Genomic DNA, 144,179 nt, shown 5'->3' on the forward strand with positions numbered 1-144,179 from the left:
GATATGGAACGTACGTACATTTGGCCATCACAACCAGAATAAGGCCGTAGTTACACGCCATTATGTCCATTATGTATTATGCCAAACACCATAATGCCTATTAAAAATTATGCTTCATTGCCAGAGGTTCCATGCTCGTTGCCATGTGGGATTACATGCTCATTGTCACGGGGGAATACATGCTCACAGTAAATGGGGGACAGCCGCCGCCAGGCAGAAGTGATAGCCACTGACAGTGGCAGAGCCTGGCTGTATTCAGAGCACTGCAGGTCCTGGCTATTTGAAATAATACCCCTTTCACACCAGGAAATGCATTCACAGGTTGGCCCCTTTTACACCAGCCTAGTCCCGGCATTTTCTGGTGTGAGGGGGAGAGAAAACCACCCCCCCCCCTTTAATCAGTTATCTAATTTAACCAGGTATATCTTTGGAACCAACTGACCCATTTACATGAGACAAGTATCATATTGAAGAACTTTTGAATGGGCTTTTAATGATTTTGGTCCAGTGAAACTGGAATGTTTGGTTCCAGAGTAATCTGCCCTCAAAGAACATGAACAGCCATGAAATTACATTTCAAAAATAAAAAATCTGGTTTATCTCTGGAACCAACTGACCGATATGGACCAGCCTGTTATGATATTGAAGGCCCAGCGAATTGGAATTGAATGAGATAAACCACAAGCTTCTGTGATGCCAGGGGGGGGGGGAACTGGCAGCCGTCAGATCCGGCTGGGGGTCGGAATTAACGGGTCCCATATTATCTTATGGGGAAAAATGTTACAGCTTTGCCAGGTGATATCTCCGGTTCCCGGGGGGCTAGAGACACGGGGCTGGGCTGGGCTCGTTGGAAAGCCCTGGTCCTCAGCTATACAATGGCAGTGAAATGACAGTGGGGGCACGTGCCCGGGTGCCCCCCCCCCCCCGAATCTGCCAATGATTCTGGTGGAATCGATGCAATAAAGAATACAGTATCTATCCTTATGTATCAATGCCTATTTTCCTATAGATTGTAAGCTTGTGAGCAGGGCCCTCCTACCTTTTGACTGTCTGTAAATACCCTGTTTGTTGTATCACTGTCTCCTTTGTAAAGCACAACAGAATATGCTGCGCTATATAAGAAACTGTTAATAAATAATAATAAATAGTCACACTCGCATACATTTTGTCTTCTGCTATAAGGCTAGGAGGACCAATAATAAGCAGGAAATAAAAAATGTTAAATCTTTCTTTGAACATATATTATTCAACATATAGTATCATCTTCATCACCATAGTTACAAAATACATAAGAGAACAAATACAGATGCATAAGAAGTATCAGTGTCAGACAATGGGTGAAAGGGGCCTGCTCATGGGAGCTTACAGTTCCTGTATCTGAGATACAGGGCAGATGTATCAAACATTGAAAAGAGATAAAGAACCAATCAATCAGCTCATGTCTTTTTTTCAAATACTGCCTGTGTTCATCTCTGTCTCTCTTCAATGTTTGATACATCTCCCACAAAGAATAGACATGGGCATGTAGATGTAGTAAAGGAACACTAGGTGGCAAATAAAATACAGGTTGAGTATCCCGTATCCAAAATGCTCGGGACCAGGAGAATTTTGGATAACGGATTATTCCGTATTTCGGAATATTTTAATATTTCAATTATGTATTTTGAAGTATCTTGCATGTATGCTGTATAAACACATAAAATACACACAAATATATTTTATTACCACATAAAATACACACAAATATTTTATTTGTTCAAAAAACAAGGTTTCAAAACATAAAACAAAATGTGTGTACTATCTCAGATATTGAATTTGAATGCCAAGCAATCATTTTCTTGCACATATATAGTGCCAGTTACATATCATGTCACCAGTAGTGCTGTTACAAATGTCCCCAGTGAGTTTTTAGCAAAGAAAATATTTTTTTTTCACTTTCTGGAATGTATGGTTTTCGGAATAATTCGGATAATGGATACTCAGATACGGGATACTCAACCTGTATGATTCATTTTATAGCGAGGTTGGTGTTTTGTAGTAGGATGAGAGAAGAACCGTTTAATTGTAGCCATTTCGAGTAGCCGAGCAAAACTGATCCATATTGACGGATTCAGGGAAAGAACTCTAGGGCCAAAAGTCAATTGTTAATGTGAAATTGTAAATTAACAATTTGTCACAAACGGAGAACAAATTCTTTAAAATTGTACCTTATTTATGGATTTTGGTTAAGTATGAAGGGAGAAAATGGTAGTTTTTCTTTTTTTTAATTTCCCTTAAATTTTGGACATACCTCATGAGGAGCCCTTCCCCTCTTAAAAAAGAAGGGTCCGGGTCTCTGGGTGACCTGTCTGCAGACACAGGGAAGGACGTATCAAGGCCTGTGTATAGAAGTGTCTACTGCGATCCCCACTGCTAGCTGCCCCTGAGGTCTGAAAGGTACTGTATGCAGCCTTTCTTCCCGCTGCCTTTGTATGCCGCAATTCTTAGTGACCAGCTGCGACTTTGGAAGCAGGGATGTTGCATGGGCGACCAGTTCTCCGTATTGTGGTGAGCTCCGCATGTGCTTGTCCTTCTGCAGCTGCACGGAACTACAGGCTCTGTTGCCGGATGAGAGACTGAGCTGCAGGAGGTCTGCAGAGACTGCACAGCCATCTGGGCGAAGCACTGGCAATAATGTGCCAGTGCTGCTACTGTTATTAGTGCATGGAATACATGTTTTCCATACACTGAACATTTCCAGGGCAGGGGGAAAGTGGAGGGGTGGAGCTTACTGCGGAAAAGTAAATTTTGAACTTTGATTTTTAAACAAACATTACAATGTGCGATTGTAAATGTACAGAAGCGGGTAAATTAATCGTTAAAATGGTACCTTAAGTATGAAGGAAGAAAAATCTTCTAGAAATAATATATATGATGATTATGTTTCCTCATGTTATGCAATGCATGCGGACATGCATAATTCTAGTGGGGTGGTATGTGACTGCCCAACACAGTAATTAACATGGATTACAAACAAACAATGCAATGCGCAATTATAAATTAACAATTCCTCAGAAGGGGAGACCATAATCTTTCAAATGGTACCTCAATTATCAATTTTGGTTAAGTATGAAGGGAGAAAAAAGATGATATAGGGCATATTTGATGCATACATGTTGCCACATACCAGGGTATGGAGATAGTGGATTTCCTGTTGCCAACCAAAGTTATAAAAAACATTTTTATAACTGTTTTTCCAATTGTAAAGCACAACGGAATATGCTGTGTTATATAAGAAGCTCTAAATTAATAACATATAGTATGTCTGACATGCCTACTTGGATCCTTCACCATTCTCTCAATGGTGACAGCATCATGGACCTTATTCTGATTGGATCGGGTGGACGCATGTGCGGACATGTCGTTCCGTACAGATCGCTCACTCTTTTGGTAAGCGTGAGTCCACCCACAGAACATCTGCACATGGTCGGTGGGGCAAGCCAGCAAAGGGGAGTGGCGTGCATAGGAGCGTACGCTATTGTGCTCGGTTGGATCTCATCCTTTTTGGTTGGAGACTGAGCATGTTTCTCTGATCTGTTCGCTTCACATATATGTAATTTGAAGTTACCTTCTAATTACCCAATGATATGTGTGATGTGTGATACATTTATGCATTTACATTATTTGTTACTTAAGCCTAAAACCCACACATGCACACAACATTCATTCCTTACCATTCACTTTAAATTACGTATATAAGTTACAGTACACATGTGTACATGTACCTATGTCCACCTGCCCTCAGAAGGACTCTAACATATTAGTGTCAAAACCACAGACAACTTCTAAATATTCATAAACTTTTATTTTCTAGAAACAAAAAAATATTTTTTTAAATACATTTAAAGAAGGGAGTGGAGGAGACCCAGAAGAGTGGCAACATTCTCAAGGGCCCCCTGCATTTCAAGCACTGTCTGTGCCAAGGCCTCCTGGTGCTGTTGATTTTCTGTTGGGAAGGAATTATTATTATTTTTTTAATAACTATCAAATTCATGGTCACTTTGTCATGAATAATAAGCTGTCAGTGAAATGTGAAGGCAACATACATTTTAAAAGAGCATTGAAGGGGCGTGGCCAAGCAGGAGACCAGGTCGGACGCACCTAGCCTGGGCTCCAGCAATTTTCTCCGGTAACGCCGTTCTCCCTCCACCCCTGCCTCTCCCTGCCGCACCGACCAGCAGCAGGGAGCCTCCCAGGACCGCTGCTGCAGCCCGCTCACCCCGCTGCGGCGTCCACCCGCCGGGGCCTACATCGCGGCCGCGGCCTCAATTTCCGGCCGTCGCGGCCATGCTCGCAACTCCGGCGCCCGCCCAGCCAGTCCTGTCCGGAGACCCGGGTGCTCTGCTCCCCTCCCGGGCTCCTGCTGAGCCGCATATCGCTGCCCGCAGAGCAGCAGGTCTCTCTGTGGGCCCTACACAATCGCGGCCTGATACTAGGCCGAAGCCGTGGCCTGGAGTGGGACCCGGACCCCGGCCCTGTGGCACAGGTGGCGCGGAGCCCAGCATTAGTACCCCATTTGGAGGGGAACCCCGGACAAGGACCCCAGGGAGTGTCTGAAACACCCTGAGCACAGTACCTGCAGGGAGAGAATCCCTCCCTGCCTGGATCAGAAGCCATTTTGGGATCCCTATACTGCCTGAGTAAGGTAACACTGCCATACACAGTGACTTTGCAAGCTTTGCCTGTACCTCCCCCTGCTTCATGCTATCACTGGGGCTTGGAGAGCCTGCCCTTGCTGACATAAAGATCCTGTAGCCTCCAAAATGCTGCTTTAATCTATATCCCTGTAACTCCCCACCACCACAGCTGATACACATCAACCCGCTCCATCCATTTCTCTCCTTGCTCATCTCTGCCCCCGACGGTGCTCCCTGCTACCCTGATGCCTCCGAAACGGCCTAAACCCCCGGCGGCAGTGCCGCCAGTAAGCCTGTTCAAGACTGCATCCAAGTCTCCCAGTATGGCAGGCCGCCCTGGACAACTCCCTCAGCCGCATCCTAGTACCCCAGTCACTGCCGGGACCCCTTCCACGCCCTTGGTCGACACTTCCCTAGATGAGCCCATCACTGTCCGCAAGATGTTGCAACTACTAGGCGACCTTAAGAAGGACATTACTGCTGACGGGATGCGGTTAATTTCCCGGCGGTCGGGATCCCGGCGGTCGGAATCCCGACACTGGAATCCCGACCGCGGAAATCCCGAAACTTTCTCCCTCCGTGGGTGTCCACGACACCCATAGAGGGAGAATAAAATAGCGTGCCGAGCGTAGCGAGGCACCGGGCCCGCTGCGTGGCGAGCGCAGCGAGCCCGCAAGGGGGGGCGATCCATGTCCCCCCCTTGTCGGGATTTCGGCGGTCGGGATTCCGGTGTCGGGATTCTGAACGCCGGGATCCCGACCGCCGGGAAATCGTATCGGACCCCTGCTGACATAACATCATCTATACGGGAACTGAAACAGGATGTACATGAGCTAGGTGACCGCACAGACCACCTTGAGGCGAAGATGGGAGAGATGGTAACCTCCCATAACGACCTGATATCCGTCCACGATGCGACTCAATCTGAACTAGCCATGCTCCGTGATAAGTTGGCAGATATCGAAGACAGGGACAGGCGTAATAACATAAAGATCCGTGGGATCCCAGAAAAGATTCGCCCATCTGAGCTTGAGAACTTTGCCAGGGACCTGTTCCAAAGATTACTCCCGGACCTCCCATCCTCCCAACTCCTAATCGATCGCATACATCGTCTGCCCAAACCATGCAACGCCCCGGATGACTCCCCGAGAGACACCATCTTAAGGCTTCACTACTTTCAGACCAAGGAATGCCTTCTAAGAGCCTCACGGGACCCCGATCTACTCTTCTCGGTCCTGGACCCTCTGCAGCTATATGGAGACCTCTCCGCAACTACCCTGCAAAAACGCAGATCTTTCTCGGCCCTCACTACAGCCCTTCGGCAAGCCACCATCCCATACAAGTGGGGCTTTCCTTTCAAGCTAATAGTCACCAAGGATGGATCGACGGCTGTGCTACGCTCTCTAGATGAAGGCCTGAAAATGCTAGATCTATGGCAAATCCCGTATTCTTCTGACCCTCCGAAGTCTGCATCTTCGCTCAGACAAGATTGGTCCAAAACCCCTAAACAATGACCATCTAGAAACGTCAAGGTTACATCTTGACCCAACATCTACCATTGGTCCTACTGTGGTCCACCCACTCTGCCGCCCAGCTGCTGACACTCGTCTTCTGTGTTGAATTGGGACCACGTAACTATGTTTTTCTTTTCACTATTACTCAGTATGGGTGTGTTGACATTCTTTTTTCAATTTTTTTTTCCTTTTTTGCAAATGCTATGTTTTCATAATAACTCTCATGCTCAGAGGACAGCTACCCCATTACTCTGCACTACTGAGTGACTTCTGACACCCCCGTCCCCCCTGGGCGGTATGCCATACTGCATTTGTTGTCACATGGGCATCCATATACTGACGTTCCATTGTGCATATACTTATACTTTTCTATATTGTTTTTTTCCTGACATGTGTATCTTTGTTAAAGTTTAATTGTTTTTTTTTTCAATGTTCCCGGTGGTGGAGAACAATGCCGCTACCCCCACAATTTTCGCCACACTGTTTTGTGGCCTACATGACTCTCATGCTAGAGTCATTTCTGTTTGTTTTCTTTCTTTTTTCCCCTCCCCCATGCCTCCCAGTTCCCCCCTCTCCCTCACAGGGTATTTATTTTATCTTTGCTTAAATGTCAATGATGTTTGGTCACACTTACACCAATTCCCCCCTATTACATAACCATGCCGCAGTTTATGTCTATTAATGCTAAAGGATTGAACTCCCCCCAAAAAAGGAGGACTGCCCTTCGCTATTTTCATTCCCATAGAATTGATATAGTAGCAATCCAGGAGACCCACTTTGCCTCTTCATCCCCCCCATCTCTGGCCGATCACCATTACCCGACAGGTTTCTTTGCTAATGGCCCTACTAAGAAAGGAGGTGTTGCTATCCTTATAAACCGTCACTGTGACTTTATCTCCTCCTCCCAAACCGCTGACCCTCTAGGAAGATATATTATACTGACCGGAACACTAGATGGCAAGTCGGTCACCATAGCTTCTGTATATGCCCCAAACACAGGCCAGCTTCGCTTTCTCAGGAAATTCCTCAACACTGTCCAAAAAACAGCTGCAGGCCAGGTAATCATCCTCGGTGACTGCAACTTAGTACTTGACCCCAAAATGGACAGAACCGACCCTGTCGGTCAAGCCCACTCTTCACACTCACTACACACCTCTAAGGCCTTTGGGCTCCTATTATTGGAATTCGGTATGTTTGACGCCTGGCGAGCCTTACACCCCACGACGAGAGATTACACTTTCCACTCCCGGGTCCACCACTCATACTCCAGAATAGATTATATGTTTTTAGACAAATGGTCCTTACAACAAATTCGCAAAGCCAATATCCTCCCTATAACTTGGTCCGATCACGCCCCCCTTGTTGCAACATGGGACCTTACCCATAAAATCCCAGCCACTAGACCCTGGAGATTTAATAATTTCCTATTGTCTTCAGTGGCAGCTACACAAACAATCCAAGCCTCTTTGACTGACTTCCTCAAACATAACGACCCTGACGATACCTCCCCTATCAACTTTTGGTGTGCCCTTAAGGCAGTAATACGTGGGACTGTCATTCAAATAACCTCCAGACTTAAGCGCCAGGAAAGGGAGACTCAGAAATCCTTGGAGAATCAAATTCTTACACTAGAAGGTAGACATAGATCCCAATAACTCCTCCCTTTTCCGAGATCTAGTGAAGCTCAGAACTGAATTGGAGGTCTACACGCTACGCAAGGTTAACGCAAATATTGCCAGACTGAACCAAAGATTTTATGTAGAAGGAAATAGGGCATCCCGACTTCTAGCTAGGAAACTGAAAGGCAAACAAATAAGGGCTTCAACTAAAACTCTATATAACACTGCCGGCGCCAAACTTAATAATCCACTGGATATTTCCAACGCCTTCGCAGAGTACTATGCCCGTCTCTACAATCTAGTTGAGGATGACAGCGTTCCCCAGCCCTCCCCAGAGTCCATATCGGAGTTCCTCTCTAATATATCCCTCCCTACTCTCTCAGCCCAATCCCTCGACTCTCTAAACGCCCCCTGGACGGAGGAAGAAGTTCGTACCGCTATCAAATCACTAAAAAAAGACAAAGCTCCCGGCCCAGACGGCTTCTCAAATAATTACTACACTGCTTTTCAACCTACCCTTACCCCAGTGCTCTTGCGTGTGTTCGAGTCTGGGACTTCACTAGGTGCGTTCCCCTCAGAAATGCTTGAGGCCCGTATTATCACCATATTAAAACCAAATAAAGATCCTTCATATCCCCAAAATTACCGGCCCATAGCTCTGCTGAACACCGATATTAAACTATACGCCAAACTAATTGTGAATAGATTGAACCCTCTGCTCCCTAGCTTAATTCACACAGATCAAGTTGGTTTTGTTCCAGGCCGTCAAGGACCAGATAACACACGGAGAGCTCTGGCTGTCTTAGAACATTATATCCGCTCTGGTTCCTCCCTGGTAACACTTTCCCTAGACACCGAGAAAGCCTTTGATAGGATCCATTGGGGCTACATGAAGGCAGTCTTTTTTTTTTTTATAAAGTATTTCTTTATTGAATTTTTATATATTGCTTACATTTAAAAGAACATGACATTCACCAAGTCAGTGTATAAGATACGATCACATGTAGACAGCTATTGACAGTACTATTTCCAAGCGGACTTACTAGAGCATACTCAGCCTTCATGATGTCCCTTGTGGCCTAGTATTTGCCCCTTTTATACACCACTTCCTCTTTCTACACAGCCACCTGGGGATCATACTGTTCTGCCCTACATGCACACATCCTAATACTGCCTACTGGGCCTACCTCCTCACTGATATTCCTATTATCCACTTATGCTACCCCCCATACCATCCCTCCCCCCTCCCATTTCCCTCACCCCCCTCCCACCCCACCCCTGAGTTGGTGTGCATTTCTAATCATTTCAATACCTCACACTCTACTATATATACATACTGTGCCTACCTTATCCTGTTTACAGGTGACTATAATATTCTGATCTTATCCATTTATCCCAAATTTTATGAAATGTATCGCTCTTGTGTCTCTTAGTGTAAACATATCTTTCGTGTCTCAATGTGTCGTTCACCAAGTTAATCCACTGACTCAAGGTTGGTGTATCAGGTGCCATCCAGTGTCTAGCTATCAATGTTTTCCACAGTGCCACTACCTTTTCAATCATTTGTGCATCAAATTTTGTGATACCCCTACAAGGGATAACCCCCAACAATCCTGCCTTCATATTCATCTCGAACCCCTCTATTCCTACTCTCCTTATAATGTGTCCAATCTCCTCCCACCTATAGTGTATCTGTCTACACTTCCAGATCATATGTATATACGTGCCAGTTTCATTAGGGCATCTAGGGCACCTGTCATTTCTCCTTTTATCAAACTTACTGATCCTAACAGGTGTCAAATATGCCCTATTTAATACGAAGGTCTGAACCTGTTGGTGTTTAACCGCACAAGTTGCTCTAGAAGGGGAACCGAGGGCTTTATGCCATTCTAGTTCAGATAAATCACCCACATCCTGGCGCCACAGTGACTCTATTTTAGTTAGCTGAGGGGGATCCTTCTGTGACATCAAGAATTTATAGATTCCTGATACCCCGATTTCCTTGTTTTTTTGTATTAGTACCTTAATTGGTGAGTTCTCTATCTTCACGTACTGTGTGCCAAAGACTGCCTGCAGCCTATGCCTAAGCTGGATATATCTATACATCGCGTTATTGTCCACTTTATATTCTCTTTTAATTTGTTCAAACGACTTCACTCTGCCCTCACAATATACTTGGTTCACAGTCTCGATACCATATCTACCCCAGAACACTTTTATTTCTCGATTTCTTGCTACATCCCCCTCTTTTTCATTAGGGTTCCCTACCCAAATCGGAGTCTCCGGATCACTCCCATCAAAACCGCATATCTTGTTCGCCTGGTTCCACACTTTCTCGGCCTGAGATATTAATGCGCTATGTACATGATCGCCTCTCCCCTCTATCAGTAATTGTTTGGGTGTGTAATTTAACTTTATTTGTGCTACCAGTTTTTTAATACTGTCATCACACTCCCCTACCACCCATCCTTTGATCTGCCATATCTGTGCGGCTATGTAATAGTATCTGAAGAGGGGAAGGCCCATACCACCCAGGGTTTTACTTCTGGCCAGCGCTTCTATGCTCATTTTTGATCTTTTCCTGCCCCATATTAGTGACGATGTCACGCCATCAAGGGTACCAAAGAACTTTTTAGGGATGTACGTTGGTGCCTGTCTAACCACGTATAGAAATTTAGGAAGTACGATCAACTTGATGAGATTGACTCTCCCTGTTACAGAGAGTGGCAATCTCACCCAGGTTTTTACTTTATTTTTGTACCATCTCATAAAGGGATCTAAATTCAACCTCTCAAAGTCCTCTGGCTTATTTGATATCTGAATCCCCAAATATTTTATATCATCTACCCACTTCAGCACTGTTCCCTCTCTGGCGGTATCGTTGGTACTCTGGCATGTCCCTATTTGTGGCATCACATTAGATTTGGTCCAATTGACCCTAATTCCCGCCACTTCGCTAAATATCTCAACTTTCTCCAATACCCTTGGGAGGCCCTTCCTGTGGTCTGCCAAGAAAATCATAATATCATCCGCATATAATGATAGCAATTTGCCCTCACCCATGTTCCCCAATATTTCATCCTGCCTCAAGGCGCAGGCCAGCGGCTCTATCGCCAGATTAAACAGCAGGGGGGACAGGGGGCAACCTTGCCTGGTTCCCCTTGCCAGGGGAAAGGCTTCGGTCACATACCCGTTAACCTGTATTCTGGCGCTTGGGTTTTGATACATTAATTGAATGATCTTAATAAATCTTGGCCCTATTCCATACCTCCGCAGGGTTTGCCACAGGTAGTCCCACTCGACACTGTCATACGCTTTGGCAGCGTCCAGTGAGACCACCCCACCCTCACCGACGCCTCCCCGTACCATTTGTGTAGACACATAGTACCTTCTAATGTTCGTAGCTGTGCAGGATCCCTTACAGAACCCTGTCTGATCTTTATGTATCAGTTTCCTTGTAATCTTCTCTAACCTATTAGCTAGTACTCTGGCCAAGATTTTACCGTCTGAATTTAAAAGAGATATTGGTCGATACGACTCAGGCAACAACGGATCCTTACCCTCCTTCAGAATTACCGTTATTACTGCTTCCTGCATAGACTGAGGCAGCCTTCCACTCTGCACACATTCATTTAATGTGTCTGTTAATTTTTGAAGTATCGGGGTATCCAGCATGCTATATAATTCAATTGGTAAGCCGTCTAGTCCCGGGGCCTTCTTAATCCTTAACATCTTAATAGCTTTTTTAATTTCTTCCACCCTAATCGGCTGTTCCAATTCAACCCTCTCCTCTTCATTTATCTTTGGAAGCTCAAGCCCAGACAGGAATTTCTCTATTTGTCTACTATCCCCTGTGGTGGTCTTAGCATATAATTCTTTGTAATATCTCACGAAGGTCTGCGCGATCGCCGGGGTGCTCACCGCTACCTCCCCTAATTGATCCTGGATCTTCATGATTCCCTGTCCCTGTCGGTCCCCTTTCGCCAGAGAGGCCAAGTAACTACCCGGCCTGTCAAGCTCCAGATACTTACTATGTGCTCTGAATGCCTCTTGTCTAACAGTACGCCTCTGTTCCTCCTCTAGAGCCTTCTGGACTGCCTCTGCCCATTTTTCCTTAGCTGATTGTGTGTTTTGTTGTATATATTCTGATTCCAGTTGTCTAACATTCTCCTGCAGTTGTTTAACTTCCCGTCTGGATCTATTTTTTATGTATGCAATTCTTTTTATCAGCATCCCTCTAACGAATGCCTTGCCTGTGTCCCATACTATATCCGGTCCCGCTGACCCACTATTGGACTCGATTATTTCTAACCATTCCTCCTGCACCTCCGATCTAGATCCAATTTGCTCGAGCCAGCTCGGATGACACCTCCAAGCCCTATACCCGCACTCCTGTTCTTGCCGTATTGTAACAACGATGGGACAATGATCAGAGATCCCCCTCGTACCATATTGCACATTATCTATTAATCTTGCCATTTCCATACTGACCAAAGCCATATCTATTCTTGAAAATGACTGAAACGTTTGTGAGTGGCATGAGTATGCTTTAGTATCAGGGTGTACATTTCGCCACCAATCAACCCATCCAACATCTTGGCAGAATTTGTCAAAACCCTTATTTCCTGCTTTTGGGATCCCTCCCTTGGACCATCTATCCAAAATGGGGTTTAGTACATTATTCATATCTCCAATGCATATCACAGGTAACCCCTCGGACCCGGCCACGAATTCAACGGCCTTCCGTAGTACCTCATAATGGAAAGGTGGCGGTATGTACACCACTAACAGGCAATAGTTCACATTAAACATTTGACATTAGATAAAAATATATCTTCCTGCCGAGTCCACTTCACTCCTCATACACTTGAATGGTACCCTTTTATGAATTAGCAATGAAACTCCTCTACAATTATTTGAAAAGTTTGTATAATACATTTGCCCCACCCAGGCTCTCTTTAGGGCCAGATTCTTATCGCCTAACAAGTGCGTCTCTGCTAGACATACGACATCCGGGCCGAGGCCCTTAATATGATTAAACACCAACGCTCTCTTATATCTGTCATTGAGACCTCGTGTGTTCCAGTATACTATCTTAACCCCCATTGCTGCTATATTCACAACAGTAAACCATCACACACCACACTGAATTCCCCCTATATAACCAGCCATATCCACCCGCCCTTACCAAATACATTAGCACACCAGCCCATCCCATCCCCCCCACCCTATATACCTGCCTCCCCAAGGTATATCTTACCCCTGTCCCTACCCCCCCTTCCCCACTCCCCCAGCCCCCCCACCTGAAATCCATAACCGCCCCCCTCCCCCTCCCCCCCTTGGGCATATTCACTGGGCTCACCCTCTACACGCGGCGTCCCTGGCAGTGTTTGAATCGTATCGTCCCTAACCACTCCCGTGTTTCTCATCTCATTTCCCTTACTTTAATACATACTCCCGGGTCATAATTATATTTCTGCTATTAAAAAAAAAAAAAAAAAAAAAAAAAACATGTTTTGCAGGCGATAATTCTCTCTCAATACTAGAGCACCTAGTGCGGATAGAATGTGTGAGTCTTACTCTATTTCACAGGTACTAAAGCACCTAGTACAGATAGAATATATGAATCTTACTCTGTTTCACATTACTGCCACTCCCTAGTATCCATTCACTGATCTCATCGTCGACATCCTATATTTATGATGGTATAGCAGCATGTTATCAGATTTTTGCATTTCACCCATAGCTACATATCCCCACCCCTACTTATTTATACCTTACCCTCATCTTGCATATGCGGAGACCAAACAAAAGCAAAAAAAAAACAACAAAAAAAACATTATAACCTAGCAACCCGGTGTATACATCTATATCTCAATCATCCTTGAATGTCACTCTTGAGGCTCAAAGCCCTAAAGGAAGAGATGTAGCACTCTTTGTCACGTCCATATTAAGCCCCTTTCCTTTGTTTCGATATCTTCTGGCCATCTAACCATTGTACTGCTTCCTCTGGGCTAGAGAAGAAGTGTGACTGACCATCAGCCACAACCCTCAACCTCGCTGGAAATAACACAGAATATTGCATGTTCATATCTCTCAATCTCCTCTTGATATTTACGAATTTAATCCTCTCTTGTTGAATTGCTTGAGCATAGTCTGGAAAGAACATGACATTTGAACCATTAACTTCAATTTTTTTGGCTGATCTAGCGGTCCTTAATATGTTATCTCTGTCCCGAAAATTTAGCACCCTAATAATCAAAGTCCGAGGTGCAGATCCTGGTGGCAGAGGTTTAGAGGGGACCCGGTGCGCTCGTTCAACAACAAAGTGAGGAGACAGATTTTCTACTCCAATCTGGGATTTTATCCAGCCCTCCACCCATCCCACTGGATCATTTCCTTCCATTTTCTCGGGTATTCCCACTATTCTTAAATTGTTCCGGCGGGATCTCCCTTCTAATTCCACCAATCTATTTTGGATTTTTTCTATCGATCCAGCGAGAGATTTTAATTTCTCCACCAGTGGGCCCTGTACATCCTCCAGGTTGGATACTCTGGTCTCAGCCTCTGCGACTCTACTTTGCACAGCCTGCATGGACTGTCTTAACAGCACTATTTCTGACTGGGTTTGCTCGATTTTACCCCCCAGTCTGGCTTCACTAGCGCTGATTGCCTCAAGTAATTTTTGTACCGGATCTTCCCCTCTCATCTCTACCGGGCCCTGATCCCCTCCCAAGGACTTGTTTGGTGACATAGATTCTCTAGGGTCCCGGCTCCCAGCTTTCTGTGGTCCCCCAGAAGATTTTAGAAACTTATCCAATTTAGCTGCTGACGCTGCCTGGCCTGTTTTACCCATCTTGCCACCGTACAGTTACCCCGTCTTTGCACCAGTCCTTGGGGCCTCAAGACACAAGCTGGTCAGTTTTTATTCAATCACAGTACCTTATGGATTGAGGGTCTTCCTCGGCACCTTATAATGGCAGGTTACTCACTGGCTTGCAGATTATATCCTTTCCTGATGGTGGGAAGGGGGGGGGGCTCCCGCTACAACCTGGATAGCCCCACTGGACACAGGGCGACCCCAGGGAGCAGGGCCTCCACCGGGACCTAGTGCAGGTCTTCCACCCGCCACACCTCTATTCTGGAGGAGTAGAGCACTTTATCCTGTCCTGCTGCCAAACGGGTACTCCTGTGGGGGTACGGGGACTGTCCGCTTCAACCCAGGTCGTCCCAGCCAACTGGGGCTAGCCTCGGGAGAAGCGTCCTGCCTCCCTTGCTTTCTCTCACTTCCGCTGTTCTCGCGGCCCCGTTGGTGCTTCACATACTCCTCTTTTTACTCCCGATCACTGCACAGTATTGCCGTCACCGGTCTTCAGGCTTGGGCGCACGCCGAGCCCCAGACACGCCAGACACGCCAGCTTGACTCACTCCGCCCGCGTCACTTCCTTCTTCCTCCTTCTACGTATATTCTGCCGAGTATCTGCCAGCGTCTTCGGTACGAATAGCGCTGGCGTCTCTCCCGCTCCAACTACTGCTATTATTAGGTGGCTGCGGCCAGTCTCACCAAGCTCCCTCGATCCACGGGCACACAATTATTGCGGCTGCACAGCTTCAGCTACCGTGCAGCTCCCATCACGCCAGGGACCGCCAAAGGCTCCCGCCCTACGTGCAGCGTTCCGTGATCACGCCCATCCCACATGAAGGCAGTCTTACTTAAGTATGGTTTTTCAGGCCGTTTCCTCCACGCTATTTTATCTCTCTACTCATCCCCTAGTGCCCGAGTCTCTAGTAATGGTTTCCTATCCTCCCCATTCCGAATTAGCAACGGCACCAGACAAGGTTGTCCCCTTTCCCCCTTGGTGTTTGTTTTAGCGACAGAACCCCTTGCTGAACATATCCGTACCTCCCCTCTCCTTACTGGCCCAATTATTAACGGTTCACACCATATAATTTGTTTGTTCGCGGACGATGTCCTACTCTTCCTGACAGACCCAGTGTCATCCCTCCCAGAGTTGCACAACATTCTCCGGAACTACTCATCGGCCTCGCTCTATAAATTAAACACTACTAAAACTGAAGTCCTACCACTGAACATTCCACCTAATACACTATCCCTCTTGCAGTCCAAATATAAATATAGCTGGCAAACACACTCCCTCTGCTATTTGGGTATACACCTCTCAGCTACTGAGGAGTCACTTTTAGAAGTTAACTATGGCCCCCTCCTGAAACAAATAACAGCCATCACTAAGGACTGGCTGTCGCATGAGTTCTCCTGGATGGGTAGACTGGCTACGGTTAAAATGACGATTCTCCCCAAGATCCTCTACCTATTTAGGTCTATCCCCAGACTCCTACCATCCCATTGGCTTAACAAATTCCAGGCAGTGCTCAATAATTACGTATGGAATAATGCAAAACCTAAAATCGCAAAAAAGTACCTTATGATGCCCAAGGAGCTTGGAGGCCTATCCTATCCCAACCTAGAACTGTACCAGCTAGCATGCTTAATAAACCAAATCAGCGACTGGTCAGTACTCTCTGACCTTAAACCATGGGTGTCTCTGGAATCGAGCATGCTAAACTCTCTTTCCTTGATAGACCTAATGTGGTGTTTGCCCAAAGTAAGATTGGTCCCTATGCAGGCTTCAAGAGCTTCTGTGGACACCCTCAAAGCTTGGGACAAACTCTCTAAACTCTTACTGTTACCATTACCATCACCCAATATGACATTACTAGGACTATCCTCCTTAATTCCTGATTTAAACTTATCCACATGGAGTAACAAGGGCGTCAAACAAATCAGTGACCTATTTTCAGACGGTGTCCTTAAGTCTTTCTCACAACTGCAAACCTCCTTTTCTCTCCCAGCTGCTGATTTTTATAAGTATTTGCAAATTAGGCATTGGTTGCAGTCATACCCCCTTCTGTCCGACCCCTCCCATAAAGTGCCTCCTCACCTCCTCTCCCGTCTCGCTTCTCCTTACCGGAAGGGAGGCATTTCCTTTTGGTACTCAACATAAGTAGCCTCCACCCATCCTGATAAAACTCTGTTGCATTCAAAATGGGAACGTGATCTTAACTTCTCCCTAGAAGCTAAAGAGTGGTCCCATCTGTTTTCATCTGTCTTTAAAATGTCTAAATGTATTTCCCATGTTGAAATGTACATAAAATTGTTTTACCGTATATATTTAACCCCTGCCAAGCTACATAAATTCTGGCCAGCACAGTCTAGTACGTGCTGGCGAGGCTGCGGATCAGTGGGGGATGTGATCCACATTTTTTGGTCTTGCCCAGTACTTCGGGCCCTGTGGACCTGGGTAGAGGACCTCATACTGAAGGTGACTGGCCTTCAGGTCTCTTTGTCCCCTCAAGCCGCACTCCTTCATATTTTCCCAGAATCAATTCCCATCAATAATAGATACCTAACCACCCACATTCTTATTGCCACCAAAACCTCTATTGCACAGTTTTGGAAACAACCGATCCCCCCCCCAGTGGACCTCATTAAATCTAAGCTTTCCCACAACTACACCATGGAAACCATTTTTTGCCAGTATTCCCCTTCCCATGCCTCACTGCTTAGGAAATGGTCCGGTTGGCAGGAGTTCCTTTCTAGAGGCCCTTGACATTTGTGTAGTTGTGTAGCTGTGTGTTTTCCCTATGCCTTTCCGATGGGAGTTGGCCTCCTTATTTTTCATTCTATTGTACATTCAGGTAAACCCCTCTTATCAGTGTTGACTATACGCTTGGTCTGTTACGTTTTGTATATTATTTTTTGTACCCTGTGCCCCACCCCCTCTTTTTTTTCTGTATCCCCTTCCTTTATCCTGAAAACCCAATAAAAATTATTCTTTAAAAATAAATAAAAAAAAGAGCATTGAAGAGGGACCTGCTGTGAAGATGTTACAAACTACTATGATGTTGACACACACAAACATATTACATTACTTAAAATAAGTGCCCTTTGCCCTCTTTGCTGAAATTATGCAGCATCACATTTGTGAGGTTTGTGCTGGGGGGAAAACAGGTCAAACCTCTGGACTACGGCATGTAGTGTAAGGATCATTACATTGTTGATGCTTTATCCATCACAAACTGTAGTACAGTGGTGTCAAACTCATGGGCCTCCAACTGTTGTGGAAATCCACGTCCCAGCATGGGCTGCCACAGTATTAACAAGCCAATATCTAAATGTATGTGGCAGGTCATGCTGGGAAGTGTAGTTCAACAACAGCTGGAGGCCCCTGAGTTCCACACCACTGCTCTAGAATATTGCACTGAAGGGGTGATGCATGGCCACACTTGAAACCTACACCAAGGGACCCATTGTTCCTGGAGGAGGACACCCAACAGGTCATGGTGGGACTGGAGTGTTGTGGAGGGACTACTAATGTTTTGTAGTGGACATATGTGGGTGTTGTAAATGTAAATGTGTATGAGTACATTAGGCACATTGTTTACTTACGTCTGCCATCACCATCGATCCTCCCATTGCCTCCTCCAAAAGGTGGGCATTTGCAGGAGGTGGGCTGGATACGTGGGTGCTTGGGGATCAAGAAATTATGAGGTTCCAGGTTATGTGGTGGGGATTGGTAGGGGGTGGGTTGTGGGGAGTAGTAGGGGGGTTTGAATTTGGGTGTGGGAGGGGAAGTGGGTATGGGTAGGGGAGTGGATGGGGGTAGAGGAGTGGATGGGGGCAGGGGAGTGGATGGGGGAGATGGGGAGTGGATGGGGGAGATGGGGTGGGCACCAGCAGGTGCTGGTGTGGCTTCCTCCTCTTGCTGCCAAGCTACTTGTGCCCGGATGCGTGCCATGGCGCGTGCTGCGATGTGAATGTTAATTGTAGTATTATTGAAGGTAGTGGGATATGAAATAAAATACACACACAAAAAAAATGTAAACAACAAATATAATTTCAATTTTTATTATTGTGTTCTTATAAATAAAAATAAAAAAACACATACACACACACACACATAAATACACATACAGATTGTTAATGTTGATATTAATATGACCAGAAGGACAATAAGTGAAATGCGCAGTTAACGTACTCTTTCCGTAACTTGCGTACCCTTTATCCCTAGCTACGTGCGAACAAAGCGTAGCGGAACTTTTCCGTGTGTTGTACACGCTGGATCAGTACCAGTAATAGAATATCCCTTCGCAGTACTTAATCCCTTAACTGCGAATACCTTTTAAGGACAATGTCCGTAATAAACCTTTATCGCCAGATGCGAATGAGACTCGAGACAAGGATATAACAAAGGGAGGAGATAGATTCTCCAAATAGTGTATTTAGTCCCTAGCGGACAAAAGGGGGTTACAGAAAGAAGAAATACAGGATAACACGTGATACAATTCCCTTAACAATACTAATACAAGTCAAATACTACTAGGGGAAAGAAAACAAGTACAGAATACAATCAGCCAATAAACAATATAAGAAAGCACAAGAATGCAACCGTTTACCGTCTCATCAGATATGCGCAGCACAGTCCGGTCGGAGCTCGCTATGTTCAAATAGAACCTTAGCCCGGTCAATGGTGAAGGGATAGATGCAGTGCCGAAGTGACCGAGCCAGCTCAGGGATAGCTATTTTATAGGGTCCAGGAAGGTGGGTCAAAGGCCGTTGCAATTGGTCAAGGGTTCGAATGTCCAGTCCTCAGTGATTGGAGCAAAGTATTACACTTGATTTGGATTGGTGCAGGGGGAGTGTACTTTGGTGTCCTTTGTGTGTTGGCATCGTCGTCGGGGTCGTAAAGAGCAACAAGAACCGGTTATAACTTGATTCCTTTGTCTCACACAGCTCTAACAGAAATAGTACATAGAATTATGGATTTTGTCCGTAATTATCGGACCTTATGAGTTGCGAAGTTTTCGCTACGACCGGAGTGCCGCATGAGAAACGGAACATAATGATACTAAACATTATACAGACATAATTGTGTATTGTTAATTAACCTATGTGTGGTGCACTGAACCTTAAATTAACTATATTTTATTTTGTGTAAGTATGGTATTATGAATTTATGTGTATTAGTATGGCTGCACTTTGCTACACAGACTCGGGTATAATACTTTATTTGTGCAACTCTGCGAACCAAGATGGCGGCCATACTATCCTAAAATGGCGTGTGTGCAACTCGACTTTAACAAGATGTAGCCCGGCTCATCCTTGCAGGGGATGGCGATTCCACCGCCAGGGCGATTCTACCGCCGGCTACCGCCAGGGGCACACGCGCGCACGAGACGCTCGAGTGCACCGTGGCAATGGAGCTTGGCGGGCGGGGGTCCCTGCTTCCCCCGCCGTCGCCACCGATCCCCACGCCACCCGTCCGCCCGCCCCCCCCCTCCCGAACTGGGCAGTGTCTCCCTGAATCGGAGACAGGCAGGGAGATGCTGCCCAGCCGCCGTGATACTGGGACGCATGTGGTAGATGTTTACAAGAGACATAATTCCACATATTTCAGCATGTGTATTTGGGCTCCCAAACAATGCAAGCAATCCTACCTTGGAACGGTGGCAAGTGTAGAAAGTGAACCTTTCAATGTGTATCTGGCATATGTATGGCTTGCAGTTACTCAATTGGGTAGTTATTGTAATTCCCTGCAGCATTGCTTAGTATTGCGTTCAGGTGTCAGTATTTTAGGTATGGTGCGAGTTAATTAGCTGACTATGGAGCAGTCTTTGGTGGACCAATGGTTTTGGGGCAAAAGTGTCCGCATGCGCAGTGGATAAAAAAATGCGTTCCGTCCGCACACGTATCGGACCGATTCAACCAGAATAACCTTCCACGTGCAGTGACAGTAGACATTTCAGCAATTGAATGAAATCTGTGTGTTTGGAAAATCTACGTTTATCAGGCTGTTGCCAGAGAAAATAAAGAAGATGTTACCATGCCACGTTCCTCTTGAGCTGACAATTTCTCACCAACTGCAGATTTGTGTGCATTGAAAACAAAGATACAGGCTTAAACCTGGGCTTGAGTATGGTAGCCAAAATATAGTGATCTGATTGCAACTAATTGACCACCCTTTTTGGGCCGCCAACAGCATCTTCTGCACGTCCCTGTCAATTAAAAAAATAATTCTGCACCACTATAAAATTAATTGTGTGAGCAAAGCATGGGACTTGTTGGAATTTGCCCAGATGTAATGCTCTCACAACACTGGTGGCATTGTCAGATATAAGAAACTGCAAATAAATAGAGCAACAAGGACTGTGTAATGGTTAGCATTACTGCCTCCCATTATGATCCTAACTGTGCGGAGTTTGTATATTGTCTCTGTGCTTGCGAGGGGATTCCTCCAGGTACTCCGACAATCCAAAAATATACTGGGCAGTTACATGGCTCCCAACATAAATTATCCCTACCATGACTGTGTTTGCATAAAAAACACATGTTAGCACCACTGGGGCAGTGAATGTACATATTTTCTTGTAAAGTGATACAGAATATGGACCTTATTCTGATTGACTCACAAGGCTGTGAAATTCGCAGCCTTGTGAGTCCATCAGATACCGCCCTCTGCCCACAGTGTCAGCCACCCCCCCTCACACGCAGTACCTCCGCGCGGCTGCTAATGGATGATTTACATAATTATCCGTTCGCAGACGGGGAGAAATCATTCGATGGTCGTCAACCATCGAATGATTTCTCCCGCACGCGCAGTTCAGACCAATATAGTCACTCTAAACATCTTTTAGCCTGACATCTTTTTCAACCTCACAATCTATCTCACTATGAGTCAGTCATGCTTATGACATTGCCTACAGGAGTACTTCCTATCCTGATTAAGGAGGAAATTAACGATGAGGGTGTGGGTGGTGTGGATTGCAGGTGTTTGGATATAGAAAAAAAGGGAGCTAGGTGTCGCTGGACTGATTACGCTTGAAGTTGACAATGACTCAAGATGAATGCGCAGCAGTTGACATCTAAGGGAGGATGTTCCTAGGTGGTTAGCACCATTATATCGACTTATTATGGTATTACAAAGGCTACAAATGGCAAGACAGTTGTTGTCCGGTTTTAGATTTAATAATTCCAGACCGAAAAGGTAGATTTTTTAGGTCTTATGCCCTGGCATCCCATGGACAACAACTGTCTTCACCGGTGCCTTATTCATACAAACCACATCACTTCTACAGTGACATCCTCAATGTCAGAAACTTGACTGTCAGTGCTCATCCCAGCACTTGCATAGGATGTGCAAATGGTGGCAGAAGTTTCCTCTTCATGTACAAAGCCTGGGAGACACAGAGCCATGATATTTGTGAGTCTGAGAGACCTCTGCCCAGCCTGTTACACAGCACAATGAAGAAGACCAGGACCAGCTGACAGAGGGGACTACCTACTGTTTCCCCACAGTGGGACACTGCCAACAGCAGTTGAAATTCGAGACCCGTGAAAAGTGGGAGGTATGGTACACCCCCAGGTCTCTGTGTAAAAGGTTGGGCCACACCATAGCGTTGCAATTGGAGGAGGGTGTATGTGCTGTTGTATGACTGTGAGGAGAAACCAGAAGTGCAGGGTACAGGCTTCCCCATTACACTTACTCCATCCGTTTCCCTGGCCATCACAATGGCCATTCGCAAACCACACTCTGCCAAAGAATTGCTTACAGAATTTCCCATCTCTACATAATCAGCCTTCCCAACAATAACAATGCATATACTTTATTACACAAATAGATCCATTGTGTGAAAGTTTTTTAGTTTGTAAGAACATTACGCTACATATATTATGAATCATTTTGATATATTGGAAACAGTATTATACAATGAGGTATATATTCCTTTTTCAAGTCATCTACAGAACACGTGCATGATTGATGTTATGCGTTACAAGGACATGACCTATGTTCTGATAAGTATACATATTTCCATGTTCTGGTACCAGCTTTGTATCAGCCTAATTTTTTTGCTGAACACTAAGATGCTTGCAGAAGTAAAAGGTGCCTCTTTCCAGCATGTGATCTGCTACCTCTGAAGACACAGCATCACATCATCATCACAGTTATCAGTCACATTTTGGCAGCCTACGCACCATCGCAACCATCAGTCCCAATGTTGGCAGCTTACTCAGAATAACTGCTTAGCCAGCTCCAGGAAGTCTGCATCCCCAGACACGGACACTGCCCTCACACTCCCAGAAAATAGGAGTGATATGCCCTTATGCTTTTTGGGAACACTGGCAAGCTCTTCCGATCCCCATCCCAAAAAATTCTATCAATCAGGTTGCGGCATAGGGGGGAACTGCGTGCAAGGATGCAGGACCCATTCTGCACATTTGCAGCTACCTCACAATCTGAGATTTATTTAAACCATTTGGTTTCTAGACATCTCTAAATCAGGCCCATACTGTGTCAGTCATATGTATTGTTGATTAAAAGATTTGTCCTCATGCACCTAGCATCTATATGCCTTATACCATCTTATAGAGATGCTATTCTGCACCTATAACCACAGGGGAAACTGTCATGCCAAGAGGAACTGTGTGTGCAACTAAAGCCACAGTTTATGAGGACACATCTGTACTGGACGTACTGTTCATTCTAGTACCCACCATCTTTGAAAACCCATGCAGTTCCTCTTCCCTGCCTGGGGTGTCGCTGTCTGCTGTAGTGCTTCTAGCACAGTGGGGTCTGTATATCAGCACTGATATGCAAACCAGACATGTGCTATAAACACCACAGCAGTCAGTGACACCCCAGGCAAGGAAGAGGAACTGCATGGGTTTTCAAAGTTGGCGGGTGCTAGAAAGAATACTATGGACGTACATATCTAAAGGTGTGTACACACTATCTGATATATTGTTAACAATTTATTGTGCATATCGTATGGTGTGTATGCACTAAATCAGGGGTTCCCAATCTTTTTTGAATCAAGGTACCCCAAAGCACCAGAATTTTTTTTGTGGCACCCCTAGGATAAAGGTTTATCATTAAGAAAGTAAGAAACGCATATTAAGTTAAATAAATTGTGTTTATAACTCATCCTTATTATCAGTTATGTGGTAATGGATAGGATTCCCTACTGTCTGTACCCAATTTGACTATTATATTGGACATAAATAACTTGAATTGGTCCAGAACCACCAACCCAAGGCACCCCTGCAAGTCCCCCAAGGCACACCAGGGTGCCACGGCACACAGTTTGGGAACCACTGCACTAAATCATTAACGATGCGTGATCGCACAGGTTGATAATGATATCCTCTGTCATCTAAGCATGCAGTCATTTTTTTACTATATTGTTAATGACTGCATGTTCAGCGAGGGGAGGGGACATCGTTGAACGATATCTTAATGGTCCAGTGTACATGCACTATATTGTTCACCCAGGAGTTCTGTTCATATCATTAATGATACAATATGTATGGCACTGTGAACCACTTGTGGCACCTTATAAATAAAAAATGTAATAATTGTAATAATAATAATAATAATAATATAATTCAGGGAGTGAATCATATAGTGTGTATGCACCTTAAGACATACTTGACTACCTTCCTCGAAGCTGCACTAGACACCTGATTTTAGGGGTAGTCATCCGCATCCCCGGAGGAGTAGGCAGCTCTCCTGCAAGGCCAGGCTTGGATGTAGACCACGGTAAGTGGTGGCACTAAATAAAGAACTGTGTCATTTGTACATTGCGGGTGTTTCTTTGTGTTTGGGGCTGGGCCTGATGAAAAGCCAGTTCAACCCCACCCCTGAAGTGAGCTGAAGTGTCTCCTATACAGGGAACACTAAAGAAGGAAGCAAGTAGGCTCTAAGAATGTTAATACTCATAAGGAATCTGGTGAAAGGTGTACAGTATACATGCTTTAACAGTTTTGAATGAAAGTATTTCTGTAATTTCCATTTCCCCTGTTTTACATAAGAATCTTTATTATATATCTTACCTTCTTGAGGGAAAGATGATGTATATTGTGGATGACTCCATATGCCTTTGTGTACAATAGACACATTCTTGCGTGGTGACATCATTGGATTAGCTTCTACTGACCCAGAAATTGCTTCAACACCACCAACATTTCTGTTTTTTGTACAAGAATGATAGATTCCTGGTAGCTGGACATGTGGGCTGTACATAGTAACTGATGAGCAGGTACAATAATGACTCTTTGTTCCATGGTTATATCCAATTAGAGAGCTATCTGTAGCCGGCAATGGCTCATTTCTCAGCCCACACATAAGGACTTTATCCTGATTGTGAAACTGTTTCTTTCCTATAGCTTGAAATGATGATTTGCTGATATGTTCTTCATCAAAAGACACATTTCTTTCAATGGCTTGAAAAGTTTTATTGTTCCTCAGTGAGAAAAACAAAATAGCAGTCTAGCAAATATGATACCTTTTAATGGCTAACAAAAATAAATGTTGTTAAAATGCAAGCTTTCGAGACTTCTTAGGTCTCTTCCTCAGGCATGGTATAACAAGGTGTGTGAAGAACCACATATATATACACAGCAGAGTAGGAACAAGATGTGATAGATGGACATTCTTAAGATCAAAACAAAACAAAATAACAGAATGAGCTTGTAAATTGAGTTCTTAATTAGTTTGTAGATAAGTAGTGTGAAAGTTTTATTGTCTCTAAGTTGATGACAGACCAGAGTTAGAGCTCCTATGCCCTCACTTTCTCTGGGCCAGATTCCTCAGATGTTGTAGTGGGCCATAAATCCCTCGGATAGATTCAGTCCTGTGTTAAGGGTGTCAAACGTTGTCATTAATTTGTATTCCCAGACCCTCCTGTCTCTTTGTGATTTGAAATTTCCTTTTAGTATAATCACTTTAATATGATCCTGATTGTGTCCTGGGCTGCAGAAATGTTTGGCCACAGGAAAGTGTGTCTTTTTTTCCTTTATTGTGTGGCGATGGGACCTCATCCTTGCCTTAAGTTTTTGTCCTGTTTCTCCAACATACAGACCCCCAATAGGACATTTGGTGCACAGAATTGGACGTGCACTGTGTAACAGAGGAACTACCCGGATATTTTTTGTACAAGTCATACCTTTCTATAGTATCTATCTTTCAAGATATTTTAGTCTAGCACAATATTCTGCTTTCCTTACTGTTTCCATAGCCTGCAGTCTCCATGTATGTGTTTCTCATCAATATTTGATTAAGCCTTCTCATTTAACTACTTGACAACTTAATGAAATGCAGCTAATTGCCGTCCTTTTAGTATTGTTTTAAAGAAGTCTGCAAACAAAGTATTCTTTTATAAGTAACGCATACAGTAAGTATACTCAATAAATATGTATTTAGAAGTATACTCAATACATGTGCCTTTTAAATTAAAATATGACTACTTTATGAGGTGTACAGAAAGGTACATTTTATGGGTACATGGGCTTCAACAATTTACGATAAAAATAAAGTTTGTATTTTCATTTATTTTTTATTTTCTTTGTCACAGTGATAGTTCTTCACATGCCAGTGATTGCCACATTTAGGCATGGTAAATATGCAACAGCAAGCAATGCAGTCCGTATTGTGGGGTAAAGTGTTAAGGGACATATACATGGGGCGATTTTTGCCTTTTTTCTAAGCAATCTGATTGTTTAGAAATTAAGCACAAATCGTGTGTACACCCCATAGTGATGGTGATGCACGGTCCCACATGCCCCCATCGCAGGCTCAGCATGCACTAAATATCTAGTCAGATCGCCTAGCAAGTGCATACAAAACAAGTGGTTAGCACAGATCACTTAGCACACATTGCAATATGTGTATGGGTGATCTAGACACCAGGAAATTGCCCACACTAAGGGCCTGATTCTGGTTCACTTGCAAAAGCAAATTATATCTTTAATGAACAAAACTATGTGCACTGCAGGTGGGGTAGATGTAACATGTTCAACATGAGTGTTACATTTGGGTGGGGTTTGTACTTCAAACTGATATCTATATTGCAGTGTAAAAATAAAGCAGCCAGTATTTACTCTGCACAGAAACAAAATAACACCCAAATCTAACGCTCTCTGGACATGTTACATCTTCCCCACCTGCAGTGCACATGGTTTTGTCCATTAGAGAGAGTATTTGCTTTTGCAAGTGAACCAAAATCAGGCCCTAAACACTCACATACCTCCCAACTCTGGAACAGCCAAAATTTGGGGGCAATTTTGCCACTGTGCTGCGGGAATAATGCTGTGCACATGCACACAGCGTCTATTCGTGGGTGACAGGGGGAACTCCCAACTGCCCCCCTACCTAGCCATTGGACACTGCCGGCCCCGGGTGGCAGTGTCTCCTCAAAAAGTCCAACAGGTTAAAATCAGTAGGTGCTTCCTAACATGTTTCGTTGCTGGCAAAAAAAGTAAAGAAAGTGGCGCTGGTTTGATATAAGCATAGACACAGAAAGAATGCGCTCGGGTTTTTAGACAGAAGAAATAGCCAGTTCAAAGTTTTTTTTAAAAAGAACATATATTGTTTTATAAACACACAAAATAAATAAATAGACACACAAAGAGAAAAATTGATAAGCAATAAAATATCAAAAAATGGATTTCATAAGGTACTGGCCGATACCATACATTCAAATAGGTATAAAGGGATATATCCCACCGAGGTGATGGGGATAAACTCAGAATCTAAAAACAAAGCATGAACAGCACCCTAGGTATTAGTGGGTTAGGGTAATCCTGCCATGGGTTAATTCCAACTTGATTTAGTAAATTATCCAGAAAAAAAATCAAAAACGAAATTTTTGGATGCAGCCAGTCTGTTAGTAATAGATTATTAGGCAATAAACTTCAGCAAACAATGTAATATTTACAGGTTCCCAAATAACCGATTCCAATGGCATACAGGAATATACAGAAATGCTCCCACAGTTAGTTTTGTCTTCACAGGGATTGGCAGTCCCTAATGATTAGCAGCTGGGTTTATTAGGCCAATTCATTATTCAATAGATTGGTTGTCATTAGCGCTACTCTACTTTTCTTGCTTTCTTGGTTTGATATAAGATCATACAAATATTTTATAACAATTAAGAAAACATGACATAAAATATTACAACAATAAGTTAAAAAACGGTGATTGATATCTGGACTGGAGGCTGAATGGAGTGGGACCAATGAATAATTAGTCTTAGCAGGTGAGAGTGCAACTGGTATCTGAAATGAGTCAAAGTGCCCGATGGGCTGATAGTTACCACATGGTTACAATTGATCCAATCCCAAGTGCTGAATTGCAGAGGGGGAAATTTACTAAAGGAAATTTGTAAAAAAATAGGTGTATTTGTATCCAGAAATACACTTATTTTTGACATTTACTATCCCGAAAATACGGCAATTCGTATTCGTATTGATGTGCTATCAATACGAATACGAATTGCCGTATTTTCGGGATAGTAAATGTCAAAAATAAGTGTATTTCTGGATACAAATACACCTATTTTTTACAAATTTCCTTTAGTAAATTTCCCCCAGAGTTGGTACTTGTGAGTTATCCGGGCTCCCGATTTTTTGATTGTATGCCTTAAGTTAAGGCATACAATCCGATGCGATGCGATACGATATCGCATCGCATCGCATCGCATCCGACCATCGGATGCGATGACCCGATTTTTCCATAGGAATCAATGTTAAAATGATTCCTATGGAAAAAGGGGTCCTTTTCATACCCCTACTATCCAAGTGGGCATGGAGTTGGATATAAACCTGTGGCGAGCGTAGCGAGCCACCGAGCCCGAAGCGTGGCGAGCGAAGCGAGCCCCGCGAGGGGACGGTATTCCGTGTCCCCTCGCGGGGCTCGCTACGCTCGCCACGCTTCGGGCTCGGTGGCTCGCTACGCTCGCCACAGGTTTATATCCAACTCCATGCCCACTTGGATAGTAGGGGTATGAAAAGGACCCCTTTTTCCCATTGAATTCCATGTTAAAATGGACTCAGTCCATTTTAACATTGATTCCTATGGAAAAATCGGGTCATCGCATCGCATCGCATCCGATGGTCGCATGCGATGCGATGCGATGTCCCGATCCGACCCGATTTTAAAATCGGACGCCCGGATAACTCACAAGTACCGCAGAGTTTTCCTCAGATGAATGCGACAATGGGGCCACAGTTGGTAAGGACCCAAATGATGTGATGGAGCTGGGTGATGAATCAGCCACAGGTTTCTCACGTCGCTAGAGGCTCCAATCTCAGGGATAACATGTAGCAGCAGGTGTCCTCAGGGTTGGTGGGGTTTGTAGGACCAAATGGTCAGTGATTTCAGAGGATTGTGACCAACCCTGATTCCTGCATGGAAGGTAAACCGACGTGGTAACAGGGATGGTGAACCGCAATTGCGGAGATGAACAATGAGTGGGTTTTTCCTCTCTATGATGAGAGTGAGCGACCAAGGGCACTGGAAAGTCCAAATGGTGGGGGTCCAATATCGGTCAGCTAGTCCAGTCCAGACTGTACGCCTAACGCGTTTCGCTGCTTGGAGAGGTGCAGCTTTGTCAGGGTTTCGTTGCTGGCTAGCAATTTTTTCAAGGAGTTGGGACTAAGTATACTACCTAAGTATAGTACCTCATTAGTCCTTATTAATAATATTAATTATTATTATTTATCTTATATTGCATTTTTATTGTGACAGTCACTTGCTGCTATATAAATACTGTTATTATTTTGTTATTTATTGTATCTAATATCAATAAAAATTAATCATATTATTGTACTACCCTGTTGATTAAATGTATAGATTAATTTTAGCGCTCCACCACACCCCCTTTTTTTTCTTCTCTTGTATATCTATATTGGGGACTAGACAACCCCTAGTGTGAGCTGCTTGACAACACTTCCCTGTTTTTCCAGCTTCGGCTGGGGAATATTTTTTGGTTTTCCCCCCATATATCTGCCTGCTCATCCCCCACTCCAACACTTGACACCCCCCCCCCCCCCCCATGGGTGCTGCAAATGGTGCAATCAGACCTGCGTGGCTAGTCGTTCTAGTGTGTTAGAGTGTTGTCTAGTATATATTTTTGGGTGGAGGAAAGGCACCAGAGCTGTCAGTTCCCGACACAGCAGATATGGAGAACTCATGCACAGGGACACCAGGGAGCAGCTGGACCAGAGAGTTGACGGAGACCAGGAACAGGGATGATGAGTCTAACTCATCAGTAGTATTCACTAGGGAGCCCCACAAGGAGCTTTGGACTTGGCTGTGTCTGTCGAGCAGGTTGCGGCCCCCTGCCCTTGTCCTCTGGCAGCAGCTGGCTGTACCGAGGATGCTGGACAGGAAACTGAGGGATGTCTTGAGATGACCTGTCAGCCTAGGAGCCAGGGATGGACAGTAGGCAGCCTGGGAACCATTAGGAGTAGTCAATGGCTTTGAAGTCGGAGATGACTGATGATGGCCTGGGAGCTGGTAGGAGTTGTCAACTGCCTGAGAGCCAGAGATAACTGTGACGGCCTGGGAACCAGTAGGAATTTTGACAATGGCCTGGGAGCCGGAGATAACTTGTAGATGGCCTGGAGCCGATAGGAGTGACAACGGCCTAGGAGCCGAAGATAGCTTGTCGACTCCCTGGGAGACAGAGATAGCTTGTCGCCAGCCTTGGAGCCAGAGATAGCTTGTCTATGGCCTGGGAGCCAGAGATAGCTTGTCAACGGCCTGGGAGCCAGAGATAGCTTGTCAATGGCCTGGGAGCCAGAGATAGCTTGTCAACGGCCTGGGAGCCAGAGATAGCTTGTCGACGGCCAGGGAGCTGGGAATAGCTTGTCAATGGCCTGGGAGCCGGGGATAGCTTGTCAATGGCCTGGGAGCCGGGGGATAACTTGTCGACGGCCTGGGAGCCGGGGATAACTTGTCGACGGCCTGGGAGCCGGGGATAGCTTGTCAATGCCCTGGGAGCCGGGGATAGCTTGACAATAGCCTGGGAGCCGGGGATAGCTTGACAATAGCCTGGGAGCCGGGGATAGCTTGACGACGGCTGGGCACACACTCTACCGCAGGGATGAAATATGCAGGCGTGACTGGCAGGTGGAGAGATAGCATGGTAGCAGCAGCAGGACACTGAGAACTCTCTGACTCAGGAGCAGGAACTCAAGGGACAGATTGCATACCTCCCAACTGTCCTGCTAAACGCGGAACATCCCGGTTTTGGGGACGTTCCCGCGTTCCTCACGGGGCCGGAAGTATCCCGCTGCAGAGGGGGGGGGGCAGTTGGTAGTCCCCCCAATTTGACAGAATAGACGCTGTGCGCATGGGCAAATTGTCTATTCAGCAGCACAGTGGCCGAAAAGGGGGAAGCAGCCTAATTTGTATAAGCCACGCCATCATTTGCATACACCACACCCCCTTTTCGGTCGCTGTCCCTATTCTTCAATTGGAAAAGTTGGGAGGTATGCAGATTGAGCATTTGTTCTAGGCAAGGAGGCTGGGCCTGAACCCTGACTTATATCCCCCTTGCCCCTTGCCTCTGACAAGAGCAAGCTGTCAGTTTTCTTTATTTTGAGTGCCGCAAGTTTCTATTATACTTAAAGAAATAAATATACAGTATAAGCACTACTTATATATAATTATATTTCCCTCATTCTGTGGTGGTTTGCCACCAGCGCTTTATATTCTAGGTTGTGCCTAGGGCTCTCTGCAATTGTTTACACACAAATAGAAAGACACACACATCAAATCCCCTCCTTAGAGAGACAGAACCATCATACACCCCCCACCCCCATAGACAGACTTCAAAGAGACCATCATATCTCAAAACATGTCAGACAAATTCATGCCCTCCACCTCACAGGCAGACATGTTATGGCACAGTTAATTCCCCCCCAAGCACAGCCCCCCATTATAGGCATAAATGTCAGACATATTCATCCCCATCCAGGACAGCACCCCACATAGGCAGACATGTCCCCCCCTTCCTCCTACACACACACTCTGCCATATGCAGACAATCAACATCAAACCCCCCCCCCCCCACCGATTTTGTGGATCCAAACATGATTTGCCAGCTCCCTTGTAGAACAGTAATTACCACTGGCTGCCCCTGCCCCACAGCACTCACCACGTCGCTGTGACAGCTTGAGTCACAGCACTGTTTATGTGCGCTTCTCTCCCCTCAGGCTGTAACTGTACAAGATCAGCCTAAAAGGAGCTTCTCCCCCCACCTGCCAGATACTGCTTCTCAATATCACAGAGACTACAGCCGCAGGGGGGGGGGGGGGGGGGGGGGGGACATTGGAAAACCACTGCATGATACATTGGTCTGTGCTGGAGCACTTAAGATTGGGTCATTTTGCTTTACATACTGTAGGATTCTCCTTCTGATGGTGACTGCTAATGGAATGAAGTCCTTCTAGGACCTTCATGAAAGCTGGAATATTACCCAATCGAATTTTTGAAAATTTGTGCAGGCAAGGCACTTTATAATGTCTGAGGATAGATTACCACTAGCTAAGAGGGAGCTCACTGGCTTCGAGAAAATGTGTGTTACAACTAACGCCTACTCCCATAAGATATCAATACTATAATACGACTCCGTGGATGAAACCATGGGAGAGGGATGTGGGAATATCTCTTACAGAGAAAGAATGGCAAAATATTTTCTTGAAGACACACCTGAGCTCCCAATGTATCACAGTTAGGGAGACACAGTATAAAATTCTCACACAGTGGTATAAACACACCTCCATTTTGCATGCTATATATCCCTCAACTCCTAACCCTTTGTTGTTTATATGAGGTGGGTACTCCATACCATATTTTGTGGAGTTGCCTTAAACTGAGAGGCTTTTGGTCTGATGTTTTTTCAGTTACACAACATATTCTACAACTCCCTGTACCAACTGATCCTGCTTTCTGGCTTCTCAATCACTCTAATACTCCCTTATTTAAATTAAAACGCTCTTTACTTAAACATATTGGTAACGCCGTACACGCTGTAATACCAGTTCTTTGAAGTCAACAACCCATCCCTCCCGCAGAGATCGGTTCATGGAACTAGATTTCTTTATGTACATGAAGGATTTACTACACTACACTACTACACTACTCTCCAGACAAACTACCTGACCCTACTATTGTTTAGCTCCCGTGGTTAGATTATAAATCCTCTGATGAGTATCAGGTCTATATGACTTCCAAATACTGTAGATGCAGAGATGCTCCCTATATCCACAAAGAGAGGCTCCTTATACCCTACCCACCATTGTACATTCTTTTCAATTCATTGCTTGTTTCCCCCCTTTCATTTCATTGAAATCCTTATTGGATTTGTTTTTCAGATACTATCAATTTGTTAGATGGCATGTAAATTATTTTTGTATCGTATCATAATTGTAACTGATATGCCATGGAAGGCACTGGTTGTATGTACTATGTATTAAACTTAATAAAAAACTTAATTGCAAAAAACAAAAAAATGTGTGTGTGTGTGTGTGTGTGTGTGTGGGGGGGGGGGTATTGGGGGTGGTGAAGAAAACATTGAAAAACCACTGCATGATACATTGGCGGCCGGGGGGGGGGAGGGGTTCTAGGTGCTCAGAAACCCCCCTGCATACATGCGGCAAGTGACTGGTGTAGCTCTGTGCCACGGTGCCCGGAGCAAGAGCATGTTTCGCACCCCCCGCCATTTGTAGTAGGTGGGGCTCTTGCGCTGCAAAAAGGGGGTACGGCCTAACATTATACCACACACCGTAATGCCCATTGCACATTTTACCAAACTTTGTAATACCCATTACACATAACGCCACATGCCATACTGCCAATTACACATGAGGCCACACATGATGCCCATTACATACTATGTAACAAACCGTAATGCCCATGACATACTATATAACAAACCATAATGCCCATTACATATTTGACACATAAGTGCCACTTACCTACATGCTCATTGCTAGGAACTTCATGCTCATTGCCAAGGGCGACTGAAATTGCTCTTTGACAAGGGGGACTGAAATTGCTCGTTGCCAAGGGGGACTGAAATTACTCGTTGCCAAGGGGGACTGAAATTGCTCGTTGCCATGTTGGACTGAAATTTCTTGTTGTCAAGGGGGAATACAGCCCGCTCCCACGCCCGCCCAGCTCTCCCACTCCCCGCTGTGCCCGGCTGAGCCAGAGCTCAAGTCTGCACCGCTGCACCGATAGCCAATAGGCACTCGCAGTCCAGCAGCCAATGTTGCTTCTGATTGGCTGCAGGACCAAAAGCGCCTATTGTCTCCAGCTGGAGAATTTAATTGAAAATAGACTCCGTCTCCAGTCGGGCGCAGCGGGGAATGGGGGAGGGGGCAAGCAGGGCAGGGGAGCCAGGGGCAGAGTGCACAGCTCAGGCGCCCTGTTATATTTCAGCGCCCGGAGCTCGTGCTCCGCCGGCTCCTTGCTAGCTACTCCGATGTATATATAGCGCACACATATTAAGCAGTGATTTACAGAGAATATTTGAATAATGGAGCTTACACTCTATGGATGAAATTTAATAGGATGAGCGATTCAGAAAGTGAGAGATTTGGTAAGAAATCTCCAGGTTTTTTAAAGCGACACTGCAAAGTCAAACTGTTTTTTTTTTTTTTTTGCAGTGTAAATGATTGCCGCTTTAAAAAACTGGAGATTTCATACCAAATCTCTTACTTTTGAATCTCTCATCCTATTAAATTTCCCCCTATATTCCCTACCACATGCACACGCACACACACACACACACACACACACACTCACACACACACACGGGTTAATTTTGGTTAGAATAAAATTAACCTACCAGTATATTTTTAGATTGTGGGAGGAAACAGAGAACCCGGGTGAAACTCATGTAAGCACAGGGAGAAAATACAAATTCTGCACAGTTAGGGCCTTGGTGGGAATCAAAGCCAAGACCTCAGTGCTGTGAAGCAGTGATGCTAACTATTAAACCACTAGGTGATTCATCGCGCCCTACGGGCGCTCTTCACACCGTCATAAGGGGCTGCGCCCCCTTAATTTGTGAACGTTTGTATTGTGAGAAATATGGTTAGAATTGTATGAAAGATGGCCTGTATTGCAACTTGAGTTATAGGTGAAATGTGTTAAATAGAGAGCATATGCTTTGAGGGGGAGTGTATTGTTTTGTTTAATTAAAAAGCGGTTACAGAGTAAGATGTACATTGATAGTGTGGAGGGTACAGTGACATTTGTGGGTGTGGGGGGTGGGGTTGCGTGTTGTTTAGGTGTGTGTGCAATAGTATAGTAGGGTGTTTTTGTGTCAGCGGCTCCCCACTGGCGGAGGTCACGACACATGAAAACAGGAAGGGGTCCGCAAATTGCAGGAGGGGTTGCGGGGGTGCCGTGAATTGAGGGAAGGGGGTCCGCAAATTCCGGGGTGGGGGGTCCGCGAATCACGGGAGGCGGGCGCGGGGGGTGTCTGAATAACGGGAGGTCGTGGGGGGCCGTGAATCATGGGAGGGGTGTGTCACGGGGTTCACAAATCGCGGGAGTGGGAGCCGGAGGTGCTGTGGGGTTCCGTGAATCGCGGGAGGGGGTCCGCAAATCGCAGGAGGGGGGTGCCGTGAATCTCGGGAGGGGGCATGCAAATCACGGGAGGGGGGCAGGGTGGTGCCATGAATCGCGGGAGGGAAGGTCGCAAATCGCGGGAGAGGGGTCCGCGGGGGGTGCCGTGAATCGCGGGAGGGGGCTTGGGTCCGCAAATCATAGGTGGGGGGGGCGCCGTGAATTGCTCGAGGGGGGGTCGCGGGGGTCCAGCGAATTGGGGGAGGGCGGGGCCGTGAATCGTGGGAGGGGTGTGTGAATCAGGCAGGGGGTGTCAAGGGGGGTCGCGAATCACGGGAGGGGGCGCCGGAGATGCTGTGGGGTTCCGTGAATCGCGGGAGGGGGTTGTGAGGGGTGCCGTGAAACGCGGGAGGGGGCCCGGAAAGTATGGGGGGGGGGGCAAATCGTAGGAGGGGGGGTGCAGTGAATCGTAGGAGGGGGCGGGGGTTTGCAAATCGCGGGAAGGGGGCACAGCGTATCACGGGAGGGGGCGCGGTGGTGCCGTGAATCGCGGGAGGTGGGGCCGCAAATCGCAGGAGGGGGTGCCGTGAATAGCAGGGGGGGCGCGAATCGCGGGAGGGGGGCTTGGGTCCGCAAATCACCGGAGAGGGCGCCGTGAATCGCTGGAGGGGGGGTCGTGGGGGGCGCCGCAAATCGCGGGAGTCGCGAGGGTCCCGCGAATCGCGGGAGGGGGGGGTCGCGGGGGTCCCACGAATCGTGGGAGGGGGGTCGCGGGGGTCCCGCGAATTGCAGGAGGGGAGGTGTTGCGGGGGTCCTGCGAATCACAGGAGGGGGGGTCGTGGGGGTCACGCAAATGGGGGGAGGGGGGGCGCGGGGGTCCCGCGAATCGCGGGAGGGGAGGTGTCGCGGGGGTCCCGCGAATCGTGGGAGGGGGGGGGCGGGAGTCCCTCGAATAGCGGGAGGGGAGGTGTCGCGGGGGTCCTGCGAATCGCGGAAGGGGGGGTCACGGAGGTCCCGCGAATCGTGGGAGGGGAGGTGTCGCGGGGGTACCGCAAATTGCGGGAGGGGGGTGCGGGGTGCCGCAAATCGCGGGAGGGGGGGTCATGGGTGTCGGGGGGGGGGGTTTGCTGGCAGAGGGGGGGTGCGGGAGTAATGGTGGATGGTGGCTGTGGAGTAATGGTGGATGGTGGGTGTGTACTGTAGCCCTGGCTGGGCGGGGGAGGTTATGTCAAGGGGGTGGGATGTGTAGAACGTTATACACATAAAACACTTTTCCCTTGGGGGGGGGGGGCGGGTTTGTGTATCCCGCTGGGCGGGAGCGTTAGCTACACAGGGGATGAGTTCCGTTTTACCCCGATGTATGTTGTGGATGTTGATTAACTGCAGTAATGTATGTATTGTAGTATACTTTTTATTCTATTATAAAACTAGGTCAGCACAGAAATTTTACTTATAAATGAAACAATGTTCTAAAATGACCTAAACCATGGTTACAAATAGAGCACTGTTTTTTAGACAACTAGTGCAGAAAGGGCCAGATTAAAGCCCCATACACGCAAAAATTTAAGGGCCCTTCTAAACGATATATTTTTTTTAAAGTCTAGTGCGTACACTCAATATTGTTAATGATGATCCCTATGGCTACATGTATGTCTTGTGGCCATTTATATGAAACCATGTGTAAAACACAATAGATGAACAATCCCTGACATATCAGTGACTTTTCTTTAGCAATTATAGTAGCTCTTACTAACTGCTTTGGGGCTCATCTACATTTGGATCTATCATTCTAAGATTCCTCTAAGATGAACACACCCACATTTCTAGGTGCCATGTTCACAATCTCTTTTCACAATTTCTCCATGTATGGAACTAGCCACGCCCTTTGGGTGGAGCGTGAGATTCCCCCTCAATGGGGCACTGTGCAAAATTCTACTACCAACTATAATCTCTGAAACTAGTTTTGCAAAAGTATGCAAGTATGATTTAATTGTACAGTACCAAATAAGATACAGACCTACGCTAGAAATGTATATTATGACAGAAACGTATTTATTCACAGGGCATAAAGCATTTATGTGAATTTGCATAGATGTACTTTGCTATTGTTCATAGAGAAATACAAAATGACAGTTGCCAGATTAAGGGGACTGGAGCTGTTAATCCATCTCCCCATTGTGCATGAACAAACTAATTTTACATAAAAACACTGTTTTATTTTTTTGGATTTACAGGGGGAAATTTACTAAGATGTGATTTGTATTTCAGATGGGATGTTGCTATGGGCAATCAATCAGATATTATCTTTTATCTTCTAGAAGGTGATGAATAGAGACAGGATTATATGCACCATAAAAAGCTTGAAATATGCATGCAAATATGCATGAAAAATACTTAAAATATGCATGAAAAGTGTTAAAATATGCTACATTAAATAATAAAAAAGTAATTTTTAACTTATTTATTTAAAAATCAGCATAAAATTAGTTGCAAATAAACCTCAAAAATAGGCCCACAGCATCTGCAAATGTCAAGTGCTGTACACGGGACTTTTTTTCTCCCTGGCTGCTACAGCAGACTGCAGCGTCCTAGGCTCTTCTTGCATCAGCTACATCGACCCTCATCTCCAGAGCCGATGGATCAAATGTCAGCATAGCATGTGAGGGCGGCGCAGTGGAAGGCTTCCTCCCTGCGCCGCATACTCACTGTGACACGGCATTTCCTCTGCGCCACATGATGTCACAACCGTTCTGCCCACCTCCTCTGCTGCAGAAGTCTGTCTCTTGGTGTAAAGTCCCAGGCCAGGGGCAGGCAAAGGTTCAGGAGCTTCGTAATGGCATCCGCCCCGACTGACTTTTATAAACATGGATTGGCAGCCTAGAGCAGTATCAGACATAGCGTACATCCAAGGTTCCCCACTCTGTGCACATATTGCCCCAGCCTGCACACTCTACCACTACCCGACCAGCAACAGCAGGGCAAAGCAGTGCTGTGACTCGTGGGTGGAAAGGGGGCGGAGCCTAAAATATGCACCATCACTAGATTTTAGGTAAAATATGCAATAACCAGTGAGAATGGGCAAAATATGCAAATGCATATGCAAATATGCAAATGCATATAATCCTGTCTCTAGTGATGAATAAAGAAGTAGATTCTGATTGGTTGCCCATAGCAACATCCCATGTGAAATAAAACTCCCATCTTAGTAAATTTCCCCCACAATTCTGTATAAAATGAGCCAATACTAAAGAACTCTAGATCTACCTTGGATAACAATGTATAATATTGGCAACTGGGCAAAATTATGAATTTTTGTTTTAACTTGGACACTGGCTCATATAAACATTTTTATAGAAACATGTTTTGTATGTTCACTCTAATGGTTAAATTACATTTTCATTAATTTTGTCTTTAGGGAAGTCCTCAATATTATCTTTTTGGAATATTTCTCCAAGACAGTTCTTTTTCTGATTCAGGTTTGATTTTATGTCGAATATATCTTGCACTTTTGGCTTCATCAAGGGAATCCATAAAATCGGGCATTGTGTGCAGGGTGCGGAGTGCACCATCAGGAGCATAGATTTCCTCATCAAAAATGGGCTTTTCCTTATAAAGAGAACCACGCCTTTGCCTTGCAAACTGTGGGGTTACTAGGGCTTGTTTCAAAGGCGCATCTTCTGTTACAGGCTTCCTGGTTGAGCCTACTGTTTTATCGCTTGTATCAGGCTGAATCCCAGATGATTTGGCTCGCACATCATTCCTGGAGGTTGGGTCATCAGTGACAGAGGAAACGCTCAATCTCCTGCCAGCAGTAATCTTAGCATCTGTCATATTGGTACCAGAAAGTGACGTCTCAGCACTTTTTCTTTGTGCAGACAGAGCCTCCGTCTTCCCTTTTCTGTTTCCAACGCCATCCATGAAGTCATTGATACGCATCTGAAGAGTCATAGATGAACCAGATGCAACAACAGGAGAAGATACTGGTTGGCTTCTTGCACTTAAGGCAAAAGAACAGTAGCAGATTTTTAATTTAGAAGGATAAAGTTTATAGAAATATATTATATATATATATATATATATAATGTCCACCGATGAAGCAGCACATCCGCCAATCCACAAATAAAATTTTCAAGGGTGCACTCCCAGAGGTCCCGTCAGAACCCCAACAACATCTCCACTAGCGGTGGCACTCCCAATAAATCAACAGCGAGTCAGGAATACGATAACGTTTCGAGGCTTTATTGCCTCGTCCTCAGATCAAAAGCATACATAAAATAAACATACATTTATACTCACCACCCACCCGTGCTCCCTCCCGGCGCGGGAGCGTCCAGCAGCGTCACCCGTCGTCAGCGTCACGGAGCGTCGCATGGCGCATCGCGTCATACTGCGTCACTCCGCTCCGGACTCAGCGATGGACGCGGCCCGACGTCACGGCGTCCCCCGTCACCTAGGAAACCAATAAAGCAAAATCATAAACACCAGGAAACAAAAAAATTAAACAAGTGCTAAAGCATAAAGAACTATAAATAAAAACAGAAGAATATACAGAACACTATCACGGCTACCACTATATTGCTGCAAAGGCAGCTATATCAAGATATACATACAGTTAGTTATATAATGTAATAATTTGCATGAGGAAGTCCATCTAAAACAAGATACAGAGATGTTCCCATATTCCATAATAAAAAATAATGTTACACCCTTACAGAAAACTGTGAAGGCCCAGATATTCATTAAGGCCTTTCGGAGAAAGGGTGTCAAGCCTATAAATCCAGCCAGATTCACATTGCATCAATCTGCGTGACCTATCTCCCCCACGCAATGATGCGGGGACATGGTCAATCAGAATGAAGCGAAGGGAGGACACACTATGTCTTGCTTGAAGAAAGTGTCGTGACACTGGTTGGTCACTAGACCCACTTTCAAGAGCGTTTTTAATAGAATTGCGGTGTGTGGCCATGCGTTCCCTAATGGTCCGGTCAGTTTTGCCCACGTAGCTGTATCCGCATGGGCAAGTTAAAAGGTATACCACATATTTTGTGGTGCATGTTATCCTATGTTTAATAAGATATTTCTTGCCGGACCTAGGGTGATTAAAGGAGGATGCAGCTGTCATTGACCTGCAAGTAATACAGCCTAAACACTTGTAGCAACCATTCCTGCGCCCCAAGAATCTATCTGTTTGAGGCTGGGTAGTTCCCAAGTTGGAAATATCCGTGCGAACAACCCAATCAAAAATGTTTTTGCCACGTTGGTAACATGGCATCAACTTCGTGTCACTAAGACCTATTTTGGGGTCTGCAGTAATAATGGGCCACCACTTCTTTGCTGTTTTATTGATACTTGCACTCTGGGTATTGAAATGGTTCACCCAGGGAAGGCGCCCGGTAGCAATTTTAACTGGTTGAACTTGCAGTAAATCACCTCTAGATTTAGACAGAGCTTTATCCCTCGCAGCAAGGATAGAAACTTCATCATACCCACGCTCTAGAAATTTCAACACCATCTTTTGCATTTGCACCTCTGCGTCTGTATCAGAACTACAAATTCGCCTTACCCGCAGGAAATGAGAATAAGGGAGTCCATACTTCAGAGGCTTAGGGTGGAAACTATTAGCATGAAGTATGGTATTCCGGTCAGTGGGTTTACAAAAGAGGTCAGTGGTAATGACCCCATCGATTAAGGATACCTTAACATCCAAAAAGTTTACCACAACCGGGTCAATGTTGTAAGTGAACTTTATAGGACTGGCAGACGCATTGTGCAAGCAAAGGTGTTGTTCAAGAATATGAACAGGTCCAACCCACACAATGAATAGGTCATCAATGTACCTGGCGTATGCCCTGATGTACTCACATACACCAGGCACATTGAAGAAAATTTCCTTTTCCGCCTGCAGCATATAGGCATTAGCGTACGATGGGGCCACATTGGACCCCATCGCACAGCCCGATACCTGCAGGTAGAAATCACCGTCATATAAGAAATAATTGTGGGTGAGTAGCAAATGTAGAAGCTCCAAAACTAGTTTTATCGGGGGACCCTTGTACCAAGGGTTACCACTCAACAAAACCTCTATTGCATGCAGGCCATCACCGTTGGGGATGATAGTGTAAAGACTAGTGATGTCCAGACACACCAAAACACTGCCAGATGGCACAGTCCCAATGTCTCTAAGTAATGTCAAGAAGGCAGTGGTGTCCCTGATATGTCCCGGGCTGTTAGTAATGCAAGGCTGAATAAGGGAATCCAAATAGACAGATAGGGCCTGAAAGAGGGAATGACGGGCCGAAATAATTGGCCTCCCCGGCGGTTCAATAGAATTTTTGTGAACCTTTGGTAGCGTATATAAAATAGCCACTAGGGGGTCCTTAGGGAGAAGAGCCTCACACAATTTCTCACTGATACTGCCCGACTGGACTGCATCCAACAAGATCTCCTGAAGTTCCCTCTTAAACTGATTGGTGGGATCAGCAGAGAGTTTGTTATACACCTTAGCATCAGCCAACTGGCGCAAGATCTCCTTTTTATATTGGCCAATGTCCTGAATGACTATAGCTCCGCCCTTATCAGCAGGGCGGATAACTATGTCATCGTAGTGCGATAAATCCCGCAATGCTTGTAATTCTGCACTACTAAGGTTGTTGGATTGATGTTGAGTCCTTATTGGGCAGATCTTCTTCTCTAGCATATTGCTGAAAGTTTTAATTGAGGTGTTATATGAAGTAGGCTCAAAGGTGGATCGTGGGATGATTTTCCTCAATTGAGGTGGTATAGGATCAGGTTGTAGGGTTGGAGGTTTGTTGTAAAAGTACTCTTTTAATTTGAGTTGCCTCTGTAGTTTATATTTCTCTACCTCCCATTTAAGGCCATTCAGGCCAGAGGAGGGTACAAAAGATAGACCCCTATCCAAAACCTGCACCTCAGAGTCCGTTAGTGTATGGGCAGAGAGATTTATTATCGAAGACGTCTGTTGCGGTTGAGGGGAGGCCGTCCAACTTTTCCTCGACCTCTGCCTTTGCCTCTGACCGCCGCGACGGATGTATCTTCGTTTGCGGTATCCACTTGATTGTGGGTTCGTACCCCTAAAGGGGATTGACCGCGGATATTTGTGATAGGGGCGGCATCAGAGTCACTTGAGGTTATTGCCTCATATGAGGATCCAGCATCCTGCGGTGGCTTCCACCTCCTCCTTTGTGGGCCACGTTCATATCTTCTCTGTTGTACATCAGTTCGACCACCGTGTACCCACATATACACTTGATTCCTTTCATAGTCATTGTTTACTTTCTGTAACTTTTGCTTCTTAAAAGCTATCAGATCTCGTTTATAAGTGGATAATTGTTGGGACAATTTCTCTATCCACTTGCTGTCAGAGTCAGACTCAAAGGCCTGTTTATGCTGTAACTCAAAATCTGTGATTTTACTGCGTACAACCGCCAACTCACGTCCTGACTCTTCTATAACAAGAAGGATGAGATCCAAACTGCATTTATTCAATACAGCAATCCATTTTCGACAGAAAGTAACATTATGGCGGCCGATTGTAGGGGCATTCCTTATTCTAAACCCTCTTGGGATCCTCTTGTCTTTGAAATAATCACTAAGGGTTATCCCATGGTATAGGAAATCAATCTCTTTCTGTTTAAGACGTTGCCAATCCTTATACAAATATTCTAAGGGACGGGCTTCTGCCTCATCCACAAGTCTCTCACTGAATAATACTGTATCAGCGTGTTCAGCCGTGAGTGTCAGGGTCAAGCCCTGAGTCTGTAATGCTAAATTGACAGCCCCCAGCATGTCTCCTCCGGACGCATCCTGGGACTCCATGACTGCAGGACTGATCAACAGAAACACTGGTAGGACGAAAAGTTCAATTATAACAGCTGTTAGGCTGCGGGTGCTCCAGCTCCAGAGCTCGGGTGCCTGATCACCACAAATAGCCCCAATACAATGTCCACCGATGAAGCAGCACATCCGCCAATCCACAAATAAAATTTTCAAGGGTGCACTCCCAGAGGTCCCGTCAGAACCCCAACAACATCTCCACTAGCGGTGGCACTCCCAATAAATCAACAGCGAGTCAGGAATACGATAACGTTTCGAGGCTTTATTGCCTCGTCCTCAGATCAAAAGCATACATAAAATAAACATACATTTATACATTGAGTATAAATGTATGTTTATTTTATGTATGCTTTTGATCTGAGGACGAGGCAATAAAGCCTCGAAACGTTATCGTATTCCTGACTCGCTGTTGATTTATTGGGAGTGCCACCGCTAGTGGAGATGTTGTTGGGGTTCTGACGGGACCTCTGGGAGTGCACCCTTGAAAATTTTATTTGTGGATTGGCGGATGTGCTGCTTCATCGGTGGACATTGTATTGGGGCTATTTGTGGTGATCAGGCACCCGAGCTCTGGAGCTGGAGCACCCGCAGCCTAACAGCTGTTATAATTGAACTTTTCGTCCTACCAGTGTTTCTGTTGATCAGTCCTGCAGTCATGGAGTCCCAGGATGCGTCCGGAGGAGACATGCTGGGGGCTGTCAATTTAGCATTACAGACTCAGGGCTTGACCCTGACACTCACGGCTGAACACGCTGATACAGTATTATTCAGTGAGAGACTTGTGGATGAGGCAGAAGCCCGTCCCTTAGAATATTTGTATAAGGATTGGCAACGTCTTAAACAGAAAGAGATTGATTTCCTATACCATGGGATAACCCTTAGTGATTATTTCAAAGACAAGAGGATCCCAAGAGGGTTTAGAATAAGGAATGCCCCTACAATCGGCCGCCATAATGTTACTTTCTGTCGAAAATGGATTGCTGTATTGAATAAATGCAGTTTGGATCTCATCCTTCTTGTTATAGAAGAGTCAGGACGTGAGTTGGCGGTTGTACGCAGTAAAATCACAGATTTTGAGTTACAGCATAAACAGGCCTTTGAGTCTGACTCTGACAGCAAGTGGATAGAGAAATTGTCCCAACAATTATCCACTTATAAACGAGATCTGATAGCTTTTAAGAAGCAAAAGTTACAGAAAGTAAACAATGACTATGAAAGGAATCAAGTGTATATGTGGGTACACGGTGGTCGAACTGATGTACAACAGAGAAGATATGAACGTGGCCCACAAAGGAGGAGGTGGAAGCCACCGCAGGATGCTGGATCCTCATATGAGGCAATAACCTCAAGTGACTCTGATGCCGCCCCTATCACAAATATCCGCGGTCAATCCCCTTTAGGGGTACGAACCCACAATCAAGTGGATACCGCAAACGAAGATACATCCGTCGCGGCGGTCAGAGGCAAAGGCAGAGGTCGAGGAAAAGTTGGACGGCCTCCCCTCAACCGCAACAGACGTCTTCGATAATAAATCTCTCTGCCCATACACTAACGGACTCTGAGGTGCAGGTTTTGGATAGGGGTCTATCTTTTGTACCCTCCTCTGGCCTGAATGGCCTTAAATGGGAGGTAGAGAAATATAAACTACAGAGGCAACTCAAATTAAAAGAGTACTTTTACAACAAACCTCCAACCCTACAACCTGATCCTATACCACCTCAATTGAGGAAAATCATCCCACGATCCACCTTTGAGCCTACTTCATATAACACCTCAATTAAAACTTTCAGCAATATGCTAGAGAAGAAGATCTGCCCAATAAGGACTCAACATCAATCCAACAACCTTAGTAGTGCAGAATTACAAGCATTGCGGGATTTATCGCACTACGATGACATAGTTATCCGCCCTGCTGATAAGGGCGGAGCTATAGTCATTCAGGACATTGGCCAATATAAAAAGGAGATCTTGCGCCAGTTGGCTGATGCTAAGGTGTATAACAAACTCTCTGCTGATCCCACCAATCAGTTTAAGAGGGAACTTCAGGAGATCTTGTTGGATGCAGTCCAGTCGGGCAGTATCAGTGAGAAATTGTGTGAGGCTCTTCTCCCTAAGGACCCCCTAGTGGCTATTTTATATACGCTACCAAAGGTTCACAAAAATTCTATTGAACCGCCGGGGAGGCCAATTATTTCGGCCCGTCATTCCCTCTTTCAGGCCCTATCTGTCTATTTGGATTCCCTTATTCAGCCTTGCATTACTAACAGCCCGGGACATATCAGGGACACCACTGCCTTCTTGACATTACTTAGAGACATTGGGACTGTGCCATCTGGCAGTGTTTTGGTGTGTCTGGACATCACTAGTCTTTACACTATCATCCCCAACGGTGATGGCCTGCATGCAATAGAGGTTTTGTTGAGTGGTAACCCTTGGTACAAGGGTCCCCCGATAAAACTAGTTTTGGAGCTTCTACATTTGCTACTCACCCACAATTATTTCTTATATGACGGTGATTTCTACCTGCAGGTATCGGGCTGTGCGATGGGGTCCAATGTGGCCCCATCGTACGCTAATGCCTATATGCTGCAGGCGGAAAAGGAAATTTTCTTCAATGTGCCTGGTGTATGTGAGTACATCAGGGCATACGCCAGGTACATTGATGACCTATTCATTGTGTGGGTTGGACCTGTTCATATTCTTGAACAACACCTTTGCTTGCACAATGCGTCTGCCAGTCCTATAAAGTTCACTTACAACATTGACCCGGTTGTGGTAAACTTTTTGGATGTTAAGGTATCCTTAATCGATGGGGTCATTACCACTGACCTCTTTTGTAAACCCACTGACCGGAATACCATACTTCATGCTAATAGTTTCCACCCTAAGCCTCTGAAGTATGGACTCCCTTATTCTCATTTCCTGCGGGTAAGGCGAATTTGTAGTTCTGATACAGACGCAGAGGTGCAAATGCAAAAGATGGTGTTGAAATTTCTAGAGCGTGGGTATGATGAAGTTTCTATCCTTGCTGCGAGGGATAAAGCTCTGTCTAAATCTAGAGGTGATTTACTGCAAGTTCAACCAGTTAAAATTGCTACCGGGCGCCTTCCCTGGGTGAACCATTTCAATACCCAGAGTGCAAGTATCAATAAAACAGCAAAGAAGTGGTGGCCCATTATTACTGCAGACCCCAAAATAGGTCTTAGTGACACGAAGTTGATGCCATGTTACCAACGTGGCAAAAACATTTTTGATTGGGTTGTTCGCACGGATATTTCCAACTTGGGAACTACCCAGCCTCAAACAGATAGATTCTTGGGGCGCAGGAATGGTTGCTACAAGTGTTTAGGCTGTATTACTTGCAGGTCAATGACAGCTGCATCCTCCTTTAATCACCCTAGGTCCGGCAAGAAATATCTTATTAAACATAGGATAACATGCACCACAAAATATGTGGTATACCTTTTAACTTGCCCATGCGGATACAGCTACGTGGGCAAAACTGACCGGACCATTAGGGAACGCATGGCCACACACCGCAATTCTATTAAAAACGCTCTTGAAAGTGGGTCTAGTGACCAACCAGTGTCACGACACTTTCTTCAAGCAAGACATAGTGTGTCCTCCCTTCGCTTCATTCTGATTGACCATGTCCCCGCATCATTGCGTGGGGGAGATAGGTCACGCAGATTGATGCAATGTGAATCTGGCTGGATTTATAGGCTTGACACCCTTTCTCCGAAAGGCCTTAATGAATATCTGGGCCTTCACAGTTTTCTGTAAGGGTGTAACATTATTTTTTATTATGGAATATGGGAACATCTCTGTATCTTGTTTTAGATGGACTTCCTCATGCAAATTATTACATTATATAACTAACTGTATGTATATCTTGATATAGCTGCCTTTGCAGCAATATAGTGGTAGCCGTGATAGTGTTCTGTATATTCTTCTGTTTTTATTTATAGTTCTTTATGCTTTAGCACTTGTTTAATTTTTTTGTTTCCTGGTGTTTATGATTTTGCTTTATTGGTTTCCTAGGTGACGGGGGACGCCGTGACGTCGGGCCGCGTCCATCGCTGAGTCCGGAGCGGAGTGACGCAGTATGACGCGATGCGTCGTGCGACGCTCCGTGACGCTGACGACGGGTGACGCTGCTGGACGCTCCCGCGCCGGGAGGGAGCACGGGTGGGTGGTGAGTATAAATGTATGTTTATTTTATGTATGCTTTTGATCTGAGGACGAGGCAATAAAGCCTCGAAACGTTATCGTATTCCTGACTCGCTGTTGATTTATTGGGAGTGCCACCGCTAGTGGAGATATATATATATATACACATACAGAAAACTCCCCAATGGCAAAAACAGCACTCACCAGACTTAGTAAAATAATACACACAAATGGGGGTTTCCAACCAACAGGCGCAAAATGAAGTGAGTAATAGTCTCTGAATCTTCCTACGTTCTCTTCAGAGGTTGCTCGACCATATAGGGGAAAATTTCAGAAGAGAAGAAGGTAGTTAGGTCTGACCAACCCAAAGGTAAGACAAAATGGTACAATGAATGTTTTGTGAAGAGATGGATGGGCGTACCCTACTTACGGTAGGTAGGGCAGCGTAAAGGCACGTAGCAGTTTCTTTTTTTCTCTTCTATTCTTCTCCAGTGGCTCTCTTTCGCGTTGTGATCCTCAATTGTCGTCGGTGAACGTGATGTGAAAAGAAGGTATAATGTATAAGTTTACACTTAGTTGACCGTGTGTCAAAAATTATCAGCACCCTGTGACTTGATTTCTTGATCAGTAGGAAAGGTGCTAGTATCGTACCTTACTCACCGACAGTATAAGCAAGGTACACATATAAAGGTTTCTTTTACTTAGAGGAATTATTCTTCCTTATGTAGACCAAATATTGGCGTACCCCAACTTACGTGAAGGGAAGTGTCTTCATACACGTAGCGTTTTCTTTATTCGATGGGGCTCGATGTAAATCAATGGCCCGTATTTCTCTCCCAGTTGTGTAGTGAAAAATATAATAAAATTGTGTCAAATCAATAATAATGAAACCTCCTCCTGGGTTTACACTTAATTGACTGTGTGTCAAAATAAACACCCTGTGACTTGATTTCTCGATAGACAGAACAAGTGCTTGGATCGTACCTTACTCACCAACAGTATAGGTAAGGTACATATATAAAGGTTTCTTTTACTTAGAGAAATTATTCTTCCATATGTGGACCAAATATAGGCGTACCCCAACTCACGTGAAGAAATGTGTCTTTATACACGTAGCGTGTTCTTTATTTGGTTGGGCTCGGTGTCAATCAATGGACCATATTTTTTTCACAATTGTGTAATAAAAAATATGAACAAAAGTTGTGTCAGATCAATAATGAATAAAGCCTCCTTTATATTAGAGGTAGAGTATTATTATATTAGCGTGACCAGAAGGTACTTATGTCGTACCGTAACTCACACGTGATTGTGCAAATACGCTTTCATAAAGGTTTCTTTTCTAAAAACTACCTCACTTCCGGTGTACTTTGATAGGCTGCTTCTAGTATAAAAGATGGACACTCACCCTCCACAGACATGTCTGTAGGCACCGAAACGCGTTGACAAGTATCTGTGGAGAGTGAGCAGCCATCATTCCTTCTTCTGGACGTTTTTCTGGACTTCTGTATGTATTTTTGAAAAAGTTTTTAAAGGATCGCTTTTATGAATTTTTTATTTTTTATTTTTCTTGGATTCTATCTTGTTGTCTTTGGGCTTCCTTGGGACTCATTGTGGAGAGCCCTCTGAATATTTTTATGGGATCCTCTCATTGTTGGGATGAAGGATTTTTACTGTGTTACTTTTGTACAATAAATCATTTTTAAAGAGATCTCTCTCTCGGGAATATTTTGGAATCAGAGATTGGCATCAGAGACCCTGATTATTCTAAGGAGCAAAGATACCTTTATGGGTGGTGAAATACCCCCACAATTGTGAGTTGGGTACACTGGCATAGCTTAATCAGGGACTCCATACTCTTTGGTATACACCTCCTTACTCTCTCAAAGCACAAGGGAAGCTGTGGTGGTGGGAATCCTGTTTCTATAGAAAAGAAACCTTTATGAAAGCGTATTTGCACAATCACGTGTGAGTTACGGTACGACATAAGTACCTTCTGGTCACGCTAATATAATAACACTCTACCTCTAATATAAAGGAGGCTTTATTCATTATTGATCTGACACAACTTTTGTTCATATTTTTTATTACACAATTGGGAGAAAAACATGGTCCATTGATTGACACCAAGCCCAACCAAATAAAGAACACGCTACGTGTATAAAGACACATTTCTTCACGTGAGTTGGGGTACGCCTATATTTGGTTCATATATGGAAGAATAATTTCTCTAAGTAAAAGAAACCTTTATATATGTACTGTTGGTGAGTAAGGTACGATCCAAGCACTTGTTCTGTCTATCGAGAAATCAAGTCACAGGGTGTTTATTTTGACACACAGTCAATTAAGTGTAAACCCAGGAGGAGGTTTCATTATTATTGATTTGACACAATTTTATTATATTTTTCACTACACAACTGGGAGAGAAATACGGTCCATTGATTTACATCGAGCCCCATCGAATAAAGAAAACGCTACGTGTATGAAGACACTTCCCTTCACGTTAGTTGGGGTACGCCAATATTTGGTCTACATAAGGAAGAATAATTCCTCTAAGTAAAAGAAACCTTTATATGTGTACCTTGCTTATACTGTCGGAGAGTAAGGTACGATCCTAGCACCTTTCCTACCGATCAAGAAATCAAGTCACAGGGTGCTGATAATTTTTGACACACGGTCAACTAAGTGTAAACTCATACATTATACCTTCTTTCCACATCACGTTCACCGACGACAATTGAGGATCACAACGTGAAAGAAAGCCACTGGAGAAGAATAGAAGAGAAAAAAAGAAACTGCAACGTGCCTTTACGCTGCCCTACCTACCGTAAGTAGGGTACGCCCATCCATCTCTTCACAAAACATTCATTGTACCATTTTGTCTTACCTTTGGGTTGGTCAGACCTAACTACCTTCTTCTCTTCTGAAATTTTCCACTATATGGTCGAGCAACCTCTGAAGAGAACGTAGGAAGATTCAGAGACTATTACCCACTTCATTTTGCGCCTGTTGGTTGGAAACCCCCATTTGTGTGTATTGTTTGGTATTGTTGATTATTGGGTGATAATCAGGGGTCAGTACATTCTTGAGGCAGCATAGCGCCATCACAAGTCTACTCCTAAAAAATCTTTATAGACTTAGTAAAATGTAGTCACCAGGGATCAGTGTCCCAATCGGTTTATTCGGTCAAAGTGAAAAGCCTGCCGACGTTTCGGTCCCTTAGGACCATTCTCAAGGCAGTGCAGCAATACAGCAATAAACAGCGATAGTTCAACCAAGGTATTCCAAGGTAAGTCCTGGCTACACCGCTATTTATACGGCACCCCAGCGGCTACCTGATATGTGAGGGTGAGAGTGCAGGTCCTGTATATGTATATATATATATATTTCACATACAGTACTCTTTATTACTGTCCTCTGATAATTTAAGTGTATAACAAACCATAGCATAAGCATACACTGTTTTACAAGCCTAATAAGGAACCCCTGATGCTATCATTGTTATACAGTACGTGGGTCATCATAAGGTCATGGCAAATTTGAGGCAAGATGTTAAACTGTATTTATTTCTAAGATAGTACAATCGGAAATGGCATTTGTAATAGTCATTGTCCGAAATGTTGAAGAACAGACACCGGACTTATATATTGTATGTATTTAATGGACACAGTGACCTTATCTCAATTGCTCCAAAAGCTATTTAACTACTGCTTTACTGGCTATATACAATGTTTAAAGTGCTTAGCATTTTTTTTATACACACAGGGGGAAATTTACCAAAATGGATTCGTAAAAAATAGGTGTATTCGTAGGCAGAAATACACCTATTTTTTACACATTTGTATTTTCGGGATTTACAATCCCGAAAATACAACAATTCGTATTCCTAATGATGGGACATTCGTATTTGTATTTACAAATACGAATGTCTACACCATCGATAGAATACGACAGAAATCACCATGCAAAAGAATGGTGGTTCCTGATGTACTAAGCAGCCGTATTGATAATACGGCTGCTACTTGGTGTAAAACAGGCACCAAAACACGCTAGGAAAATACACCTTGCTTTCCCTGTCGTGTTTGCCTTTAGCCTGCACGGATCAGTCAGATCCGTGCAGGCTTTAGTGTAAAAAAATAGAAAAAAAAATATATTAAAAAAAACAGCGTGGGGTCCCCCCCACAGCTGTAACCAGCACCAGGCTGAAGGAGCCGGGGCCGGTAATTAAAAATCAGGGAACCCGACAAATAGGGGTTCCCCGATTTTTAACAACCAGCCCCAGGCTCCAGGTCCGGGGCTGGTTCCCAAAATACGGGGGACAAAATGACTAGGGGTCCCCCGTATTTTAAGAACCAGCCCCAGGCCAAACCAGCCAGCAGGGTAATGTCACAGCCGGGGGACACTTATGATATAAGGTCCCGCGGCCAAAACATTAACCCTACCGACCAGTCAGCCTGGCCAGGGGCCCTGGGGGAGTGGGGACCACCCCAATGAAGGGGTCCCCCCCCCCTCCAGAACTTACCTGACCAGGCTGAAGCCTGGTGCTGTCCTCGATGCCCTTGGGCGGTGGGCATCGAGCTGATAGTGGTGTAAAAAAAAAGAATAATCTATTGTCTAATACTGGGGCACTATGAGTCCCAGCAAGCCTCCCCCGCAAGCTGGGACTTGGAGAACCACAAGTCCCAGCCTGAGGGGCATTAAAGGGCCCGCTGGGTCTTGTAGTTTCACAGTATTTAAAATAGTAAAATAAAACACACTGACACACACTTAAAATAAAACTTTAATACATACAAAGCCCTTACATACTGATATTTACCTATCTTCTTCCCGTAGGCAGCCCTGGTCCTGATGTCCTGGTCCTGTGTCGGCGTTCTGCTCCATGTCGACGTCGCTGTCGGCGATGGCGTCGGCGTCCGAAGTCCGACGAAATCCATGGAGGAACCTATGGAAGGAAACCATACTCACCTGTCCCAGGGCGACGTAGTCCAGGTAAGGGGTCTTTGCAAAAAAACAAACCGACACGCGAAACCAGACCGGACAGATGAGCCGCACGGTACTCTGTGTACATCGTGCGGCTCCGCCTCCCGAATGCCGCTATTGGCCGCTTTGCGGCCTAGCGGCCAATCAGGAGCCGCTAGGCTGCAAGGCGGCCAATAGCGGCATTCGGGAGGCGGAGCCGCACGATGTACACAAACACCGTGCTGCTCATCTGTCTGGTCTGGTTTCGCGTGTCGGTTTGTTTTTTTGCAAAGACCCTTACCTGAACTACGTCGCCCTGGGACAGGTGAGTATGGTTTCCTTCCATAGGTTCCTCCATGGATTTCGTCGGACTCCGGACGCCGACGCCATCGCCGACAGCGACGTCGACATGGAGCAGAACGCCGACACAGGACCAGGACATCAGGACCAGGGCTACCTACGGGAAGAAAATAGGTAAGTATCAGTATGTATGGGCTTTGTATGTATTAAAGTTTTATTTTAAGTGTGTGTCAGTGTGTTTTATTTGACTATTTTTAATACTGTGGAACTACAAGACCCAGCGGGCCCTTTAATGCCCCGCAGGCTGGGACTTGTGGTTCTCCAAGTCCCAGCTTGCGGGGGAGGCTTGCTGGGACTCATAGTGCCCCAGTATTAGACAATAGATTATTCTTTTTTTTTACACCACTATCAGCTCGATGCCCACCACCCAGGGGCATCGAGGACAGCACCAGGCTTCAGCCTGGTCAGGTAAGTCCTGGAGGGGGGGGACCCCTTCATTGGGGGGGTCCCCACTCCCCCAGGGCCCCTGGCCAGGCTGACTGGTCGGTAGGGTTAATGTTTTGGCCGCGGGACCTTATATCATACGTGTCCCCCGGCTGTGACATTACCCTGCTGGCTGGTTTGGCCTGGGGCTGGTTCTTAAAATACGGGGGGCCCCTAGTCATTTTGTCCACCGTATTTTGGGAACCAGCCCCGGACCTGGAGCCTGGGGCTGGTTGTTAAAAATCGGGGAACCCCTATTTGTCGGGTTCCCTGATTTTTAATTACCGGCCCCGGCTCCTTCAGCCTGGTGCTGGTTACAGCTGTGGGGGGGACCCCACGCTGGTTTTTTTTTTATTTATTTAATTTTTAGATTTTTTTTTACACCTTGCAGCCTGCACGGATCTGACTGATCCGTGCAGACTGCCTGTACGAATTCGTATTAGCGGCCGTATATATAATGGCCAGCTAATACGAATTCCTACGACATCGGTGGGTTACAAAGCAGTCGTATATGACTGCTTTGTACATTCCCCTCCGGAACACGACTTTGCATACGACTGAAACAGTCGTATGCAGTCGTAGGGGAAATACCAATACGAAAAACTAGGTTTTTCATATTGGTAAATTTCCCCCACAGTATTCAGATGTACAAATATATGTCAGCATTTCATTATTTAGGTAAATGATTTATTTTTCATCTAATTTGCTAGAAAGGAAAGTGGAAAATTCTGTATCGCATCTGTAAAGCAAATCTGGGGGTCCCTCCATGTTACCTGAATATTACAGATTTAGTCTACTAATAAAACAGACCAGCAGTGCCAGACAGCTCTCTACTTCAGAGAGTGGAGAATAAGGAACAGATTTACCAAATGTTCTAAAACAGATAAATGTTGGTGTTGCCCCTACAGTAGCCAGTAGCCAATCATATTCTGTCATTTTCTATAATGCAGTAATAGCTAGAATCTGATTGATTGCTAAGGGGCAAGACCACCACTGGTCTGTTGTAGAAGCTTTACCCCTCAATGGCTATTTGTTGTATGTGTCATGGTGATCTTCATTTACAGTACATGTGGTAGGGAATACCTGGGGCAGGGACTGATGTGAATGTTCAAATATTCTCTGTAAAGCGCTGCAGAATATGTGTGCGCTATATAAGAAACTGTTAATGTAATAAAGTATAGAAGCTATACAAGGTTGATCATTTAAAAGAACAACCTGTTAGATTTGTCTGAGGTTTTTTGTTTCTGTGCAGGGTAAATAATGGCTACTTTATTTGTACACTGCAATCTAGATTTCAGTTTGAACACACCCCACCCAAATGTAACTCTCTCTGCCCATGTTACATCTGCCCCACCTGCAGTGCAGTATGGTTTTGTCCATTTGAGGGAAAAAAATCAGCTTTGTGATCAGGTCTGAATTACGCCATAAATTCTCACCTAACACCTTGAAAGTCCAGACTGGTTGGTTGTCCCCTTTTCCCAGTCACTGTTCCATGCATCTGTAGACCTTCACTTTTAAAGTTTTGTGTCACATTTCTGGGATTTGTGACTTTCTTAGCAGTTGCTGAAACATAAGAAATGCTCAAAATATAACAGTATTGCAAGATATATTTTTTAAGACAAAGCTATTTAAAAGAATGTATCCAATTCATACTGTAGTATCAGAAGCTGGCCAAACAAAGATTGCTTTTTTAAAATTTAGCACTGACAGAAGCAGTGTTGAATATAGCCATACCTGTACTGTAGGTGGCCATATTAGGTCAAGCACTAGCACTGAGCAGCCAAATAACTTCTGCATTACTGCGGATTGAGACCTCTTAATGACCTCTTTGAGTTTAAGATAATACACATACACAGCGGCCTTTGTGATTGTGATATTAGTAATGCATTTGGCGTAGCTCCGCCCCTGACACCCATGAAGCCCTGCTTCAATGTTTTGATTGGCCCACAGCCAGTTAAAGAAAAACACATAGTTAAATAAAATTAATGCACTATTGCCATCGATGGCAACCATTGATGGCAAAGGTAACTATGGCCATCCCTACATTTTATTGCTGCTGTTGAGAGTCTTACCCATGGAAAAGGGCCAGCTGGACAATAACGCTGCCAATTACATTATCTCCTGCACACCTTTACCCCCACTAAACCTTGCCTCTCTCTAGGCCAAAGAAATCAATTGCCGATTGACCTGTCATGTAATCAGCACAGCTCCAGTTCTGCAATCATCAGCTATGGCAAGGAAGGCAGAGAGACCGGTATGCAGCACACTGCACCTTGAAGGGCACTAAGGTTGAGGAAGCTTGGAATCAGCCTGGCTACCAAACTGCAAGATTGTGGGACCAGCATATCTTGAGGCAGGTACAGAACACCTGCCCTTCTCTGTGATGCTCCACAGTCCCTTCTCTGTGTGATGCTCCATGGCCCCTTTTCTCTGTGATACTCCATGCCCCCTTGTCTCTGTGATACTCCATGCCCCCTTCTCTCTGTGATACTCCATGCCCCACCTCTCTCTGATTCTCTATGCTCCCTTTTATGAGTCCTGCCCCATTCCCCCTCTATCTGACCTCCATGCCCCTTCTCTCTGAGCCCTGCCCCCCCCCTCTCTATGATCCGCCATGTCCCTTCTCTCTGAGCCTTGCCCATTCCCCATCCACCCTCTATGATCCTCCATGCCCCCTTCTCTCTCATCCAACCCACTAGCCTGGTCTGTACTCTCTAGAGCACCTCAAGGCTTTTCTCCTGTGATTAGCTCTGCAGCTACAATACCTTGTGACAGCTCAGCATGTGAGGTCAGTCGTCTGTATGAGCTGGGGGAATTTTTTCTTTTTTTGGGCAATTAATTAATGCATTTGAATCCTTTTATAATCTTATTTTATGGTGTAGACAAATTGGTATGTGTTTAACCTTGTGGGTGCCATTGTCTTTTTATTTTCCCTGTTAGGAACATTGTCTGCTTGTTTGTGTATTTATAGAAAGTGGGGGTGCCAGGATGTAAACTTACATATTGATGCATTCATCCCATATGTGTAAGCTGCTGGTTCCATGTGTTTAAGGGCAGAATTAAGTGTCATTGGTACAAAATGATATCACCTACTTTCTGCCTGCCAGACCTCACAACAAACTATGGTGATGGTATGTAACAAGATGCATGCATGGGTTAACTCCATATTTTAGTGCCTGTTACTCTACATGGGAGAGCATTGCCTGGGTAGGTTGCCCAGTATGGCTTTTTTGACATTGCGGCTTTCCAGTCCACCCATTGTCAGAAAGTAGAAGTAGAGTGATTGCATATGGGATTACCAGGGCATAATCTTATATACGCCCATGCCCCTGCAGTGTATATTAGTACACACAAAAAGAATCTTTAATGCTGCTATACGTGGCGATAAGGATTCTCGCCAAGGTGGTAGGCATTGGGTTGTGTCCTTTATTGTCAATAGCACAATCCAAAATTGCACAATGTAATGAATTTTTCACACTCTCGTGCTTAGTTTATATAAAAAACAATGTTAAACCATGAATATTTTAGGAGGAAACAGTAAAAGCTGAAATAAATAAAGCTGAAGTCTTTAAGTGTTATCTGGTTTCACCATGGAGCAATGTATGTATTGTTGTTTGAACAATAGTTACAGCTACAGAATTAACGGAAGGGATCAAGTATTTTTTTAAACATTAATTTACTTATTCAACACAAGTTGCTATAATAGTGAATGAAGTTGGGCAAAGCTTTTATACTGGGAACAATAGTTAACTTATTGTTAAGTCTAGGATCTAGGATTACAGGCATAGGTGCACAGAGGCTGCATAAGAGGCTGCATAAGAGGCTGCACAGAGGCTGCATAAGAGGCTGATTTGTATTTGCCTCACTCAACAATAAGAATCCAGGAAACCTGATAAAAGGTGGAAAACTTTTACGACCTTATTTGCTCAACACACTAGAGTTGGGAAGGTTGAGTTCTTACCTTGCTTTATCCTGATGAGATCTTTTTGCAGTCGCTTTTGTTCTCTGGTCATGCTGTTCATGTGGTAGTGCCGAGCTTCTTCAATTTCATGAATACCATTATTGAGCCTTGCCTCAGCTCTCTTAGCCCCACGTCTATCAGCTTCCCACTGCTTATCCATATTGTCAAGGAGTCAGTTTCTTCAAATAGCTGATTAAAGACAGAATGTAAGTTAACTGCTGTATTGTTTAACAGTGTCCCTATCTAATGGCACTTGATGGCATTAAAATAAATGTTATAAGGCTGTATACTGGACCACCTGGTCAGGGGACCCCACTTCATGGTTTTGGACTGTGCACACTTTGCTTTGTGGAACCAGCTCTTATCTCCACCACAAATTGATTTTCTGAATTTAACTGTTCATTTTGTATTCAATGTACTGACCATCATTCACTACCATTTTTGTTGTATTTCTTGTGTCTGCCAACTACTATAACTCTGTCTACCATAACTTTCTACCCTATATAATGCTGCTGTTTGTACTTCTGCCACACAGATTGCTATGTCTCCACTGCTTCTGTTGTCTGCTCACCCTGCCAGAAACATCCTATGCAGTGTGCCCCAGTTGGTTGTCTTGGATGGCTCCTCTGTGGGCAGGATGAATGTACATTGATCAATTCATACAGGTTATGTTATACTATATACATGTTAGATCTCCCATATATGCCTTGGGTCCTTGTTTGGCTTATCTTCCACAGTATAACCTTTGTAGTACACCCAACATGGCTGCCTCACATGTTACCCTCTTGGATAGGATGAAAAATACATGGACCCGATGGTTATCTTGGGACCCAACTCCAAGCATTAGGTAGCTGCCACCAAACACCTTGTTTCATCTCTTCTAGATGTGATCAAGTCTCCATTTCCAGAAATAATGTCCGTTTTTTTAAACTGTTTAAATAAAGTTTTTTTAAATTGCTACAAATAAAAGGAAGCCATTCCCTGACAGCAGAAACGCCTGAGTAAGAGCCCAGGCTCGAAACTCATTGATGAAGAGAAATAGCTGTGAGCGGAAACACGGAACTGAGAACCGGAAGTTGCCGCAAGCATGGAGGGAGGAGAGCCGCGGGTACATCACAGCGGCAGAAGAGAACCGCTGATCATCCTAACTAAGGAGTTTATTCTGGTTGGTGCGGTCCTTTCCGAATTCTTTTGGAGCTGACCGAACGCCACACTGTGCGGACATTGTAAGAACAAACGCCCACAGGTCCTCCGCATTCGGATGGACTCACTCTCTAAGAAGAGGGTGTTTTTTCGCACAACATCCAAACCGTGCGTGTGCGGTGGCCACACAATGATTCTGCACGGTCTTGCAGCATCAGAATGGACGGGAAGCTGCCCGTACGCACCGACGCAGGGTATGTCCGCAAAACTCACGACTGTTATCTGAAGTCATACATCTGACACATGACACACTTATGCAATTAGCCAACCTCATAAAAAATGGATTGTTTGTAATTGTCATCAATTAAATCCTAATTGATACTTAAACACATTACTACCACTTTACATTAGCTGAATGTAAAAGTGACATGTACTGTAAAATTATATTATTAGTACCAATTTCTGACCATTGCTTGCAGTATAAATGTGGGTAAAATAGCAAACATGCTTTCAAACGTGTTTTCAGCTTATATTTGTGTATTTACTAATGGTCCATTTAGGCAGCAATGCTTCCAATTGAAGCAATGAAAAGAGTGTAATTAATGACTAATGAGTTGAGGAGTGGATTGTATTGTGTTCAGCTGACAGTGATTCAGGTGCGGGCGTACTAATTGGGCGAACGGAATGCCTAGCACATGAACAAGTGGTCTCCGCAAAGTGAAACTTGCTTATGAAGTCCGCATATTTCATGCGTGTTGCTTCGTTTGTAGTCGGTGTGCTGTCCGAATGTATGCCTACCAGAATTAGTGCACTCCCTCGTGTACGCCCATATTTACGCCCAGTTTTTCCCACTTTGAAACCACGCCCTTGTGTAGGTCCGAATGACGCCCATATTACGCCCATATTTCCCGAGTCAATGCGGTGCACATTTGTGGACGGTATTACTGAGAACGAGTACAGAGACCATGCATGGCAGATGCGCATAGCGTTGCCTACGCATGCGCAGACAGCTAAAAAGCGCCCTCCGAAAGAATTCGGAATGGACCGCACCAAACAGAATAAGGCCCTAAGTAAGGGATAGATAGATCACTCTCCCTCAGTGCTTTTACACCCCAGAGGATAAAGGACTTCCGTTCCGGGCCCGGCCACTTCCAAATGTTTCATGAAAAGAGTGTAAACATTCATATATTGCATTTTATCATTTAATATATTTTTTTTCCTCTTTTTCTATTTCTAGTACGTTTGTCTCTCTTACTTCTTTCCCTCAATATAAACATCAGCGCTTTGTATTTCCAATTTATTATTATTGTTTCCAATGTAACTTTCCCATAATCATATGATATTTATTGCTTCCTATTTGTTTGTGTGTTAAATATGAACCAATAAATATTAAATAAATGATTAAATAATAGTAATAATAAACATTTCCGGAGAGAAAAGTATTCAATAGGTTCCCAGAGTGTCTAATATTTTTTATTTTTTAGTTTTTTTAGTAAATGCTTTAAAACCTTTGTCTGTGAGAGACCTTGCTGATACAGATACTGTAACTTTAATCAATTAACACTGTGCTCTTTATTTATACATATTGGCCCTTATTCTGATCGGTGCGTACTTTCCCGAATTCTTACGGAGCGGGCCGCACGCAACGCTATGCGGACATCGTCCGTAGGAACGCCCATTGAGCCTCCGCATTCGGACGGACTCACTCTTTAAGAACAGGGCGTGTGTACGGACGACATACAAACCTTGCGTGTGCGGTGGACACCTACAGATTCTGCATGGTCTTACAGCGTAAGCACGGTCTTACCGCGTCAGAACGGACGGGAAGCTGGCCGTACGCACCGATGCGGAGTATTTACGCTAAATACAACACTATTTCTCTGAGCACACAGCGATCACATGACCCACTTATGCAATTAGGCAACCTCATTAAAAAGGGATTGTTTTCTATTTGAATCAATTAAATCCTAATACATACTGAACCACATTACTACTACATTCATTACACACATTAACCCTGACAGCATGTGAACATAACATACATCTATATACAGTATGTACATTTTGCTAATTTAAAAGATTATAAACAAGTTACACATATACTTTTCCATAAAAAAAAAAAACACACAGACAACTTCGAACTGTAAGAAACTTTTTATTTAAGGTACAAATGTTTTATGTAAAAAAAAAAAATTAAATGGCTACATCTAGCAGCTGGTCCAACTCGGCCATGACCTGGCGCATGTGTTCCCTGATTCTTAAGAGGGCCCCACGTAGACCCTCTTCTGCTTGGGTTGGCTCATCTGTGGACATATTAAAAAGGGTCAAATTACTAATGATATTCATGCATACATTTTACATAGTCATACCTAAATTTTAAACATGCAACGTGACAGGTGTGTGTGTATATATATATATATATATATATATATATATATATATATATATGTATATAGACACATATATAACTATATAAATGACACATACAGCTATACATACATGCATACATCCTAGATGGAAAGCCTGTTTTTTCCCCTCTACCCTTTACTCTGTAGAACACCTCACAGTCATAGTGCTCCTTCTGAATCCAAACCCACCCATGACTAAGCTCTGAGAAGCATGTCATGCGCTGCACCAATCCCAACTCATCAAAAAGTGCTCAGTGTCTGTTATATGATGGAGCGTGGCATGGGACTTAGTCAACTCTCAGGAATGCTCAGTACATTTGTGCAATCAAGCATGGCTTGCCTGCTGATGGTCTGCTCCATAAATCATTGTCATAATGCCAGTTAGGTGAAGCTGCAGCACTAACCCACTCCCATGCACAAAATCATTACTAAGACCAAATCAACACACAATTATGGTGCCAACCATACATGCAGACCGCAGGGGGGGTTTAGCTAGAGAAGGGCCCAGGGGCACTGACCACTTGTTACTCCATTCTAAGCCACGCCTGTCCATACTCCATTTATGTCATACTTAATCTAGTTTAGAAAGATCAATCACCAGTAAACTCTACTCACCTATATGAGGCTACAGATTGTATGCTTGCAGCAGGGACATGTAACCCTTACATGAGCATCCCTTTATTCCAGGATACAGATTAACTACACAGGTTCAGTGGCTCTTAAAATCGACCTGAAAGCCATCCGCACAACCTGTGTCATTAATATGTGTCCAGGATGAAAGGGATGGTTTGGCCACCCTATATAGGTGTGTCTGTTGGTACCCTGTTTTAAAAACACAATTGAATCACCAGTGCTACATAGCAAATAGTAGATGAGAAAAGGAATAATTAATCCTTATGTATACATACCAATTTCGGCCGCCTGCACGACCTCACAGGCCTCCACCTCCTCCTCTTCTTCAGGGGCCTCCTCTGGTGGCACCTCCTCCTCTGCTGGCAGCACCTCCGCCTCCACAGCCCACACCTCCTCCTCCACTTCCTCTGCCACCTCCTCCGCCTCCACTTCCTCCGCCATCCCTTCCTCCAAAACCACCTCCTCGGCCCTCGCTTCGGCAACCTCCTCCTGGGCCACCTCTGCCTCCTCCCGGGCCTGTCTTGCTCGATCCCGTGCTGTGTTTGAGAAAAAAAAATGCCAATTAGGGGTCATTTAGACAGATGTATTAAGCCTTAACAAACAATAAATCCAAAGGTTATAAGTTGAGATAACTGTACAGCCAATCAGCTCCTTAGTGTCTTTTACACAACACAGCCTGTAACATGGCAGTTATGATGTGACATTTGGGCCATTGTAAACATCACAATCTATAATCCTACACAATGACATATTTTATGACCATTACAGGGTGTCAAACAGGAAGTAGCACACATATAGTGTATGCCATGTTTAACTCATGATCAGGCTGGTTACCTTATTGGCTTAAATAATGTCATGTAAGCAATCATGTACAAATGGCCATTTAATGTATAAACACTCACATCTCGCAATCCTGGCCCTGATTTGCTGGAGCAAATCCGACTGCCGACGCCTCAGGTCTGACCATCGCCGCTTCAGCTGAGCGATGGTCCTCCGCACCTGTGTGCGGGCGTATATGCGCCGGCGGGCAGAGCCGAATTTCCCATTAGGCACGTGAGGCACATGCCTAGGGGCGGCACATGTTTGGGGGCGGCACTTGGATGCCTGTGATAGTACTGTCAGCCCAAAATGTACCGATACCTGCAAAATATCCACTGTACTGTACTATATTCCATCTTAAATAGAGTGTAAATGGATAGGACATGCAGATACTGCCCCTGTAAACTGTCCTACTTAGTAAATATGTATTCATAATCCATTATATTGTATATTATCAAATGAGGGCTTATATGTAATCTATAAAAATAATACAATTATGCGGGGGGGGCAACATTATTGTTGTGCCTAGGGGCGCCTTCATCCCTAAATCCGCCCCTGCCGGCGGGCCACCGCATAAGCATTCCGCTTCTGCCTATTTGTAATAAATGGGCCCGCCCGCCCCAGCCTGGTCTCCATAACGGAGACAAGTGTCCTCAGCTCTGCTGGTGATAAAGGTGCTGCTCTGCCATAGGCCGCCATATTAGCAATGGCACAATTCAAGCAATCATGTCCTGTCATTGGTTAATCAGAGTGATATTTGGTATTAACTTTATTGTTCATTTTTACAGTAACAGCGTGTATGCGCCACAACAGACGGCTAACCCATTGCATCGCAAACCCACACTTGCTGTACCTTTACATAGTTGAGCAGACGATGCCATTACTTACTATCTCCTAAACAGACAGTGTAAAATAAGTTGGGAACCCATTATATATAATCTATTACATTCACCAAACATGGGTATAAGCAACAGGTGAAATAGTCTGCATCACTAGCCACTTACACCTAACTCAACAAGGTACTAAATAGCTTTTTTATAGTGAAAGCTATACAGCAGAAACATAGCAAATAGTGCCAGACCTTTTCCCAATATTAGGCCATGGTGCCATGTGTACACTTACCTTCTACTGGGCCACACTAGAGATGTGGAATGAAAAGTAGCTAGCATCAAGGCTGAATTTGGAGACCTTTCACATGTGATTTGGATGCTAGCACTGATTACTATTGCCTAAGTGGTGGACTGGATTTACATATGGAATGGGTATTGTCATTTGTACTACATACCAAACAAGTGCTCAGTACAGATGTACATTCACATATACATTTCATGTCTGACCTCAGTTTTATTTGGTCATTGGAGTACAAATCTGCAATTACCTACTAAATCAGACTTACTAAGTTTGCCAGGTTTTTATTTATTTTTTCCACAGCTAGGGGCGTGGCCTATGCGCCGCACGGTCGACGCTGCCGTACGGAACGCGGCCGTACGGAACGCAGGGTGTCGCTGATGTACGCCAATTACAGAAATAGGATATAAAGGTGTGTTAGACAAATGCAATGTTGTTGCAAACATGGCTGGCTCAGATACAGAGGAAGACCAGGTGTTGCAGGACCTGTTTGGCAACATGGACTCCAGCACCACCTATGTCCCCATCAACCCAGACCAGCCATTGGGAGAACAGCAGCCAGATGGGCCATCTACATCAGGTCAATCGGCAGCTGGCCCATCTTCAGCCTCAGCAGAATCATTGGGAACACAGCAGGTGGCTTCCCAACAGAGTAGCCTGCCCAGCACTTCGAGTACAGCGACAGGTGGCCGTGGCAGTGGCCGTGGCAGTGGTGGTGCCAGTGGCCGTGGCCGAAATAGGGCAACAGAGGAACCAACCACCAGAAACATGGCATTCGAAGCGCAGGAGCTTGCCATCCTGGTGCCCCGCGCACGGGATTGGATCGAGTGTCCACAGGACCGGTTGACACACACAAGGAGATGGAAGATCTGGGAGGACATAACGGTGGAGATTAATGCGGTGGCTCCACAAGTTCGTGAGGCGGAGCACGTTAAGAAGAGGCAAGTTCATGTGTGTTACATTTGAGCAGTACAAGACCAGTAATGTTTACATTAGATGTTAGATGGAGTTGGTCAATGGGCGGTCACGTTGCTTGGAGGCACAGACATGTTTGCCATTTCATTTAATTGATAGTTATTGTAGGGTGAGTGTGAGTGTATCTTCTAAGGCTTGGTTTTCAAATTTAATATAATGTAAGTTTGGTGTCATGAGGCACATGTTGTAATTTGTTGCAGATTGCAGGAGTGACATGTATTAATATGTAAACTTTGATTGCAGGTGGCACGACTTCAAAACGAACCTCAAGAAGAAATTGACCCAGCGGTGGGAACACAGCCACACCTCTGGGGCTGGCCCCATGCCATCAAAGCTGAAGCTCACCCCCCTGGAAGAGATGGCAGAGTGCTGCATTGCAGTCGAGGAGGTCCGGGGGGTGAGCACCATGGACAGCGAGTCCCCAGCGGAAGTCATGGCTTCTTTGCTTGAAGGTAACTATTTGCCATTCCATAAGTAGCAGGTTCTAATTTTGCATGGAATGTGTTGTAATTGTAATGTTCTCTTTCACCAGCATCCCCACCGCTTGGTCAAGAATCTCTTGAGGAGGTTGAGGAGTCTGTGCCACCTGCCACCAGTACCAGGCCCGTGCAGCAGCAGCAGCCACTGACCGAGGCTGAATTGACCAGGTGGGTGCAGGTGCTTTCCCATATTCAGCAGCAGGGAGAGTCGGCATCAGAGCGGGTGCGTAGGACCGAGGAGGTCTTGCAGGGTTTGGTCAGCAGCCCACCAGAGTATCGCTGGGAGCCTGCAGGCTATGGCTGTCACCCAGCAATCAATTGCTGCTAGCCTGCAGGTGCTGTCTGATCAAGCCCTGCGGCAAAATGACCTCCTCCTCCACCATAATGAGCTTATGGTGGAGCTAGTTGCCAGCAATAGGGTCCTAATGTCATCCGTTTTTGGTGCATTCCCACCATCAGCACTCCCTGCTGCCAGAGGGGGAAGACCATCCACCCCCTCCCCAGCATCTGCTCCACCTGGCCCACCATCTGACCGTGGCCGTGGCCGAAGAGCTGCTGCACGTGGCAAGGAGCCTGCCAGGGGCAAACATGCCCGCAGATGAACTTGTGTCCGCATTAATCTCCACCCTTATGTCTTCCCAAATCTTTCATTGAGCTGTGTGTGTCAGCTTCCTGTGTCCAATTCCGTGCAGAGGGTACCCACATTTGCCCTGTTTCGGCTACCATTACTGTCTGCTGTACTTGAAGTATTGTTGCTATACTTTTGTTGTGAAGCCACCTGATGTGTTCCTAATGATTCTGCTGTGGCTATGTATGTCTACAATACATGGATTTATTATATATTATTTACTTTTATTCCTGCTATGCTACCTTTTATTTTGTGACGATTTCTAATTTATTTTATAAATTCATTTAATAAATGTTTTTTTGTTTCCCCAAAATGTGTGGTTTAATTGATACATGTAGAAGTGACATGTGTATTTGTATTATTAATATTAAGTTGTGTTCATTAGTTGCAGTGTAAAAGTGTGTGAAAAGTGCAGCATATATGTGTGTGCTTACTAATGGTCCATTTAAGCTGCAATGGTTCCAATTGAAGGAGGTGATTGTTTTATGTTCAGCTGACATTGGTTGAGGTGCGGCCGTCCTGATTAGGCGTTCCGATTGCCGAGCGCATGAACGAGTGGTCTCCGCAAAGCAATACTTGCTTATGGACACCGCATATTTCTTGCCTTTTTGTTTGCGTGCATTCGGTGTGCTGTCCGAATGCACGCCTACCAAAATAAGTGCACTCCCCCGTGTCCGCCCATGTTTCCGCCCAGTTTAGCCCACTTTGAAACTACGCCCCTGTGTATTTCCGAATGACGCCCATAATACGCCCATATTTCCCGAGTGATTGCGGTGCACATTTCTGTACGGTATTAGTGAGAACAAGTACGTAGACCATGCGTGGCACATGCGCATAGCGTTCCCCACGCATGCGCAGACGGCTAAAAAACGCCATCCGAAAGTATATGGATATGTACGCACCAACCAGAATAAGGGCCTTTGTGACAGGGTTAACAGGATTTCCCTGTTTAAGAACAGAACAACAGTTAAACATGGATCCAGTGCAGGTTTTGGTTTGAGCTCTGGAATTAACTGCAGCCAAATTGATTAGTTTCTTCTGTTAGCTGCCTTGAAGAATGCTTTTTGAAGTCATGTAATGGGGCCTTCACACATGCCGATTTTGAGCCATTTTCTAAGCGATTTAGTTAGGTTGCTTAGAAACTAAGCATACATCGGTGTGTGTGTGGAGGCTAAAGCGATATAGATGCGCGGCCCCGCGCGTCTAAATCGCAATAAGAAGAAGAATGAGCATGTCCCATCAATCTAGTAAAATCGCTTAGCAAGACACTGCATATCGGGTGCCTTTTGTGTGGTGTCTTTTTTTTGTGCTCAAGTGACCAACGATTTTCCTCATCTGGACACTCCCTGAGCCCTCCTCTCCATTCTGCACATGCTGATGCTGTCAGAGAACACGCGCTGTGAACCCTCCAGAGCTGGTAAGTACTATGCTATCCACTAAGCACCACCAACGCATGATTACCGGTGGGGTGGGTTTGTAATGAGAGGGGTCCATTGTGCCACCAATGTAAACTTTATGGGTGAGGGTGTCATGTGATGCCCGCTGCACCCGCGGCCCCCAGCGCAAGAATATGGGCACAAGGATCTTTGGGGGGATGTGAGGCGACCACTGTGCCACCAATGTTATAAAATAAAGCATGCTTCTGGGTGAGGGTGTCATGTGATGCCCGCTGCACCCGCGGCCCCCAGCGCAAGTTTGGGGAGGGGTGATGGCACATTGCAAAATCCAGTCATGTGTTGTTAACTTGCATGCTCTGGGGTGATGGCACATTGCAAAAGCCAGTCATGTGTTGTTAACTTGCATGCTCTGGGGTGATGGCACATTGCAAAAGCCAGTCATGTGTTGTTTACTTGCATGCTCTGGGGTGATGGCAGTGGCACATTGCAAAAGCCAGTCATGTGTTATTTACTTGCATGCTCTGGGGTGATGGCACATTGCAAAAGCTAGTCATGTGTTGTTTACTTGCATGTCTATGATGGGGTAAATTGTCTTTCCAAACTCCTAAAAAAAACAACAACAGTGAATGTGTGTGCATGTACATGTGGTAGGGACAATAGATTGTAAGCTGACCTAGTTTGGACTGTTTATGTACATAATGGTGGATGCATATATGTTAATTATGTATTTACATTTTATACCATATTATTCACACAGAAATGGCAAAGCAAAATTCGTCTAAAAAATTCACCACTATGTTCATTGACATCTATCGGGCCCATGAATGCCTGTGGCAAATTACCAGCAAAGACTTTTCAAACAAGCAGAAAAGGGATCAGGCCTACAATGCTTTGCTGGCCTATGCTAAAGCCAACAGAAGTGATGCCACCATGGAATGTGTGAAGAAGAAGATAGCGAATTTGAGGACCGTCTTTGTGAAGGAGCACGCAAAAGTGACTGAATCGCAGAGTTCTGGAGCCGGTGCCGATGACGTATACAAGCCAACGTTATGGTACTACGACCAGATGCACTTCCTGCTGGAGAAAGATTCGAAAAGGCATGGACAGAATAACATGGATCCTGTGCCTCCAATTAGGCAAGAGGCGGAGAGCCAGGATCTGGTAAGTTTGAACACATATAGATATGTGACATGTCATCATTATTCATGGTCCTAACGTTTTTTATTTTATTTTACAGTATGCTACTCCGGAGCTGTTTGTGGAGACGTCCGATACTACAGAGGCTGCAGATCTTGAGTGTGAGGAAGTAGAAACCTCAACCTCTACCCCCCTGCCAACGCCACCACCCAGGCAGAAGAAGAAGACAGCCAAAAGATCTGTAGCCGGCAGCGCTGAGCAATTTTTTCAATTTGTGGAGGCAAGGCTTAATAAGCCTATTGATTCAATTCGGCAGTTTTTAAATACGGTAGACTCGGAGATGTGTTCAATGGATGACGACACCCGTAGAAAATTCAAATGCATCATGTACGACGCAATAATTTGGGCCCAGGATAAAAACATTCCTGATGACCTGAAATTAATGCGCGACCTGATGCATTATGCATCTTGCGGACCCTCGCCACAGTATCCCTACCACCAACCCTATAGTAATCCGCCGGCAATTCCTCCGCAGCTTGCCCCTCCTAACACGACGGGAGCCCCTTCACCCAACCCGGCCACATCAGTCACCACCAGCACTCTGTCCACTGGAATATACTCAGCTTTCTCAAGTACACAAGCACAGGACGATGCTGTTTATTATCCATTATAAATTGTTAAATTTAAAATAAAAACAAATTCTAAATGATTTCAGTTGAAAAAATTGCTCTTTCTTCCATGCGTTTTCGAATCCTTGTAGACTATAATGTCTGCTTGGATACGTCATTTGGCCCTGACTCCAGAATGATGCGATATCAGTCACTCTTGTGTGTCCTTCACTGAAGACTGTCCTTACCTTTGCTATCCCTTCTTTGCACATTTTGTGAGTCATCACTTCTGTTGGCTCTAGACTGTAGTGAGTTTGTTGGCCTGATTCCTTTTTTTGGTTTGAAAAGTCTTTGGCCCAGAGGTATTTCTCGGCCTGATATTGTTGATGAACCCAGTGGTGTTCACTTTTATACTTTTAATATATTTAAAAGAGTATTTTCAATAAATGTTAAAAAACACGGTATGGTGTCATTTCATTTCAAAATGTTATTTATTGTTAATTTTAAGTTCTATTATGTACAGGTATGGTTCCTCTCTGCAACACTTCGCCTAATCTTTTTCAAGGGGTGAGGAGTGTAGAGAAAGTGCTGCAAACACTCTGGTAAGGTGCTATTATGTACAGGTACTCTTTGCAACACTTCTCCTGACTTCTCTCCCCTTAAAACTCCCCAAGAACTCCTCCAGCCCTTTGAACTGCCCATTTTTATTTAAATTAGTTTATTTTTTATTTTTCCCATGCTTGAGAAGAATCTGGCATGCTTAAATCACTAAGCAGAATCGCTGAGACATATCGCTGACACATTTTGCACATTCTAAGCAATATAGATGATTTTGTGCTCAAAGGAAATCTGCTATGCTAAATCTGGCATGCTATATCACTGGCCAAACTCGGTATGTGTGTAGGCCCTATTAGACTCTCCTGATGCTAGACTAGCTGACCAGGAGATGTACGGTGAGTTTGGGATTACCACAGGAGTAATTAGACTGTAAACCAGGAATGTTAACCTGACTGTGGACTGCAACATTGTAACCTATAACTGCCGATATCCATGTGAATGTCCTGACTGCTGTCAGATAAATAAAGCTGCTGTTTGAACTTTTGTGATCCTTGTCACAATATCTAAAGCAAGATAATTATTATTTGTATTGTAGTGAAGCAACTATCAATAGAAATATTTCATATTTTCTACTGTCACCATGCGGAGATATATTACTGGAAAATTGGAAACATACAGTGCGCAATAAGCGATAAGTTAATATGCGATAAGTTAATATGGAACTACCGTTCCCAGAGTCTCTGAACATAGTCCGAATCTGACGAAGTCGATGATGAAACGCGTTGGGGCGTGGCCTAGCGACGTCAGCAAGAATGAAGGAATTCTCGGTGTAAGCAGCGCCAAGGATTGAACGGTGCTGGGCACCAAACTATGCTGATTGTGTCTGCGGTACCCTATACCGACTGTCTTGGTACGTAATCCTACCCCTATCCATGTTACCTGTCTTGGTACGTGATCCTACCCCTATCCATGTTACCAGTCTTTAATAAATGTACATCTTTTATCTGCACTATGGCGCGCCTGTTCATATTCTGCTTATATATATATATATATATATATATATATATATATAATTTAAAATATATACTGAATAATATATTATTGTTGAATCTATTTGGCTCCTAATATCTTCTATAAGGAAGAGGGGGATTGACTTAATTTTATCCTTGGTACCCTCCATTTTGGAGACCTTTTTTTTCACAATTTTTGTGAATAGTGCAGTCTCTATTTGTGATGTCCCATAAGTGCAGCATATTGGAATATTGGAATATATGTCCTAGTAGCAATATGGAAAAATTGGTGTAACTTGTCTCAACTCAGGGAGATGGAAGAGATCACAGCAGCGTTCCCTGAGCAGGAATCATTTCTTTACCCAACTCCAGTAGCATACCTATCATAGAATTACCCAAACATCACCAGTCCAAAGCCCGGCGGCACTGATATACTGTTCAGCGTGGCTCATTAGACAAACATTTGCATTGTTGTTCAACCATACAAGTTATTACACAAACAATTTGCCCCTACCCAAAAGTATTCTTATTGTTCTCTAGGTTTCCTTGTTGGTAATTGTTGGTAATTATCTGATTCATTTACATGCTGTAATGATTAATCATTGATCTGTTTACTATATTTGATGTCTGTAAAGTGACTTTGAGTCCTGCAGGTGAATTATTATTATTACTATTATTATTATTACTACCTATTGTTACCAATTATAATTATTATAGTGTGTAGCCAGCTTAAATCAGATGATCCCCATCAAAATAATAATGCGTCTTGGCTGCTGTGCACAGACTGCAACAATCAGTTGTCTTTTTGTACATATTACTGCATACAGTTTGTGCCTTATTCATATTTCTATGCAAAACCTATAGTTGGGTACACATTAGACAATGTGTACCCAGTGAGGATGTGCACAATGGTACCTGGAGGGGGTGTCGGTATTGGCAAATGCATACACACTTGCTGATACCAGTTGCAACAATTGCAGGAGTGCACATCGTTAGCACATAATGCGTATTTAAACGTAAAAATGTAATTATGACTGGTAGTTATCGTGCATATAGAGTAGTTTAGAATATTCTTTGGTGTGCATGCACCTTATGGTTTGTCTAGATATACGATTGGTGGACTGCTTAAGCGCAAGAACGGGTCTTGCGATATCGCTTGCAGCCCCCTAATTGACATGCTTTGGCATTTAGGGAGCAGAGCGGTGGTGGCACCTGCCACCATTCTTTAAATTCTTCAAAGTGTCATCCCTGTTTTTAATGTATGATAGGTGGATTGTTTGTGCTGTTGAATGTAGGATTCCTGATTTTGATATTCTCTGTAAACCGCTGTGGAATATAAATAACTGGTATTAAATATTGATGTTATTTTTATCTTAAAATAGGAAATAAGGAACTAATTGTGCTGTATTTAATGTCGAAACCAGAAAGACCAGATCTTTTTTATTTTCATTCAATTACAGAGAAGAACAGTTGTGTATCCATAATTGGTGCAAGGTCTGCAGTGCACACAGGCTCCTGGACCCAGAGGGTCCACACTGCACACCCTGCCTTCAAGAAAATGGCACGACAGCTATTTTCCTGTCATTTTGCGCATTCACAGTAAAGAAATTGCTGGGAAAATGGCCTGTGCCATTTTCCCAGAGAGCTGTGCATGTGCCGAAGACTTTAGGAGAGTGCTAGAGTTTACAAGTGCTTAGCGCTGCCAACTAGGAAGGAGGGAGCCTGGACAGAGGCTGAAATTTTCTCTTAATAAACTCCTGGGGGAGTCCCTATATTTGTGGCACCAAAGCAATGTCAAAATATAGTAATAAGTAACTTGGTACTAGGGTTACATAATGTAAGTCTCTGATGTTTGTGGGACTGTGCATGTACAGGACTCCAACTGCGCATGTGCACAATGAGTATGGCATGATTGCATTCAGCACCCCAAAGCCACAGCATGACCAGCAAGCTTCGGATATTTGGGGGTGGAGATAGAGTATCATGGTGAAGGTGGGGATGAGTGTCTGGTTCTTTTGCCGCAGATGTCCAGGCCTTTCAAGAGAGCAAGTCATACTTACCTACCCTCCCGCATTCAGCTTGAGGCTCCCAACTTTTGCCTGAGCCTCCCGCTGCCCCGCAAACCCCCTCAACCCTCCTGGTTTTTGTGACCCCTCCATGGCCATCAAGACCGCGCATGCGCGCATGTCTGGAAATGGCAGGGGTCGACGTGAGGTCACAGCCAGGTAGCGGAGGCCGTGCTGCTGTGTGTGCACGCACGCACAGGAAGTCTCTGCTCCCTGCATCAGGACACTGACAGAGGAGCTGGAGAGAGCCGGCCCCACCCACCACACACACACAGAGCAGGCTCTGGCTCCGTGCACTGCAGATCAGGCCTGCCCTGCTCTCCCTGCTCCTCTCCTTGCTCAGCTGCCTCCCTCACCACGCTGCCGGGTCCCTGCACCTTCCTAAGAAGACAGAAAGGTATAGACTGGGGGAAGGAGGGTTCTGCTTAATGTAAGGGGGGCTGTGTGTACTATAGTGGTGTGTACAGGCTGTAATATGGGGGGGGGGGTAGTTGTATGTACTGTGTAATATGGGGAGAACTGTTTTCAAATGGTATATAGTGGTGTTTGTACTGAGAGTAATATGGGGGGCTAAGTGTATTGTAATATGGGGGGGTGCTGTGTGCTATGTTATATGGTTTTGTGTGTGTGCTAAGAGTAATATGGGGGACTGAGTGTATTGTAATGGGGGGTACTGTGTAGTGTAATATAGTGGTGTGTGTACTGTGTGTAATATGCCGGGGCTGTGTAATGTAATATAGTGGTGTGTAATCTGGGGGGGCTGTGTCTAATATAATGGTGTATGTCAGCGTTGCCTACAATTTGTGAATGAGCCACCTGCTGCCCCGCTCTTTAGTTGACCCGCTCAAATCTCCCTGAAAATGATTTTCAAAAGTAGGCAAGTATGGAGCAAGTGGGGGCCATTCTGGCTAATCTTATGGTGATCTGATGTTGTGATGATGATCTGATACACAAAACTCAGTTCTGAGATTCTATCAGTATTTTTCCCATTCCCCCAGGTGCCTGCTGCAGACATATTTTTACATCTCAGTTGTATCTAAAGATTTGCACCAGCATCTTTGCAGAACCATCCATCTCTGGAACAGGCCCTCAGTGTGTATAGTGAGGGCCGGTTGGGGGGGGGGGAGCGGGCGCCCTGTCGCTTACCTGCTCACGGGGGGGCTGATGCGGCATCCGTCGTAGAAGTCTGTGGGGGGTGGGGGTGGGATGCGACTTCTGCTGCTGAGCACATGGGGGGGGGAGCTTGAAGCGCTGCAGAGTCCGGGCGGGAAAGGGGAGCTTGAAGCTTGTCCCGGGGGGGGGGGGATGCGGCCGCCGCTGCCGAGCAGAGGGGGAGGGGAGCTTGAAGCGCCCGCAACCACAGAGTCTGGGGTGTGTGTGTGCAGCTCAAATGGCTCCAAGTTGGGGGGGGGGGGGGGGAAGCTGCTCCCATGCTGCCCTCCAGTGGCTGGTGCCCTAGGCAAATGCGCCAGCCCTGTGTATAGTAAATACAGTAGAAATTTATTAATATTCAGAGAGTTTGATGTTTTGTGTGCTTTCTTTTTTGTTAGGAGAATCTTTTTATTATTTCAAACATAGTATTCCAAAAATACAAGATACAGTGAGCACTGAATGACAAATAATTGCAGGCAGTAATTTTCAATTACAGTATATACAAAATAATATTGGAACCACAAGGTGCACCAAAAACAGTGGCTGCCGTTACATAGGTGCGTGCCAAAGTGAGGCAATCCCCTATACCTCCAACATTAAATACTATACAAAGTTGGTGACACCCACTGTGACTGAAGATCTGTGAGCTGCTGGCCATGCCCCCAGCCCCCCTGGCTGCAGGAATAGACACCATGCGCATGCCAGCGATGTGCGGGGACTCGCATTGCTATTGCTATAGCTCCCACACACCCATGTAGTGGCATTTTCTAAGCGACTTTCCCAAACCTAGCAAAATCACTTAGAAATTAGGGATGTGCACCGGCCACTTTTCGGGTTTTGGGTTCTGATTACCTTGAGGTTTTGGGTTCTAATGGGTTTTGGCAAAACACCTCCTAAGTGTTTTGTGTTTGGATTTTTGGGGTTTTGGGTTCTGATTTTTTTGTTAAAAAAGCATAAAAACTGCTTAAATCGCAGAATTTGTTTTTTTTTGCTCCTACGCTACATTAACCTCGATAACATTCATTTCCACTAATTTCTCGTCTATTCTGAACACCTCACACCTCACACCTCACAATATTGTTTTTAGGGTAAAAGGTTGCACCGAGGTAGCTGGATAACTATGCTAAGCCACACAAGTGTGCGGCACAAACACGTGGCTCATGTAAGAGTGGCACTGCAGCGGCAGACAGGATGGCAGTTTAAAAAACTAGGCCCCAAAAAGACCCCTATCTGGCTTGATCATGCACTGTTTACCATGTGCAGCCAAGGAGCAGTGGGCATTTCATGCAGCACAGAGTTTGTCTACAAGTGTGTAACTGTTTCGATCAGTTTAACATCAAACAAGACCCCTAGCTGGCTTGATTGTGCACTGTTTACACAGTGCAGCCGAGGAGCAGTGGGCGATTGGTGCAGCAATCAATTACTCTCATTAGTGGAATGCAATCAGTTGTATGCATTGAAAAGACAAGTCCCTCATACGAATGACTCTCAGCAGTGGGCACCAGACCAGACAGGTAGATGAGGCAGTACTAGGCACCACACGGTAGATACTGCAGTACTAGGCAGTGGGCACCAGACCAGACGGTAGATACGGCAGTATTAGGCAGTGAGCCCCAGACCAGACAGGTAGACACGGCAGTATTAGGCAGTGAGCCCCAGACCAGAAGGTAGATACGGCAGTATTAGGCAGTGAGCCCCAGACCAGACAGGTAGACACGGCAGTACTAGGCAGTGAGCCCCAGACCAGACAGTAGATACGGCAGTATTAGGCAGTGTGCCCCAAAACAGATGGGAGATACGGCAGTATTAGGCAGTGAGCCCCAGACCAGACGGTAGATACGGCAGTACTAGGCACCAGACAGGTAGATAAGACAGTACTAGGCACAAGACAGGTAGATACTTCAGCAATACTAGTATTGTGCACCAGCAGAATTTATAATAATTCATTTTATTATTAGGTACTGCTTGGCAGTGGCACTCAGTGGCACACGTCAGTGCACAAGCAGCATGGAATTATTTTTTACAGTCCCACACAGCACAAGTATTATTTTTATATTAAATTAGATATATCAGCCTAGTATGTAGTTGTACTACTAGGTAGGTACACTTAGGCAGTAACACTGCCAGTGGCAACAGTGGACTGAGTAAATAATACTGGCAACCTCTATTCACAGTATTCAGTGCAGGCAGGCAGCACCAGTGGACTATATATAATTCAATTAATTATTAATAATATAGCAGCCTAGTAGGTAGAGAAAATAAACTACTAGGTAGGTAGGCAAGCAAGCAGGCAGGCAGTAGCACTGCCAGTGGTCACCACAAAAGGTAGTTATTATTGGCAGAGTGTCTATAAGTACGTGCAGTGTGGTTGTCAGACCTCACACTTAGAAGATATAACCAATTGAAGGGTTTATTCAAGTGGCAGGCTTGTAGGTTACAACAGTACTTTCGTAGTTAACTTCAAACAGTGATACAACTGGTACATTTGGGAATGACAGTCTCTGATGTTACTTAGCTGTAGCGTCTGGCTTGTGCAGGGTTAATGACAGTTAACTGGTTTACGCTGCGGTATCTCTCCCAGTCTCGCTGCTGCCAATGATGATGGATCTCCCTGTGCAAAGGTCACGCTGGTAACGGGATTACAGCGGGGCTTGCTCCTGTGCGCTCCGGTGCACGTGGAGCTACAAAACAGCATGGATGGAGTCACACACGCTCTCTGAGGCACACTATCACGCGGGGACTTCCTTACAGGAAAGGGAACGCTGCCAGCAGGGTCAGGGGTCTCTGCCCTGCTATTCGCTTAAGCGAGCTGTCACTCAGGGTGACGCCTAACTACGTTGGCTGCAAGGGGACAAGGCAGACTGTAAGTCTTACACTAGACAGTGTATGGAGACAGGCGCTGAGCGCTGCAATCTAACACTCCCCCTCGCTCAAGGCTGTCTTCGGCTACATAAAAGAACTCAATACAATGCTTTGTCCTTTTGTAATACCTGTAACCGAAAATATGGTTAGAGAGAAAAGACATTCAGAACATCAAAACTTCAAATCAACATTTTGAACTTAGACAAGTCCACAGTCCTTCACGAACTTAATAAGCAAGTTTCTCGACAGTCCTTTAGTAAGCATGTCAGCGACATTCTGTTCACTTGCAATGTATTTAACATCGATGGACTTGTTTTCCACTAGTTCTCTGATGAAGTGGTGTCTTATCGCGATGTGCTTCGACCTTCCATGGTGCTTGGTAGTACAGGAAAGATCTATTGCTCCCCTGTTATCACATGCGATACTGATAGTCTCTTCTTCATAAAGTAGACCTTACTCACACAAAGTCTCTTTGATCCAGAGTGCTTCTTTTGATGTCTCTGTAAGAGCCATGTATTCGGCCTCAGTTGTTGAGAGAGCAACGGTTGGTTGTTTTCTACTCGCCCAACTAACTGCTGCTCCGGCCAGTGTGAACAGGTAACCGGTGTGGGAACGACGATCATCTTCATCTGCTCCCCAGTCGGCATCGCAGAAGACTTTCAAATTTGAATTGCTTGTCTTGGCGAATCTTAGTTTCAAGGAACTTGTACCTTTTGGGTATCTCAGAATCCTCTTCACTGCGATCCAGTGTTGTCTTCCAGGATTTATTGCAAATTGGCTCACCCGACTGACTGCATGAGTGATGTCTGGACGGGTTCCAATACTTGCATACATAAGACTTCCAACCACGTTCTTGTAAGGAACATCTTGCATTTCCTCTACTTCTTCTTGTGTGGTTGGTGACATACCTTTTGTAATCTTGATGCTTTTGTCAATTGGTGTATTTGTTGACTTGGAGTCCGCCATCCCATACTTCAAGATTGTTGCCTCGATGTACATTTGTTGGTCGACTGTGACTGTTCCCTTTTGCAAGTTTTGAACAATTCTCATGCCCAACAAATGATTGGCTGGACCTAAGTCTTTCAACTTGAATCTCTGTTTCAGTTGATCTCTTACACTTGTGATGTGATCTTCGTGGCCTGCTATAAGTATATCATCCACATAGACTGCTATGATGAACAACTTTTCTCCTAGGGTTTTGTGATAAAGGCAGTGGTCAGTCTCTGATCTAATAAAATTCATTTCAAGTAGTACTGTGTCCAATTTCATGTACCAGCAACGACCACTCTGCTTTAGGCCATATATGGATTTCTTCAGAAGACACACCTTCTCTGTCTGAAGTTCATCCTCATCATAATGATCTGGTGATTCCATATAGATTTCTTCAAGTAGTTCTCCATTTAGGAACGCTGAGTCGAAGTCTAGTTGGTATAGCAGTAAGTCTTGTAAGGTGGCGACTGCAATTACTAACCTGAGAGTGTTATACCTCGCAACAGGTGAGTATATCTCCCCATAGTCAATTCCGGATCTCTGTGTGTATCCCTTAGCAACAAGACGGGCTTTGTAACGGGCAACTTCTCCGTCTGAATTTAACTTCTTGCAGAAGACCCACTTGTTCTTGACTGTCTTGCGGTTGCTTGGCCTATCTACTATGGTCCAAGTATCGTTCTCTCTCAGTGCTGATAGCTCTGTGTCTATTGCAGATTTCCATTTCGCCCAATCACTGCACGCTTTCGCTTCTTGAATACTCTGAGGTTCACTGAAAGCAATATTCGCATATTCTTCCTCATATCTCCTGGCTGGTATGCCCTTGTTTCTTCTTACAGAAGCTCTATTAGTTGGTTCGCTTCCTTCTTCAGTATTTTCTGTTGCAGGTATGCTTTCTATTTCACACACCTCTACTAGTGCTTGCTTTTCTTGCTCTTTTGCTTTTGTGGGTGATGCTGTTTCTTGAAATATCACATCTCTTGATTTCAGAAGACGTCTGTTCTCTGCATCCCAGAGCCTGTACCCTTTGCTCTCCTCACAATAGCCTAGCAATATGCACTGTCTTGATTTTGGGTCAAGTTTCTTCCTTTTCTCCTTTGGTATATGCGCATAAGCTCTGCTCCCAAAGACACGGAGATGACTGATGTCTGGCTTCTTCCCAGACCAGGCCTCTAAGGGGGTTTTTCCCTTCACGGCCACTGTAGGTGTTCTGTTTTTCAGTTATACTGCAGTAGATACAGCTTCTGCCCAAAAACTCTTCTCCAGGCCAGCATCGTTCACCATCGCTCGTGCTCTTTCAACGATTGTTCGGTTCGCCCTTTCACTTACGCCATTCTGTTCAGGCGTGTAGGCCATCGTCAGCTGATGCTTTATGCCATGTTTTCTGAGAAAGTCGGTTAGTACTTCATTTTCGTACTCTCCCCCATTGTCGGACCTCAGGACCTTTAGCTTTAGGCCCGTCTGAGTTTCCACTAGGTTCTTGTACTCCACAATTTTCTTGACCACCTCACTTTTCTTCCTTATGAAGTATACGTGTGTCATTCTTGTGGCGTCATCGATGAGAGTCATGAAGTACTTGTAACCACTGGTTGATTCCTCTTCCATTGGTCCGCACACATCTGTGTGCACCAGAGCTAATTGTGATTCTGCTCTGCCTGCTGACTTGGGAAATGGGTTGCGGGTCTGCTTGCCTTTTATGCAACTCTCGCATACAGGTCTTCCGGTGTCTTTCACTGTGATTCCTGTTGCCATCCCATCAGCTAATTTCTGGACATTATCATATCCTAAGTGTCCCAAACGTCTGTGCCAGAGCTCCATTGACTCATTCTCAGCAGAGGCTGCCAAAGCTACACATTCATCTGTGTCTAGGACATATAGTTGGTTGCATCGGGTTGCTGAAGCAATTACAGTCCCTCTTTCATTATGCACCATACACCTGCCCTTTGCAAACTGGACTCTGTAGCCTTTTGCCTCGAGTACGCTGATAGCGATGAGGTTACTTCCCAATTCTGGTACATACAGGACGTCTTGAATATCTGTGACTACTGTCTGTCCCTCAATTCTTAGTCTCACTGTGATTGTCCCAACATTTGACGCAGTAAGGACCTTTTCACCAATCCCGGTAACTGTTGTGGGTGTACACTGTGTTAAAGAATTGAACCACTCCTTGTTGCAGCTGAAGTGTCTAGAGGCTCCCGAGTCCATGTACCAGAGATCCCTCCTTGGCTTGTCTGTTACATTCAGTGCTGACTCGTTCTTCTTGTCATGCCGCTTGTGCATGCCACTAGTGTTCTTCATCCTGCATTCTGAAGCCTTGTGCCCTACTTTGTGGCACACATAACATTTGAATGTGCATTTCTTGGGTTTCGCACCCTTTGCTACTAAGGCAGAACCCTCAGCTGTGGCATCCTTGTGGATTCTCTCTTGGAACTGTAGTAGTTTGGCTCTCACAACTTCAGTTGTAAGCTTGGTTTCATTTGACTCTAGTGCGACAACCAGGAAGTCAAATTCTTCTGTCAAGTTCTGCAGCATTACCATCGCCACTTCTTCCTCATCCACTTTTGCTCCTACACATGCCAATTGCTGAGCTATCGATAGTATCTTATCAATATAATCGTTCATGTCCTTGCATGCATTCAATTTTGTTCCATACAGTGACTTATCCTTCTCATTAAGCCTTTATTCTCATAAGCACCTTGTAGAGTTGTCCACATGTCCTTAGCGGACTCCTTCCCACAGATAGTAGAATAAACATGCTGCTCCACAGCCAGGCCTATTGTGCCAATGGTCTTGTCTACCTCTTCTGGGTTTGGACTATCTCCTGGGGCTATTGTGACTTTCCATAGCTTCTCCCTTAAGCTGCATTTCCATAGCGAACTTCCATGTAGTATAATTCTCTGAGCCTTTGAGCTTTGGAAAGTTCATGCTATGCCCTGTACTGTGCATTCTCGTTAACTCTTCCACAAATGGCAATTTAGAAATAATTCCTTTGTGTTCTTTTATGTACTGCGCTAGCACTTTGTCTTCAGGGGGTTAATCTTCGCGCACGTGATGTGCTGGGCCCATAACCTATTGGCAGAGTGTCTATAAGTACGTGCAGTGTGGTTGTCAGACCTCACACTTAGAAGATATAACCAATTGAAGGGTTTATTCAAGTGGCAGGCTTGTAGGTTACAACAGTACTTTCGTAGTAGTACTTCAAACAGTGATACAACTGGTACATTTGGGAATGACAGTCTCTGATGTTACTTAGCTGTAGCGTCTGGCTTGTGCAGGGTTAATGACAGTTAACTGGTTTACGCTGCGGTATCTCTCCCAGTCTCGCTGCTGCCAATGATGATGGATCTCCCTGTGCAAAGGTCACGCTGGTAACGGGATTACAGCGGGGCTTGCTCCTGTGCGCTCCGGTGCACGTGGAGCTACAAAACAGCATGGATGGAGTCACACACGCTCTCTGAGGCACACTATCACGCGGGGACTTCCTTACAGGAAAGGGAACGCTGCCAGCAGGGTCAGGGGTCTCTGCCCTGCTATTCGCTTAAGCGAGCTGTCACTCAGGGTGACGCCTAACTACGTTGGCTGCAAGGGGACAAGGCAGACTGTAAGTCTTACACTAGACAGTGTATGGAGACAGGCGCTGAGCGCTGCAATCTAACAGTTATTATATTACACACCACCAGTAGCTTTATGCAGTGCACCAGCAGAATTTATATAATAATTAATTTTATATTAGGTACTGCTTGGCAGTGGGACTCAGTGGCACACGTCAGTGCACCAGCAGCATGGAATTATTTTTTACAGTCCCACACAGCACAAGTATTAATTTTAAATTAAATTAGATATAGCAGCCTAGTATGTACTAGATAGGTACACTAGATAGGCAGTAGCACTGCCAGTGGCAACAGTGGACTGAGTAACTAAATAATACTGGCAGATTCAGTGCAGGCAGCACCAGTGGACTATATATATAATATAACTAATTAATTATTAATATATAATATAATATTACAGGCACAGCACAGCACCAGATGTAGGCACCAGCACAGAGGAGACAGTAGTACTACAGGTACACATTTAGACTGCTCTCCTAAGCAGAGAGGAGAACAGAGTACACAGCAGCACTAAAATCCCAGCGAATAAAATAATTCATTACAGCACAGCACACCAGAGGTAGACCGCACAGAGGAGACAGTAGTACTACAAGTACACAGTTAGACTACACAGCAGCACTGAGAGACAGCCCCAGCGATTAAAAAATATTGTGTTCAAGGTCAAGGTCAAGCTCAAGTTTAAGCCCCAGCAGCAGCACCAACACACCCTCTCCCAACCCACTACTAGACTGGAGTGAAGATGGCGGGCGCAGCAGCCGCTTTTAAAGCCTCGCGAAATCCGGCGCCGGGAGATGACGTTCTGACCACGCGGACGGACCCGAGTCAGGCGGGAATCTCCGAGAGCTGCTCGGAACCGGTCCTGGAATGATGACGTCCGTGGGGGCTCGGATCTCCGGAATCCGAGTCTGCACATCTCTATTAGAAATGCCTTAATATCGGCATGAGTGTAGGCCCTATTAGTGTCTACAGCAGGCAGAAAATTAGAACTATACACTGCTGGGTCAATATTTGCAGCAGACAGACTATTAACTAGTCAGTGCTGAGTCAGTGTTTTCAGCAAACAGGCTATAACAAATAGTGCTGGGTTAATACTTGCAGCAAACAGAGACTGTAGACAGTGCTGGGTCAGTGTTTGCAGCAGACAGCATACAGACAGACTGTAAAGGCCCATTCACACTGGGCGATTTTGAGCTTAAAGCAGCTTAGTTTTGTCGTTTGACTTGCTTTCAGCTCAAAATCCACCCAGTTTGTACGGGCCAGCGATGAGTGGTGAGCGCTGATGTGTGCTCCAGAATCAATGCCAGCGGCCACCGCTCATCTGCAGGTGTTACCAGCAGATGAGTGACGTGGTGGATGGCTTTCCATAGTGTCATGCAATGAAAAGTCATCCACCCACAGGAATATCGCTTAGACGGTCAGAAATCTCTCAGTGTTTATGCACTGAGCGATTTTCAGCCCAGCTATTTTCCCTATCATAGCTATCCATACATGCTTTGTAAAATCACCCATTGTGTATGGACCTTAACAATAAGTTGTTGTCATTGCAGCAGGCAGACTGTAACATTTGCACAGTGCTAAGTCATTGTTTGCAGCAGACAGACTTTAACAAACAGTGATGGCATAGCTGCCTACCCTCCTGCATTCTGCAGGAGACTCCCAGAAATAGCAGCAATCTCCCTCTCTCCCTCATTAGTCTAGCGATCTCCCTCATTTCTCCTAACCCACATTACACTGTTACATTTTTGGGGGAAGAAAGGAATGAGAGACAGATACATTTACATTGAATAATCAGCGCCATTTCCCAGCACTTTAGCGTGTATAGTATCTCTTACTAACTGCTTTGGGACCAGGGCATAAAGTGATCATGCAGAGGCAGGGAACTCATTTCTCTATGCCACCTAATTATGCCCCCTCCCCACCCCACATTAGGCAGAGACAAGGCCAGTGGTAGGGTTTTTGGCATTCCTTACAAACAAGAATGCTTTTCTATGAGAATTACTGTTCAGGGCCAATGTGGAGGTTAAAATGTTCCACCTCACCATTAGAGGTGGTGGAACAGTTCCACTCCATTCCCCCTCACTTTAACCCCTGTTTGGGACTCATCTACATTTGGATATAAGTCATTTTAAAAGATTTATCTCAGATGTAGCAGTACACACCCACACTTTTAGGTGCCACGTTCACAATCTCTTTTCACAATCTTCATATATGGAACTAGACACACCCTTTGGGAGGAGCATGACACGCCGCTTCAATGGGGCACTTTGCAAAATTCTACTACCAACTATAGTCTCCCTGAAACTAGTTTTCAAAGTAGGCAAGAATGAGTGATGGGTTAATACTTACAGCAAACAGACTGTAAAGGACCATATTGGGCGATCTTGAGCTTAAGCAGCTTAGTTTAGTCGTTTGAGTTGCTTTCAGCTCAAAAGCTGTGCCGGGTTGGTGCTTGTAGCAGACAGACTGTACAGGCCCCCCATACATTAGTCCAACTTGTCCTAAGGACAAGTCGTCCTCAACTTCCCCTGAGCTCCCCTCGGAGAGCTTGATAAGAGTTGGCACTTGATGTGCTATTTTTTACATGAGATAAATCGGATGTGATTTATCACATGTAACCTGGGGGAGCTGCAGGGGCAGTTGCAGCAGGAGAGCAGGGTTCAGGGTAGCGCCAGGCAGGGGGACGGGGACCGGAGAGCAGGGTCCAGGGTAGCGGCGAGAGAGTAGAAAAAACCTATTCAAAAGACTGGGCGGTCGCTGATCCCCGAAGCAAACGCCTTTGGCGAGTTTCACAATTGCCGGGGGTTCGCTCAATGACAAACAGACTTTTTTAACTTTGAGATGTAATGAATGGATTGTAGGGTTTAAATACACCCGAACAATGAACATATTAGGTTTGTAGGAAAGAATGTAGTTAAAGAAGCCTATTTCCTATATAAAATGTAAATATTCAGTAAAATAATTCTTATTAAATAAGTTATATAAAATCTTACAGCAAACGTTTCACCGAATGCAATGCAACACCCACATAATTTATGGGCAAGCTCTGACACATATACTAGAGGGTCATATTTCCAATAGTTAGAAGCTTTGTTAATAGCCACGGATCCTGAAAAGTCAGAATACATTGACGTGCAGTGTAAATGGTGCATTTCAATGTTAGCATGACAACGAAAACAATTCCTTTTGTTTTGTCAGCTAAGCAATACAGATCTTTACAAGAACTTGAGAAATGAAACTTCTACATCTACACTAGAACTGTTTCACATATGGGGAGTAACATTTGTTTCCTGGGCATTCTCATGCTAATGGTATGATGACTCAGGTGCCAGCTGCATGCCCACTTCCCTCAGAGTGCACACGCACATCCATTTGCAGCCAATGTGTGAGAACACATGCAGTGAATGGGTGGTGGCCAGGCCACCATTCGCAAGGCAGGGTTTGGTGGACTCGCAAGGCTGTGAATTCGACAAGAATAACCCCCTTACACTGGCCTAGACTAGTGTACAACACACATTTACTTGTCAGTTTGCTAAACACAGAGTTAATCCCAGAATGAGTCTGATGATAAAATACTGGTGACAAAGAGGACACAACTCTGAAAAGTTGTATTTGTATTCTATAACACTGTAAACTAAGGGAGAATTAATATGAACTTTTATGTTCATATACAACCTAACGGTGTTAAAAAGCAATGTCTGAATCAACTTAATAACTTAATAAAGACAATGCCACAAAATTACACTATTTTTTTCTGAAGAGTTTACCAATCTCACTAAGGCATAGTGGGAGTGACACAGTGATAATGCCATCATTCTCTGCCCACCATGGAGGAAACATTGTGGAGAACAATACCAGATATACACTAGAAAAAAATGGGCAAATGAAGGACAACATTTACAGTTTAACATTAACGTGTCCACATTACTGTCTCAGATGTGTTGTATGGATGCTGTGAATGTGTTCCTAAAATCCCCGCTAACCCGAAGCGTGGCAAGCGGCGGCGGAACGCGTCCTCCCAACCTTTTCATACCCCCATTATCCACGTCGGCGTGGAGTGATTTTTATATAGTGTGGCAAGCGCAGCGAGCCACCAAGCCCGAAACGTGGCGAGCGCAGCTAGCCCCGCGAGGGGACGCGGATTACTTGACATGTTTTCCGCGTCCCCTCGCCACACTTCGGGCTCGGTGGTATGCTGCGCTAGCACCACTATATAAAATCGTGGTTGTTTTGGGCAATGTCACCTCTTTTCATTTTTAGAAGCTTTGGTACATTTACTCCTAAATATTGAGATATTTGTCACATATATATATATATATATATATATATATATATATATATATATATATATTCAGATTTAGAGCTTTAGGGGGAAATTTACTAAGGGGGGAATTTACTAAAGGAAATTTGTAAAAAAATAGGTGTAAAAATAGGTGTATTTGTATCCAGAAATACACTTATTTTTGACATTTACTATCCCGAAAATATGGCAATTCGTATTCGTATTGATCGAACATCAATACGAATACAAATTGCCGTATTTTCGGGATAGTAAATGTCAAAAATAAGTGTATTTCTGGATACAAATACACCTATTTTTACACCTATTTTTTTACAAATTTCCTTTAGTAAATTCCCCCCTTAATATTTTATTTATTTTTAAGAAATGATTTAGCCTTTGGACTGCAAAGATCCTATAGGAGTCATCATAATAATGTGTTTCTATCGGTCTATTTTCTAGTTAAATGCTTATATTTCGGATAGCATCATTCATGCATACTTGCCTACTTTTCGGGACTACTCTCCAGGATCAGCACATAGAGGAGACTTCTAATGCGATTAGCAAACACAATGTACCATTAAAACACTGGAGTGATGGTTGCTGGAAATGGGCCTCTATATACCTAGGCCCTTATTCTGGTTCATTTGCAAAGGCAAATTCCTTCTCAAATAGACAAAACCTTGTGCACTGCAGGTGGAGCAGATGTAACTTGTGCCGAGAGATAGAGATATGGGTGTTAATTTATTTCTGTGCAGGGCTAATACTGGCTGCTTTATTTTTACACTGCAATATAGATCTCACTTTGAAGTAATCCCCCCCCCCAAATCTAATTCTCACTGCACAAGTTACATCTTCCCCACCTGCAGTGCACATGGTATTGTCCATTTGAGAAGGAATTTGCCTTTGTGCTTATTGCAGCCTAAACTGGCAGACCCAGAGGTAGAAAAAACCTCCCACCCTTTACTGTGGGTGAATGTCAGGAAGGAATTTCAAAAGGGAAGCCTTTTCCAGCTACAGGGAAGCCAGTGCAGTCTCATCATAGCAATCATTTGGTACCTTGGGAAAGAGGAAGCTGTGACAGTCAAAAGTATAGCAAATAAGTCACGAAACATGAAATAAATTGCACCAGTGCACTAGGTACTTATGTATTATCTGGGCGCCCGATTTTTTCATTGCATGCCACTACTTAAGGCATGCGATGCGATGCGATTTTTCATTGTACAGATCTGATTTTTAATTGTATAGTCAACCATGGGTGATTTCATACCTCCACTATCCAACTAAGCATGGAGTTGATTTTATATAGTGTGGCGAGTGCAGCGAGCCCCGTGAGGGGACACGGATTACTTTACATGTATTCTGTGTTCCCTCGCGGGGGCTCGCTCCACTCGCCACGCTTCGGGCTCGGTGGCTCACTGCGCTCGCCCCAAAATCTACTCCATGCGTAGTTGGATAGTGGGGGTATGAAATCACCCATGGGTGACTATACAATTAAAAATCGGGTCTTTACAATGAAAAATCGCATCGCATGAATTGTATGCCACTATATTGCATTCGATGCGATGAAAAAATCGGACTCCCAGATATTACATAAGTACCATGCACTATGTTGCCCCTGCATACTATAACTTGAGATTTTTGTGGATGTAGCCAATATCCTGGAGTGCAGAACCCCTTTAGCAGAATCCAAATATTCAGTATCTTAAATGTTAGAAAAGGGGCTAGGGTTGTGTTTAGGGTTATGGTTAGACCTTAGGAAGAGGATCCGGCTGCCAAAGGGGGAGGTTATGGTTAGGCCACAGAAGGGAATGGTTAGGGTTAGATTGCAAGAGTTGTGGGTTAGAATACATATAAAATCCAACAGAATTTGTAATGTGGGGAATCTACTGTCGGGAATCTGACTGTCGACGTGCTGTGCGCTTGGGTATATGACCAAACCGTCTTGCTAGCCACATTGCCAAACATAGCTTAGAAAAACACAATATATTTAATATATACTACTCAGCACATATTACTGAGGAGTATATATTTACAGTAAGTTATATGCACAAAGATAGTGAGTACAATATGCAGCTTGTACAGTACAATTCCATTTACATTACAAATGCATTACATGTATACAGGGCTGGATAAAAGCTTTGTGGGGCCCGGGGTACTAAAGAAAGGGGGCCTTAAGGTCTAAAATGAAAATCATGATATCATCATTCACTACAAAGAAAGTTACAATTAGGTGGTAAAATGTAACGATTAATTCAGATCAATTCTATTTTTGCAGGGAATTTTAACTAAAGGAGAAAAAACATCAGTAACCAAAAAAATTGTTAATTTACATGGTTTCCCAATGATTACCCTGTATTTTGAGTTTTTGACTGTCTTAAAAAAATAGTTGGGCGAGAGGGCACGGCGGCTAATAGACACAAACTTACATATGTATATACTATATGTAACATGGCGTCCAAAAGAGTATGAGATATATATATAAAATGCAGATAACATCATGTCGGAAGTCAGAATTCCGACTGTATGCTGGCAGGTGAGGGTTAGGCCGCAGATGTAAGGTATATATATTAGAGATGTGCGGGCTCGGATTTCAGAGATCCGAGCCCCCACGGAAATCATCATTCCGAGCCAGATTCCGAGCAGCGCTCGGAGATTCCCGCCTGACTCGGTCCGTCCGCGTGATTAGAACGTCATCTCCCGGCGTCGGATTTCGCGAGGCTTTATAAGCGGCTGCCGCGCCCACCATCTTCACTCCAGTCAAGTAGTGGGTTGGGAGTGGGTGTGTTGGTGCTGCTGCTGGGGCTTAAACTTGAGCTTGACCTTGAGCTTTTGCAATCGCTGGTGCTGTCTCTCAGTGCTGCTGTGTAGTAGTCTAACTGTGTACTTGTAGTACTACTGTCTCCTCTGTGCGGTCTACCTCTGGTGTGCTGCTGTGCTGTAATTAATTATTTTATTTGCTGGGGCTGTCTCCCTCAGTGCTGCTGTGTACTCTGTTCTCTGCTTAGGAGAACAGTCTAACTGTGTACTTGTAGTACTACTGTCTCCTCTGTGCGGTCTACCTCTGGTGTGCTGTGCTGCCTGTAATTAATTATTTTATTTGCTGGGGCTGTCTCCCTCAGTGCTGCTGTGTACTCTGTTCTCTGCTTAGGAGAACAGTCTAACTGTGTACTTGTAGTACTACTGTCTCCTCTGTGCGGTCTACCTCTGGTGTGCTGCTGTGCTGTAATTAATTATTTTATTTGCTGGGGCTGTCTCCCTCAGTGCTGCTGTGTACTCTGTTCTCTGCTTAGGAGAACAGTCTAACTGTGTACTTGTAGTACTACTGTCTCCTCTGTGCGGTCTACCTCTGGTGTGCTGTGCTGCCTGTAATTAATTATTTTATTTGCTGGGGCTGTCTCCCTCAGTGCTGCTGTGTACTCTGTTCTCTGCTTAGGAGAACAGTCTAACTGTGTACTTGTAGTACTACTGTCTCCTCTGTGCGGTCTACCTCTGGTGTGCTGTGCTGTAATTAATTATTTTATTTGCTGGGGCTGTCTCCGTCAGTGCTGCTGTGTACTCTGTTCTCCTCTGCTTAGGAGAACAGTCTAACTGTGTACCTGCCTGTAGTACTACTGTCTCCTCTGTGCTGGGGCATACCTCTGGTGCTGTGCTGTGCCATTTATTATATATATTAATAATTAATTAATTATATTAAATATATATATATAGTAGACTGGTGCTGCCTGCACTGAATCTGCCAGTCTGGTGGTCTGTGGTCTGGGGCTCACAGCCTAATAAATAATACTGCCGTATATCTTATCTAGTTACCTGTGTGGTGGCTCACTGCCTAATACTGCCGTATCTACCATCTGGTCTGGGGCTCACTGCCTAATAAAATAAAAATACTGCCGTATATCATATTATCATTATCTACCTGTGTGGACTGGGGCTCACTGCCTAATAAATAATTAAATACTGCCGTATATCTCTACCTTTGTGGTCTGGGGCTCACTGCCTAACAAATAATTAAATACTTCCGATTATCTCTACCTTTGTGGTCTGGGGCTCACTGCCTAATAAATAATTAAATACTGCCGTATATCTCTACCTTTGTGGTCTGGGGCTCACTGCCTAATAAATAATTAAATACTGCCGTATATCTCTACCTTTGTGGTCTGGGGCTCACTGCCTATACTGCCGTATGTACCATCTGGTCTGGGGCTCACTGCCTAATAAATAAATACTGCCGTATATCTACCTGTGTGGTCTGGGGCTCACTGCCTAATACTGCCGTACCTGTCTGGTCTGGGGCTCACTGCCTAATAAATAATTAAATACTGCCGTATATCTCTACCTTTGTGGTCTGGGGCTCACTGCCTAATAAATAATTAAATACTGCCGTATATCTCTACCTTTGTGGTCTGGGGCTCACTGGCTAATAAATAATTAAATACTGCCTGCCTAATAAATAATTAAATACTGCCGTATATCTCTACCTTTGTGGTCTGGGGCTCACTGCCTATACTGCCGTATGTACCGTCTGGTCTGGGGCTCACTGCCTAATAAATAAATACTGCCGTATATTATCTACCTGTGTGGTCTGGGGCTCACTGCCTAATACTGCCGTACCTGTCTGGTCTGGGGCTCACTGCCTAATAAATAATTAAATACTGCCGTATATCTCTACCTTTGTGGTCTGGGGCTCACTGGCTAATAAATAATTAAATACTGCTTGCCTAATAAATAATTAAATACTGCCGTATATCTCTACCTTTGTGGTCTGGGGTTTACTGGCTAATAAATAATTAAATACTGCCATATATCTCTACCTTTGTGGTCTGGGGCTCACTGCCTATACTGCCGTATGTACCGTCTGGTCTTTGGCTCACTGCCTAATAAATAAATACTGCCGTATATTATCTACCTGTGTGGTCTGGGGCTCACTGCCTAATACTGCCGTACCTGTCTGGTCTGGGGCTCACTGCCTAATAAATAATTAAATACTGCCGTATATCTCTACCTTTGTGGTCTGGGGCTCACTGGCTAATAAATAATTAAATACTGCCTGCCTAATAAATAATTAAATACTGCCTTATATCTCTACCTTTGTGGTCTGGGGCTCACTGCCTAATAAATAATTAAATACTGCCGTATATCTCTACCTTTGTGGTCTGGGGCTCACTGCCTAATAAATAATTCTGCCACAGCCTGCCGAAGGCTGGAGCGGGAGCAAAAACTCTGCAACCTGCCCTGCCATCAGCTGAAACAAGAGGTGGTGACGCGCTGGAACTCCACCCTCTATATGCTGCAGAGGATGGAGGAGCAGCAAAAGGCCATTCAAGCCTACACAGCCACCTACGACATAGGCAGAGGAGCGGGGCTGCACCTGACTCAAGTGCAGTGGAGGCTGATTTCCGTGTTGTGCAAGGTTCTCCAGCCGTTTGAAGTAGCCACACGTGAAGTCAGTTCTGACACTGCCTGCATTAGTCAGGTGATTCCCCTGATCAGGCTGTTACAAAAGCAGCTGGAGAAAGTGAAGGAGGAGCTAAAGCGGAGCGATTCCGCAAAGCATGTCGCTATTGTGGATGAAGCCCTCCATACGCTTTGCCAGGATATGAGGGTGGTCAGTCAGAGGAATACATTTTGGCCACAGTGCTCGATCCTCGGTTTAAAGCGTATGTTGTGTCTCTGTTTCCGGCGGACACAAGTCTACAAAGGTGCAAAGACCTGCTGGTCAGGAGATTGTCATCTGAAGGGGACCGTGACACGGCCCCAGCTCCTCCTTCATTTTCTCCCACACCTGTGCCTGTGAGGAAACAGCTGCGATTTCCCACACAACCCGCTGGTGGGGATGCAGGGCAGGCAGGAGGGAGTTTGGACATCTGGTCCGGACTCAAGGACCTGCCAACAAGTAGACATGTCAGACAGTCCTTACCCGTACTGGCAGGAAAAAAAGGCAGTTTGGAAACCCCTGTACAAACTGGCTCTATTCTACCTGAGTTGTCCCCCCTCCAGTTTGTACTCCGAAAGAGTATTCAGTGCAGCGGGGAACCTGGTCAGTGAGCGGCGAAGGAGGTTGCTCCCGAAAAATGTTGAGAAAATGATGTTTATAAAAATGAATTATCACTTATTCAACGAAGACCAGGAATTGCCTTCAGAGATTATAACTGGACCTGTGATTGTGGTGTCCAGCGGGGACGAATTGATAATCTCTGAGAATGAGGAAGTACACACTGAAGGGGGCGAGGAATCAGAGGATGAGGAGGAGGATGATGATGATGATGAGTGACGATGACATCTTGTTGCTGTAGAGCCAGTTTATACAGGGAGATATTATGAATTGGTTTATTTTTTGTGGGGGCCCAAACAAACCAATCATTTCAGCCACAGTTTTGTAGGCCCTGTCGCTGAAATGTTTGGTTTGTTAAAGTGTGCATGTCCTATTTTCGCAACATAAGAGTGGGTGGGAGGGCCCAAGGACAATTCCATCTTGCATCACCATTCATTATTCCTACTGCTGAGAGTCATTCATATGTGGGACTTGTCTTTTCAATGCATACAACTGTTTGCATTCCACTTGATTGCTGCACCTTCATGGGTGAGAATGTGATCTCCCTGACCTGGGGAAGTCAGGGCTGGGGCAGGAAGGCTCAATTACACTTCTTTTTTTGGGCGACTAAACTTTTTTTTACCTGTCTGGTCTGGTGCCCACTGCTGAGACTCATTTTAATGAGGGACTTGTCTTGAAATGCATACAACTCTTTGCATTCCACTGATTGCTGCACCTTCATGGGTGAGAATGTGATCTCCCTGACCTGGGGGAGTCAGGGCTGGGGCAGGAAGGCTCAATTACACTTCTTTTTTTGGGCGGCTAAACTTTATTTTACCTGTCTGGTCTGGTGCCCACTGCTGAGACTCATTTTTAATGAGGGACTTGTCTTGAAATGCATACAACTCTTTGCATTCCACTGATTGCTGTACCTTCATGGGTGAGAATGTGATCTCCCTGACCTGGGGGAGTCAGGGCTGGGGCAGGAAGGCTCATTTACACTTCTTTTTTTGGGCGGCTAAACTTTTTTTTACCTGTCTGGTCTGGTGCCCACTGCTGAGAGTCATTTTTAATGAGGGACTTGTCTTGAAATGCATACAACTCTTTGCATTCCACTGATTGCTGCAGCTTAATGGGTGAGAATGTGATCTCCCTGACCTGGGGGAGTCAGGGCTGGGGCAGGAAGGCTCAATTACACTTCTTTTTTTGGGCGGCTAAACTTTTTTTTACCTGTCTGGTCTGGTGCCCACTGCTGAGACTCATTTTTAATGAGGGACTTGTCTTGAAATGCATACAACTCTTTGCATTCCACTGATTGCTGCACCTTCATGGGTGAGAATGTGATCTCCCTGACCTGGGGGAGTCAGGGCTGGAGCAGGAAGGCTCAATTACACTTCTTTTTTGGGCGGCTAAACTTTTTTGTGGGCGGCTGCAATTACACTTCTTTGTGGGCGACTGCAATTAGAATTCTTTGGGGGCGGCTGCAATTACACTTCTTTGGGGGCACAGGGGCACTCCAGGGGCACAGGGGGTATCCTGTAGTGGGCTGCCACACATTTTTTTAAATATGGCTATCCACAGGTTGTTCAGCCTGCCATTTGAGATTGGGATCTTTCATCTCAGAGACCAACTGCACATCAGGATCAGGATCAGCCAGGTTGTTAAACGGGGTTTCGACCATGAATCAATCACATCATAAAATGAATTAATAATCAATCAATCATAACCAGAATCAAGCCAGATAGGGGTCTTGTTAAATATTAAACTGACCAAAACAGATACACACACAACTAGTACTGCCTCATCTACCTGTCTGGTCTGGTGCCCACTGCTGAGAGGCAATTAAACTTCTTTGGGGGCGGCTGCAATTACACTTCTTTGGGGGTGGCTAAACTTTTTTGAGGGCGGCTACAATTACACTTCTTTTTGGGCGGCTGCAATTACACTTCTTTTTGGGCGGCTGCAATTACACTTCTTTGGGGGCGGCTAAACTTTTTTGAGGGCGGCTGCAATTACACTTCTTTTTGGGCGGCTGCAATTACACTTCTTTTTGGGCGGCTGCAATTACACTTCTTTTTGGGCAGCTGCAATTACACTTCTTTGGGGGCGGCAGCAATTACACTTCTTTGGGGGCGGCTAAACTTTTTTGAGGGTGGCTGCAATTACACTTCTTTTTGGGCGGCTGCAATTACACTACTTTTTGGGCGGCTGCAATTACACTTCTTTTTGGGCGGCTAAATTTTTTTTTACCTGTCTGGTCTGGTGCCCACTGCTGAGAGTCATTCGTATGAGGGACTTGTCTTTTAAATTCATACAACTGTTTGCATTCCACTTGATTGCTGCACCAATCGCCCACTGCTGTTTGCAGCTCTCAACCTGCATTAATTTGGGAGTCTGCCACTGCAGCCTTTTTTTTTGGAGCCTTGAAACTTTTAGGGATGCTGTACTAGCCGACACCTTTAGGTGGACTCTGGTCTGTCTTGTATCCAGCACAGTGGTCTCGTGTGCAAGAGATTGTTCTCTGTCCTCTTTTGGATTTGTGTCACCATCACCATCTTCATGGGTGAGAATGTGATCTCCCTGACCTGGGGGAGTCAGGTCTGGGGCAGGAAGGCTGCAATTACACTTCTTTTTGGGCGGCTAAACTTTTTTGTGGGCGGCTGCAATTACACTTCTTTGGGGGCGGCTGCAATTAAACTTCTTTGGGGGCGGCTAAACTTTTTTGAGGGCGGCTGCAATTAAACTTCTTTGGGGACGGCTGCAATTACACTTCTTTTTGGGCGGCTGCAATTATACTTCTTTGGGGGCGGCTGCAATTAAACTTCTTTGGGGGCGGCTAAACTTTTTTGAGGGAGGCTGCAATGAAAATTATTTTTGTGCGGCTGCAATTAAACTTCTTTGGGGGCGGCTAAACTTTTTTGAGGGCGGCTGCAATTAAACTTCTTTGGGGACGGCTGCAATTACACTTCTTTTTGGGCGGCTGCAATTAAACTTCTTTGGGGGCGGCTAAACTTTTTTGAGGGCGGCTGCAATTACACTTCTTTGGGGACGGCTGCAATTACACTTCTTTTTGGGCGGCTGCAATTAAACTTCTTTGGGGCGGCTGCAATTAAACTTCTTTGGGGGCGGCTAAACTTTTTTGAGGGCGGCTGCAATTAAACTTCTTTGGGGACGGCTGCAATTACACTTCTTTTTGGGCGGCTGCAATTAAACTTTTTTGAGGGCGGCTGCAATTAAACTTCTTTGGGGGCGGCTGCAATTACACTTCTTTTTGGGCGGCTGCGATTACACTTCTTTGGGGGCGCCTGCAATTACACTTCTTTTTGGGCGGCTGCAATTACACTTCTTTTTGGGCGGCTAAATTTTTTTTTACCTGTCTGGTCTGGTGCCCACTGCTGAGAGTCATTCGTATGAGGGACTTGTCTTTGAAATGCATATAACTCTTTTCATTCCACTGATTGCTGCACCAATCGCCCACTGCTCCTCGGCTGCACTGTGTAAACAGTGCACAATCAAGCCAGATAGGGGTCTTGGTGCTTGTTTTGAGGTTGTAGCAGGGGAGTGCAGCTACGAGTCGTAACACCTTGAGAGAAAATCAGTACTTCTCTACCGGCAAAGGAGATCCTCCTCGACAGAGCGCGCAGCTTCACGAGGGACGCATGTGAAGCAGTGAGCAAAGGGAACACCCGCCTAGCGAGCCAGATCACCTGAATCCACCCTAGCGATCAATAGAGTTACAGAAGTCACAGCCAGATAGAACTCTTCCAGCTGCCACCTAGTCATTGATTAGCCCCCTCCCCTCCACCCATTAGGCAATGATTGACAAGACGAATGGTAATAATAAATAATAAATGAATAATTACTAATCACCAAATTAAAAATCAGATGAAATTAATTAAATATAAATAATCATAATCACAATCAAGACAGATAGGGGTCTTATGAAATATTAAACTGACCAAAACAGATACACACTCTGCACCATCGAGCAGGTGATCACTGACATGCCAGGTGCAACGGTCTTTAGCACCCTGAATGCCAAGTGTGGGTTTTGGCAGATCCCTCTGGACAGAGCCTCTTCCATGCTTACTGCCTTAATGACCCCTATTGGGTGCTACGTCTTCCTACGCATGCCCTATGGCATCACCACGGGCAGCGAAGTTTTCCAGCGCTGCATGGAGCAACAGTTCGCTGGCTCTCCCTTTGACATCATCGCTGTCAGCATCCTCCTTATCTGCACAGCCGGGTCCATCAGTTACTGCCACTGCTGCAACCAATGCTAGTGATGGTTACGCATGCCCTATGGCATCACCACGGGCAGCAAAGTTTTCCAGCGCTGCATGGAGCAACAGTTCGCTGGCTCTCCCTTTGACATCATCGCTGTCAGCATCCTCCTTATCTGCACAGCCGGGTCCATCAGTTACTGCCACTGCTGCAACCAATGCTAGTGATGGTTTACATTACATTACATCTTCCATCTGCCACCTTAAAATTGATTAGCCCACTCCCCTACACCCATTAGGCAATGATTTAAGAGACGACTGGTAATAATAAATGAATAATAATCACAAAATTAAACAATTAGATTACATTATCACACAATCATGCCAGATAGCGTAGGAGCAAAAAAAAAACCCCAAATTCTGTTTTAATGCTTTTTTAACAAAAAAAATCAGAACCCAAAACCCAAAAAAATCCAAACACAAAACACTTAGGAGGTGTTTTGCCAAAACCCATTAGAACCCAAAACCTCAAGGTAATCAGAACCCAAAACCCAAAACCCGAAAAGTGGCCGGTGCACATCTCTAATATATATATATATACATACATACATACATACACACACACATACACACACATACTGTATATGGAGAGAGAGAGAGAGATTTTGCAGTGCCTAGATATCATGACATCTGTATTTGAACATTAAGTGGTTTCAGTGTTTTACATATGACATTGGCATTGCTTGCTAATAAAGGATGGGCAGAGCTCTAGCATAGAGACACTTGCCAATGGAAGCTTGTATGCAGGAATGGGGGGGGGGCTCCCAACTGTCACGCTTTCCGCGGGAACGTCCCGATATTCGGGGATGTTCCCGCGTCCCGCTCAAAGCCGCCATTGTCCCGCGGTGGGGGGGACAGTTGGGAGCCCCCCCAGTTTGCTGAGAATAGACGCTGTGCGCATGCGCACAGCGTCTATTCAGCGCCGACGAGCGGCGAAAACGGGGGAGTGGCCAGAGTTCGCGTCACCCCGTGAGGCCACGCCCCCTTTTCTCGAGGCCGCGGCCCCTTTTCGGGAACGCGCGCGGCTTCGCCGCGCGAACGTCCCGACCTCCCTACTTCAAAAGTTGGGAGGTATGGGAATGTAAAGGCAATTATAAAAGATAAGGAGAATATTTATCACAATTCACTTTTTAATTGTAAATTTTCACCTGAATTCATCAAAGATGTTGGTGAGACAAGCCTGATCCTGCAAATAGCTGGTGGCAGACTGGAAGCTTGTGCTGTCACTCTGCTTCCTGGTTCGGAGTCTGAGGGATATCCAACTATTAAATACTGTTACTGGTTAATATGTATGGGCCAAGCTCTGCTTTAAACATGCTGTGAACTTATTTTAATTTAAACCCACCACTGCTTTTTAAGGTGATTCTACTTCAATCTATCAGTATCATGTTGTATAAGTACAATACAAAAAGTGTAAATACATGACAAATATACATTTCTTAACAGTATAAGAGTACAATCTATAAAGTACAAGAATAAATTGGTTCTTACCACAAAAGGTATTCTTTCTTTCTTCTATTCTTCAAGCAATTAAGCTTTCTTTCTTCAAAGAAATACTAATTAAGATACGTAATCAATGTGTACAGAATATTGAATATATCAGGATTCCATTTATTCAGGCGCAATCAGTGTTCTCCTCGCTTGCTTAGGTCTTCTTCGCGGTGACATAGCTGAGTAACAGGAACATGTGCTGGAAATGGAGATAGGCAGTATTGGTGCTACGCATTCTGAGTGGAATTGCTCACTCACATAGCTACTAGCACCCAAGTAAAGAAATGTTGCACTCAGTACTCTTGTGCTAACGCAATGAGAGTGAAAGCTGATTGGAGACTCTGTAGTTACTGTATTGGAAACAAAGATGTGCAAATAGACTGTTGTCAGTGAAAATTTCACAATGCATTGTTTGTCCCCTGTATACAGTGTAAAACGATACCGTAATCAAGGCTCGCTTTATATACCTAAGTGTGTGTGGCAAGGGGGGTGTTAGTGTGTGAATATTGAAAAGTACACTAAGCCTTCATTGCTAGGTGCAGAACAGTAAATGTGCAGTGCAAATCATGATTACACCTTTGCACAGGTGAGCTTACATTTCTGCCAAACCACAAGGATTTGTCTTACAAGATGTACTTTAGGTTGTACTGCAAGCTCTCGTGAGTAGGGTCCGGTCTTCCCTCTGTCTCGTGCTCCTAACTTGTATGTGTACTTTGTGTGTTGTTACTGGTTTTCTTTGTATAACTTGTTTTCTGTTTGAGGTTTTGTTATGCAGTTTTGTGGCAAATAGTGATGATGCCTGTAGAATTTGCATGAGTATTTCTTTGGACAGGTGATAGAAGGCTTTGTGTGCAGCAATGATATCCTTTGCTAATGACATAAATAGAATACCAATACAATGTACAATCATGTAGGTCCCTTCATTGGCTGTCTGTATCGAACCGTATTCAATATAAAACACTTCATATAAAGCTATTAACCATACTGTACCAGCTTCTATATCTCTTTACTTATCACAAAATATCTCCCATCTCGACCACTCTGCTCTGCACAGATCTTGTCTCTCCTGCACGGATCACTAGCTCCCATTCACTATTACAGTACTTTCATTGGGCTGCTCCCATCCTATGGAATGCCCTTCCACGCACAATAAGACTCTCCACTAGTCTCCAAGTGTTCCCTGAAAACTCACCTCTTCAGACAAGCCTATCATATTTAAGTTCTACATGCATAACCAGGGCCGGACTGGGACCAGAAATCGGCCCTGGCATTTTGAGCACGCAGGCCCACCCAAAGTAGGCGGGACCCTTGCGTGGCGATGCCGCACTGCAAAAAGGGGGCGTGGTCTCATGGGAAAGAGGCGTGGCATCAGAAAATGGAGGCATTACACATTATGGAACACACCGTAATGCCCATTACAGAATATGACACAAACTGGACCCCACAGGCTGCTCCCCTTGTATAATAACAGGACACAACAGGCTGTTCCCCCTGTATAATGACAGAACACCACAGGTTACTTCACCTGTATAATAACAGGAAACCACAGGCTGCACCCCTGCACACTAACAGAACACCACAGGCTGCTCCACCTGCACAATAACTGAATGCCACAGGCTGTTCCCCCTGCTCAGTAACAGAACACCAAAGGCTGCTCCCCCTGCAAAATAACTGGACACCATAGGCTGCTCCTCCTGCATAATAACAGGACTGAGGAGTTAGGACACCTCAGGCTTCTCTCAGAGAAGTTCTCTAGGAGAAGCCTGTGGTGTCCTGACTACTCAGTCCTGTTCTCCCCTGTACATATGCTACCTGCATATGCTTTACACAGGCACACTGGCATAATAACAGTCTTCATACTGAAACTGTAGAAGACAAAAAAAAAAGGCTCAGGCTGAAGAATAACATGCTCATCTCTTATTACCAATTATAATTCACCTGTAGACTGGCAAAGCTGTCACTGTCTTCGCTGCCGCCACTGGACACACACAACAAGGTGCTGCTGCCGCCGCTGGACACTCACAGCAAGCTGCCGCCGCTGGACACATGCAACAAGCTGGAACTGGAAGCAGGAAGCAAGTAGGGTGCCGTGTGATCGGCACAGGCAGGCTGCGCTGCTTCCTGCCTTCTCCTTGTCCTCTGACCCCTCGACCCGCCCACAGCGCCACCCTCTGTACTATCTGCAGCGGCCTCCTGCACTGTTAGACAGGTGACGGCCATATTCTTAAAGCCGCGGCCAGCGCCGCTTAAGGGTGGAGATGTTCGGGGACTCAAATTCGGCCCATCTGGCCATCGGCCCTTCTGGCATTTGCCAGAAGTGCCAGATGGCCAGTCCGGCCCTGCGCATAACCCTCTGAGGCACTTATGTATTATATAGCTTCCCTTCTGGACTTGTAACTTAGTAGGACTGCTATGCTATTACTGGTCCCTGTTCTTGTGTTTCCCTCCTATATCCCTATAGATTGTAAGCTTGCAGCAGTTCCCTCTAACCTCCAAGTCTGTCTGTTGTTACCCAGTTTGTTTTATCACTGTCTACTTTTGTAAAGTGCAACTGATAGCCATCCCTTTTCTATACCTGAATTCCCTGTCGGCCAATCATGAGCAAGGCTTCATGCATGACAGGGGGCACCATTGGCACCATCGATTGAGGGAAACCATCTGGTTCTCCCAATCAATGGCAAAAGTATTCTACATAAGCCATGAACCATCAGTGATTATTGTTGGTCAATGGCCATCACTAAGCGTGTGCTGCACCTGGTGTCATGGGGCATAGAGACACCCCTGCTTGCACTGTAGCACTGTGCAACAATTTTTACTTCAAGGGAATAGAGAAGCTATGCACTATATATATATATATATATAGTAACAGATGGATACCGGCACTCAGCTCCTTGCTAGTTGTAGCGTGCCCCGTGCCCTCGCTGTGAGGTGTCAGACAACACCGCTGTATATAGTCTGTGGAATGCGCGGCACTGGGGTCATAGAACAAATAATACAACGCGTAGCCCAATTAAAGGTTGACGTTTCAGCCACTTTATTGTGGCTTTTTTCAAAACAGCTTACATAAAAAAAACGTGTACACTCACCTCTATATGTAGAGTTCTATCAGTGCTCTGTGCAACGACAGCCGTCATGTGTAAACGCCCATTGTTGGCGCGTCTGTGTGACGTCGCTGTCAGGGAGGCGTGTTGTCTAGGAAACGCGTCCTCTGTGGACAATCATATTGATAAGGTTACATTGAAAGGATGTCAGAAAAAAAAGGACTGAAATTACATTTAAAGCTTGCTAGGAATTAATAAAAAAATGCTGGAAAAATCATATGACCGCTGTCGTTCCAAGATCAGTGATGCGTGTAAAACATAATAACTACAAACTAGTGATAAACAGTGAAAAAAAAGGGATTGCAGCGGATAAATTCATAATCTCATACTGTGCATTAAAAAACTATATTGGTGATACTTAAATGTTAGTGTTATTGATTTCTCTATGTGACATAGCAATGCTACTCGTTCCAGCCTGTTGGATTCGGCTTCTGTATGGATGTGAACAACATGATAATGGCCCGGTCTCTGTGTCTCTTGTCAGGGTAACCCCGTTAATTTTTATTTTTATTTCTTATCAAATTTTAGGGGACCGGCCATAGTAAGCAAACAGTTACTACATAGCTCTCATTTCTGGTAGTTATTCTGCCGCAGTTGGATGGAAGGACTTTACAGGAAGCTATGCAATCCTAATTGTTCATTTAGACCCTTAGGTGTCAGGGTATCTAGCCTGAAAATCCACCGTGTCTCCAACTGCATCAGTTTCCTACCCCTATCTCCTCCTCTGGTTAGCGGTGGGATATGGTCGATGATGGTATGTCTCAAAGTTGCCAATGGATGGTTGGCTCGGGCGAAATGGCGAGCCACAAGGTTGGTCACTTGTGCCCTTCTTGATGGCGGCCCTTATGGCCGTCCGGTGGTTCGCCATCCTCTCTTTAAACTGCGTCTCCGTCTTCCCTATATATACCAGTGAGCACGGACACATTATGGCATAAATGACAAATCTCGATGTGCATGAGAGGTGGTGTCTAATGGGGATTCTCACCCCCGAATGTGGGTGAGGGAAGGACGTCCCCGTCTGCATGAAACCACATGTCGTGCAGTTGGGGCATTTATAACAGCCCTTTTTGCCTTTACCCAAAAATGTAGTTGGAGTGATTTTGCCTAATTCCGAGATATCTCTCTTTACTAGGAAGTCATTTAAATTCCTTCCTCTTCTGTAGGCTGGTAAGAGGGTTGTATTCTCTAGATTAAGGGCTGGGTCCGACTGCACTATGGGCCAGGCTTTTTTAACCTTTTTAATCCTGTCAGAAGATTCGTTGGTGTAAAGGTTTACCCATACTAATTTGTTCTTCTTACTGGGGGGGCCTTTTGGGCGGAGCAATTCTTCCCTTGATTTGAGTACTGCCTTTTGGCGCTGTTTCTGTAGATTAGCTGGGTCGTACCCTCTGTCTAAGAACTTATTAGTCATCAACTTGAGTTCTTCAGCGGCCTCTATAGGGTCACTGACTATTCTCAATACTCTGAGAAACTGACTGTAAGGTAACGACATTTTACAGTGTGCTGGGTGGGCACTAGATGCCATAACCAGGTTATTACGGTCAGTCGGCTTTCTGAAAAGCCCTGTTTGGATGGTATCTTGGTTCTTGATGATCTTCACGTCCAAGAAGTTGATAGAGTTGTGTTCTATTTGATAGGTGAATTTGATAGGGCTCGTTGTGCCATTATGTGTGTCCACTAGGTTTCTAAAAAGATCCTCTGGCCCGGTCCAGAAGATCAGGATATCGTCAATGAATCTGTGGTATCGTAAGATATGGCATTCGATCAAGGGATCGCTGAAGAATAGGTCCTTCTCGACTTCAAACATATAGGCGTTTGCCAACGAGGGGGCCACGTTGGACCCCATGGCCACGCCCTCTACTTGTAAGTAATATTCACCGTCACAAAAAAAGTAGTTCTTACTTAAGACTAATTCCAGTAATTCCATAAAAAAGTCAAGATCCGGTCCTGTATACTTAATGTGGTTTGTGAGCAGCCTGCGAATAGCCTGCAACCCCGCCTGATGCGGGATGCAGGTATACAGGCTGCTCACATCCACGGTGATAAGCAGGCATTCCGGTGGCAGCCGTCCCAGTTCTTGTAGGGAGATCAGCAGGGAGGTCGTATCTTTGAGAAATGTGGGGGCGGATTGAATGATAGGCTGTAGGAACCCATCCAGGTAGACCGAGATCGGCTGGAATATTGATCCCCTTGCCGAGATGATCGGTCTACCTGGTGGTCTGGTGGGGTGCTTGTGCACTTTCGGTATAGTATAAAGTAGTGGTTTAATAGGGAAATCCACCGTCAGATGTGATTTGCACACTTCTGTGATGTGTCCCTCTTGGACTCCTCTCTTAAGTGTCTCGTCCAATATTTTTTTAAAAACAGGTGTGGGGTCTCTTTGTAATTTAAGGTACGTCTTGGGATCTGCCAATTGGCGATGCAGTTCTTCTCGGTAGTCCGTCAGGTTCTGTACCACTATTGAACCCCCTTTGTCAGACTGACGTATGACGATGTCGTCGTAGGAGGCTAGTTTTTTCAGTGCTTCATGTTCGCTTCTGGACATGTTGTTGTACGTCCCTTTGGTTTCCCCTCTGGGGGTCGTGGTCTCTGTTTCTATAATGCGTGAGAATGTTTTCAGGGAAGCATTTGTACTGGGCGGATCAAAGGTAGAGCGCGGTTTAAATTTGGCCAAATGTGCTGGAACTATAGCAGGGTTGGTACTTTGGGCTTCTTCCTTGAAGTGCTCTCTAAGTCTGAGCTTCCTGTTTAATTGATATAGTTCAACTTTACTCTGGAGTGGGTCGGCAGTAAGGGAAGGAATGAAGGCTAGGCCCTTTTGGAGGACTTTAGTCTCTATTTCTGTAAGTTGGCGTGATGAGAGGTTAAATATTATATCCTCGACTGTCTCGGAGGTCTTCTTGATTGCCTTCCTCTCCCGGATGTTCTGCCCGCCTCTCCTCGTACGTACGGATTTTTGCCAGAGATTTGAGCCCTGGTTCTTACTCCTAAAGGGAGTGAACCCGGGTTGTCGCTCCTTTCGCCCAGGTCGCTATCACTTCCTGTAGTGGCCGAGTCGGCATTAGCCCTTTGTCGGTATCTTTGCGGTCTGCGCCTTGGGGTGCTGTATCTTTCTTCCACCTGTTGGGCTCCTGTTAGCCAACTGTAGACCCTCTGGAATTCGTAATCCTGGTCTACTCTGACGCGTTTGGATTTTTTGAACTGTATTAGATCTTCCTTATACTTCTCAATATCCCTATTGAGTTTGATCAACCAATCGCCGGTTGGTTCCGCCGTCAGTGTCGGTTTGTGTGTCGCCTCATAGGAGCTGAAGTGGTTTTTGGCTTTTTCAAATTCCTTCTTTGACTCCTCTATTACCAATAACAACAAGTCAAAGGAACACTTGTTCAAAATTGAAGTCCATTTGACGCAGAATTCCGCATTATACCGTCCAATTGTGGGCGTATTCCTAACGCGGAAACCTCTTGGGATTTTCTTGTCACGGTAATAATTGGATAATGTTAAACCGTGATAAAAATAATCTAGCTCCCGTTTCTTTAATTTAAACAGGTTAAAGTAAATATCTTTGGGGCTATCTTTGCCCTGTAATAGATCGGTTTCATCCTCAAAAAGAATGCCCTCTGCTTCTGAGTCCAAATAGCTGAAGCACTTGCCTGGGGTGAGGGTTACTCGTTGGTGCGTTTGCTCCCCTGTGGCTGAGGCAGTTGCTTGCATTGCAGAGCAATTGGAAAAAGTGCTTGTGCAGGAAGGTTCTGTGCAAATGCTGCCTGTGCAAATTACGCAATCTCCTCCAGAGAAGGGAAAGAAAAGTGCTGTTGTGCTGTGCCGATTTCCTGAGGCTGGATAAAGTGCTTGATGTCACGGAAAGTAAAGTGCTTGTGCTCCCGTGTGGACAGACAATGATGTCGCTGTACAATATAGAGATGTGAAGAATCTCTCCGTCGGAAGGTGCCTTGTTAAGGGGGCGGGTACCACACTCACTCCTGTTGTCTGTAGTCCTCCGTATCCCCGGTATGCAAAGTAACAGATGGATACCGGCACTCAGCTCCTTGCTAGTTGTAGCGTGCCCCGTGCCCTCGCTGTGAGGTGTCAGACAACACCGCTGTATATAGTCTGTGGAATGCGCGGCACTGGGGTCATAGAACAAATAATACAACGCGTAGCCCAATTAAAGGTTGACGTTTCAGCCACTTTATTGTGGCTTTTTTCAAAACAGCTTACATAAAAAAACCGTGTACACTCACCTCTATATGTAGAGTTCTATCAGTGCTCTGTGCAACGACAGCCGTCATGTGTAAACGCCCATTGTTGGCGCGTCTGTGTGACGTCGCTGTCAGGGAGGCGTGTTGTCTAGGAAACGCGTCCTCTGTGGACAATCATATTGATAAAGTTACATTGAAAGGATGTCAGAAAAAAAAGGACTGAAATTACATTTAAAGCTTGCTAGGAATTAATAAAAAAATGCTGGAAAAATCATATGACCGCTGTCGTTCCAAGATCAGTGATGCGTGTAAAACATAATAACTACAAACTAGTGATAAACAGTGAAAAAAAAGGGATTGCAGCGGATAAATTCATAATCTCATACTGTGCATTAAAAAACTATATTGGTGATACTTAAATGTTAGTGTTATTGATTTCTCTATGTGACATAGCAATGCTACTCGTTCCAGCCTGTTGGATTCGGCTTCTGTATGGATGTGAACAACATGATAATGGCCCGGTCTCTGTGTCTCTTGTCAGGGTAACCCCGTTAATTTTTGTTTTTATTTCTTATCAAATTTTAGGGGACCGGCCATAGTAAGCAGAAAGTCGGCTCCTGATTGGCCTGCTAGGCGGCCAATAGAATTCAGTCTGAGGAGAGGCGCCGAATATGAAACTTCAGCATCTCTCCTCAGCGCGATGCAGAGACAGCGCAGACAGCGGGGACCGGCGACAGCAGGAAGATTACCTGGACTACGTCGGATCAAGAGAAGACTTCTTCAGCGCAGGAACAGGTGAGTAGGATTTCCTTCCACAGCTCCAACATGGATTTCTTCGGACCCGGACACCGCCATGGACCTGGAGGACGACACGGACCGTCGACATGGACCTGGAGGACGACGCAGACAGCCGACATGGACCTGGAGGACGACACAGGACATCAGGACCAGGGCTACCTACGGGATCAAGAAAGGTAAGTATCAGTATGTATGTAATGTGTGTATTCAACTTTTATTTAAAACGGGTGTCAGTGTGTTTATTTAACTCTTTCTTTTACTGTGGAACTACAAGACCCAGCGGGCCCTTTAATGCCCCGCAGGCTGGGACTTGTGGTTCTCCAAGTCCCAGCTTGCGGGGGAGGCTTGCTGGGACTCATAGTTCACCAGTAAAAGACAATGGTTTTTATTCTATTTTTTACACAAAACCATCAGCTCGATGCCCACCGCCCAGGGGCATCGAGGACAGCACCAGGCTTCAGCCTGGTCAGGTAAGTCCTGGAGGGGGGGGGACCCCTTTATTGGGGGGGTCCCCACTCCCCCAGGGCCCCTGGCCAGGCTGACTGGTCGGTAGGGTTAATGCTTTGGCCGGGGGGACTTGCATAAAAAGTCTCCCCCCGGCTGTGGCATTACCCGCTGGCTGGTTTTGCCTGGGGCTGGTTCTTGAAATACGGGGGACCCCTAGTCATTTTGTCCCCCGTATTTTGGGAACCAGCCCCGGAGCAGGAGCCTGGGGCTGGTTGTTAAAAATCAGGGAACCCCTATTTGTCGGGTTCCCTGATTTTTAATTACCGGCTCCAGGCTCCGTCAGCCTGGTGCTGGTTTCGGCTGTGGGGGGGACCCCACGCCGTTTTTTTTTTTTTATTTATTTAATTTTTCTATTTTTTTACACCGAAGCCTGCACGGATCTGACTGATCCGTGCAGGCAAAAACGCAAATACGACATGAAAATGGTGTTCTATTTTCCTGTCGTATTTGCGTGGGTGTTTTACACCACTAAGCAGCCGTATTATCCATACGGCTGCTTAGTAAATCAGAAACCACCATTCTTTTGAATGGTGATTTCTGTCGTATTCTATCGATGGTGTAGACATTCGTATTTGTAACTACAAATACGAATGTTCCATCTTTAGGACTACGAATTGGTGTATTTTTGGGATTGTAAATCCCGAAAATACAAATTCGTAAAAAAAAGGTGTATTTCTCCCTACGAATACACCTTTTTTCTACGAATCCATTTTGGTAAATGTCCCCCTTTATTTAATTTTATCATAAATTGAGTACAAAAATATAAATGAATAACATTAAATGATATTGCAACAGGAAGTATATAAGGAATGAGCATATAAAGGCATAAAGCATGATATGAAACATCGGTACTTGTTTCCTAGCACGGCCACAATCGCGGGCATTTCCCATTGAAATGCATTGAAAAAAGGCAAAATCGCATCGGTCGCATCGCAGGCGGCTAAAAAAGCATTAAATGGTCCAGACGCGATGCCCGCGATTTCCCATAGGGAACAATGTTAAATGCCTCAATTTACCCAAATCAACATAGGGAACAATGGTAAATGGGCCAGAAAGCCCCAAAAACAGCCCTGAACAGTGAAATGGCCCCCCAAAATTAGTTAACGCCACCCCACGATCCACGTGAACCCGAAGCGTGGCAAGCGCAGCGAGCCCGCGAGGGGCGGCGGTACGCGTCCTCCGACCTTTTCATACCCCCACTATCCACGTTGGCATGGAGTTGAGAATAGAATAGTGTGGCGAGCGCAGCGAGCCACCGAGCCCGAAGCGTGGCGAGCGCAGCGTGCCCCGCGAGGGGACGTGGATACCTGTGAAGCCCGCGAAGGGATGCGTTTACCTGTGAAGGTATCCGCGTCCCCTCGCGGGGCTCGCCACACTATTCTATTCTCCACGCCGACGTGGATAGTAGGGGTATGAAAAGGTCAGAGGATGCGTACCGCCGCCCCTCGCGGGCTCGCTGCGCTCGCCACGCTTCGGGTTCACGTGGATCGTGGGGTGGCGTTAACTAATTTTGGGGGGCCATTTCACTGTTAAGGGGTGTTTTTCGGGGTTTCTGGCCCATTTACCATTGTTCCCTATGTTGATTTGGGTAAATTGAGGCATTTAACATTGTTCCCTATGGGAAATCGCGGGCATCGCGTCGGTCGCATCGCATGCAATTTTTTAGCCCGCATGTGATGCGACCGACGTGATTTTTTTACCTGCCCAAGATCATGATCGGTGTGGCCGTGCTAGGAAACAAGTACCGAAACATCCAATGAGAAAGTAAAAATCCTTTAAACCATGAGAGAACAAAACATTAGTCAAAAATAATTAAATCAAATACATAAATCAGAATACAGAATAAACATGGGGCGCTAGATGGGGTGGGGGGTCAATGGGAAAATATGGCGTAACACAATAGACAAAAACACATAGTATGCCTGATCCATCAATTATCTATAACAAAAACACTGCAAGAGTTCTTCAACTTAATCAATGTACCTGTAGTAACTAAACATTGATAAAGGAGTGTCAAAGAAATGGGGACAGTAAAGAAAATATTGGTATATGACTACTCAGCTAATCTGACGCAATAAAAACCAAGTAGTAATCTCAAATATCTTTTGGATACTGATTTGGGTGGTTTAGTCTAAGCTTTGTATAAATATGTCCCATTTCTTATAAAATCTTGGGGCACCTACTTCGACATACTGTATGGTAGTATAAAATAAAGTGTTAAACATGGCAGTTTTCAGCTCCGATATGGAAGGGGATTGTTTATGTATCCAGTACGTTTGGATCAGTTTTTTCGCTATAGTAAGTATGATAGTAAGTAACCATTCTGGTTCGTACGTTATTAACGTACGTCGGCGGATCTGTTTTTTTTTTGTTCTGCACATGCGTACCTTCCGCAATGCGCAGGTGCGGCGACTTCACAACGCTCACGGACGGGTCTTTCCGTGCGAAAAAACCTGTCCGCAAGAGTACGGTCATTGTGGGCGGCATAGGGGCGTGTTGAGGGGAGCGGCCGAAATAATGAGGAAAACTGGGCGTAAACATGGGCGTACACTGGGGTGTGCACAAAAAATGTACGGTGCTACTACCGCTCGATCGGCGAAAGCACCGTGCATTTCGGACACAAAACAGGCGGCCGCCACCGACACCTTCAGACCACCCCTACAGATACCGCATGAGAGAGGACGCCTGGGTCTGCTAATTAACGCTGATTACTGGTCAAACACATACACCTGAATGTATTAAGCAATGCTGCAGCCTATTAAGTCCAAACCATTATTTCACTACCTGCATGCGACACACGGCACCCAAACACATTGGAAGCATATCTTTCTACACTTCTCTACATGTAAAGGTTGGTTTCATTTTAGCTAAGATTAATTTTAAGACCTGCCTATATATGCCAAGGTAGTTATTTTGTAACCATTTACACACATTCAGTAAGTGTTTTCATATACTTTAAACAGCAGCACACTCAAATCTACACAAGTCGACATGTGTCAACGTTTTCACTCTTATACAAACATATTTTTTTTAATTATGATAAAAATACATAAACCACATCTAACAGCTACAAGGATCTTTCAGCAATGTTTTAAGGCCATGGCCACTATTTAGCACACAATCTTTTAAACATTGTAATAGCAGATGTGTGACCTGAAGCATGTGTATGATAACAACCTTAAGCTTAAACACTTTAATCAGAAATAAAGACACGGAGACTTGGGTTTGGCAGAAATTGTCAGCTGATATTTATTTATAAATTTTTTATGCTAATTTTAGTTTAGTTTAATTAGTTAATTTATTTTAATGGTGGCCAGAAAGAACGGCTATGTACTAAACTCCACCCCAAACAAGCATACGCTATTCGGTCTAACTCAGAAAAGCGGTATCCTCCCCACCTCCCCATTGACTGCCCACCCATCCGGGTGGGTTCACTACCCCCGGGGCGGGTGGTCTAGCGAAAGGCCTAAGCCAATGAGAGGCGAGCGCACCGAAACAACACCAAATACGCTGCAAAATAACTTAGGGAAACATCTCAAAATGATCAACAAGCCGTTCTTTTCCGCCAAAGCGGGGACCTCGGTCCCGAAGGCCCCGCCCCGCCACCAATTGAAGAACTGATCCTACCACTACCAACAGATCCTCCACAAACAAGATTAAACCCGCCTTAACTAGGTGAATTCCATCGGGCCTATATAGCTGATGATAACGGAATCTAATCCGTTCATGCAGCACGACTGCGCCACCTGCCTTATATACCCATCGTGAAACTGCTGCATTTAGTGCACTCAGGCCAAGCTGCTCTCACGGCGGCCAGATCTCCAAGGATCAAAGCCCTCAACTCCATTTGGGACATTTTCCCCAGGTCATTACCTCCCAGATGAAGGACTAGCACTTGAGGCAAACCAAACAACTTCACCTTATCCATGAGGAAAGCCCTTAGCTCACGCCAGGACATTCCCCTCACTCCCATCCAATGCACCAAGCCATTCCAATCAAAGACAGGTCCTTCACCTGCAGCTACCAACTTCTCAGCCCAATATACGAACGAGTGACCCACTATCCACACCCTGAAGTTGTCCTTGCCCATACCTGAAGGAGAAATTGCGTAGAAAGGAGTTAGAATGCGTTAAGTAAGGATAGGTATAATGCATTTTAGGAGGATCTGCCAAAAGAAAAATTTTTGGATTCTGCACAAATTTGGTGCGGTAGCACTGCTTCAACCTAGTTGAAGCCACTCAAGAATACAAGGGTAATCACATACAAAGGGAGGGGGAAGTTGGAGGGTTACGGGTAAGAGGGGGATTACTCGGCCGGAGAAAAAACGTCTGGACCTGCTGAGGGACTCTTAATTGAAGCCTAATTAGCCGAATTGTGTGAAGCCAGATTCAGTCCGTCAGGTCAGGTAAAAAAGCGTGAAAACTCCGGACGCTGGCCCAACAACAGAGCGTAGCTAATCCCCGAGTAGGACTAAAAAAAGGGGGGGGGTACACAGGAGTGCAATCATCACTGGAAACCATACACACACAGACCATCAGGGAAGGAGGTGTGGACGTATGTACTTTTTATACGACGCGGAGCGCCAACGTCCTAGTTTCTTTATGTCTGAAACCGGCCACCCTGCGCCAGCGGCAGACGTGGCAGAGCCTATGCGGAAAGAATGGGTACCATAGTCCGAGGTAGACAGTCCTAGTCCCTTTACACACGTCCTCAACATCCAGCTGAACTGATACCTGGTCAATGGCACACCATCATAATGAACCAACCAGGAACCCTGAACTTCGGGACGGACTGACGCGTACTGCACAGCTAGAGTCACAGGGCAGACTGAAGGAGTGACCCCAGGGCCCATCTTTACCCAGTTCCCCATTGCTAACTGATCCGTTTTTGAGCGCCTGATTCTACACCACATAGTCCCCTGGTCTAAGCGTATATCTAACTTTATCACTAAGCGAAACAAGAAGCGAGGAATCGATAGGGCGCCTGCGATCAGCCGCGACTGGTGCTATACGTGACCAACCCTTCATAGCTTTCTTAACTAGAAAACCCTTTGTGTGATCCGCTAAGCCATGCAGCTGCGCAAAAAAGGAAATACCGGCTAAATAACGCGCCGTCACCGCCCTAGACTTGCCTGTGTTGTACAACTTCCACACAAAAGAAAGCAAAAGCTTCTGGCCACGCCTACCTTGCCGCGCTGAACCTCCAGAGAAAGATTTCCATTCTGCCCATGCCTGGCGGTAAGTCCTAAGAGTAGCTGGCGCCAAAGACAGCTCCGCTAGCCCCTCCAGTCCGGCCCGATCACCTGCCAAACATAAAGCGGGCACGAAACCCCAACAGCATCAGCACCAGGAGCTAGCTGTCTGAAACGCTCCCACTGGAAACGTGACAATGCGTCCGCGATCTCATTCTGAACCCCTGGCAGGTGCCTAGCTTTGAACATAATGTTATGGCGCAGGCACTGTAAGGACAGCTGCGCCAGGACCCTTAGAACTAATGGGGACTTGGCCTTCTGATTGTTAATTGCGTGGACCATGCTGAAATTATCACACCAGAACAGGACGCCTCGATTAGCTAAGCGGGGGCCCCATATCTCCATGGCGCCCATGATGGGAAACAGCTCCAGTAGGAGCATGTCCTTGTTCAGCCCGTTATGCAACCACTCTGATGGCCACGCCTGCGCGCACCAGCAACCTTCCAGGAAGCAACCAAATCCCGTTGCCCCGGCAGCATCAGTGTAAAGTTGAAGCGAGGAGTTGTCCACGGCAGGAGCCAGCCAGATCCTTATGCCGTTGAAATCCTCTAAGAAGGAGGACCAGACAGCCAGATCTCGTCTAATCTCAGCCGAGAGGCATATGAGATGATGGGATCTGTTGACTCCTGCAGTGGCCCACTCCAGCTTCCTACAGAAAAGCCTTCCCATAGGAATAACCCTGCACGCGAAGTTAAGCTGGCCTAGCAGGGACTGAGCTTGCCGCAGTGTAACCTTGCGCGAGTCTCTGAACATGGCAATAATTTCCTTCAGCTTCAAGATCTTATCTGAAGGAAGGCGACATAACCCCAGCCTAGTGTCGATCTGGATCCCCAGAAACGACAAGCAAGTCACGGGACCTTCCGTCTTCTCTTCCGCAATTGGCACGCCAAATTGCTGGAAAAGGGAACGTATAGTTACAAGGAGGTGAGCACATTGTCCCGAGTTCGGGGGGCCGACACACAAAAAATCATCCAGGTAGTGGGCGATCCCGCCCACACCGGCTGACTTTTCGATGCACCAGTGCAAAAAGGTACTAAACCTTTCAAAATAGGCACAGGATACCGAACACCCCATTGGCAAGCATTTGTCAATGAAATATTCCTCACCTATGCGAAAGCCCATGTACCTAAATGCACTGGGGTGTAGTGGGAGAAGTCGAAAAGCCGATTCAACGTCGATTTTAGCCATGAGGGCCCCCTTCTGGAATGAACGGACCATGTCCAGAGCCTCGTCGAATGACTGGTAAACCACTGAACAGACCTCCTCGGGGATAGCATCATTCAAAGAGAACCCATCGGGGTAGGAAAGATGCTGGATTAACCTGAATTTCCCAGCAACCTTCTTAGGGACCACCCCCACTGGAGATAACACTAGCCCTTCTATAGGGGGTCCCGGAAAGGGGCCGGCCATGCGCCCTAGGCGGATTTCCTTGTCTACTTTCTCCTTGAGAACTGACGGGAAGGAACGGGCAGACTGCAGGTTCCGAAAGGCCCCACCCCGCACTTCTCCCTGAACTGGTAAAACAAAACCAACTGTAAAACCTTTTAACAAAAACTCAGCTACCTCTCTATCTGGGTACAGGCGGAGCCATTGACGCATGGCGTCGGCCTGAACCGGGGTATGCGCCCTAGCGAGGTGCGCCTGCGGGAGAGGGTTTGTGGGCCGATTGTCCTCCCGCCCCTCTAGCGGGGCGGTTACCTCGAAAGCAGTTCGACGCCGGGTGAGTGCCAGAGCAGTTTATGCAGACATGCTTATACTTGCATCGCTGGCCCTGCTGGCAAAAGGAATTATTAAAGGCATAACATTTCCCCTTTGCCATGCCCGGGGTGAATGCTCTACTCCCAGGGGGAAAACGTTTCTGCGTCTGAACTTCCGGCGCAGGTCTCTGCTGACTAGAAGCAGTGGAAGCTACTGCCGCCTGCTGCCTAGATCCCTCGGCCGCCTCCGTATGCAATCTAACCACCTCCATCCAGACTTCAACGTCTTTGCATCCAAAATCCATGATATGAAGACAGTCCTGCTTTCGGCGGAACTGGTCATCATATGACCTCCATGCTACACCCCCGTATTTCATGTACATGTCGTGTACCATATGAATATACCTAATGATATTCATATGCTCGTCTGGGCGGTCTTCTAGGTAACAAGCTGCAAAGACGCAGAACCCTGCCAGCCAATTATCATACGAGCGGAAAGCTTCAGACCCAATTCCACCCTTGGCCTTTGCCGCCTTGTACGCCTTTTTGGACTCGTCAGTTAAGCTGAACAAGTCCACAAAGTCGCCCTTCTCGATCTTTATACGGCAGCTTTCCCTAAGGCCACGCAGAACTGCTGTGTAATCGCAATGCACAACTGCGGGCAAATTCCTCCTCTTCCTCTCCCTGCGGGAAATGGAAGCTCTCTTGCGCTTACCGCGGCCCAACTGGCGGCCTGCTTCCTTTTTAGCATACTTTGCGGCCCGTTTCCGTGCCTTCGTGGTACTACCCACGTCTGAACCTGCTGCAGAGGAAGAAGAGGAACTGGATGTGTGGCGTGTGGAATGTGAGCCTGCAGTGGAGGAATTACACCTAGAATCCTCATCCTCATCAGTGTCGTCCTCACCTATGTCTTCGGGCTGCGCAGCCCATGTGTCATCATCATTGTCTTCCTCTTCTGCCTCAAACTCCTCATCCTCCCCATCTTCGTCATCATGTATCTGGACATCTGCGGGTATAAAAGCAGAAGAGCGCCTCCCGCTGCGCCTGCTACCAGAGCGGGATGAGTGTGAAGCCCTACCCCCCAGGCCCACTGACCGGGAAGGACCGGGCTGCACTGTGTCCAAATCCCTAAATGCATTCACAAATGCTGCACATCCGGGTATGAGCTCCCTCCTAGTACTAGAGGACTGGCGTCTGCCTGGGGCAGAGCGCTCAGATTGCTCAGGGGGACCATCCACCAGTGGGGCCAGGGCACCAGCTACAGAGGATAATGCTGCTGACAGCAAAGCAGGATCAAAAGAGGGGGCGGCATTCTGGGGCCTACTAGCTGCTCTGTGGGCAGAAGCAGCGCCCTGTCGTCCACCACGTCCAGAGGGCTGCCCTCTATGACGTCTGCTACTCCCCTCACTGCCCTCCTCATCACTCTCTACCCTTGCAATGAGGGTATCCCTATATAAGGTATCCCAGGAGGATCCATGGGGATCTAATAGGGGCCTGCGCGCTGGCGCCTGAGCGGTGTTACTGCCCCCACCTGTCGACCTGGCTCTGCCTCTGGGTGAACGGCCGCGACCCCTACCTGGCGGCGCCACACTAGGGCTGTCCGCCATTGCCCGCTCGACACCCCTTGCCCCCCTGCTCCTAGCGGCAGAAGACCGCCGCCTCCCGCTGGCTTCAGGCTCTGGTGCCTCAGCCGGAGCCGCCGATCCACTTCCCTGCCCGCGGCGCGCCCGTCCAGTCGACGGGCGCTCACCGCGTGACGCCATACCACCGCGCTCAGCAGCCCTACCCCTCGCGCGGCGAGCCGCCGCAGCAGACCCGCGTCCGCGAGCCGCTGAAGCAGAACGCCTGCTCGAAGGTAAGGCCCCGAGCGCAGCGTCTCTGGGCTCGGGTGAACTGGCGGTATCCTGGCCTAGGCCCGAATCCTGCCGCAGACGGGCAGGCGGGCGGACATTGCGCCGAGGGCGCGGGGAGGGGGATTGCCTAGCACGGGGCATAGTTTCAACTGCTCTTTACTGTGAACGCTAAATCTAGTAGCAAGGCAGCCTCAAGTCAGGTAATAGTATACAGGAGCTACAGCTCACACGTCTACTTACCAAACTTTCAGAGGAAAAAGAGGCAGACTCCTCCTCTTTCTGCTCTAATAACTTCAACCGACGAGACATCTACCCCAAACCCATAGGCTCCTTAAGTCACATGCTCCTGAATAGCCACACCCCTCCTATCATGTTTAATTCACTACATGGTCTATTCAGTCATTACGTTGTTTGTATTGTACCCAAAACACATAACTTTTTCCACTTTCTGATCTGCTATGAATTGTATGTAGTACACTCTGGATGTAAGATGCCACCAATCACATTATTGCAATCACATCTCTCTAACAAAGGATTCCAACATCTGCTTATGACACTGAAAACTCATATTTGTAGCAATATTTTTAACATGTTTGTTCACAAGCAATTTTATCATGTTTTGTGGACTCACACATCTTTAACATACCTGTACCAATACCTGACTGGATTTTTAGGGAGGACACATATGCATTCCTACACAAATGTCACTTTTGCCCCTTGTTTGCCTACCTCACCCACTCCATGAGGAAATCATTGTTCTGGACCTGCTTTTACTAACTAATGTAGGAGATACCTCACTGCACAGAAACTGCTTTCTCACCTATAAAGTTCCTCTGCACATGTGCTGCCACGAACAAATTAGCTGGGAAAAGTTGGATATGAACATGTGCATGGCCATGGAGAGGGTTATACATGCCAAACTTCTACAACACTTCAATAAATGCACCAAAAGACCAAAAGGTCAGTAAGTACACATAAATGTATTATTAGTTTGACACAAGAAATTACACATACAACAAATGTTTTGTAATTGTGAAATTAAATTTATTTGCTGTTAAGCATCGTAGGTTATTTGAAAATTTAATGGCATCAATAAAATTAAAACAAAATATATTTACAAAAATAACAATCAGCCAGAACAATAAGTTGCATATCTCCAAACATGTGTTACCCATCAACTGCAATGGTGAAATAAATGTGGACACCAGAATGCGACCTGCAACAACCAGGGAGAATACTAAGCATGATACACAGCACCAAAAATAAAACCTGCATTTCAGAAGGTCAAAATATACAGTTTACTGCCCTTGGCACGCAAATGGATAGATGTAGAACTCAGGAAGTGGATTCCCAGTGCAAATTTAAAAATTTGGGGTCCAAACACAGAGGAAGTGACTCAGGTGTCATTATTTAGGCCCTTTTTTCCCCTTCTTGGCTGGGGCCTTGGGGACAGGGGCCTTGGGGACTGAAGCCTTGCGCCGTCTTTGGCCAGTGGACAGAGGAGGGTCAGCAGAGGTGGAAGGCTGTGGAGCAGCTTGGGGTGGGGCAGCAGATGGGGGGTTGTCCCTTTGGAACCTGGCGGTGGTGACCAGCTCCACCAGAATGTCATTGTGGCGGCTGAGTTGTAGAGCAATGCTTTGCATGCCAGCCGCCAGAATGTCATTCTGGCGGTTGAAGGTCTCAAACTGCTGCCTGTTGGTGTCTTTCCAATCCGCCAGGAACTCCCCAAACTGCTGCTGACGGGCTGCAGCCTCCACCCCTTGCTGCTCGATCCAGTCCAGCATCTCTATCCACCTGGCATCCCATGTGGCCTGTGGCTGGGGGTGGTGTATTGGTGGAGGCTGGACCACTTGCTCCACTTGTGGCTCTGAAGGGGGAAGATGCTGCCGGTTCCTCAGGAGTTTCTGCTTCTTCTAGAATAAAAATGTAAAACAATGTCACCATCACATACACAAACAATCTCTCTTACCACAAACAATGCATTACTGTCAATTACCATCAAAAGCAGCAGCAAAGACCTCCACCGGGAGCTCACTATCCATATTGGATACCCCCCGACCTCGCCCACATCAATCACATCCAACGAGTCCTGCTCCAGGGGGGTATATTCCAAACTGGATGACATAGGCCCCCTCCCTGTGGACATGCGGTGGTTGTACCGGTCAGTCATCTTCCTCATTAGTCCAGTTTTGAAGTCTGTCCACCTACAATTTAAAAAAAAAAATCATCATGAGATATGTGCACCACTGTGCTAGTGAACATCATTACTACGTTACATTTCCTAGTGTGGGTGATATGTTATTTTTTCTGCATACGTTTGCCACACACACATTTATGTCTCCATTATGAGGCATTACACTGTCTCATCTCATTCATTAGGCCGCTAAATGCACATACATATCTCACTATGCTGAAATGACAGCAGCCATGTGCAAATTATGCTCCTCCAGCTGTTTTGAAAATACACATCCCACCATAGCTTGCCAGTGTTGATATTATGGAGTCATTTAACTATGGGAAGGCATGCTGGGATGTGTAGTTTCTGAACAGCTACATGTGCACAGTTTGGACATCCTTGTTTCATTAGCATCATATGGAACATGTTACTACAACTATTTTTCAACAACACACTTGCTGTTGTCCCATCACATACTTCACATGAGCAGAACTGTGGCCATAACCTCACATCACACCAATGGTGCATGTTTCATATATAAATGTGGGTTATTAGACATTGTTGTGTTCACATGTGTCATTGAAGTGTAGCACTAGCTACAAACACACCTTTCTATTATTCTCAAAACATACATGTAACATATGTACACACATATGACATTATCAGGGGAAGAAACACACTTGCCTTTACTTCACTGATGTCAAATCCCTTGGCACTCTTTTTTTTTTTAAATCAATAGATTTTTATTGAGAATGGCCAGGTATAACAACTTAGCAATAGCAATATGTATAGTAAGTTAGAGTACAATATAAACGATTGAGAGAGCATGTTTGGGTAAGTGAGAACATAAAAAGACACTCAATATGGGTACAATGCTAATTACTATTTCACGTGGCCAATAATTTTGTGTTTTATGATCAATACAGACTTAATACAAAACCATGAAAATTGGTTCATAGGGATTGAGATGGGGGAATGGGAAAAGGGGGAGGGAGGGGGGCTGAGGAAAAGGAAAAAGTGAGACAGGAATGCTTATGCATAAATACATTCAAAGCTTTGTATACATGTACATACACATATATGTACATTTATCTATTTGAATGAATAGAAAGAGCCGATATGTGAATGTAGCAGAATGATATGACAATGAAACAAGGAAGCAGGCAAAAGAAAGATAGGAAGGAAATAAGGAAGAAGAAGAAAAAAAAAAAGAAAAAAAAAAAAAAAAAAAAAAAAAAAAAAAAGAAGAAGAGCCCTCTCAGCGGAGTCCGGGTAGTGGTACAACACGGAAGAGATACCACGGAGACCATATTGTGTGGAACTTAGATACCACGGAGACCATATTGTGTGGAACTTGGTTACAGTATTATTCCGGAGGCTAGTGATATATTCCATTTCGGCTATGTAGTTAATCCTAGCTATCAAAGCATTTGGGGAAGGTGCATGAGTGTCTTTCCAGTTTTTAGCTATTAGAGATTTAGCTGCCATGCATATATGCATGATAAGCTTGTCATAATGTTTAGGGAGGTCGGGGATAGGGGCGTGAAGTAAGGCGATAGAAGGGGAGAGGTCGAGTCTTTGTCCTAAACATTGTCTAATCAAGGTTTCAACCAGATTCCAAAATGGGCGAAGAGAAGCGCAGGTCCACCATGTGTGAAAAAAGGAACCCACTTGACCACACAGCCTCGAGCATTGATTCGATGTAGCGGGGAATATGGTATGTAGCCTGGTGGGCACTAAGTACCATCGGGTATAAACCTTGTAACATGTTTCTTTAATTGCTACGCTTAAGGAGGATTTGGCTATACGCAATCTTATTTCTTCCCATTGCTCGTCTTCCAATGATTGGGAAAGATCTGCTTCCCAGGCTAACTCATGTGGTTCGCGGAGTGGTGGGTCGGGGGTCAAAATTGAATGGTAGATTGTAGAAATGTTCCCTTTGCTGCAACTAGAGGATAAGCATAGCCTTTCGAATGAAGAAGGCTGTCTCATTGTGGTAGATCTCGTTTGAGAATTGAGAAAGCTTTGTATTTGGATATATTGAAAGTTATAAGATTGAGGTATTCCAAAACGCTCTCTGCATTCCTCAAAGGAGGACGGGGCATTTTGGCCTCTGAGATGGATAAATCTGGTAACTCCGCGAGATTGCCATGGGTCTGCCTTAGTGCGGTCAGTTCCCGGGAGAAATGCCGGGTGGCCCCAGAGTGGGGTCAACGGAGATGGGTAAGAAGATAAGTTATGGCCAGCTGATGCTTTGTCCCATATGCGGACTGTAAAATTTACCGTGGGTATTAGGTATGCCAAGGGTGGTCTGCAGAATCTAGGGAGCCACAATAAATAATCTAGTTGGTTTCCCTGGAGTAGGGCATTTTCAATATCCACCCATTTCTTAGTGCCTTGTGGTGAGTGCCAGGATATAACATGGTTAAGTTGACAGGCTACGTAGTATGCATATAGATTAGGGTATCCCAGCCCACCCAGAGCGGTCTGTTTGTTTAAAATGGAACGCCGTATTCTCGGTTTACGATTGGCCCAGACAAATTTGTGACACAATTTTTGGAGAGAAGCAAAGGTTGATTGCGGTACCGAAATTGGAATTGTTTGGAACAAGTATAGAATGCGTGGGAGTAGGTTCATTTTGAGGGTGTTTATTCTGCCAATCCAGGAAATGTATAAACGGTTCCAGTTATAATATCTTGTGTAAGTGCCTTAATAATGGGGTCAAAGTTAGCCTTGTAGAGAGCGGAATAGGTTTTGGTAATATTTATGCCGAGATATTTAATGGATTGTGGTCTCCAGAGGAAGGGGAAGGATGAGGTGAGGGAAGCCTATGTTTGGGGTGGGATATTGAACGCCATCGCTTCAGATTTGGTGTGGTTGACTCTATAGCCTGAGAGGGAACCATATAGATTAAGTTCTGATTGGAGATTGGGAAGAGATATTAGCGGATTAGAAAGGGTTAAGAGAACGTCGTTCGCAAAAAGCGATATCTTGTATGGATTACGTCCGATAGTGATACCTCCTACGATATTAGAACGGATACGAGCTGCAAGGGGCTCAATACACAGGGCAAAAATTAGGGGTGAAAGGGGACAGCCTTGGCCTGTGCCATTGTTCAACTGAAACCGTGAGGAATTGAGACTGTTAGTGGCAACTGTCGATGAGGGCTGCGAGTAAAGGGCTTTGATGGCCGTGAGAAAGTGACCTTGGAGGCCAAAGGTGGAGAGCGTCATAAATAGAAAGCACCAAGAGATGCGGTCAAATGCCTTTTCGGCGTCGAGTGCTAAAGCGACTGCTGGAATTTTGGAAGAGGTGATGTGGTGTATCAGGTTGATAGTTCACCTAGTATTATCAGAAGCCTGTCTGCCCGGGATGAATCCTACTTGATCTGGGTCTATCAGAGAGGCCAAAACTGAGTTTAAACGAGAAGCCAGAATCTTAGCAAAAAGCTTAAGATCTGTATTGATGAGCGAGATGGGCCTGTAGTTAGAACAAGATGTAGGATCCCTGCCGGGTTTCGGGATGACAATAATACGGGAATTCATGGAATCTTTGTGGAAAGGGGCACCCTTCATAATTTTGTTGAAAAGGGAGACCATGTGCGGAATGAGTTGTGGTGCAAAGGTCTTATAATAGATCATCGGAAAACCGTCGGGGCCAGGGACTTTAGACGTTTTTTGGGATTTCAGAGCCGCCTCCAGTTCTTCTGATGTAATATCAGCATTTAAAATCAAATTTGCTGAGTCATCTATGTGGGGAAGGGCGCATGAGTCTAGGTATTGACGTATCTTATGAATTTGGTTGGCGGAATCTGGAGGAGTCTCCAGGTTATATAAAGCTTTATAGTAGTCTAAGAAGATATTGTTAATTTTTTTAGGGTCAAATGTCGGGTTACCTGAGGAGTCTTTAATAGAATGTATTGTTTGGTTCGCTTTTTTCGCGCGCAATTTGTTAGCCAGAAGGGTATGGGCCTTGTTACTTTTGTCATAGAACGATTGGTTGGCCCAGCGTAAAGAGCGTTCCACTTTTTCCACTAAAAGGGATTGTAATTCGGCTCGTGTGTTTGAGAGTTTCGTCAGGACTTGCTGGGAGTGGGTGCGTTTATGTTCCCTATCTAGTTCCGTTAAGGACGCATTAAGAGCTTGAATACGCTTTTCTTGCTTTTTTTTCCGTCTAGACAGATATTGAATGATGGTCCCCCTTATGACTGCCTTATGGGCTTCCCAAATTGTTTATTCGCTGCAGTCGTCCTGTAGATTATGAGCAAAATACTCCTGAATATTAGTTTTAATTAGCTCTTGAAATTGTGGGTTCTTCAACACTGTTTCGTTGAGTCTCCATGAGGGTTTACAGGTGGAGATTTCATATATATCAAAGGAAGCAACTAATGCAGAGTGGTCAGTCCATGTAAGGGGGACTATTGAGGCGCTCTGGGCAGACTGGGATAAGGTGGAGCAGCCCAGAAACATATCTAGACGTGAATAAACATCATGTGGTTTAGAGAAAAAAGTATAGTCTCTGGTAGTGGGATGGAGACATCTCCATATATCATACAGAGCCACCCCGGCAATGCAGTTACGTAACGTGGTTGAGTTTGGGATTTGGTTACCTTGTACAGGGCCAGATTTATCCATAGGGGTAAGAACCATATTGAAATCCCCTCCTATAAGCGTCTTGCCTCGTCTAAACATTTCAAGTACCCGGAAAAATTTCCTAAAGAATTTAGCTTGCCCAGTGTTAGGGGCATATATGTTTGCCAGTGTAACCTCTTCATGTCCAAGTTTGCCTCTAATTATAAAATATCGACCCTCACTATCACATTTAGAATCTTGAAATTGGAAGGGGATAGAATTTCTAATGAGAGTAGCTACACCACATCGCTTAGTTGAGTTATTTGAGTACCATGCTAGAGGGAAAAATTTAGATGTCAGGGAGGGGTGAGAGCTACCTTTTAAGTGCGTTTCTTGTAGGAACACTACATCGCTTCGTAAGGTCTTTAGTGATCTGTGCAAATGGGAGCGTTTCTGAGGCGTGTTAAGGCCTTTAACATTTATGGATACACACTGCAAAGGCATGATACAAGTAGATCAGAGTTTAGTTTAGGTACGTAATTAGTATGAGACCCCAGACCCCGATGAGAGGGGAGAGAAAGAAGAGAAAAAAAAAAAAAAAGATAGAAAGGAGAGGGGAAAAAAAAAAAAAAAGATAGAAAGGAGACGAGTAGGGGGGGGAGGAGAGGGAAAAATAATACAGGAAAAAAAAATAAGTAGACAAGATACTCTGGGAAACCAGGGAAATTGTCCACTAAGGTTAAGCTCTATACCAAACTGAGCTCACTGGTGGGAAATATGTAAATAATCAACGGCCTGCAGGGTTTTTAAACCCAACAGGTAAAAGCACAACAGTTATCCCAATGAATGGAGGAGGGTGGCCCGCCAGAGAGGCTCGGCTCCCCTGCCCCCCACCATTGATTTTAAACATAAGTAAGTAAATAATACTTAACTCCAAACAGAGCCTAGAGACCCAACAAGTAAAGGAGTGTAATGGAGGTCGCGGCGCTGATCGGTATGCAGGTGCGGAGCGTTAAATAGTAACTCCTTTGAGTATGTCAACCGTAAGGTACCACATAAATTACGTCCATCACACCGGACAGGGCCGCGAAAATGGAAACCCAAAACATAGCGTTAACATCTCAGTACTGTATTTTAGAGTATGGCTGGCTGATACTCAATCAGCCAAAGTGGTAAAGAGAGTTTATCTAGATATTAAACTGTAACATTAACTTTCAAATTTGTACCATACCCAGGAACAGTCCGATGTAATGCAGCATAGGAAAGAAAAATGTACAAGCGGACTGGTTTCAACAGAAGTGGATAGGGAACGATCAGATGAGAGAAGGATCATCCCGGGGATGATGCTTTAGATGTTGCTGGATCAGTTCCAGATGGAGGTACCAACTGGAGTTTGCGTAGTAGGCGGTGCCCTTCCTCAGGTGAACGGATGGTTTGAACCTTTCCCTCAATGTCCACTATTAAACGAAAGGGAAAACCCCAGCGATATTTGTATCCATTGTCTCGTAGCACGGAGGTGACAATACGTAGATCTCGTCTTTTAGCGATGGTCACTGGGGACAAATCTTGGTAGATCTGGATGCAAGCTCCCTCGAATAAGATCGATGAGGAGTTTCTGCTTGCCATTGTGATGTTATTTTTAATTTTGAAGGAGAGAAATCGAAGTATAACATCCCTGGGTGGGTCTGAGTCCTTTGGTTTAGGTCTTAATGCGCGATGTACCCTCTCTATTTGGATCACCGGTTCAGTAAGAGATGGTACCAAAGAGATGAAGAGCCGTTTGAGGTACGGTTCAAGTTCGGGTGTAGTTATCGTTTCCGGGATATTGCGGATTCGCAGGTTATTCCGTTTTTCGCGATTTTCACTATCTTCCAGTTTCTCTTTAAGAAAGTCCAATTCACCATACAGATGATACATATCTTCACCCACTTTGTTCTGAAATTCTAGATGTTTTTCTAATTGTATTTCTACCGATGTGGTACGGGATTCTAAGGCGGATATGTCCGATTTTAGTTCTCCTATGGCTGACTGAAGAGCTGAAGTGAAAGAGTTCTTTAGGTCCATTATCATATTTTGGATAGATTGGATATTTTCTTTGGTAGATGGAGCGTTTTTGGGGTCCATCTTTTGCGAGGGTGATGAGGACGGCAGTGGCGAAGCGGGAGCTGGTTTCTCTTTACGTGGAAAGTGTTTGGATATATCCTGTGGTGCTCTTTTGTTGGCCCGCGTGCTCGCCCTGCTCATAATAACTATTAGGTGTAAGTGGTTATCGTTTTGTTGTCTTGAAATAGGTCTCCTTGGGCTTAATATAATTTCCAAGGGTGGGGGGGGAGGGGGAGCGCGCTGCCCTTAAATCACATCATATGAGGGGTCTATGTCCAAGGCGGATGAGAGATGCCAGCGGTAAAAGTGCTCAGGAGCAAACTCTAGATTATAGTATAAATGTGAAAAACACCAGTTGTGGGACTGTAGGCAGCTCAGAAGGTCCCGCAGGTGGCCCGCTAAGTCAGGGTAAGGGGATGCCCCAAGCCGCAGCAATCCGAAAATGTCTCTGTATTCAACAGGGAGCTATGTGATGAACAGGGATAAGGATGCTGTGGCTCACCGCTGAGGTAATCCTCCTCCAGGGACCAAGACGGTGACACCGCTGTAGTGTCTGTGCAGGGACAGCCAGGGAGGGAAGGGAAGACGGCCACCTGTCACGTCTGTCACTGACCCGTCCGACCCCGCGATCGGTTGGCTTGTCCCACAGTGTCCCCCGGGAACAAATTAGGTGTGAGGAGGTGTGTTCAGTCACTATTTTCTTGCTGTGGTGTCGGGTGGGAGAGACCAGACCTTCAGCATTTTTATGATGGGTCCAGGTGAGGCATCGCAGGGCAGGAGGGTGTTTAGTGTAACAGGGAGGAGAGATGACAGACAGGCAGAAGCTGCAGTCTTTCAGGCTGCCTCATCCAAGATGGCCGCCTCGGTAGCTCCCAGTGCCAGATGTGCTGATCATTAAGCAGCCCTGCAGCACAATGCCTCAGATCAGGTAGCGCTCAGTCTCCTCTTATTTCCCCACCTCAGCTGGGGGCTCAGCAGCAGGTCAGCGCCGGCAGTTGTGTGGCAGTTTTGAGTCTGCCTCCTCCAAGATGGCCGCCGCGGGCGCTGGAACAGGGAGAGACAGAGTCTCACAGAGTGCCCCCAGCTCCAAGGCTGCTCCCACAGGTATGGGCAGGTAATATCAGGTGGGGAGCGGGCTGGGGCACCTCAGAGGTAGCCAGCGGGGGGGTCCGCTGTGATTTTCGCGGCAGCGGTAGTGGTCCGGAGCCCCGCCGCGGGCACAAGCAAAAATTGAGGCCGCGGCTTGAAGCAGGGTGTAGGCCGCAATCCGCAGGAAGGGATTTCTCCCCTCCCCGGCTCCGCAGCACACTCACCCTAGTGCCGGAGGGTCCTCGCCGGGCTGGGGATCACTTGCGGGCGCTGTGGGGGATCTGGAGGGGTCCCTGTAGGTCGTTAGTTGAGTGAGACTCAGGAGCCCCGGAAAAAGAGCGTCCTATGTCACTCCCGTGCAGGCCATGCCCCCCCATCCCTTGGCACTCTTGACACCTGGTTCACTTCCTCTGTGATCTTCTCCCAAATCTTTTGCCTTGCACTGGCAACCGGCTTCCTGGTAGCTAATTCTATCCATTCTCGTGCTCTGGGCACTAAAATTCTCAATTCTGCCTCTTGAAATGCAGGGCTTCTCTTTTTGGTGGTGGTATCCTGCTCAGTACTCGGCCTAGATGTTGCAGGTCGTTTTCTGGTGGCCCCAGTTCTCTCACCATGCAGCTGCTGGGTCACACATGTTTGGAGAGATGCAACCTTTTGTTCTGGCTGGTTGCTTGGCCCTTGTTGAGCTGGTGGCGTTGTAGCAGTGCCTGTTAGTGAGGGGACCCCTTGCTCTTGGGCCCTCCTTCTCCGCTCCTGCTCCCTCTGCCTCAATGTTTCAAGCAGGGATTCAGCTCTTGCTCTCTGTCGGGCGTCCTCAGCTGTGGAATCATCTGAGCTAGACATGTTTGCAGCAATTATGGCCTGCATTTGACTGGATATTTATAGGCTAAACTCCCGCCTTGAACAAGGGGCGTATTTTTTCTCCGCTATGTAGTAGCTAACTTCCCCCGATAATTCCCGCCAATAATTCCTGCCGATAATTACAGCGTAAATTACGCAGGTCTCAACGCACCTGAGCATTCACCTGTACATGAACATACACAGGTTGTTGACCATTGTGTGCTAAACGGTTAAATGTGTGCACATGTCATTCCAATGATGAGTGTTTTCAGGTGGTCTCTATTGCAGTACGTGTATGCTTTCTTAAACTAATTTTAAAACATACCAACGTTACAATGCTTTCCTTACATTTGTTATGTGTATTAATGATTCACACAGCAACATGTTGTATGTGAGTTGTTATCAGCGTATATATTAGTACATGGTTGCGTGTATAATTTTTCGCACACTGTATATACAGTACGTGTCTCCCTACATTGAAAGCATAATGTATGTTATGGTGTGCATATCGGAACGGTCCGCGAAAGTTTTTATTCGCATACATATTGTTAATGTAAGATGGATTAATAAAGTTAACAATAAAAAAAACTACCTTTTCGTCCAATCAGCAACCACCAAAACTTATATATGTACCTGCAATTAATAACTGCGCCATTGCCAATATGTCTATGACAAGGGCTGCACCCTTTTCAACAGAGGAGCTGCTGGCGTTAGTCCAAGTCATGGACCAGTGCCTGGGGCCCAGGGGCCCATATGTTTCAAATGAGGAGAAGCGGCGGGCGTATAATGCTGCCCGCCGCTTAATCTTTGCCTGGACCGGCGTCCACAGGAGCCTGGGGCAGGTGGAGCGGCGCTGGTCGGACCTGCGTCGGCGGCAGCCAGTGCTGCCAGGCACAATTTGCCGGCATATTAGTCGATGTAAGTATATATTTACAAAGATGTCTACGTTTGTTAGCAATGGTTTCTGTATTATTTAAAAATATGTGCATGAGTATGTGGGTGTATGTGTGGGGTATATGGGGGGTATATGTGTGTATATGGGGGGTATATAGGGGGGGTATATGGAGTGTGTGTGGGGTATATGGGGGTATATGGGGGGTATATGGGGGTATGTGTATACGGGCTGATTTTGTGTGTAGCATATCTATTGATTAGCATGAGAAATGTTTTAATTATATGTTAAATGTTAATTTGTAATGTTATGAGCATGACTAATGTGAATTTTTCTTTCCCCCATTTTCATGAAACCCAACCTTTAATTTCTATACCATCAAATCCCCTTGGTGTATTTTTTGAGTGTGGGCACGCCTCACCCCTTGAGTAATTGACATAACAGTACATCCAATGACATATCCTACAGTAGTGGTGTTGAAGTTATGTGGGCCCAGCTGTTGTGTAACTACCCACTTCCCAGCATGATGTGCTACATTAATTTCTAGATTGTTTTGTTAATAGTGTGTGAGGCCATGCAGATCATGCTTTTCTAACTTAGATGTAGGCTTATAATTTGTACAGCAATGGCCAACATTTTACTAAGTAAGGAGTGGTTAAGCTGCAACAGTACCCTTAACTAGCACAGGTTAATTGTGAGGTTAGAGGTGATTCCCCCAACACAAACCTCCCAATTGTGATAGAGCATACATTCATCCAATAAGGATGAATTTCTTTCATTTTATGTAATATGTGTGTGAAAACATAATAGTCTTTTGTACCGTGTTTACAGCAGACCCATCTTCAATGTAGTAGAAAAATGGGTACTTGTGTATTTTGGCGGCGCCCCCGATGTCCGTCGTACGACGGACAGATCGCATCGCATCGCATGCCATGCACCCGATGGCATACGATGCGATGCGACGCGATTTTGACCCCCTATACGACCAAAAATCGTATAAGCACCCTAAAGGGTGCTTTTGAGCACCCAGATGGGTGTTTACAATGTTAAATGCACCCCCACGCCACCCCCCCACTATAAACGTGAACCCGAAGCGTGGCGAGCGCAGCGAGCCCGCGAGGGGCGGCGGTACGCGTCCTACGACCTTTTCATACCCCCACTATCCACGTCGGCGTGGAGTTGAGAATCGAATAGTGTGGCGAGCGCAGCGAGCCACCGAGCCCGAAGCGTGGCGAGCGGACGCGGATACCTTCACAGGTAAACGCGTCCCTTCGCGGGCTTCACAGGTATCCGCGTCCCCTCGCGGGGCTCGCTGCGCTCGCCACGCTTCGGGCTCGGTGGCTCGCTGCGCTCGCCACACTATTCTATTCTCAACTCCACGCCGACGTGGATAGTGGGGGTATGAAAAGGTCGTAGGACGCGTACCGCCGCCCCTCGCGGGCTCGCTGCGCTCGCCATGCTTTGGGTTCACGTTTATAGTGGGGGGGTGGTGTGGGGGTGCATTTAACATTGTAAGCACCCAATTGGGTGCTTAACATTGTATAAGCACCCATTAGGGTGCTTATACAATGTTTAATCGCATCGCATCGCATCGTATGGCATTGTATGCCATGTACAATGGCATACAATTTCAAAATTGTATGCCATCGTGCACTATCATACTATATCGCGTCGCATCGCATACCATCGTATACGTTATGGTATGCGATGCGATGGGCGCCGCCAAAATACACAAGTACCGAAAAATGTTTGTGGCCTTCACACTTAACTCACAACTTGTTATTATGTTAAAATACAGCAAAGATTTGGGTATATTATATATTGATTATACTTGTTTTTTTCCCCTCACTACAGACACTGAACAGCACCAGGATGAGGTGGCCCAGATAATGAGGGAAATCTTCCTGACCCTCCTATATTTATCAATTCTGTTTGGCCAACTGGAGGCCCTCGTTTAATGTTTTTTTAAAGTTTTATATTTTCGTTAAAAAAAAATAAAAGTTTATGTACAGTTAGAAGTTGCCTGTGTTGTTAATCATAAATATGTTTGAGGGTTTGTAAGGGCAGGTACATACAGATGTGTAATGTCAGTTATATTTGTAATTTGAGGTGAGGGGTAACGATTGATGTGTGAATGTGTGTGTTTTTGAGTCAAATAACACATAGTGAAAATGCATGAATGTTTAATGTTGTTAGATTAAAACATCACACATAACATCAGGGTAGATATACATGTTAAAAAGTCGGATCAAACGAATTATGGACATAATTTAGTACATACACAGAAACACAAACATCACTTGATTTAAAAGTAACAGCAATGTGGGGACACATAGATAGTGATTAAAATGCAACATAAGAACATATTAAATATACATGTAAGGAGGGGTAAAATGTATTTTTATTAGGCTGTTCATTAAGGTAGACAATTGAGGTAATAGAAAACAATAATTGATGAACAATTAGAATAATTCATTTAATTGTCTTAATCATAGTTGAAAGGCTAGATTAGCAGGGCCATATATGTAAAGGGTATGCCAGCGTGCACGGACGTACGCTCACTCTCACGATCGGTGACATACGCTGAGTTTTCCATTGAAAACAGGCGAGACCCGTCCATATACGGTGGCATACGATCTGTTGTACGCCAGTTGTCGGTGTCTAAGAGGAGATCCGTCCGTGTACGGTGGCGTACGCTCAAGTGTATGCCACTCCCCTTTGTCGGTGTTTGTGACCGTCCGTATGCGGATGTTTTGTGGGTGGACTTTTGCTCAACGTCCGCGTACAGGAAACATACGGTGATATGGAACGTACGTACGTTTGGCTGGCCGAACCAGAATAAGGTCCGATAGTCAGAACCGGAATAATTTGGTTCTTTCTCGTACCAAGATTCCAAACCTTAAAATACAGAAACAAACAAGCCACCGGATGTTTACATATATTTAAGGAAAAAATACTCCATTGATATAATTTAACAATTAATCCCCAAAAAATAATTTTTCAGGCACTCACAAAAGTTCTGATAGTAAGTTGCATTGGACATGTTGCATTTAATAAAACAACCAGTGTCACTACGAACAAAATGAGACCTCTGTTGTGGTGAAAGATAGGCTTTATTGAAAAATTTTAGGTGTGTTTCCTGTAAAGCAGCAGAACGTAAGCATATTATAGTAATAGGCAACTTACTAAGCAAACCAGAAACAACAGGGAGATCAGGAACATCAAATGTTCATTTTGTATATAGTTTTTGTCTCAATAAAGTTCTTTTGGAGGTGATAAGAATGGAGTAAAGATGTCTAATATGGTATATGAGAATATTGTCTAGATTCAACAAGGATATAATCGGATCTGGGTCTACAGTATTACTCATAGCAGGCGGTTGCGTCTGTGGAAAATGACGAGTTTGCAAATTCATTACAAAATTTAAAAAATTTATGATGAGACAAATTATGAGTGGAAATCAATGATGAAAAGGCTTATATGACACCATCAGGGTAAAAAATGTTTCAGATGTTGGAGAGTACCTTCTCCTTCCATGTAAGGAAGAAAGTACTTTCCAAACCAGGGGGGAATTGAGGATTACCCCAAAATTTACTAAAAGGGGTACTAGTATGGTGTCAAGATAGTTTTCTATTGATAGCCATCCAAGCTCTATAGGTATCATTAAAAAGAATCCCAGCCCTCACCTCGGAAGGGACTAAACACCGTGGGGAATGCAGTAAAGCAGCCAGGGAGTATGGGTAGAACAGCGGTTCCTTTAGCAGAGCATTTGTATATCTAGAATTACGTGTAAACCAGTCAGTGAGGTTGCAGCATGGGAAAATGAGGCACTCTCTGGCATATCAAAACCACCATCAGATCTGGCTAACCATAACCTATCAAATGGAATTCTAGGCCAGACCAAGAAAATAGAGAATTACATTTCTGCAAGTCACTTTTGTTCAACTGAATTGGGAGCATGTGGAGGACATACGACAGCTTAGGAAAGACGTTGTGTTTGATAACCGCTATTCTGCCAGATAAGGATAGAGGTAACAACATCCATCCATTCAATAACCTATCAGTAGTTTGATAAATATGAGCAATGTTTGCTGAATAAAGGGAATCTAGCTTTAAGGGGACCATGATTCCAAGATATTTAAGGGAATATTGGCATATAGCATATTGCAAGAATGTAGAAAGGAAGAAAAGTAGGAGTGTGAGTTTATACAGTAATCTAAAATGGCTGGATTTTACGTAATTAACATGGAAACATGAAAAATTACTAAAATGATCTATGAGTCATTTAATGGTTTTAATAGAAGATTAACTTAACATCTGTAGACCAAATTTTAACACCTTTATACAATAATGAGGTAGGGCTAGTGGCTAGCCATAGAGCTAGTGGCTCAATGGCCAATGCAAATAGTAAGGGCAACAATGGGCAACATTCTCTCATCCATCTATGTATATCTATCGGGATGGAAAGATAATTATTGGATTGGATTTGTGAAGAAGAATTTGAATATAAAAATCTTATTGTATGAATAAAATCATCCAGGAACCCAAATCTAACCATTGTATCAAACAAATGATGCCATGTGACAGGGTAAAATGCCTTTTCGGCATCTAGGGATAAAAGGGCATGGGGATCTGTGCTCTCCAAGGACTCCTGCACTGCATTACAATCAATATTTTCCATACATTGACCACCGAGTAACATCCCCAGACAAATCCAGTTTGGTCCACGTGTATCGATGGAGGCAAAATAACCTTAAAGTGGTCTGCCAAAATTGTTGTGAAAATTTTATAGTAGGAATTTAGTAGCAAATAAGAATATAGTCTATAAGAAATAGGTAACAAGGGGTCACTTCTTGGTTGTGGATAAGTTTAATAAGAGTATTCATGATCAACTGGGTGGCAGGTCCTCCAAACATCCAAGAGATGCAATTATTTCATTAAGTATGAAATACCATATTTTGGGTTAGAACATCTAGTAAATGAAGTAGTGTTTCTATCCAAAACCATGGAAGCTGGCATATTAAAGTCACCCGCCAAAAGATATTTTCATGGGCATAGGGACACACAGTCTAGTTGCTGTGTCGAGAAAAAACAGGCTAAAATTAGTGTTATTGGCGTAGATGTTTCTAAGGATGAAACGTGACTTCCACCAGTAAAAACCTGCCCACTGGGTCTATCTGAGTGGAGTGTATTTCCGTGGGGACATGTTTCTTCACTGGAATAAGGACTCCCTGGGCCTTAGCATGAAAGGGCGCTGATGCAAGGACAACCCAACCTAATGTGTTAAGCTTAAGGATTTCTAGTGGTACAAAGTGTGACTCTTGGAGAAATGCCAAATCTATTTCAAGCTTGGCTATACATAACAATATATTTTTGTATTTAGCCGGAGAATGGAATCCTCCAACACTATAAGTGCCAATAAAATGAGACATTAAAAGCATTAACAACGTGAATAACTGTCATAGAGTGCCACAATGCCCATGTTATGGGAGATAGATATACAGAAGAAAAACAATAGACAAGACATGACACAAAGCGGAGAGAACATAAGGGAACAAAGAAAAACAAACCGTGCAGATAATTTCACATAAATCAAACATCTGCACATACAGATGGGGCAGGCTACATCCTGGCTGGCGGATTGCCAGAACGTCCCTGCTGGCGATCCGATATGGCGCTGGCGGGGGATGGCGGCTGCGTCGCCAGCGCCATCCCCTGCCAAGATGGGACCTGCCCCATCAGTATGGTAACTTGAAACTTCAGGTATGTATGAATACGGAACTATGAAAGAGTTCTGTGAGCCAAAAAGCCGGGTAAGAGATCTAGGCTTGCCCCAGCGCAACAGAAAAGTACAGAAAAAATAACGCACCAGTCGCTGTGTAATAAAATCACGCTCAAATAAACAATGTCTAATCAGTGGTAAAGCAACAAATGGTTGTATAGAACCCGCCAAGTGAGTAATATGGGATACCAGGTATTCTGACTCAAAAGCCTTACACTTACAGCCTGGTTGTTGAAGACAGTTCATCTGTGTATGTCTGTATTGAACCAGTACTTACACCATGAGACCTTGTCAGACAGTGGTGGTTATTCTAGTCCATTCTTTCTGACAAAATCCTTCTTAGATGGACAAAACCATGTGCACTGCGGGTGGGGCAGATGTAACTTGTGCAGAGAGAATTAGATTTGGGTGGGGTTTTTCTTCAAAGTGAGATCTATATTGCAGTGTAAAATAAAGCAGTCAGTATTTTCCCTGCACAGAAACAAAATAACTCACCCAAATCTAATTCTATCTGCACATGTTACATCTGCCCCCCTGCAGTGCACATGGTTTTGTCCATCTAAGAAGGATTTTGTCAGAAAGAATGAACTAGAATAAACCCCAGTGTCAACTCAACTGAAGAGGAATGTGTGAAGAATCCAGATGAGGGTTTATTTCAAGCTGATATTCTTGTAATGATGCACAAAACAGTAGGTGAAAAGATATTCATTTGCCAGAACTCAACAGGAACCAACTGAAGGTTAAAATGGCAGACACACAATGTGCTAGATATAGGAAGAAAGGCAGGGCTAATGACATCAGAGCCTAGCTACAGGAAATCCGGAGGGACAAACTTGACAAGATGCAAATTTTTGCAATAGTAACATGACAGAAACTTAACAGCATATGGAACACATACAGTACATCGTTGGACATGACATGACACCAGGCATGAAACATAGTCCACTTATGATCAAACTGAAAAACATGGGGCCTTATTTTGGTTAATTCTTTCTGACAAAATCCTTCTTAGATGGGCAAAACCATGTGCACTGCAGGTGGGGCAGATGTAACATGTGCAGAGAGAATTAGATTTGGGTGGGGTTTTACTTCAAAGTGAGATCTATATTGCAGTGTAAAAATAAAGCAGTCAGTATTTTCCCTGCACAGAAACAAAATTACTCACCCAAATCTAATTCTCTCTGCACATGTTACATCTGCCCCCGCCCCTGCAGTGCACATGGTTTTGTCCATCTAAGAAGGATTTTGTCAGAAAGAATGAACCAAAATAAGGCCCTTGGTGAAAACAGCAACAGACAATTCAAACGGGTCAATGTAGTATATCAACATTGTCAATATGAGAGAACAAAAAAGTATCCCAAAAAATGGAAGCGTGTTGGTGGAAATAATTAAGTGGACGGATCCTGAGAGCACATCAATGGCGAGGATTGTTCACCAGTTTCCTCTGTAAGAAAAGCTTCAGCATCACAAACTGTAGAAAAGTCCTTGAAGGAGGATCCAGTGAAAATACACAGGTGGGCAGGGTACATATGGGCAAAATTTTGATTGCTTTTTGCAAGCGAGAGCAGAGAGGGGTAGAGTTTTTCCTTGCCCTGACCACTTCAGTGGAGTAATCCTGGATAATATATAGTCTAGAGTCATTCCCAGTCAAGTTTAATTTACATCTGGATGTAGTCCAAAGCAGATCTTTATGCACATAAGTGAGATAACGAAAAATCACAGCTTTCAGTCTGCTATCTGTTGATGGCCTCAGTGGACCTATTCTGTGCGCACATTCTACCACCATGCCAGTGCATTCTGTTTGTGTATTCAGCAATTCAGGCAGGGTGGACTGAATAAACATAAAAAGGGATGGCCCTTTAAGGGATTTGGGTAGTCCCACCACTCTGAGGTTATTACGATTTAAATGGTTCTCATCTATCTGGTGATGAGTTTTTGCAAAAAGGTGGTCTGTGTCTTTAAATCAGCTACTTCCTGTAAAGCAGGGGTGGCCAAACCTGTCCTCAAGATCTACCAATGGTGCATCTTTTCCAGGCAACCTGTGGATCTATAGTAGGAATGAATGCAGCATGTTTTAAAATGTAACAGTTAGTAATGACTACAGCCAGGGGCAGATCCAGGATAAAATGACAGGGGGGGCACCATGATAAAAGAGGGTTTGGGTGGGGGAGAGCGGCAGAGAGAGGGTGGGAATGGGATTAAAAATAGGCCATGGCATTTAAAATACGCAGGCCCACCATGGCGACAAAAGTGAAGGATGTAGTTGTGCGCGCGCCGAAGGTGCGCTCCGGAAAAGGGGGTATGGCCACTCAACAGGGGGCGTGTCCGTGAGTGTAGTGTACCACACCATATACAACTTTTACACATTATGCAACAAAATACTAGACCCCATTATACTTGCCCCTTACACATAATGCCACATGGAATGAGCCAAAATTCACATAATGCCACAGGGATTGAGCCAAAATTCACATAATAACACACGGATTGAGCCAAAATTCACATAATGCCAAATGTATTGAGCCAAAATTCACATAATGCCGCATGGATTGTGTCAAAATTCACATAATGCCACATGGATTGAGCAAAACTTCACATAATGCCACATGGATTGAGCCAAAATTTACATAATGCCACACGGATTGAGCCAAAATTCACATAATGCCACACGGAATAAACCAAAATTCACATAATGCCACACGGATTGAGCCGGAACTCACATAATGCCACACAGATTAAGCCAAAATTCACAATACGCTTCATAAACAGGGACATTGTGCGCCAAAGGTGCACACACGCCATTATGTCCATTACGTATTATGCCAAACACCATAATGCCTATTAAAAATGATGCTACATAAGTGCTGCTTATCTACATGCTCATTGCCAAGGGTTCCATGCTCATTGCCAGAGGTTCCATGCTCGTTGCCATGTGGGATTACATGCTTATTGCCAATAGGGAATACATGCTCGCGGTAAATGGGGACAGCAGTCGCCAGGCAGAAGTGACAGCCACTGACAGCGGAAGAGCCTGGCTGTCTTCAGAGCACTACACGTCCCGGCTATTTGAAATAATACCCCTTTCACACCAGAAAATACATTCCCGGATTGGTCCCTTTTGCCCTGCACTTTCTGGTGTGAGGGGGAGAGAACCCCCCCCCCCTTTAACCAGTTATCTCATTTAACCGGCCATATCTTAGGAACCAACTGACCCATTTACATGAGACAAGTATCATATTGAAGAACTTTTGAGTGGGCCCTTTGCACTGGAACATTTGGTTCCAGAGTAATCTGCCCTCAAAGAACATGAACAGCCATGAAATTACGATTAAAAAATAAATAGGTTTACCCACAATATCTCTGGAAGCGATTGGCCAATGTGGACCAGCCTCGTATCAGATTGAAGGCCCGGCAATTTGGAATTGAACCCTTTTGTTAAGATGAGCGTGACCGCAGTGTTTTAGCATCGGTAGCGGCCAAAAATCTCACCATACGGAGGGCTGATGGCCATAAAGGGTAAATGTGGCGAGGTTGCGGAGGAGAAGTGCGGCTTGAAGGCTAGCGGGGTCTGGGGCAGCCCAGTACTAATGGACTTTAATGGCAGTACCACTGGACTTTAATGGCAGTACCGCTGGACTTTAAGGGCAGTATCATAGGACTTTAATGGCAGTATCAATGGACTTTATTGGCAGTACCACTGGACTGAACTTTTGCAGCAGTATCACTGGACTGGAATTATACAGCAGTATCACTGGACTGAACTTTAACCGCATTACCACTGGACTGTAACAGCAGTATTACTAGACTTTAACGGCAGTACCACTGGACCTTAACAGCAGTATCACTGGACTTTAACGGCATTACCACTGGACCTTAACGGCAGTATCACTGGATTTAAACGGGATTACCAATGGACTTTATCGGCAGTACCACAGGACTGAATTTATGCAGCAGTATTACTGGACTGGAATTATACAGCAGTATCACTGGACTGGACTTCAAAGGTAGTATCACTGGGCTGGACTTATGCAGCAGTATAACTGGACTGGAATTATCTGGAATTATGCAGCAGTATCACTGGAATGGACTTTACCGGTAGTATCACTGGACTGGAATTATACAACAGTATCACTGGACTGGATTTCAACGGCAGTATCACTGGATGGGAATTATACATCAGTATCACTGGACTGGAATTATGCAGCAGTATTACTGGACTAAAATTAGACTGCAATATCACTGGACTGGAATTATACAACAGTATAACTGGACTGGAATTATACAGCTGTATCACTGGACTTGAATTCCAGTTACAGTATATCACTGAACTTTATCGGCAGTGTGACTGAACTGAACAAATGCAGCATTATCACTGGACTGGACCTATACAAAAGCACCAATGGACATGGCAAATCAGGAGACCAGCAGCACTAGGCAGCATAGGACACCAGCAGCATTAGGCAGTACAGGACTCGACTCATATACACCAGGTCGCCACCCCCACAGACCATCACAGACCACCAAAGCACCAGAGGCCGTCCACCCACTACCCTCTCCAATGCCAGAGTGAAGATGGCGCCGACAGTGTGGGACTTATTTCATGTCTGGATCTCGACGGCAGGATAATGATGTTTGGTGCATCCAGAGACTCAAGCCTGTTGGGAATCCCCGAACAGTGCTCGGGTCTGTACTCAGATCTGGGGTATCTGCTGGTATTTGGATTTTGGAAATCCGAACTCGCTCACCCCTACAATTAACTAGTTTCTAATGCCCAAATACTGCACACATATTCTGTTACATACACAATGCTAAGTAGATCCCAGAATAAATAATGCCCCCACAGAAGGCTAAGCAGCTCCCAGATGCTGCCCTAAGTTTCTTGTACCACACAGTTTTTTTCTTAACAACTCCAGTATAATACAAGACAAAGAGACTTGCAATGTGTGCACTGCTGCTTAGTCAGCGCACCCTGGCTTCAGTGGCGTAGCACCAATTTCTGTGCCTCCCCGCCAGAAAATATCAGCGCCCCACCCCCCCCCTAAATTTAAACCTGCATCCTCACTGTTTTTAAGGATGCTAGGGGAGGCTCCTTCCTGCCAAACATGTCCCTTCAAAAGGTACCTGTGAAAATGCAATGTGTAGACGTATACTCTGAAGCCATGTCTCCTCCCATTCGGCATCACACCCCTACCACCAAGGGCAATGCCCATTTTATTGGAAGTACCTGTACATAGCCATAGCTGAGCAAGAGTCTCAAGTTAAGTCACTTGTTCCTTCAGCCGCTCCATGCATAGTGTCCCTCCAGCAGCTTCCCCATATAATTCTGTCCCTCCGGCCCCCTCTGACACTATCTTTAGCATTTAGATTCTCTGGCTCTTCTTTACTTTAGGTGAAGGCATAACACCGTGCCAGAAAAGGAAGTTGCTCAGCCTTTTCTGTTGGAATTACTATGCATGGCCATGGTTGAGGTGAAGCTAGTTCCCCCTACCATTTCAGGCGGTGGAACTCACTTCCGCCCTGCCCCCCCCCCCCCCAAACACACACATATGCACGCACACACTTCAACCACTGCAGCTCAAAATAAAACAAGAAGCCAAATCACCAAAATATAGCAACATGTATTCAGGACCACATTGAATTGAATAAAGAAAAACATAGAACAAAATAAAATCTCTAAGCGCCACAGAAGTAATTTGTCAAACACACTATAGTCCCATGACATTTCCTCATAGACAAAGTAAACACAGAGTTTACTTGTAAGGTCAGTGAAGCATTGTATCACTTGCTTGGTTTAGAAGTGAGCTGGTCTGTGCTGGGCATGTTCAAACAACTCTGTTTATCTCTTCTGGGAATTGAGGGCCAGGTATTTCCCAGGTGACCAGCTAAACATTGAATAAAGAGCATTAGGTCTGATTGTTCTATATCACTCACACATTTTATGTATTCCCTATCACATAAACCTCATATTACAACACGTATTCTCGTTACTTGGCATTTCAGCCTGTTGTAGGAACTCATGTCTTAAGGATAATTACTATATTTAAAATATGTGTATAGTAAGATAAATATTTAAATGTGATTTTGACTTATTCCTGGCATCCAAACTTGTAGGATACAGCTCATTCAGCTGTAGTGCAACAATGCTTACTTATGCCAAAGGGGCGGATTCAAAGTTTTGTGGATGGATCTAGCCATTTTTTTGCACTGCACATGTGCCTTATCCAGAAGTGAAACTACCAGTGGTACAGAAGGTGCAGTGCATCGGGGCCCCTGAGGACTAAGAGGCCCACTGCTGTCTCAGTTACCCTCTTCCTTTCACCCACCATTTTAACCTGTCTCACTCCCCTACCACTCCCTATCACCCGCTGCCATGTTGTATATTGTGATCTTGGGCTGGGATAGAGGAGCGGGGGCCCAAATTACATTTTTTTTTTTATATAAATATAAATATATTTTTATTAAAGAGAATCAAGTCATATATGGTACAACGATAGTTACAGTGAATGACATATCAGTTTTCAAATTGACGGAAGTAGCAAGAAAAAGTTATATACAGAAAAGGCACATGTTATGACATTTCGACCATGGGTAGACAGGTTTCCTTTGTTTAAATGAGGCAAAGCATAACTTTCTGTAGCAGTAGTTTGGTTATCACAAAGATTATATGAAACATCCAGTGTTAGTTCAAAAGGGAGGTTGTCCCCTTTCCAGGGTGGCCATATTATACCACGTTGTGAGAGACACCGCCTGTCTAATGTTGTTCTTTTCCTGGGCCGTGAGAGATATTATGTACAATAAGCAGGTGCCAAAAAATTTTTTGGCCCCTGTTTCCGTGTCTAATAGGCATTCTATCCAGTCCATCTGGTAGAGGAATTTTAGTCTTGGGAGCATAAGTTGCAATGATATTGGATTAGAATGTATCCATTAAGAGAGGATGGTTTTTTAGTGGTTGCCGCAATTTTCGCTAACAGGCACATAGTACCCCTGGGGAGAAATGAGGGTGTATCCACATCATGGATATTCCATAACGCCCAGGAGGGAGTTATGTTAAAAGATATTTTTAATGTGTGGTTGATATACTGCTGTACATCATGCCAAAAGGTTTGCACTGTGGGACATGCCCACAAGCAGTGGTAGATGTCAGCTTCTGGGGATAGGCATTTAAAGCAGTTGGAGTCATATTCCGATATTCCCATCAAGAAGCGGTGTTTGGGTGTGTAATAAGCCCTATGTAGGATTTTGAAATGCATCTCGGCATAAGATGATGAGGTAAGTAATTTGTTTAAAGAAATTGTGGCTTTTATGATGGTATCTATTGGTATGTCAGGAAAAGCTTCGTTCCAGTGTATCAGTCCTTTTTTGACCTTGGAAAGGTCTAGAGTGGGGCGAATATGGTTATGCAATGTTGAGGTGGGTATTGGTTCTCCTTTTCTGTAAACTATCATCAGGTCAAACGCTCTGTCTGTACCTGCTTTGTATAGTTTTTGTAAACTTTTTGTTATATAGCTTCTGACCTGAAAGTAGGCAAACAGGGGGAATTGTATCTGAGGAAAGTTTTCTTTCAGCTGTGCAAGGGTAAGAGGAGTGGTATAATCTTCACCCAGAAACTGGAATATCGACCTAAGTCCCTGTAGATGCCAGGTAAAGAATATAGAGTCTGGGTTCCCATCTTGAAAATCATGGTTATGGATCAGTGGTGTATGGAGGGATACTGTGAGTGGCAAACGGAGTCGTTTCCGTGTGATGCGCCAGGCTCTGTATGGTGAATGGAGTAGGGGATTGTCTCTGACATGTGTTGGGGCAGACGTGGGTGGTATGTACAGTAAAGCGTCTAGAGTGCATTCGTGGAGAAAAGACTGATCTAGTGCTCTGTGTGTGTAATTATTTGTACCACCCACCCAGTCTATTGCGTAGCGCAGATTGGCTGCCAAGGCGTAATCTTGGATACATGGTAGGTTAATACCACCATTAGACTGAGGTTGCTGCAATTTCAATTGGGAAATTCTGGGGCGTTTACCAGCCCACAAAAACTTTGTGAGAGCTCTATTTATAGTTAAGACATCCTGGTCTTTCAGAAAAAAGGGGAGCATCTGAACAGGGTACAGTAGTCTAGGGAAGGAAACCATCTTGTAAAGACTACATCGCCCCAAATATGATAGTGGCAAGTGTCTCCATCTTTGAAAATCCGTTACCATTTGGGCGATGAAGTAGGAGTAGTTTAAGTCAGTGGTCGCCAACCCGTCGCTCGCGAGCTACTGGTAGCTCGCGGTAGCGATCCGGGTGGCTCGACCACTCTGCGCCCGCCTGCCCGTCCCTCCATCGCCCGCCGCCTTCCCCAATCCCCTGAGACAGACGCTAGAGGTAATAACACCTCTAGCGCCTGACAGCGCGCACAGCGCTAGGCGCTCCCGGCACTTCCGGGTAGCGCTGCAGCGCTATGCTCACTATCAGATGCTAGAGGTGATATTACCTCTTGCGTCTGCTGTCCCCCCCGCTCAGCCGCCCGTCCAGTCATCTCTGCAAACGGACACTCCGCTTCCCCACAGCTATTCTGCTCCCCCCACAGGCTACGGTGCCTGGACAGTGCACTCCGCTCCCCCGCAGCAAGAGGTTAAAACAGCCGCTGCCCAGACCAGCAGACAGGCATCAATGACAGCTGCTGGGCATCCTCCCTCTGTCACAGTGTGTGCACTACATGTTTGGTGTCACATGTGTATGTCTGTGTTCCAATATGTGTGTGCATTTATGCATGTATATATGTATGTATTCTATGTGTGTGTATGCATGTGCTGTGTGTGTATATATGTATGTGTGTAGTACCATAAAAGTTAAATACGTTTTGAGGAGCATTTTTTTTTAATGTTTTTAGAATTTAGATAATGAAAGGTGCAAGGTTGGTGAGGGGGACGGAAAGGTACAGGGGGGACAGAGAGATGCAGGGGGTACAAAGAGGTGAAGGAGTAATGGGTGGACAGAGACATGCAAGGGTTACTAGGGGATGGAGAAGTGCAGAGGGGGAAAGAGAGGTGCAAGGGGGACGGGGGCTGAAGGGGTGCAGGGTGGACGGAGATGTGCAAGGGTGATGGGAGTACGGAGAGGTGATGGGGTGACATAGTCGTCCCACCTCGACATGCCGTAATCTGATCAATACTGTATTGTGTTGAAAAATGTCTCTATGGTCCATAGAGAAATATTTCAACACAATGAAGTATTGATTTGATTACACCAGACTCCAGAGACATATATCCCCCATGCCACCATAGTGGAAAAAATGGGGGACATGGCCTCGCAGGAGTACCACGGTAGTAGGTCATACCCCCTAATTTCGAGCAGATGTCCCTTCTCTAACTCCAGTGTTGGGAGGTATGTATGCGGCATATTGGACATTGCAGTGTGCGGCATATTGTGTCGGGGGCATTGTGGTATGTGGCATACTGTGTCGGGCATAACAGTGGGTGGCATAATGTGTAAAGGGCATTTTTTGTTTATTAGGCAGATTTCTTTTTTTTTTTTTTTTACTTTAGTAGCTCTTCAGGCGGTTTATGTTGTCTCGAGTAGCTCAGGCCCCAAAAAAGGTTGGAGACCACTGGTTTAAGTCATATAGATCTGTTACCTTACTGGAAAAGCGTAGACCAAGATATGTTAAAAATTCAGTGGTCCATCTGAATGGGAAAGTAGTTCCCCATCCAGACTGAGCCTCAGGGTGAACGGCCAATGCCTCAGTTTTTTGATGATTGACCAGAAAGCCTGAGATGTCTAGAAAAACGTCCAATATCCCCAATAGTTTGGGAAGGGCATGTCTAGGGTTGCTAATGTATAATAGAAGATCATCGGCGAAGGCGGACACCTTCACCTCTGACCCATCTAACTCCAATCCCTGCCATGTAGTTTCCTGGTAAAAGGTACGTATTAAGGGATCTAGTGCCAGGTTAAATAATAGTGGGGATAATGGGCAGCCCTGGCGTGTTCCCCTGGCCAGCTTGAAGGTTGGTGAGTTCAATCCGTTAATGGTTATGCATGCTTCCGGGGATGAGTATAGCATATTAAAAATATTTATAAAGTCTGGGCCAGTGTTGTGTTTGTAATACCCTTAATAAGTGAGACCAGGAGACGCGGTCAAACGCCTTGTCTGCGTCACAACTTACAATGATCGCCTCTTTGTTGTGTAAAGAATTATAACGTAGAAGTGCCGCCGTTAAAGTGCGGATATTATGGACAGAGGTTCGGCCTCTCACGAAGCCAGTCTGGGCCGGGTGTAGAATCCTATGTAGGATAGGTTGTAGTTTCCTAGCTAGTAATGTGGTAAAGATCTTTAGATCTTGGTTCAGAAGGCAAGTCAGATGCTTGGTTGCATAGGGAGAGGTATCAGCAGTAGAAAGAAAGAAGTAATAATGCCACTGTATAGGTCATTGGTACGACCTCATCTAGAGTATTGTGTTCAGTTCTGGAGGCCATATCTCCAGAAGGATATAAATACATTAGAGACTGTACAAAGAAGGGCAACTAAAATGGTGCATGGCCTACATCACAAAACATACCAGGAAAGACTAAAAGATCTTAATATGTATACTTTAGAGCAGAGAAGGGAAAGGGGGGACATGATAGAAACTTTCAAATATATCAAGGGTTTTAACAAGGTACAGGTGGGAGACATTCTTCACAGGAAGAGGAGCAGCAGAACACGAGGACATGCACTGAAACTAGAGGGAGGAAGATTCAGGGGAAATTTGAGGAAGAATTACTTCACAGAAAGAGTAGTAGATGGTGGTAGAGGCAAATACAGTAGTACAATTTAAACATGCTTGGGATAGGCATATTGATATCCTTACAAAAAAAATAAGGATCAAATATGGTTTGAGGTAACATGTTTAAAAAAGGGGCAGACTAGATTGGCCAAGTGGTTCTTATCTGCCGTCAAATTCTATGTTTCTATGTTTCAGAAGAGATATTGGGTGGTAAGACTGAACTAGTTGGGGATCCTTCCCCGGTTTTGGGAACACCACTATACGTGCAGCTGTAAACTCTGGGGGGGGGGGGGGGTGCATTACCTTGTAACAGAGAGTTGAATAAAGATATCAGATGAGGGGTTAAGCTATCTTTCATGAGTTGGTAATATTCGGCACTGAAGCCGTCAGGGCCTGGAGATCTACCTTTTTTTAACTGCTTTTAGTTCCAACTCCGTGATTGGGATGACAAGCGAGTCCCTCTCTTCGGTGGTAAGGGTAGGTAGTTGGGCCTGCTGCAAAAACTGCAAACCTTCTATGGGCTTATCAATAGGTGCTTCATATAGGTGTTTATAGTAATTCTGAAATGTTGCTGAAATTTCAGCAGGGTTCGAAGTCAACGTTCTATTTTGTGTGGAAAGCTGCAATATGTGTAATGGGGCAGATTGTGAGCGAACTAGATTAGCCAGGAGTCTCCCCGTTTTGTTTGAGCTTCTAAAATATTTATTGCGGGAGATGTCATAAGAGAATTGGGCCTTTTCCGTGCAAAGTGCATCATAAGCTTGTTTTGCCTCCGCATATGCCGTTTTGGTTGTCTCAGAGTTATTAAGGAGCATAGCGTTATATGCATCCGACAGGCGGTTACTATGGTCAGCAATAGCGAGGCTTAATTTTTTACGTTTCCTGGCAACATATTCCATTACCTGTCCCCAAACCACTGGCTTTGAAGCCGCCCAAAATAAATGTATATTCTCTAGATGTTGCGTATTGTCCGAAGCATATGTAGAGAAGGCATGTTTCAGATGAAGTGTGAAGTCTGTAGAATGGGCTAGATAGGAGGGAAATCGCCAATTATATGATGTGGTGATTGGACTTTTCAAGTTGAGTGTAAACCAGACCCAGGCGTGATCAGATAAGTCAATCGGCCCTATCCCTGACTCCACCACATGGTGATATAAGGAATTTGAAATCAGCCAGAGATCAATGCGAGATGAGGTGCCATGGGGGTGGGAATAGAAGGTGTACTCTCTGGATGTGGGATGTTGGCATCTCCAGAGGTCACATAGGCCCAAATTGTCTAATAACAAGGAGACGGGGGAGGGCGTGGTTACACCATCCTCCCCAGGCCTCCGTCCAGAACTATCCAGCCCTACCGACAGGACATTATTAAAGTCGCCACCCATAATTAGATCACCCTCTTTCCAGGATAATAGTTTAGTGTATAAGGATGTGTAAAAGGGAGCATTAGGTCCGTTGGGGGCATATATTGCTGCTAGTGTATACATTGACCCACATAGCTCGAGTTTTATAAACAAGAAATGGCCCTCTGGGTCCAACCAAGTGTCTCGAATCGTATAAGGCAAGTGTTTTCTGAATAATATTAGCACTCCCCTACGTTTGGCTGTGAAGGAGGCTGCCCAGAACTCCCTAATCCAGGAATCCCTTAGCACATTGGGATCCTTAACATCCCAATGCGTCTCCTGTAAAAAGGCTACATCTGGACGTATGCGTTTCAGATGAGTTACTACTTTGCGCCTTTTGATCGGTGAATTGAGTCCTTCCACATTCCAGGACACGAACTTTAACGTAGTCTGTGTCCTAGTTGGTCTATTAGCCATGGTGGGCATCATTAACCAATCCCCTCACGGGGTCTATATGCTACTGGTAATGAGTTTTTTCGGGGCCCCCAGTCTGTCCCAGCGAGCAAACTGTAAAGGG

The sequence above is a fragment of the Crinia signifera genome, chromosome 8, assembly GCF_055691185.1.
Source record: "Crinia signifera chromosome 8, ASM5569118v1, whole genome shotgun sequence".
NCBI classification, from domain to species: Eukaryota; Metazoa; Chordata; class Amphibia; order Anura; family Myobatrachidae; genus Crinia; species Crinia signifera.